Source organism: Lactuca sativa, chromosome 4, assembly GCF_002870075.4.
Source record: "Lactuca sativa cultivar Salinas chromosome 4, Lsat_Salinas_v11, whole genome shotgun sequence".
In the NCBI taxonomy this organism is placed as follows: Eukaryota; Viridiplantae; Streptophyta; class Magnoliopsida; order Asterales; family Asteraceae; genus Lactuca; species Lactuca sativa.
The window spans coordinates 122,848,013-122,992,191 of record NC_056626.2 but is presented as its reverse complement, the minus strand read 5'-3'; the positions used below and the strand labels follow the sequence as shown (position 1 = coordinate 122,992,191).

The 144,179-nt window shown below is 38.2% G+C and overlaps 1 long non-coding RNA gene across 1 annotated transcript; it reads left to right on the top strand.

Annotated features, from left to right (window-relative positions):
* The first annotated feature begins 110,506 nt into the window (after positions 1 to 110,506).
* LOC128133860 (uncharacterized) lies at positions 110,507 to 113,036 on the top strand. The gene is made up of 3 exons (XR_008232172.1): positions 110,507 to 110,662; positions 111,012 to 112,130; positions 112,237 to 113,036. It is a non-coding gene; the product is annotated as an uncharacterized LOC128133860 (long non-coding RNA).
* Positions 113,037 to 144,179: the final 31,143 nt, after the last annotated feature.

Here is a 144,179-nt window from a genome sequence, read left to right as displayed (position 1 = left end):
GGCTTAATGGGTCAAGACCCTCTTTAAAGAACCTAGGGTTTGGTTTTGACGCCTTTTGGATGGTTCTTGAGGGTAAAGCTGGAAACTTCACCCTTTTTGACATCATTCTGGAAGAGATTTGAGGTTTGGCCCTTTGGATCCGTTGGAAACAACTTAATGGATTAAGAGGTTGGATTTCTGGCCAACTAGGCGAGTTAATTGGTGAACTCGACGAGGTGATGGGATTTTTCGCGATCTGATCAAACAATAGGGCAACTCGTCGAGTCGAAGAGACAAATCGGCGAGTTGGGTCAACTCAGGAAGTTGACTTTGACCTTTGATCTTGGTCTTTGACTAAGTTTGACCTTTATAGATTTTGGGGCATTTTGAGTTGCAATTAAGGAAATTGATTTTGATGTAGGGTTGTGTAGAGCGGATATTGGAATCCCGACCTAGTAAGCTTCCATCTAGTATTGAGTTGAGTGTTCTCACTACACTCATGGGTCGAAGGCACCAAGGCCGACCCATTACTTGATATAAGATGTTTTGATTTGGAATGTGTGATGGTTTGCTATGTGATTTATGAATAAATTTATGTAAAGACCATGTGGGGAGCCCATGGCACTTGGAAAGACCATGGGGAGCCCATGGCATGAGGATATATGACCATGGGGGGAGCCCGTGGCATTCCATTAAAGATCTTGGATGAAGTCCATGGGAAACTCGTTTGTATATGTATGAGCATGACATTATGTGATTATATGTTTTATGTGATTGGGAAACTTACTAAGCTTGTGCTTACAGTTCTATTGAATGTTTCATGTACTTCTATTAATAAGGGCAAGGGCACAGCTTGATGATGTGGCATGCATTCTCCAGTGTTTTCACATTTAGCCCGTTGTACTCTGAATTCAAAAATAAAATGGATACGTATTGGGATCTTTTTGTACTTTCTATGGAAGATGTTTATGAAATTAAAAGTTTAAATTTTTTTTGAAAATTGGGTTGTTACAAGTTGATATCAGAGCCTTGGTTTGAGAGATCAGGGCACACTTCCGGGTGTGTTAGAACCTAAACTGAGGAAATGATAACAATTTCTTTTCAAAAAGAAACCAAAATTAAATTTCTTGAAAACAAGTTTTGTAAGAAAAAGAGGAGAATACAATGCACGTAATCGTCCGAGCTCAAGTAAGTATTCCCAATGTTTGGTCATGTTGTATCATATATGGAAATATGATTGTATGGATTAGTTGCTAAGTGTATGCTTTCAAAGTTGTACATGTGTAGAATTGCATAACCCTAGAATGAAGGAAACTGCCTTATTCTTATTCCTTGTTTGGTTGTAGTTTAGGGTAGAATCTACTTAGAATTACCCCACTCATGACTTGCAATTATGGGCGGCGGTGTTTTCCCTCAAGATCTGGAGACATTATTTGTATGGGGTCCGATGCACCATTTTCACTGATCATAAGAGTTTGAAGTATTTAATGGATTAATATAATCTGAATATGCGGCAGAGGAGATGGCTCGATGTATTAAAGGATTATGACTGTGAGATCCTGTACCATCCCAGGAAAGCCAACGTAGTAGCCGATGCTTTGAGCCGTAAGACGGCAAGTTCCCCGATTTGAGATATTTGTTTGAGGATGACAGTGATTTCACCTTTGTTGGATATGATTAGGGAGGCACAAGTGGATGGTTTAAAAAGGGAGAACTGGAAGATCGAGTGGATTCGGGGGAAAATTTTATTGTTTGTTCGAGATGGTCGAGGGTTATTGACTTTGTGTGGCAGAGTTTGGGTTCCAGCGTCCGGGAATGTGAGGCAAAGAATCTTGGAGGAGGGACACAATTCCAAATTTTCTATCCATCTGGGGGCCATAAAGATGTATCGAGACCTGAGATTGAGTTATTGGTGGCCCTGTATGAAGAGGGAGGTTGCGTGGTTTGTCGAGCGGTGTTTGACCTGCAGGGAGGTCAATGTCGAACATCAAAGGCCTCACGGCAAGATGTAGCCACTGTCTATTCCCATGTGGAAATAATAAGAGATTTCTATGGATTTTATCACGAAGTTACCTAAGACGGTGTGTGTAACAACGTAAATTTTCAAAACAATTTTTTTTCATTTCTTAAAAACATGTTTTCATTCAAAACAAGTCAGAAAGATCCAATGTATCATATCATAATTCAAATCATATAAATCCTAAGATCATAAATCATCCATCAGTGTGTACAGATCACGTCGGCGCCTTCCCACGGTCCTCGCTAGTACCTGAAACACATAACACAACAACTGTAAGCATAAATGCTTAGTGAGTTCCCCAAAATACTACTTACGCACATACGCCTTTCCAGGCCATGACCTTGCGGTCCATGTGTCTCAGGGGACTTTCGTCCCGACCCGGTAAACCTTCCGGTCCTACCCGCTTCGACCTTCCGGTCCACATCACAATGCCTTCCGGCCCATAACATAAAATGCCTTCCGGCCTATAACATAATGCCTTCCGGCCCATATCCAGCATAGCATACAAACGGTTAACTTATCATATTCAACGCATACAACTCATAACATATCCGACCTCTCGGTCACACATAAATACCCTTCCGGGTACAGTATAGTGAGAAGACTTACCTCGCAGGAAGTCTAGAATCTCACGTGCTCGCTATCTCCGAATCTCGAAACGAAGACCCAACCCCGCCTAATCATAACGAAATATCATTCTAATTAATATAGACTTTCAAGGCTAGGCTAAACCCTTATCATTATCCTACAGAGGGGTAAAAGACCATTTTACCCTTCCTTGACTCATGTTGACCAAACCCTAAAAGTCAACGAAAGTCAACTGACCACAGTAAGCGGGGCATACATCGATGAGTCACAATCGGGGGTCGCAACCCCTTACGCTGCGCGTACTGGGAGTTACGCCCAGCGTAAATCCTAGATTTAGCCAGACCATATTTCTTGTCTTAAATGGTTAAGACACTCCTTCAACTTCCAGATCTGGCTCTCATTAAGCCTCCTAATCGATAAAGTCGGAACCTTTAAGCCTTGGCATGGCTGTAAAGGCTCCACACCCTCTAATACCTTCCTTTTCACCTCCAAAGATCTAGATCTCTTGCATGGCTAAATATATACGTCTAAGATCACATTTTTATGAACATACAACTCAAATGGACCTGGAATATGGTAGATCTAAGCCAATGGAGACTACTTGCTCATAAAGTCTCCATCTTTGGGACCAAAACCCTAGAAATTGGTCCATGAAGCATACCATAAGAACTACAAGGCAAGATCTAAACTTTTTACCTTAGGAAGAAGCTCCAACCTTTGCTTTTCACGGATCTACACTTGCACACCAACTTCTAGCCTCCACAATGGACTCCTCTTTCCTTTTTCTACCTTGATATGACACCTCAAAGCTTAGAACACTCACAAACAAGCCATGAACGAAGGAACAACTCTCTTAGGGTTTCTTTCTGAGGGATGGTGGCTGAGGAACCAAGCCATCTCATTCCTTTTATAGCCAACAACTCAAATTAGGGTTTTGGGTCTGGACCGATTACGCCCGGCGTAACCTTGGGTACGCCCAGCGTACCCAACGATGACGTGTTTAAATGAGGCGCGCGAGTACGTGCAGCGTACTCCTTGTACGCCCAGCGTACTCGCCCAACACAAAGGCCCAAAATGAAAAATAAATAAAGACGAAGGGCTAATCGGTTGTACCTGAATTTCAGCTGTTACAATTCTCCCCACTAGAACCAGACTTCATCCCCGAAGTCTTATACCGAAAACAATTATGGATGCTGCTCCCGCATCTCCGACTCGGACTCCCACGTCAGCTCGAACCCCTTCTAATGCTGCCACTGCACTTGCACCAAGGGCACTTCCTTGTTCCTCAGAACCTTAACCTTTCGATCTCTAATTGCCACTGGTCTCTCAATATAGTTCAGGCTTGCATCCACCTGAATATCCTCTAATGGAACCACAGTCGACTCGTCGGCAATACACTTCCTCAATTGCGACACATGAAAGGTGTCGTGAATCTGACCCAACTCTGCTGGCAACTCCAAACGATAGGCTACCCTGCCTACCCTCGCGATCACCCTGAAAGGTCCAATATATCGGGGCCCCAACTTGCCCCTCTTCCTGAATCGGATCACTCCTTTCCAAGGAGAGACCATCAGGAGCACAAAGTCGCCGACCTGAAACTCGAGCTCGGACCGACGCCTATCCGCATAACTCTTCTGACGACTTTGAGCGGTCAATAACCTCTGCCTGACCTGCTAGATCTGCTCCGTCGTCTGAAGCACAATCTCAGTGCTGCCTATCACACGCTGCCCTACCTCTCCCCAGCAAATGGGGGTTCGACACCTTCTCCCATACAACAGCTCAAAGGGCGGCATGCCAATGCTCGAATGATGGCTATTGTTATAAGAAAACTCCGCCAAGGGAAAATACGTGTCCCAACTTCCTCCAAAATCCAAAACACACGCTCGGAGCATATCCTCGAGCGTCCGAATCGTCCGCTCACTCTGCCCGTCCGTCTATGGGTGGTATGTGGTGCTGAAATGTAGCCTTGTACCCAAATCCTCGTGAAACTTCTTCCAAAATCTAGAAGTAAATCGCACGTCTCGATCTGAAACAATCGAAATCGGAACCCCATGCCGCGATACCACCTCCTTCACATACAACTCTGCCAACCTATCAGCAGAAGAGCTCTCACTGATAGCAAGAAAATGAGTGCTCTTCGTCAACCTGTCCACAAGCACCCAAATTGCATCGACTCCTCTCGCAGGCCTTGGCAATTTGGTGATAAAATCCATGGTAATCTATTCCCACTTCCACTCGGTAATCTCCAGCGGTTGCAGATTACCATGTGGACACCGGTGTTCGGCCTTAACCCTGCGACAGGTCAAGCATCTCTCTACAAACCATGCGACATCTCTCTTCATACAGGGCCACCAATAGTCCTTTTTCAGGTCCAAATACATCTTAGTGGCCCCAGGATGGATCGAGAATTTCGATCGATGAGCCTCTTCCATCAAGATTGTATGCGTTCCGCCCATGGACGGTACCCATTTCTAACCCTGAAAAGTCATAAGCCCATGACTATCGGTAACGAATTTCGATACCAGCCCAACAACTCGCTCTCTCTTCTGACTCTCAAGCTGCACAGCCTCAGCCTGGGCCGCACGAATAGCATCCAAAACCGGGGTCATCACCGTCAATCTCAAACATACATCTCGTAATGGGGTGCTCTCCGCCTTACGGCTCAGTGCATCGGCTACAACATTAGCCTTGCCCGGGTGGTACAGGATCTCACAATCATAATCCTTGACCACGTCCAACCATCTCCTCTGTCGCATATTTAGGTTGGGCTGATCCATCAAATACTTCAAGATCTTGTGGTCTGTGTATATCGTACACCGAACCCCATACAGGTAGTGTCGCCAGATCTTGAGAGCGAACACTACCGCTCCCAGCTCCAAATCATGAATGGGATATCTCGACTCATGAGGCTTAAGCTGCCTCGACGCATATGCTATCACATGTCCCCTCTGCATAAGCACCGCTCCCAATCCGGATATCGATGCGTCACAATAAACCACAAAATCCTCCATCCCTTCCGGAAGGGCTAACACTGGGGCTTCGCATAACTTCCTGCGAAGTGTCTCGAACGAGGTCTGCTTCTCAGGACCCCAAGAAAACGCAACACCCTTCCGATTCAACTTGGTGAGTGGCACGACGATCTTGGAGAAATCCTTAATAAATCTCCGATAATAGCCGGCCAATCCCAGAAAGCTCCTGATCTCGGTGGGTGATCTCGGCACCTCCCACCTCATAACTGCCTCAATCTTGGCCGGATCAACTAATATCCCATTCTAGTTGACGAGATGTCCTAAGAACTGAACCTCTCGTAACCAGAACTCACACTTGGAGAATTTGGCATACAGCCTCTCCGATCTCAGAACTCCAAGGATCTCCCTCAAATGCTCCTCATGTTGTTCTCTGGACCTCGAATATACCAAAATATCATCAATGAATACGATCACCGACTGATCCAACATCGGCCTGCACACCCTGTTCATGAGATCCATGAACGCAGCTGGTGCGTTGGTGAGCCCAAAAGGCATCACCACAAACTCGTAATGCCCATAACGAGTTTTGAATGTTGTCTTCTAGATATCTTCATCCCGAACCCTCATCTGATGATAACCCGACCTCAAGTCTATCTTGGAGAACCAAGATGCCCTTGCAACTGATCGAACAGATCATCGATCCTAGGTAACGGATACCGGTTCTTGACCGTCAACTTGTTCAACTCCCGGTAATCAATACACATCCAGTGTGAACCATATTTCTTCTTGACAAAAAGGATCGGTGCTCCCCAAGGCGAGCTACTCGGTCGAATAAACCCTTTCCCCAACAGCTCCTGAAGCTGCGAGGATAACTCATGCATCTCCGGCGGCGCGAGGCGATAAGGCGTCTTGGCGATAGGTGCTGCTCCCGGAATCAAGTCAATACGGAACTCCACTTGTCTTTACGGAGGCACGCCCGACAGTCCGTCGGGAAAAACATCCGGGAACTCGCACACTACCGGAACCTTGTCAACCGAACTTGGCCTCCCATTGGCCACTCGTGCGTCCATCACATAGGCTATGAATCCACTGCAGCCCTGCTGCAAACTCTGCCTCACCCTGGCAGCCGAACAAAATGCTGACCCGCACCGGGTCCCCTCGCCATACACCGTAAGCACTCCCCCACTAGGGTCTCGGATCGTCACCAACTGACGCTCGCAATCTATAACAGCTCCAAATCGGCTCAACCAATCCATGCCCACTATCACACACACATCCCCCATCGCAATCGGGACCAGATCTATCGGGAACTCCACCGCGAAGATCTCAAGGATACATCCTCGAATCACTTCCGTAGCATACACTGCTCACTCATTAGCTATGGAAACTCGCAGAGGTCGACTCAACGCCTCTCGACGGATACTAATGTGCTGACTAAATGCCAAGGATACAAAGGACCGACTCGCACTCAAATCAAATAATACCAAAGCAGGTACAGAACTCACAAGAAAAGTACCAGCCACGACATCGGGCGCCGCGCGGACCTCCTCCGCAGTCAACTGAAAAGCTCTCCCACGAGCCTTCGGAGCCTCGGCCTTCGCCGGTCGAGCCTCAATAATCCTAGCAGCCAGCGCAGATCCCTGGTGTATGTAACGCCCGGGTTTCAGGGCTAAACATATTTGTCAATGTAATAGTCTAGGTCAACTATTGTAACCCTACTGGGCGATTCCATCAGATTTTTGCACTGTAAATAGAGGTGCCGGGTCTAGCCTTCTCTTCACACCTCCCAAACTCACTTTCTCTCTCTAGTTTCTCTCTCTAGCCTCCCTAACCCCCCCCCTAAAAGCCTAGGTAAACCCCCTAGCACCCGAAGGAAGCCCCGAGGCTCCCGGAGTCCCGAGAAAAGAGCCTTTCGGCTTGGGAACGCTGCTCCAGCGAAGCCTGGTTTTCGAGAAAACCCGCTGTAAGTGAGCTACGCCTAACCTATCTTTAGTTTAGCTTACGTTTTAATATAGTAATGTTATTAGGACCTTATAATAAGTACTTGGGCTATTATTATGGGTTATATAAGTATCGTTTAACGCTTATATAATAATAATAATAGCTAGACTATTAATTAGTCACGGTTATCGTTAGACTAAACCCTAGTGGTATTGATACTAGGTTATATCGAAGGAAAATCGTTTTGAGAGTACCGAAGTGCTGTCCGAGTGCTGAGTCACCACCTTTCTGGTGAGTGCATAGTTACTTTCAGCTTACACATAAATATGAAGTATTTTATATAAATTACGTGCTATGTGTGCATATTATCTGAATACTTGCTATCTATGCTGTATGAACATTGTTATACATGTTTTCAATGATTTAAACTGTATATGTATTTTATATCTACGAAAATGTTGGGGTAAAACATGGGTAGATGTAATAGGTGATGTGTGATAAAATGATGAGAGGCCTCGATGTTGATGTTGTTGATTCTGTCATCTAGCGGAGTATGGATGACGACCATGGACTCTTCTAGACAGTCCAGTGGAACACTAGCAGGCTCGCAACCTGTTGGTGTTTGTGAACGATGTGTTCACCGGTGTACTCCATCCCCCACATGGTTGCCTTTAGGACATTTATTGCCGAGGAATCCCCTTAGCAGTAGTGTCCGTCCCGATGATGATCCTTAGGCTAGGTCCCTTACGATAGGTGTTTAGGGACGTAAAGTGAGGATAACGGGAACGGGTAATCGGGTTATTGTTGATTGATGAAATTAATAAACTTATTTATTGTGGGTTGAAAACCCTATGTGCTCACCAGGCTCCCAAGCCTGACCCACTCAGTTTTATGTATTACAGGTAGTGGCGCTTGAGCATAGATATGATGTTTGGACGAGGGATTACGGATATAGGCCTGTAGATATGAAATAATGTAGTAAGGCTTATATTGTACTGTTTATGCTTTTGATCTGTACGAACATGACATCCCGAGTTTTTTAATGAAATACATTTCTATGGAAATGCTTTTGATAAATCTTTATCATATTTTGTATTGGGACAAATTCCGCAACACTTTCATTTAAAAATGTTACTCTGATTTTTAAACAAAGCATAAACAAACCGGTCTTTTCTGGCCGTGATTTTGGGGATGTCACAGTGTAGCTGAGGGCACTCGGCCTTCCGATGGCCGGTCTGGTTGCAATGGAAGCAAACCATAAATCCCTTGGGGCAATCCCTGGCGATATGCCCCTCCTTGCCATATTTGTAGCAAGCACTCGATCAACAGGCCCCCTCATGACCCTTGTCGCACTTCCCGCAAGTGCGGCCCTTCTGGCCTCTAGTCCTCGAATCAGCGGACTTGGTCCGCTTGGCTGCCGACTGAGACTGCGTCGGCCGCCGATCTATCCTCTGAGACTCGGCCTCCTCCCTGGCATGAGTCTCCAACTCAATCTCCCTCTTCCTGGCATTTGCCTGGAGCTCAACAAATGTCTGGTACGTCGAGTTCGACACGAACTCCCGAATGTCCCTCCTCAGAATACCCAAATACCGGCTCATCCGAGCCTGCTCAATAGACACCTGCTCAGGGTAGAATATCGCCCTCTCATGAAACTTCTGGGTGACCATAGTAACCGAATCATTACCCTGCTTGAGGGTCAAGAAATTCTGAACCAGCCGTTCCCTCTCCACCGGGGGAACATACTCGTCTCTGAACATGGTGGTGAATCTCTCCCAGGTCACCGCTGAAATCTATGCAAGAGTGAAGTTCGCTGTCACGAACTTCCACCAATCCTTCGCTCCCAAGCGAAGCTGGTTCAAAGCGAACCGTACCCTCAGATGCTCCGGACATGAACACGTAAAGAAGCATCCCTCAATGTCAGCAATCCATCTCATCGCAGCAATCGGATCCTGCATCCCATCAAACTCAGGTGGCTTCGTGTTGTTGAACTCCTGGAACAGCAACGAGTCACCTCCCCGAGGCCTGGCAGCAGCCACAGCTGCCGTAGCTGCTGCGGCTGCGGCCTCAGTCACCGCGGCGTACCACTCATCCAAAGTCTCCAACAGCGTGGTCTTAATAGACCCAAACATCTCTGGAATCTCGGCCCTGATCGCCGCAGCCACCTCATTGTGGATCATCTGACGAAGCTCCTCGTCACTCACATTGCCCGCCTCAGGCCTGTAGCGTGTCCCAACCATGATGCCTCTGAAATACAACAAAATTATTAGAGACTCGATCGAGCATACTCATACTCGATGACGCAACCTACTCGTTCTCCATTGTCCAAAAGATTCTAACTTGGGGCGTCCACTGATCCGGTGTCTTCAGTAGTACGGGCCCAATACTACTGACCACACCGCATCAGCATTCACTCCAAGTCCTCCTCCTTGGATCCTGGATTACGAGTACTCTACTCTCATGAGCTCCTGACTGCTATCTACTCACTCTCAAAGCATCTCAGCAGTAGAAATCTCCTAGGCTAAGGCATCACAAATCAGGCCACTCTAGTCCTAATATGTATACCAAGCCTACTCTAGCATGCATAATGTAACATAACACATCTCATAACATATAACGTAAGGGTACTTTTGGGGATTCACCGTTCGGGCGCTGGCTGATCTTACACACGACTCTGCTCTGTTTGTCTCAAAACTCTTTTTGCTCTTTTCAAAAATTGTACTTCCTTATCAAAAATTTTCCTCAAATCCTCAGTTTGAGTTCAGATACGCCCGAAGACGCATCCGAATCCCTCAAACCAAGGCTCTGATACCAACTTGTAACAACGTAAATTTTCAAAACAAATTTTTTTCATTTCTTAAAAACATGTTTTCATTCAAAACAAGTCATAAAGATCCAATGTATCATATCATAATTCAAATCATATAAATCCCAAGATCATAAATCCTCCATCAGTGTGTACAGATCACGCCAGCGCCTTCCCACGGTCCTCGCTAGTACCTGAAACACATAACACAACAACTGTAAGCATAAATGCTTAGTGAGTTCCCCAAAATACTACTTACGCACATACGCCTTTCCAGGCCATGACCTTGCGGTCCATGTGTCTCAGGGGACTTTCGTCCCGACCCGGTAAACCTTCCGGTCCTACCCGCGTCGACCTTCCGGTCCACATCACAATGCCTTCCGGCCCATAACATAAAATGCCTTCCGGCCTATAACATAATGCCTTCCGGCCCATATCTAGCATAGCATACAAACGGTTAACTTATCATATTCAACGCATACAACTCATAACATATCCGACCTCTCGGTCACACATAAATACCCTTCCGGGTACAGTATAGTGAGAAGACTTACCTCGCAGGAAGTCTAGAATCTCACGTGCTCGCTATCTCCGAATCTCGAAACGAAGACCCAACCCCGCCTAATCATAACGAAATATCATTCTAATTAATATAGACTTTCAAGGCTAGGCTAAACCCTTATCATTATCCTACAGAGGGGTAAAAGACCATTTTACCCTTCCTTGACTCATGTTGACCAAACCCTAAAAGTCAATGAAAGTCAACTGACCACAGTAAGCGGGGCGTACATCGATGAGTCACAATCGGGGGTCGCAACCCCTTACGCTGCGCGTACTGGGAGTTACGCCCAGCGTAAATCCCAGATTCAGCCAGACCATATTTCTTGTCTTAAATGGTTAAGACACTCCTTCAACTTCCAGATCTGGCTCTCATTAAGCCTCCTAATCCATAAAGACGGAACCTTTAAGCCTTGGCATGGCTGTAAAGGCTCCTACACCCTCTAATACCTTCTTTTTCACCTCCAAAGATCTAGATCTCTTGCATGGCTAAATATGTACGTCCAAGATCACATTTTTATGAACATACAACTCAAATGGACCTGGAATATGGTAGATCTAAGCCAATGGAGACTACTTGCTCATAAAGTCTCCATCTTTGGGACCAAAACCCTAGAAATTGGTCCATGAAGCATACCATAAGAACTACAAGACAAGATCTGAACTTTTTACCTTAAGAAGAAGCTCCAACCTTTGCTTTTCACGGATCTACACTTGCACACCAACTTCTAGCCTCCACAATGGACTCCTCTTTCCTTTTGCTACCTTGATATGACACCTCAAAACTTAGAACACTCACAAACAAGCCATGAACGAAGGAACAAATCTCTTAGGGTTTCTTTATGAAGGATGGTGGCTGAGGAACCAAGCCATCTCATTCCTTTTAAGGCCAAAAACTCAAATTAGGGTTTTGGATCTGGACCGATTTCGCCCGGCATAACCTTGGGTACGCCTAGCGTACCCGACGATGACATGTTTAAATAAGGCGCGCGAGTACGCGCATCGTACTCCTTGTACGCCCAGCGTACTCGCCCAACACAAAGGCCCAAAATGAAAAATAAATAAAGATGAAGGGCTAATCGGTTGTACCTGAATTTCGGCTGTTACAGTGTGGGGTGTGGATTCCATCTCGGTTATTGTGGACAGGTTGACCTAGAGCGCTCATTTTATTCCGATCTCCGAGAGTATTTCCGTCGAGAAGTTAACATATATTTATGTGCGGTAAATGGTGGTTAGACGCGGTGTGCCAGTGTCTGTAGTCTTGGAGCATGATTTTCGTTTCACCTCCAGGTTGTGGAGGAAGTTCCATGAGGAGTTGGGAACTTAGTTGCATTTTAGCACTGCTTACCACCCCCAGACCGACGGTCAAAGTGAGCGGACGATTCAGACGCTCGAGCATATATGCTTCGGACATGTGTATTGGATTTCGGAGGGAGTTGGGATACTTACCTTCCACTGCCAGAGTTCTCATACAACAATAGTTATCATGCTTGCAGTGACCGACCCCCGTTTGAGGCACTTTATGGTCAGCGATGTAGGACTCCTATTTGTTGGGGGAAGTTGGGCATCGAATAATGGGAAGTACCGAAGTGGTGCTTAAGACGATCGAGTTGATTTAGCAGGTTCTCGATTAGCTTAAGACGGCGCAGAGCAGGCAGAAGAGCTATGCAGATAGGCGCAGATTAGACCTGGAGTTCCAGGTCGGGGACATGGTACTCCTGAAGGTGTCACCCTCGAAGGGTGTTATCCGGTTTAGGAGGCAGGGCAAGTTGGGCCCCATGTATATTAGCTCATTTTGGATTATCGCCAGGGTGGGAAGGGTTGTATATCAGTTGTACTTGCCCGAAGAGCTCGGGTAGATCCACAGTACATTTCATGTTTTGCAGTTGTGGAAGTGTGTGGCTGATGATTCGATGGTTGTATCGCTAGATGATATTCAGATTGATTAGAGCCTGAATTATGTGGAAAAACCCATTGCGATTATAGACAGAGAAATGAAAGCCCTTCGGAACAAGGAAGTGAAGTTAGTAAAGGTGCAATGGAAGTACCGAAGAGGCCCCGAATGGACCTGGGAGTCGGAGGATGAGATGAGGAAGCATTATCCAGACCTTTTTGCATCAGCAGACTTCGAGGACGAAGTCTAGTTCAAGTGGGGGAGATTTGTAACGCTTGGTCTAGGTATTATTTCATTTCTCAATTTTGGGGATTGTATGGGAACTTGACGAATTGGGGAGCTCCAACTCGTCGTGTAGAGACTTTTGTGTCCGCGACTTTTAAGGATCCAACTCGTCGATTCGGGGAGTCCCAACTCGACGAGTTGATGCCGAATGATGAAACCCTAATTTTCGGGTGTTGCACCCTATTTAACTGATTTAAACCCTTTTGGCTGGCCTCTTTACTAGCCTCCCTGTCCAGAAAACCCTATATTCGTGTTTCATCTAGCAAGCTTTTGTAAGTTGAGCTTAAAGAGTTTTTTTTGGTGATTCTTGAAAGGAGCTTGGAAGAGGGAAGCATCTAGCTTGCAGGAAAGAACTTAGATCCAGAAACTCTTTTTCAAAGACAACATTTTTGAGGTATAAAGTTGTTACCTTGTCATGTATTCATCTAGATCCCCTTACTTGAAGTTTAAGCTTGATTTTGAGGGTTTTGTTTGAGTTGTCCAAGAAGATGAGGATTCCAGGGGTTGATAAGTTAGATCTGACCCTTTCATGATATCTCTTCGCTTAAAGTTGCAAACTTTATTGGTCCCTATGTCCCATTTATACAATAAGACCATTATTAAGTCATTTAATGAGCCTTAGAGTGTGTTCTATCATGCATGGACGTAAAATTTGGAAACTTTATGTGTTTTGCCAACCTTTAGACATCATATATGTGTTTTAGGACGTTGTTGTGGGAGTTTTAGGGCTTAAAGGGTCAAGACTCTCTTTGAAGAACCTGGGGTTTGGGTTTGACGCCTTTTACATGGTTCTTGAGGGTAAAGTTGGAAACTTCACCCTTTTTGACATCATTTTGGAAGAGATTTGAGGTTTGGGCCCTTTGATCTGTTGGAAACAGCTTAATATTAAGAGGTTGGATTCCTTGCCAACTCGGTGAGTTAATTGGTGAACTCGACGAAGTGATGGGATTTTTCGCGATTTGAGCGGACAATAGGGAAACTCGTCGAGTTGAAGAGACAACTCCGTGAGTTGGGTTAACTTAGGAAGTTGACTTTGACCTTTAACCTTGGTGTTTGACCAAGTTTGACCTTTATAGATTTTGGGGCATTTTGAGATGCAATTAAGGAAATTGTTTTTGATTTAGGGTTGTGTAGAGCGGATATTGGAATCTCACCACACTCATGGGTCGAAGGCACCAAGGCCGACCCATTATTTGATATGAGATGTTTTGATTTGGAATGTGTAATGGTTTGGTATTTGATTAATGAATGAATTTATCTAAAGACCATGGGAGAGCCCATGACACTTGGCAAGACCATAGGGGAGCCCATGGCATGAGAATATAAGACCATAGGGGGAGCCCATGGCATTCCATTGAAGACCGTGGAAGGAGTCCATGGCAAACTCCTTTGTATATATATGAGCATGACATTATGTGATTATATGTTTTACGTGATTGGGAAACTTACTAAGCTTGTGCTTACAGTTCTATTGAATGTTTCAGGTACTTCTATTGATAAGGGCAAGGGCTCGACTTGATGACGTGACATGCATTCTTAAGGGCATCTCCAACTCACCCCCCAAACTCCATTTCTTCCCAAATTCTTCTCCAAACCTACCCCATTTTCACCTCCATTTTTGGAAATATGAATAGTATTCCCCCATATATGGAGTAATATTATTCATATCTCCAAAAATGGAGGTGAAGTTTGGTTGCCAATTTTAGTCCCTCTCATTTTTATTTTATACATTTTTAGTTTATTTTATCTACTAATTATTATTTAAATGCAATATTTAATATTTATAATATCATGTTATATACTAATTTATATTAATTAATCATAAATATAGAGTTTAATTAGTAGAGGGGTGTATTTGAAAATATATATATAAGTTATAAAATTGAAATATTTTAAAAATATATTTTTTTGAGGTAAAAAATAAGGTAAAAAATAGAATAGGGTTGGAGATGAAACATTATTTACTCCATATATGGAAAAAAAATGGAGATGGTCTAACTGTTTTCACATTTAACTCGTTGTACTCTGAATTCAAAAATAAAATGGATATGTATTGAAATCTTTTTGTACTTTCTATGGATGATGTTTATGAAATTAAAAGTTTAAAAATTTTCTGAAAATTGGGTGTTACACCTAAAAGTATAAAAAATTGGAAAAAAAATGACATTGCCTTTAATAACTCATACAACGATTGTCTTTAAAAAAATATAAAAAACTATTATTATGGTCAAATGAAAAAGATATATATTAATTTTGAGACATCCAAGTGAAAGAAAATTTCACCTCTCACGATCTGGTAAACCGGCCTTTAAAATGTTACAGTGGATTTTTTTTCTCAATATACGATGACTTCGTAGAAAAAATATAATATAATATTTAAATCGAAAATAAATAATAACTATAGGGGTAAGCAAAAGCCGCATTGCAACTAAAATTAACTGTAAAAATCGCATAAACCGCAACCGCAGTAAAAACCGACAATAAGGTTTTCTGTTTTCAAAAACCGCATATTTGTGGTGCGATGCGGTTATTAATTTTCAAAACTCCGCAAAAAAAAAATCGCACATCACCGCATATATTATATACAATTATTTTTATTAATTATTAATATATTAAATATTAAAAATAAGACAAGTTTCATGTATGAATGAAAAAAAAATTTAAAACACAAAGATGTTGATTTTTTTATATTTTTTATGTTTAACTTAGAAAATTGGTGAAATTTGACAATTTTAAAATATTTATTATTAATTAGTAACGATTTGAGGTTTTTAAGATATTAGTTGCTTGTGATTTAAGTTAATTGTCTTATACCTTATGATTTTTTTTATTATTATAAGTAATATGTTTGAATTCTTAAAACTTTTTAAACTCTAAACTGCGGTTAAAAAACAAAAAATAATCACATCAACTCTGGTTAATAACCGAAACACAGAAAAAAACAAAACCACACTGTAAATATAACTGTCTAACCGCACCAAACGGTTTTGAAAATAGATTAACCGTATTTACTGTTAGTGATGAGGTTTATGACCAATAACCACACCGAACCGCTCTCCCCCATAAATAGCTTTATGTAATCGGGGCATTAAAACTACAAATTTTATTTCATAAATAGTTTTACATGAAGAAATAAAAAAGGAAAGACAGGTGAGACCCATTCTTTGTTGACGCAAGCACCATGTGACTAGAGGCCTCGTCTTAAAAAACCATCCGTGATCTGCTTGCTTTCCGTGATGCTCAATTCGTACCCTAATTTATTTATAATTTTCATAATTTAGAGGGCATTTGGATGTATTTTCGTATTTTATAGCCTGATTATTATGTTTACCCGAAAATAGGAAAGATGATAAAATAATGTGTATATAGTTATAAAAAAATACTAAAATATTTTATTATAGTTAGTATTTTATTATTAAATATCAAACATTAAAATAAAATACTATTTAATATTTATAAGAAAATTAAGTAGTTATTAAATAACAAAGATTTAAAGTTAAAATTAAATATTATTGATTAAACAATGGTTAGCTATGTTAAAGACAAACTAAAAAAACATTTAGTTAATATCCAGTGGTTGAATTATTCGACCAAAAAAATGGATTATCTTTGATGATAATAACTATTTTTGAAGTCAATTTTAAATATTTGACATTTCCATAAAAATCTCATCGGAGATATTTTTAATGGATAATCCGATCTAAACATGTATTTTAATATTTTAAATTTAAATATCTTCGGTAATAAATAAAGAATTTTTTGCTATATTTCATACTTTTTTTATTTGGCAACATGCCATTTGTGGTTATTTTTAATTAATTTTTTTTCCACATAACATTTTGTGGTTTCTTTCATTTTATTAATTTTTCACATAATATTTAAATATAATAATTGCAATAAATATAATAATCAATGCATATCAATTTCATTAATTGATTTTCTTCTAATTTTAAATTTTCTAAATTAAAGTTTCCTTAGTTTCCTTTATTTATTTATCTAAATTATTTGTTTAATTTAAAAGAAAAACAAAACAATTGAGTTTTTTTTTCTCGTAAATTCAAACTTATCAAATGTTTAGAATTTCATATTTTTTTTCTTTAAAACGAACACATATAATACATGAGTCTTACACCTAGTTTAACAATATATAATAATGTTATTTATGGTGATATATAAAATAGGATTTTGAATAATCATATTGTTTTAAATAATCAAGTGAGTTATCATGAGATTAACGCGTTATCATTGATATAATGATATTTGCAACTTTTAGTTTTTTTTAGCACTTATTGTGATTTATAATCGTTTGAATGTTATCATTTGTTTAATATTTTATCCGTTTAATATTTCTTATTCATTTTTGACATTTAAAGTTTTTATTCTTCAACTTTGATATAAATATTTTTATTTATGTTATATATTACTTGATGAAACTTATAATAACGAAAAGACATTTAAAAACACAATCCATTCATATATTTTGAATCAAGTATTATATATCAAAAACAAAAATATTTAAGGTCAAAGTTGAAGAATAAAGACTTCAAAAGTCAAAACTGGACAATAAATATGAGACGGAAGAGTAATAAAAGTAAATTAGAAAATTCAACCATGTAGTATATGAAAACTGTTAAATGTGACTCGAGCCTTTGGATAATTCTTATGGAGCATTTGGAGCATTTAGATTACTATGGAGCACTTGAGGTTCAATAAGAATGTGAGAAAGGAACGGATCATCTGATTTGACTTTGGATCATCTGACAAAGGAACAAATCGTCTAAAAGTGTGATGGTCAACTGGCTTTGGTGATGGTCAACTGACTTTGGTGATGGTCAACTGGTGATGGTTAACTGATGATGGTCAATTGACTTTGGTGATGGTCAACTTGCTTTGATGATAGTTAACTGGCTTTGGCGATGGTTAACTGATGATGGTCAACTAGCTTTGGTGATGGTCAACTGACTTTGGTGATGGTCAACTGGTGATGATCAACTAATGATGGGCAACTGGTGATGATCAACTGGCACCATGTTATTCCACAAGGAAGCCATGAAGATCATGTTGCGCAATCTAGAAGGGATGTTACGCCATAAGGGAGATGTTGTGCCATTTGGAGGAGATATTGTACCATGGAGGAGATGTTGTGCCATCATGGACCATCTTGGTACATAATGTGCTATCTTGATTCCTTTGATGTTCCATGTTGATTCATGTATGCTTAAAAGATGATCTTGCTCAAGAAATGCACCATTTTATGCCACCATGATGGATGTTGGACCATTAGTGTTCATGATGCGCCACATGTGCATCATGATGCTCCACTATGGTGAAGGTGGTCCATCATGTGTGTTGTTGATGCTCACGGGTTGTATAACATGGAAGAATGTTCTAGAAAATGTCGTATGGTGGAATATGATTGGTTGTCACCATTCATGGCCCTATGGGCCAATCGGCTTGGCCTATTAGGGTTTTAAGTCTGATCCCTCAAGTATAAATAGGGATGCATGCTAGGTCATTTTGTATCTTGAATTCTATAAGTGTTAGGCGGATATCTGTGAAAATTATACTTGTAACATCTGTTTGAGAACTCTAAAATAAAGAATACCCCCTCCTTCCCCATGGATGTAGGCCACCTTGACCGAACCATATAAATATTGTGTCTTGTGTGCTTTTGGTTTGACTAGTTATCCGCTTTACTTCCTAACAAGTGGTATTAGAGATGCGGTATGTATTCCTATGATTAAAGATGTCTACTCATAAGTTTGATTTGGAGAACTTCAATGGTTTAAATGACTTCACTTTGTGGAAGGCGAAGATGGGTGATCTTCTAGTTCAATAAGGATGTGCAACAACATTAGAAGGAGAAGCAAAACTGCCAAAGGACATGGCGGCTAAAAGGAAGGTGGATATTTTCACAAGAGCGCATAACACTACTCTGTTCAATTTGACAGATGAAGTACTGAGAGAGGTTGTGGATCAAACGACTACATCTGGGCTTTGGGAGAAGTTGTGTGACAAGTATCAAAAAATTTCTCTGACAAACAAGCTATACCAGAAGCAACATTTGTACACTCTTAGGACGTCGAAGAGCACCCAGTTGAAGGATCATCTGGATAACTTCAAGAGGATCATCATGGATTTACAAGGTGTGAATGTAAATATTGAAGTTGAAGATCAAGCACTTATCCGCTTATGTTCACTGCCTAATTCTTATGAGAATTTCGTTGATACCATGTTGTATGGTAGGACAACGATCAATGTGAATGATATGAAGGATTCTTTGATGTCCAAGGAACTGAAAAGAAAAGTTTCAGTTTGAGAAGAAGTTTCCAGTTTCAGTTTGTTCGCAGGAGGAGGAAGAACATTAAAGAGAGGTGGAGGTAACAAAGGGTAGTCAAGTTCCGAATCTAAAGCCTACATAAAATGTTATAACTGTAAGGAAAAGGGGAACTTCAAAAGAGATTGTCCATTGCTGAAGAAAGAGAATAATGGTGTTGGACTAAACAACAACAATGTTGTTGTGGTTTAAGGAAATTTTGATGAAGGGGATGATGGTGAAGTTTTGACAGTATGCATATCTAGTTCTGATGATGCTTAGATCCTGGACTCTAGAGCATCTTATCATATGCCATGCAATCGTGACTGGTTCGACTCTTTCAAAGAGTTGAATGACACAATCAAGATGGGTGATGATTGTGTGAGCAGTATCAAGGGTAGTGGCACGATGCAGATCAAGATGCTGTTGGATAAGGTGTCTAAGTCCATAACTATTTCGGGTTTGTACTTGACCCGACCCGGCATGGTCCATTTGGGTTGCATGGCACCATGCAATTGGATAGACTAAATGAGAGAAATAACACTTGGAGATTATTAATATATTATAAGTTCTAATATATTAATAATATTATTTGATTAGTTGATCAAAGAATTAATTTGGAATTAATTAAGTGATCAAAGGATAACTAATTAAATATATGGGTTGATTATGTAAATCATCCATATCTTGTATAGTGGGCTAAGAGGCTCCATGGATTATCAAGTTGGGTTCTACCCATAGGATGCTCCATGGATGCTCCATGGGAGTTACAAACCCATGGGTCATGGAAATGAAGAGTCATGACACATTAGGGTTTACATGGTGTAACCCTAGATGTGTCAACACTATATAAGAAGCATATTCTCCACCAAAAATCGGAACTACTAAGGAACTAGAGGGCTTGGCCGATTTTGAGAAGTGTGTGTTATCTCAAGAGTCTTTCCAAGAGCATTTGGTGTTGTGTGAAGCATTTGAGGCATCACACTTGGGGTGCTAGGCTCACAAGGTTTCAAGGAACACAAGCAACAACAAGGTAAGTTATTCTATCTATGATTCAAGTTAAAATTGTTCCCCTTGTATGCTAGATAGGAATATAACCTTGGAATTCAACTTTGCATGATAATTAGACAAACATAGATCCAAGGTTATTAGGGTTGCATGTACACTTAGGAAGTGTTAGAATGCTCAAACCCCATCAGTGGTATCAGAGCCTAGGCTTGTTTGTATGTTATTTGTGCTTAAAAGTTGAAGAAAGTCGAAAATCTTGCTGTCTGACTGATGGACTCGGCGAGTCCATGGGGAGGACTCGACGAGTTCATGTGTATCTTCAACCTACTCGGCGAGTAGGTTTATGCACTCGGCGAGTAGGGTCGACAGAGTGCAGAATTTCGACTTGAGTTGCTGGAAATGGATTAGAATCATTACCCTAAAATGTTTTGGTACTTGAAAACTTATTTTAGAAGGTGTAATGTCTTTTCTAACTCATTTACAACAACTAGTTATCAAAATTACAAAGATTAAATGTGATTTTGATTTTTGAAAGTGCTCATATTCATATTCTTGTTCTTATGATGTTTAGATGATCATAGGAATTATTTGTAACCTATGTGGTAGATTAATTCATGATCATAATGTGTTTTAATGGAATCCATAACTTGTCCTCAAGTTATGGAAAAACCAAAAGTCTCTTGGATTAAAAACCATTAAAAGAACACAAGAGTTAGGAAAAATGAAAAGTCCTCATTTTATTACTCTATTAAACTCATAAGTTACAAGAAAAGAAAAGTTTTGAAAGTTTACAAAACTTGCCCTCAAGTTTTGGAACAAGTAAAGTTAAGTTAAAACTTTAGTTCCAACCCCTGGAATTTTAAAAGTTAAAATTCAACCCTTATACTTATATTATTATGATTCAATAATTATATATATATGTATAAGAACAAAGTCGTCTTACCGCTAGTACGCCTCATTCACGAAGCCGGTCTATAAGGTGGGTATAAGGTTGTTGCCTATAAAATGGTGACTTAATGGGTGTCCACTCTCACCCACCGCTTGCTTGATCGGTGGAGGGTCGTTAGCCGAACGGGTAAGACAAGGACTTATTAATTCTCATTCAAAGTATGATGAATATTATAAAGTAACTAAATGTTTTATTAAATTCCCAATCTTAGTTACTTTAGGAAAAATGTGAATAAGGTGCTATTCCATGAAATTACACTTTACACTTTGATTAAGTCGTTGGTGGAGCGTGTGTGGTTAACCGGCACACTAACTTGGACTTAACAAGGTAGGTAAAGGGTGACTTAAGGTTTATTATAGTATCGATGGAGCGTGTGTGGTTAACCGGCACATCGATTGAGTGATAAACTTTAAGGGTACCAAGTGATTTGCATGGTTACTTCACACCTCGTTTTGTGATCCTCGGTATCCCAGTCACAAAACTTGGAGGGCACACTCGAGATTGAAACATGCCTTTGAAAAGTTCATTGAATCTCAAAGAATCTAGGAATTTCTAAGAACCATTCAAAAACCTAATACTAAAATATTGCGGTTTTCGTGGTGGAAATTGGTGAATCGTCATTCACCTACCTTTCAGATATGATATAGCTTAGATTACGGCATACCTCTTCTAAGTTATATTATATTGTGATTGGATCCTAGCCTTAATATTACATTTGGGTGTTTTATTAAGGACTCTTTTATATCTAAACTAATCTTGTCCTCTTTCCTTCAGATGTCTTTCAACAATGCTTCTGGCTCTAATCCTAATGGCTCCTTTACCCTTATGAACTTGTGTGGGAAAGTCACCTTTGATGGATCCAACTTCAATGAGTGGATCAGAAACATCAGGATGATTACCCGCTACGAGGACAAAGAATATGTCCTTGACAAGGAGCTTAAGGAGATTAATGAGTCCACTGCAACTCCTCAGGAGATCGCTGAGTTTCGGGCACATGAAAGGGATGCTACGAAAGTGGCTTGCATCATGACAGCCACGATGACAGCGGAACTCCAAAAGTCTTATGAAGATTTCTACCCTTATGACATGCACCAAGATTTGATGGAAAGATACCATCAAAGTGCAAGACAAGAGAGGTATGAAATCATCTGCTCCATGATAACAACCATGATGAAGGACGGGGAATCCGTCACGAGCCACATGCAGAAAATGCAAAGGTATGTGGATCGTTTGCTGAAGCTTAATGTGAACTTCCCGGAGGATCTTGCAATAGATATTATTTTGCATTCCTTACCATCGTGCTATGATCAATTCCGCATGACATATCACATGAACAAGGAAGAAGTCACCCTCAGCAAACTTCAGGGACTTCTCAAGACCGCAGAAACAGGTCTTAAGGGGAAGTCGGTTGCTATCACTCCTACTCAAAACTCTACTCCGGTTTTGGCAATCGGGAAGAATCGAGGGAAGAAGAGAAAGAGCTCTTCTAAGGGTACCAAGGCTCGGACCCTTGATGGCTCTTCTTCAAGTGGAACCAAGAAAGGTTTCGTTACTCCTTCTTCTGACCCAAAAGAGGCTGAATGCTTCTATTGTCATGAAAAAGCTCATTGGAAGCGGAACTGCCCGAAATACCAGCAAGATGTGAAGGATGGGAAAGTTAAACCCAACCATGCAGGTATTTACACTATCATTTCTAATAACTCACCCCATTCTAAATCTTGGGTCCTTGATACCGGGTGTGGTATTCACATTTGTTGTGACTTGCAGGGACTAAGAAGAAGTGAGAATGTGGAGCAAGGAAGGATAAACTTGATCATGGGGAATAGGAAAGCTATACCTGTTACCAAGATTGGAGTTTATACTTTATCGCTAAGTAGTGGGTTTAGTTTAGATTTGAATAAGTGTTGTTATTCGCCAGGAATGGCAAGAAATATTATTTCCTTTCATGCTTTGTACAAACAAGGGTTTACCTTTTCATTTAATAATGAAGTTGGTTCTATAGATGTTTTCTATAATAATGTCTTTTATTTTAAAGCATTACCTTGTGATGGTGTGTATGAAGCTGTATCTGTTGTAGATAACTTGGGAAATAATGTTTTGTGTATTGATTCTACTAATAATAACTTGGATAAAGCATCTTTATGGCATTGTCGTCTTGGACATATAAGCAAGAAACGCATAGGCCAACTCCAAAAGGATGGAGTCTTGGAGTCGTTTGACCTGAAGTCAGATGATAGATGCGAATCATGCTTACTTGGAAAAATGACAAAGTCACCCTTCACAGGTTCGTGTGAGAGGGGTGAAGGTTTGTTGGACCTTATACACACGGATGTGTGTGGACCATTCAAACATGCCACAAGGGATGCTAATCGTTATTATTTGACTTTTACTGATGATTATAGTAGATATGGATATGTCTACTTGATCAAGCATAAGTCAGAGACTTTCGAGAGGTTTAAGGAATTTAAACAGGAAGTCGAGAATCAATTGGGCAGGAACATTAAGATGCTTCGATCCGATCGTGGTGGTGAGTATCTTAGTTCAGAGTTCCTCGACTATCTAAGGGAATGTGGGATAGTCTCACAATTGACACCTCCCAGGACACCACAGTTGAATGGTGTGGCTGAGAGGCGTAATCGAACCTTGTTGGATATGGTTCGTTCCATGATGAGTCGAGCTACGCTACCAATCTCATTCTGGGGGTATGCCTTAGAGACTGCCGCCCATATTCTTAATCTAGTCCCTACAAAGAAAGTTGCCAAAACTCCTCACGAGATGTGGACTGGTAAAGTACCTAAACTAGACCACATCAAGATTTGGGGTTGCGAGGCTTTCGTGAGACGCGAGACTCATGATAAGCTCGAACCTCGAAGCGAGAGGTGTATTTTCATCGGTTACCCACAGCGATCCTTTGGTTACCTCTTCTACAGACCTAGTGACAATGTGGTCTTTGTAGCAAGAAGAGGAGTCTTTCGAGAAAGAGAGTTTATAAGCCAAGGAGACAGTGGGAGGCAAATTGATCTTGAAGAAATTCAAGAATCAAGCGGTGAAGGAACTTCAAACTCTAGCCCTCAACTTGAGGAGGAAACTCCTGTTGAGCCAATTGACAAATCTGTACCTCTGAGACGTTCCACGAGAGTTAGGAGTGCACCTGAGCATTACTATGGATTCCATATTACTGCAGAAGGTGAGACACTTATTAGTGATAAAACACTAGTAAGTCAAGATGACCCTAACAGCTACGAGGAAGCCATGGCAGGCCCCGAGTCTGCTAAATGGAAAGAGGCTATGGATAGCGAGATACAATCCATGTATGACAATCAAGTTTGGAACTTGGTTGAGAATGTACCAGGTCGTAAGACAGTAGGGTGCAAATGGGTCTTCAAGAAGAAGACCGACATGGATGGTAAAGTACACACTTATAAGGCTAGACTGGTTGCAAAGGGCTTCTCTCAAATTCCTGGAGTGGACTATGATGAGACCTTTTCTCCAGTAGCCAAGATTAAGTCTATTCGGGTTCTGTTAGCCATAGCTGCATTTCATGATTATGAAATATGGCAGATGGATGTCAAAACCGCTTTCCTTAATGGGAAGTTGGCTGAAGATGTTTACATGAGTCAGCCAGAGGGTTTTGTCAGCAACGAGTACCCTAATAGAGTGTGTAAGCTTGAGAAATCCATTTATGGATTGAAGCAAGCACCTCGCAGATGGAATCTTTGCTTTGATGAAAAGGTCAAGGAATTTGGCTTTTCTAGGAGTGAAGATGAATCTTGTGTGTATGTCAAGGCTAGTGGGAGTATAGTTAGCTTTTTGGTATTGTATGTGGATGACATACTACTCATAGGAAACGACATTCTAACCCTGCAGGAAGTAAAGTCCTGGCTTGGGAAGTGTTTCGCTATGAAGGACCTTGGTGAAGCTGCCTATATTCTAGGGATAAGAATCATGAGAGATCGGAGTAAAAGACTAATTGGACTTAGTCAGAGTACCTACTTGGATAAGGTGCTGAAGAGATTCAGCATGCAGGATTCCAAGAAAGGAGAGTTACCCATCCAGAGTAACACCAGATTGAGTAAGACACAAAGCCCTAGCACTGAGGCTGAGATAGCAGAAATGAGTCGAACACCTTATGCTTCGGCTGTAGGATCGATCATGTATGCTATGACGTGTACTCGACCCGATGTAGCTTTTGCCTTGAGCATGGTTAGCAGGTATCAGGCAAACCCTGGCAAGGCACACTGGACTGCGGTAAAGAATATCCTCAAGTACCTACGGAGGACTAAGGACTGGGTCCTTACCCTCGGTGGGAGTGATGACTTGAGAGTTGTAGGGTATAGTGATGCTAGCTTCCAGACTGATAGGGATAATTTCCGCTCTCAGTCGGGCTGGGTCTTTACCCTAAACGGAGGAGCAATTTCTTGGAAGAGTTCCAAGCAAGAGACAGTGGCAGATTCTACTTGTGAATCAGAGTATATTGCAGCTAGCGAAGCAGCAAAGGAAGCGATATGGCTGAAGAACTTCATTGGAGACCTTGGAGTTGTACCAGCTATTAAAGAGCCAATGGAAATTTTCTGTGATAGTGAAAGTGCTGTTGCCTTAGCCAAGGAACCAAGGGATCATGGGAGATCCAGACACATCGACAGAAAATACCATTTCATTAGACATCGGATCGAAGAAGGACTCCTCGTGGCAAAGAGGGTATCATCAGATGAGAACCCAGCAGATCCCCTCACGAAGGGACTGAGTAGGGTTAAGCATCTCCAGCATGCTCGGAGCATAGGGCTGAAGGATGATATAAGTTTTAGTAGTTAGATAACCCAGAAATTTGTAAAGTGTAATTGACATTAGATGATGAATAAAAGGAATTTTATTTATGAGTAAAGTGTTGCTATCTCTTGTCGATCGTTTACTATATTTCTTTTGCATGTTTTGACTTGCAGAATAATTTTGTTTGGTATAACATATTATTCAAACCTCCACAGTCGGTCATATGTCGGAAGTAGGTATGAATCAAGACTGTCATGATGGGTTGTAGAGGTCTAAGGTGTTGGACAAGGCTACAACAATCATGAGTGCTCATAAGTTCTGAGTATTGGACTCAACCCACGCTCACTGGAATCACTTCATGGAATTCTATCTCGAGTGATCGTGAGACGGTAATATCATATAAGTCTTCAAACCTAGAGATATGATTTGTTACTTACAAGTTGGTTATGCATTGACTGTACGAAACCGCATTGGTAACTCGATGCTATAAAACGTACTTTTGTGTGTAATTCAATGAGTGGTAGAACAAACATATGAGTCGAAGTTTATCTGTTCCTTCTTGGATTAGAAGCTGATATCTGGGCCCCTCGGTGATTTTGTTTTGACCCATGTACCGGGCCCGGTCAGAACTAAGTTGATGTGTTCAATTAAGTTCTATGTCAAACAAATCGGAAATCGAGAAACAAATGCTGGACAAGAAGTAAGACAATGTTCCATGTATTTGTCCGGCTGATATCTAGAACGGAGGATTATATGATCACTTATCTTAAATGGCGTACTATCATCTTCTCAGTTCCGAGAAACCTTGAAAGAGCTACGATTGCCGGTCGGTTCCTGAAGTACTAGAGATATAGTTATTAGACTTATCCAAGTGGGAGACTGTTGGATAAGGTGTCTAAGTCCATAACTATTTTGGGTTTGTACTTGACCCGACCCGGCATGGTCCATTTGGGTTGCATGGCACCATGCAATTGGATAGACTAAATGAGAGAAATAACACTTGGAGATTATTAATATATTATAAGTTCTAATATATTAATAATATTATTTGATTAGTTGATCAAAGAATTAATTTGGAATTAATTAAGTGATCAAAGGATAACTAATTAAATATATGAGTTGATTATGTAAATCATCCATATCTTGTATAGTGGGCTAAGAGGCTCCATGGATTATCAAGTTGGGTTCTACCCATAGGATGCTCCATGGATGCTCCATGGGAGTTACAAACCCATGGGTCATGGAAATGAAGAGTCATGACACATTAGGGTTTACATGGTGTAACCCTAGATGTGTCAACACTATATAAGAAGCATATTCTCCACCAAAAATCGGAACTACTAAGGAACTAGAGGGCTTGGCCGATTTTGAGAAGTGTGTGTTATCTCAAGAGTCTTTCCAAGAGCATTTGGTGTTGTGTGAAGCATTTGAGGCATCACACTTGGGGTGCTAGGCTCACAAGGTTTCAAGGAACACAAGCAACAACAAGGTAAGTTATTCTATCTATGATTCAAGTTAAAATTGTTCCCCTTGTATGCTAGATAGGAATATAACCTTGGAATTCAACTTTGCATGATAATTAGACAAACATAGATCCAAGGTTATTAGGGTTGCATGTACACTTAGGAAGTGTTAGAATGCTCAAACCCCATCAGATGCATAGTGGTATGGTCAGGAAAATAGATTGCCGGTTCATCCCGGAGCTTCAAAAAACATCTGATTTTTCTTGGAACTTTGGCATAGGATGGAATGAAGTATTCTGGAAACGGTGACTGGTTAAGAGTCTCCAGGGGTGCTTTTATAGTTATGAAGGGAAGGATGAATCCTCATGGGATTTATATTATGGATGGCTATATGGTTGGGGGAAGGGTGATTGTATCCCAATCCCTGGATCAGTATGATGATGAAAATAAGTTGTGGCATGTGAGTGAGAAGGGGTTGTTTGGTGGAGATGCAACTAGAAAAGTTAAACCCGGTGAAGCTTGTTTTCAAGAGATACAACTAAAGGTGAAGTTCATTTCGGCTCAACACTTAAGAAAGGAGATCCGAGAGTGTGTTTACTCAGATCTATGGGGCCCCTCTCATGTGAAGTCTCACGGTGGATGTCAATACTTTGTGACGTTTATCGTTGATTACTCAAGGAAGACATGGGTGTACTTTCTAAAGACAAATGGCCAGGATGAAGTGTTTAGGCGATCCAAGGAGTGGAAGAAGATGGCTGAGAAACAGATTGGGAACCATTTCAGGTCACTCATAACATAAAATGGGTTGGAGCTCTATAAGGCTTCGTTTTACAACTTCTGCAAATCAGAAGGTACAGTGAGGCATCACACTGTACAACGAACACCACAAAAAGAGGAGTGGAAGAATAGATGAACCAAACATGGTAGAGCATACTCAGTGCATACGATTATCAATTGATTTATCAGAGCAATTTAGGGCGGAAGTAGTCAACATTGCTTGCTATCTGGCGAATAGATCTCCATCAACTTTAATTCCTTGTAAGACTCCTCAAGAGGCATGGTCAGGAAATTAAACCCACTTGAGAATTTTGGTTTATAAATGTTTGGATGCCCTGCTTACACTCATGTGAATGATGGTAAACTGAAGCCGAGGGCAATGAAGTGCATATTTCTAGGATATGGATCTGGAGGGAAAGGTAATCATTTATGGTGTACAGAAGAAGGAAAGAATCCAAAATTCATTATTAGAAAAGATGTGACTTTTGAATCTGCTAGGTGTAACCAGAAAGGAGGTGGTACAAGTGTTGCGGGGAACGATCAGGATGCTAGGCAGAAGGTGCAGCTTGAAACAGAAACCCACACAGTTTTATGATAAATTAGGGACAACATGATGGAATAGATAAGCATAGACGCGAGGAATCCCTTGATCAACCCAGGGAAGAAGTGTTTGGTGATGCTAATGCTAGGAACGACAACTTAAAGAAGCTTCTGTAGAATGAGCTTGTGATCAATGAATTTGGAGCGAAAAGAAGATAACAAGGATGGAGATTCGGAGTGATAGAAGAGCAGGGTGGTTATACATTTCTCACTACATTGAGAAAGCCTTGTGGCCGTTCTATCGTGATCAGTCCAAACATATTGGTACTTCTTTGGTGGTTTGAGGCAATTGGGGAAAAGCTCATTGGGAAGCGGTCAAGTGGATCTTGCGATACCTGAAGGGAACGCTTGATGTTTGTTTGGTGCATAGTGCCAATGCACAACATATAGACTTGGTTGGATTGATAGACTCTGACCATGTAAGTGATCTGGTGATAAGTAGATCATTGGTGGTTGGTCTCGTTCCGAGTCTTCTTGTGAAGGTGGAGAAACCTATCATGTTCTACGACAGGTTAGGCATTCATAAGTCTGGTGCCAAGGAGAATCCAAAATAATTGGTGACAAGGTCATTGCTAGAGAGAAGTTCAATATTTTCTTGGACTTAGTTGATGTTAGTAGGTGGTAAGCCATTTCGGGGCTTGATGGTAGGAAGGGAGATGAAGTTAGTGTTTAAGGTAGAGTTTAGAGGATGCTCAAGTCAAGGTGCATATTGTTAAATGTGACTCGAGCATTTGGATCATTCTCATGGATAATTTGTGTAACACTCGATTCTAGGTATGAGATTATTTACAATTATGCATGATTTCGTTTTGGCCACGACATGGTGAAGCCTCAACACGATGTGACAATAAGCTTTTGGGTCGCGGGAGTTTAATGAACCACCACGACGTGGTGGCGGCTATTGGAGAAAACCCTAAAGTTTAGGGGTTAAGCCCTTATTTTTACTCCTTAGTCTCTCATAGCCTCCCCTATCAGCCTCCATCTCTCTAAATCGTCCCTTGCAAACCCTAGATCCCTTGTGTGAGTTTTTAGCCTTAAAGTGTGTGGGTTTGATGCTTGTGAAGGAAGAAGGTGGTGGAAGATCATATTCGGAGACCAAAGAAACGTAGATCCAGGAGTTTATCTTCCTCAAGCTTCTCAAGGAGGAATAAAGTCTTCATCTTGATTTGTTAGTTGATAGATCTTTGGATTTTGTCCACTTTTCACTATGCCTTGTTGGTTTGGAAGGTTGAACTTCATAAAGTTTGAAACTTTATGAATCTCTAGGCCATTTGGAGCATTTGACTCTTTGGATCTGAATTAGAATTGAGTTTTGAGGCCATGCATGGAATCTTGGCCTTTTTGCCCTATTTTGGCCTAATAAGAGTTCAAGACATGCATTGGAAATGCATGTATGAAAAGCACCGATTTTTATGATGTGTTTAGTGTTGGAAACTCTTTTGGAGCTTTTAGACAGGTAACCTTATGGATTGAGTGATTATTTCTTATGCTATGTAGCGTTTTGGACCTTAAAGTTGAGATTTATACACTTTGGAGGGTTCTATTGGATAAAGTTGGAAGCTTTATCCATCTAGACCCTATTATGGACAGGATTTGAGTTAGAGACCCTTTAGAATGGAAGAAAATGGTTGAATGCATTTGCAACAACCCAAAATTTTACTAAAAATTTAAACTTTTCAAAACCAATCCGAGTAAATAGAATTATTCAAACATCAACATAGTTCACAGATTGTTTTCAAAATTATTTCATATCAGAGTTCCCAGAAATCCCAAATCATAAAATGTGAGGATGTGTACATCACGCCTTCACCTTGACATGGTCACCTGAAGTACCTGAAACAAGAATCAATAAATGTAAGCTCGAAGGCTTAGTGAGTTACCCCCAAAATACCAACATATACCACCAAACAAAATATAACAAACAACATGTATAATGAGTCTTCAGCATGACTGGACTACCTCCTCAGGTCCTACAGCCTATTTGGACCATTCTCGAGCCTTCGGCATGACTGGACCACCTCATAGGGCGTACAGCCTATCCGGACCGCTCGTCGGGCTTTCGGCCTGATTGAACCGCCTCCTCAGGGCCTACAGCGTATCCAAACCGCCCCAGGTATATTGGCCTACAACACGAAGCAGCACCGCCTCAACCCAACCCCGAAAGAAACAAACATGTTCACATGGATAACATACAAACAATAGCATGCATATAACAGTCAAACCGATCTAAGAGATCACAAGCATAGTAATGATCCTATAACCAGGACACCGACCTAACAGGTCACTAACATAATATCCTAACTACCAGGATGTAAATCAGTAGGCATATCATATAATAATCTGAATACAATCCATAAAGGGCCGACCTTGGTGCCTTAGACCTTGTTGATATAGTGAGGATAACTCACCTACCAAGTAGTGTGGCACTGAACTGGGAGTCTCCCACTGCTATTTCACCTACCACCTTGACTGCCTAAAATAATGAATACTAAATTAATAAGTGGGATCTCCAAAACTGCCAAAGGGTCCATATTGTCCATTTCCCAATTTGGGTCTAAGGTCCAATAGCAATACACTAACCCAAGTTTATATGCACAAGCCCAACAATTGCCCAATTTTCCTAATCGGGCCTAACCTCCTAATTAGGCCTCACCATAGGACCCTTTATCAGAACTGGCCCTACTTCAAATATTCAAGGCCTAACAAGGCCCAAGTCTAAATAGTCTAACAGCGGCCCAACCAGAAGCACGCAAGTCAAAAGTCCCATCCGAGGACGTACGCGGGGCATACTCCTCCGGTACGCTAGGCGTACGCCTGTCCTATGTTGATCGCCATCGGGGTGGTTGACCCCGTATGTTGGGCGTACCGGAATTAAGCTGGGCGTATGCGGGGTTTCACCAAAACCCTAATAAGTGCTTAATGGCTTAAGCCATTAAGCACTTATGTCCAAATTCCAAATCCATCGACCAAATGTGCTATTGAACCATAGAGTTTTGAACTTTATCACTTTGGACTTCCAGAAAGTTCTTAACATATGGTCTTAATCCATTAAGACCTTCCTACTTCATGCATGAGACACATCTAGCTATTTAGACCTCATTTTTATCACTTAGGACCCCTTCTAAGGCCTGAAAGGACAACCTATTTCATTCAAGTCATCACATGCACCATTTTGGAACTTTTGGGACAAGAAAGCTTCCATGAAGCTAAAATGGCTAGATCTATAACACACAAGCATAAAGTTTCAAGCTTTTTACCTTCTGGAGCTTTTAAGGCACAACACTACTTCAGATCTATAAACTTGATCTCCTTCGCCAACTCCTTGGAGCAATGACTTCTCCTTCAAAGGTTAAAAATGCACACGAACTCATACTCACACACAAAACTAGGGTTTGGAATGTTTTCTGGGATATGGAGGCTGAGGATATTTAATAATAGGAAATGAGCTATAAGGGTGTTTATATAGTCCCCAACCCTAAATATTAGGGTTTACACCTGACATGAGTACACCCAGCGCACATGAGTGTACGCCCAGCGTACTAGGGCGTTCCTAGTACGCTCAGTGTACCCTTATGTACGCTCAACGTACTCCTTCCTGACTCAAAGTGGCAAATTTAGTCCTTATACTTCTCATGGCCCAACTCAACCAACTCCAAGGACTTCAATTGGCAACTTATAAAAGAGGAGGGATTCGAAATATACGTGCGGCGTTCGGGATGTTACAACTCTCCCCCACTTGACCTAGACTTCGTCCTCGAAGTCTGCTGCAGAAAATAAATCTGCGTAGTGTTCCCGCATTTCGGAATTTGACTCCCAAGTCCACTCGAATCCCTTTCGATGCCACCACTGCACCTTTACCAGAGGTATTTCCTTGTTACGTAGAATTTTTATCTTCCTTTCCAAAATAGGCACTGGCTGCTCCACGTAGTTCAGGTGCTCGTGAACCTGAACATCATCCAACGATACTACCGCATCCTCATCCAATATGCACTTCCGCAACTGAGAAACGTGAAAAATGTTGTGAATCTGACTGAGCTCCTCCAGAAGGTCCAGTCTATAAGCAACCTTGCCAACCCTGGCAAAAACTTGAAATGGTCCAATAAATTGGGGGCCCATTTTTTCCCTCTTCCTGAAGCGGATCACACCCTTCTAGGGTGAGACCTTCAGGAGCACCATATCACCGACCTGAAACTCCAACTCATATCGGTGCCGGTCAGCGTAGCTCATCAGCCGACTCTAAGTGGTCTGCAGTCGTTGTCTGATCTGTTGAATCCTCTCGGTAGTTTGTAGAGCTACCTTGGTCTGACCCTTTACCCTATGACCCACCTCTCCCCAACATACTAGGGTGCGATATCTCCTCCCATACAACAGATCATAAGGTGGGGCACAAATGCTGGAATGAAAGTTGTCATTGTATGAGAACTCAACGAGGGGTAGGTAGGAGTCGCAGTGAAAAAACCTAACTTTCTAAACTTTTGTATTTTTGAAAGACCCAATATTTCATACTTCACAATATTCTTACTCCAAAAACATGCTACATGCATATTTCATACTTCAGAAAAGTGTAACCAAAATACGGCTGCCTTCGCATCTATTTATAGGGTCAAAAATTGAGATTCACCTCGCGAGCCAAGTATGTTTACCTCATGAATTCGATCCTAATCATCTCATAGGCTTTCCGTGTATCTTCTAGGCTCTAAAGGTTTCATGCAACAAATTCACCTCATGAATTTCAATGTTCACCTCGTGAAGGTCTCGAAGTTTGTGCCCCGAACTTTAAAAATCCATATATTTCGCATACGAGCTCCGTTTTGATGTTCTTTATATCTAGGCGTAGGTGAAATTATGCTCTACAACTTTCATTTAGACTCCGTCGACTAATTTTGAATTCATTTTTATTATTATATTTTTAACAGTCCGGGACAGGAAAAGTCCGTTAAAAATTCATAACTTCTTCATCTGACGTCCGTTTTCTTCTGTCTTTTTACCATTGAACTACAATCGATGAGATCTTTGATTCTCGTTTAGATTGTGTTGGCTAAAAATCACTCGACCTTTATTTCGAGTTTTTAGCTGTCTATTGTTATACCGAAACTTAGAAAAATCATAACTTCCTCATACAAAGTCAGATTGAGACGTTTTCTTATGAAAGTTCTTGGTTTAACGAATACTACGACTTTCATTTAGATTACTAAGACTAAAAAATAGTTTATCAAAAACTCACTTTTTACATCATTTGACGTCGTGTCGGTTTTGTCGCGGATCTTCAATTGGTCATAACTTCTTCGTTATAACTCGGATTTTTGATGAGGTTTTCCCTAAATGTTTCTAACGAGATTCTTTTAATAATAAAATTTTACTTATTTCAAAATTTATATTCTCGTTAAATTTTGATATTTGTCTTTTGATTGGAATCTCATAAAACTTCCAATATTTTCCAATTGATTCTAAACATAGTTTTACTTCATTTCTAGTAAAAACCATCTATTGGAACTCAATACTTAAATTTCATATAATATTATTCACTTTTAAAAATACATAACACGATAACTGAACGTGTATGTTACAAATATCTCCTCCTTTTGAGGATTTCGTCCCCAGAATCACAACAATTTAAACAATTGGGGATATTTCGTTCTTATCTCATTCTTATTTTCCCAATTATAATTTAGGCCTCGATGGTGTTTCCACTTAACGTGTACCGACTCCAAGACATATGCACAAAGCATATCTTCTACTGTTTGGATTGTTCTCTCCGTCTGACCATCTATTTGGGGAGGATAAGTTGTGCTAAGAGCAACACAAGATTCTAATTCATGTGGCATGCTCGCCTAAAAATGAGGAGTGAAGCGAATATCATGATCGTAAATAATCTTCAGTGGTACACATCATTGACAGTTTTCTTCTCCTCTTTTGAGATATCAACTGTATAGGTCAGATAGATAGAACACCCTTCGATATATTTTTATGAGTTTTTAAGAAATAGATTATTTTTTAATAATTTAAGTTTTCATTTACCGTAGACATAAATAAGATCCTTCCCTTCGATAGGGATGCATACCATCTTTAAGTAAAACCAGAATTCTACATGGTTCTTTAACAACCAATCCATGCCGAGAATAATATCAAAGTTGGGCAATTAAGATGGGAATAAGGTTAGCAAGAAAAATATAACCTTCAGTTTCCATGACAAAATCTCTATGGACTTTACCACCAAGTAATGATACACTTCCTATGGTATCTACGTGAAATGGTTGCACGAGTGCATAGCAAACAATTTGAAAAGAATGCGCAAATTCATGAGACACAAAATACTTTGAGGCACCAGAATCAAATAAGATGTGGGCAGGTCTAAAATTTGACAAGAAATGTACCCGTCACAACATTCGGGTCCTCGTGTGCCTCTTTTGTGGTAATCTGGAATGCACGACCTTTAGCTATTGGCACCTCCTCCTTTGGAGTATTCCTTGGTTGTTGAACGGAAGCTTGACTTCCCGCCATTTGACTAGTAAGAGTAGGACATAAACGCTTCCTGTGGCCGGTAACACCACAAGCAAAGCATGTAACACTCTTCCTCTGGAAAACGGGAATTACATGACCCGTTTCTTCACATCCATAGCAAATCACCGATCAATTTATGTTATTCATTGACCTTGGTGATTCATCCCACATTTCCGATATGGTGATGACTGAAGAGGAAAAGATTGTGACCGACCGTGGTCATGAAAAATATTATGAAATAGTACTTGTCTGCTAGTATCAAAACAAGCCAATGAAATAGAAGAAATAGAAACAGTTCTATTGACACGTGGATGTTTCGGAACAGCAAGAGTAGCACCATGTATTTCTAAGTCATGATCACGCTTTCGGGCATACTCAACAACTTTTCCAAATGATAGAATATTTCGATTACTAGCTTCTTGGTAACCTTGTGACTTTCCCTGATCCAAGTGTGAGTCTTGTGCTTTCGATAGTATATGTCTCTACTACCATTCACACCTACTCATACTCGTCCTAAGTATTGTCTCATAGTCCCAAAGTTCTTATCTCCTAAAATCACAAAATGATTTAACACATGCGAATGTGTCCAAATAATCTTAAAATTTTCCCTAGACTCTACTAGGACTTATTCCATGCATATCTTCAACATCATTGTGCTTCAACTAGGTTGGTGATGGAAACGCCAGACAATAAGACAACTTCAGAAATTACACTAACCGTTCTATCATCCCGCCAATCAAATGTGTACATTCGGATGTACCGTACTCTTCTATATGTACTGTTATTTTATTAGATGCATTCTAAAGTCAAGATACCATTCTTACGATATCTTCTAATTGGTATCATTCACTATCGTAAGCTTTCTCATTTCCTCCATTTACTCAGTTCACTATGAGTCTTCACCATGACGTTATGCTCACAAAATCAGGCGTTCAGCATATCGGAACGAGAAAAATAGATAGAGGAAGGTTTTGACGTGTATTCCTCCTTATTACTTTGAAAAGTTACATGCAAGTTCTAATATCGTAATTAAACGTTTAGAATCCTGAGCACATAAAATTTCTAGCTCCGGTCGGCAATAGACCATAGATCCAATCAAATAATAGCATATAAGTAAGCAACCTAAGGCATGCTATATCCATTTATCATTTAGCACATTTTAGAATATAAGGCATATCTCCTCTAATATTCTAGTGCTTGTCCATTTAGGTATTCAACATAAAGTATACTAGATACACATCGTATCATCATCGCTTAACAATCCATGTTTAAGTCTAGAAATTCTCAAAATTCCTAGTTCACTTAAACTAATTCTCTGAAAATTTTTAAAGTAACTTCATATTTTAGAATACTAGGGTTTATCATTACCCAATACCCCACTTAAATCTTTCCTATGGTTTGTATCCATATACTTACAAATGACTGCGTTCATATATTGAACGTTAGACAGTTTAAGTCTAAATACCAATCCGTGATATTTACTTCACTTAAACTAGTGCTCTGATACCATGATTGAAAGAACCTAACTTTCTAAACTTTCGTATTTCTGAAAGACCAAAACTTTCATACTTCACAATATTCTTACTCCAAAAACATGCTACATGCATATTTCATAAATAATATTTTACATTGATAATTTGATTACAAAAGACTGGATACAAACCAACTAAGTTTTAGTATATTACATAACTACCCAGGATATTTAAGCTTTTATACCTACATGATCCCTAAATACAAAAGTAATATTATACCTATTCTAAGCCTTCCAACAATATACGACTATACTGTTTACTCATCTCCTACAATTGTTAAACATTAAGAGGGGTAAGCGGTGACGCTTAGTGAGTTCAGTAGTACATACAATATAACGCTATGCCATGTACATATCAATATGACAGAAGCAAAGAGGTACAAAGAACAACAAGGGTAGATGGGTATCATATGACATGCTTTCCATATCAATGAATAATCTGATTCAAAGATATACAATCAATAAGACTTTTGCCCATATGGCATGGAAAAATAACCAATTTCTGAATAAAAATTTTAGCTAGCAAATTATAGGCTTTCAGCCCTGCCTAGCCTTCTGCCAATGCCATAATGGTAGATGTGGCAACCCAAAAATTTCCGTTAGTTTTAACGTCGAAATTAAGCACGTCAAAAATTAGCCAAATTTATCCCAAAATATTTTTGACCGGATTTAAACCCGTTGAAATATTTTAAATACTATTCGTCAAGCAAACCAAAATTAAAGAGGTATAATTTTAAAATGTTGTCGTATTTAACGGTAGTCGTGAAAAACCCTGTTCACGGTTGGTGTCAGGTGAACCCCAACCAGGCCATAAACTCCACCCTATATAAGGGTTTAGTGGGTTTCATCCCAACCTTTTTCCCACCTTAGGCACTCTCTCTCTCTCTCTCTCTACTTTCTCTCTCTACAAAACGGGTTTTGGTCAAAAATCGCCCCTTCGAGCTTCAAATCAGTAAGTTAACCTTCCTAGCTTGTTGTTTATCTCATCTAGCTTGAAAATTCGTGGCTTAAACATCTAAAAACCCCAAGAACAAGAGTTTACGGTCTTGGGAGCATCCCAAAACCGTAAACACCTTGAAAGAGGGTTTTGGTGCCCAAAAACCCTTCCAAACCACTTCTAATGCTTAACAATGACTTAGAGGCTTACATGAAAGGACTTAGAACACCAAAATCATAACAAATGAGGAGTAAACATGATTTTACGGTTTAAGAACATTCTTAGATCGTAAACCCATCTTTAAGGACCATAAACACCTCTTTGGGTGTTAAACTACCCCTCAAACCCCTCCAAAAGCTTCCATGAGTGCCTAGAGCCTTGTAATCCTTCATTTGATGCACCAAAACACATGATTCATGGAGTAACATGATTTTACTACCGTAAACTCATGTGTTTAAGGTAGTAAACTCCCCAAGAACATCTTCATAGACCGTAAACACCTTTCCAAGGTGTTTAAGTTCCTTTAGCACCTTCCTATGCTCATATAAGTGACTAGAACCTTGCGTGCATGAGTTAGAACCACCAAACAACAAAAGAAATGGACAAACATGAGTTTACAAATGTAAACTCATGTGTTTACGGCCGTAAACTCAGCAAGGAGTGGTCAATGAACCGTAAACTCTCTATTGTGTCCATTTTGAGCCCCAATCACTTCCTTAGCCCTTGATTTGACTCTAGCATGATTCCACGAGTGAGATAAGACCTTAAATCATCCAAGGACACACCACCCATGAGTTTACGGCCGTAGACTCATGGGGATAGGGTCTTAGGGCCGTAAACTCTATAAAGAGTTTACTCTTGAAGAGTAAACTCCCTAATTGGGCCATACACTCCCTTAGATGTTACCCGGGACACCCCTAACACTTAACCAAAGTGTTTTCCGCACTTTAGGATGCGTATACATGTTTAATTAGTATTATATTTACTAATTGTATGTAAACATATGTCATCATATGTTAATAGGTCACTAAGTGTGTTCAAGTCTTTACTTGACACCGAGCATCCAACCGGCACCGTCACCCGATCTACTTACAACAGGTGAGTTCATACCCCTGAATTAACCTTTTAAATGTTTTTACATACTTTTATGGGGGGGGGAATACAAGTTAAAACATGCTATTTATAATATCAATCATATGTGATTAATAACCCGCATGCACAAGGAGTTATTACACTTTCAGCTGTTTTACCAAGTATGATACTATAAATGGTTTTCCAAAACGTCTTTACTTGTTTAAATATTTTCTCAAATTGTCTCTCATGCTGTATGTTTTACTTCAAAACCAGTTACAGCAGTATTTTAATCAAAGGTTTTTCTTTACTTATATTGTTTTATCAAAGTTATATTCAAAACTTGTTTATGAAAGATTTTTCAAGGATTTCCAAAGCTCTTCAAACTTATTTTACAAAAGGATATCAAGTCACGATTTTCTTAAGTGTAAAGGTTTTCCAAAGTTTTCGTCAAAGTTTTCTCCCATGCTTCTATGCTTCTACTTCGTTAAATGCTTCTACTTCGTTAAATGCATGCCTGTACTTGTATAGTTATATAAATAATGTTTAAAGGACTTAGGAAGGCTAGTTCGCCCTATTTCCTTTTCCTCATTGGGATGTGGTCTGGTGGGTATCGGATATCCGTCCGAAGGTAATTTAAACATTAATTATATATCATGTATACATGTATAGACATAAAGGTTTACATCGATCCCTTCATTTCCATTGGGTAGCAAGGGTATCCTTCCATTCATCATTCATAGATCAGAGACACTAGTAACTATTATAGGAATAGTTAGAAGGTTCTATTCACTCTTTCTAGTACGAGAATTCCACAGGATCCAGTTCATACGCGAGTCTATATCATTTCTCCAAGCGCCTCTAATAGAATTCAGATTACGAGATGCATCTTCGAGACACGGATCTCCCCGTCGTCAGAGTCTCCTGTAGGGAGAGCGGGCATTGTGTGTATAGATCTATACGGGAATGACACTCCCGCACCCTGACTGCTAGCTACAGTCCACGGCCTACCAAGCCAAGGGGTGACAAGTGTCATATGTATTCTGACGCTTGCAGGGCGTCAAGTACTCTAGTGTCAATCAGTATGGTTATGAGTATCTCCATGTTTACCTTATAATTCATAGCCTTAAGGTAAAGAGAATTAACACTGTATTCTGGAAACAACACTCTTAGGATTACCCTTTGTCTTAGACCTTGCTAGCTGTATCTTTCATTTGATACTGTCTGGGGTCTGTGTTTCTTTGTATTAGACCTTGCTAGCTGTATCTTTCATTTGATACTGTATGGGGTCTGTGTTTCTTCGTTTTAGACCTTGCTAGCCGTATCGTACATTTGATACCATCTGGGGTCTATGTTTCCTTCTGTTAGACTGAGCCAGGCGTATCATTCATCCGATACTCTCCTGGAGTCTATGATTTCTTTGCCTTAGTCAGCAGTATTTTTAGCTTAGGCATATGTTATTTTCCCCTAGTACTTTTACTAGTGAGATTTTCCTACTTTCTTTAAAGTCAAATACCGTATTTTGGTAATGATAGCATTTCAGGGAAAAATTCTCTTTAAAACATAACACTGTCTAGTCTTGGTAGAAGACTGCTTTTAATTAGAAATTATAGGATTTTCTGGAAAGGACGCTAATACACCGTAGATTCTAAACTACTACTTTTTATAAAGTTATTTTGAATAAAATGCTTACTTACACAAATGACACTAAATACTTAGGAACTCACCAGCATTTATAAAAATGTTGATACTCGCTTTCAAAATAACCTTTATTCTCAGGTCAGCAATAGACAGGTACATCTCAGGAGCTTTTGTTGAAGACAGTTTAGTACCGAGCTGCAACTATATTAGTTTCTGTATTACTTTGATGTCTCTATAAAATGTAACTTATGTAAAACTATGACTATTAATGCAATGGTTGTTGTACTTTGATTACTATACTGCATATGTTGTGATACTTGACATGACGTCATCCACCCCAGAACGTTTCCGCCGTTCCGGTTTTGGGGTGTGACAGTAGAAGTCATTCTCTTACGAGGCATGCTCTACACAGCCAGAGGCTACATACCTGTACCCAAGTGATGCTTATGTCATACACTTCGAGTCAAAGGTATAGCTCCATTAGTATACAAATCATGCTTTACATAGCCAAAGGTATAAAACCAGAATAACATAGGAAAGAACATTGAACATATAACACATAACATACAATTGTTCTTATATATTGAACTCACTATGAAATAACCGAGGATTAAATGATAATTTGGGCAACACTACGACTCTAAATATGACTTTCTGTGACGAAACCAGGAATTTTAGTTGAAAACCGGGCCTTACTCGGGGCAGGGTTCCGACTAGAAAATATGATTTTCTTGGGAACGTCGGGGCGTCGGGACTTGCTTTGGGTGTCGGGGATGATAACGGGACTTCGGGGGTTAAAAGTGGGCTAAAGGAGTGTTTTAGAGTGAGAGAAATGAGAAAAGTGTAACCAAAATACGGCTGCCATCGCATCTATTTATAGGGTGAAAATTTGAGATTCACCTCATGAGCCAAGTATGTTCACCTCGTGAACCAAGTATGTTCACCTCGTGAATTCGATCCTGATCATCTCCTAGGCTTTCCGTGTATCTTCTAGGCTCGAAAGGTGTCATGCAACGAATTCACCTTGTGAATTTCAATGTTCACCTCGTGAAGGTTTCGAAGTTTGTGCACCGAACTTTAAAAATCCATATCTTTCGGATATGAGCTCCGTTTTTTATGTTCTTTATATCCATGCGTAGGTGAAATTATGCTCTACAACTTTCATTTAGACTCCGTTATTTTGACTTCATTTTTATTGTTATATTTTTAACAGGCCGGGACAGGAAAAGTCCGTTAAAAATTCATAACTTCTTCATCTGACGTCCGTTTTCTTCTGTGTTTTTACCGTTGAACTACAATCGACGAGATCTTCGATTCTCGTTTAGGTTGTGTCAGCTAAAAATAACTCGATCTTTATTTCGAGTTTTTATGTCTACTGCTATACTGAAAGTTAGAAAAATCATAACTTCCTCATACGAAGTCAGATTTAGATGTTCTTTTTATGAAAGTTCTCGGTTTAAGGAATACTTAGACTTTCGTTTAGATTACTAAGGCTAAAAAAGTAGTTTATCGAAAGCTCACTTTTTACGTTATTCAGCACCGTGCTGGTTTTGTCGCGGATCTTCGATTGGTCATAACCTTTTTGTTATCAGTCGAATTTTGATGAGGTTTCACCTAAATGTTTCTTATGAGATTCTTTTAATAATAAAATTTTACTTATTTCAAAATTTATATTCTCGTTAAATTTCGATATTTGTCTTTTGATTGGAATCTCATAAGACTTCCAATATTTTCAGATTGATTCTAAACATAGTTTTACTTCATTTCTAGTAAAAACCATCTGTTAGAACTCAATAGTTAAATTTCATATAATATTTCCTAATATTATTCACTTTTAAAAATACATAACATGATAATTGAATGTTTATGTTACACCAACTCCCACCGAAGTCAATAACAAGGCTCTCAACATGTCCTCAAGAGTTTGTATGGTCCGCTCACTCTGGCCGTCCGTCTGCGGATGATAAGCTGTACTAAAGTGCAGTCGTGTGCCATGTTCCTCGTGGAACTTCTACCAGAATCGGGAGGTGAACCGAAAATCACGGTATGATACAATAGAGTCTGGAACCCCATGTTGTACAACAATCTCGAGGACGTATAGATCGGCCAACTTATCGGCCGATGAGCTCTCCCGAATGGACACAAAGTGGGCACTCTTGGTCAGTCGATCCACGATGACCCATATGGTGTCGAAACCCCTTGCCGTTTTTGGCAGCTTGGTGATAAAATCCATCGTGATCTTCTCCCATTTCCACATGGGTACCTCTAGAGGCTGCAACTTGTTGTGCGGCCTCTGGTGCTCAGCCTTGACCATCCTACAGGTCAGGCACCTCTCCTCATACCAAGCGACCTATCGCTTCATGCATGGCCACTAGTAACTCAAACAAAAATCTCGGTACATCTTGGTGCCTCGGGTGAATAGAAAAGCGAGACTTATGAGTCTCCTCCAAAACAATCTGTCTGACCCTACCAGACACCGTAACCCAGACCCAACTGCAACGGGTCAACAATCCCCTGCTATCATGCACAAACCAAGTGTTCTCACCCTTAATCCTCTCCAGTTTCCAATTATCCCGACGCATACCCTCTGCCCGAGCTTCCATGAGCAAGCCCACAAGTGGGGAATCCACTGATATCCTCATGCATGTCACTGAAATAGAAGATTTGACTAACTTGCGGCTCAGAGCGTCCACAACTACGTTCAATTTACCAGGGTGGTAAAGGATCTCACAGTTGTAGTCCTTGACTACATCCAGCCACCTGCGCTGCCTCATATTCAGGTTCGGTTGGTCCATAATATACCTCAGGCTCTTGTGATCAGTGTAGATGGTACAACGGACCCCATAGAGGTAATTTCTCTAAATCTTGAGAGTGAACACTACTACTCTGAACTCCAAATCATATGTGGGGTATCTCGACTCGTGCGGCTTCAACTTCTGCGAAACGTCGGCTATCACCCTTCCTCTCTGCATGAGGACCGCTCCCAGACCCGTGATGGATGCATCACAGTATACCACAAAGTCCTCCACTCCCTCGGGGAGGGTCAAGACTGGGGCCTCGCGTAAATGCTGCCTGAGGGTCTCAAACGCCCTTTGTTGCTCAGGACCCCACCGAAAATCCACCCCTTTCCTCGTCAGACGAGTGAGGGGTACTGCAATCTTGTAGAAATCTTGTATGAACCTCTGGTATTACCCTGCCACACCCAAAAAGCTCCAGATGTCTGAGGGAGATCTCAGAACCTCCCACCACATAACTGCCTTGATTTTGGCCGGATCGACCAAAATCCCATCCTAGTTAACGAGATGCCCCAGGAACTGGACCTCTCGTAACCAAAACTCGCACTTCGAGAACTTGGCATAAAGCCGTTCTCGCCTCAGAACCCCCAATAACTCATGCAGATGCTTCTCGTGCTGCTCCCGAGTCTTGGAATACACCAAGATATCGTCAATGAACACTATGACCAAGCAATCAAGCATCGGTTTGTAGACTCGATTCATTAGGTCCATAAATATCGCCAACGCATTGGTGAGCCCAAATGGCATTACCACGAACTCGTAATGTCCATACCGAGTCTTGAACGTGGTCTTCTCCACATCCTCCTCCCTCACCCTGACCTGATGGTACCCGGACCACATATGAATCTTAGAGAACCACGATGCCTCTGCAACTGATCAAATAGGTCGTCTATCCTTGGGAGTGGGTAACGGTTCTTCACTGTCAACTTGTTCAACTCCCAATAGTCTATGAACATTCGGTGCAATCCATCCTTTTTCTTCACGAATAGTATCAATGCTCCCCACGGAGAACTACTCGGATGAATGAACTGCTTGCCCGACAGTTCCTGCAGCTATGACGAAAACTCCTGCATCTCCAGTGGTGCCAACCGGTACAACGCCTTGGCGACAGTCGCCGCACTAGGCACTAGGTCGATCCTAAACTCGACCTGTTTCTCCGGAGGCACTCCGGGTAACTCCTCCAGAAACACGTCAGCAAACTCCCTGACTATAGGGACCTTTGCAACTGAAAGCTGATCACTGGCCCGCATATCCACCACATACGCTAGATAATCCGCGCACCCATGCTGAATGTACTGCCGACTCCTGGTAGCTGAACGAAACCCAGAACCCGATCTGATGCCCTCACCATAAATCACCAGTTCTCCCTTACTTGGGGTTCGAACTACCACTAGCTGGCCCTTGCCGTCAATCATGGCACTGAACCGACTCAACCTATCCATACCTACTATCACGCCAACATCCCCAAGGGGATAGGAATTAGTGTTGGATAAGGTGTCTAAGTCCATAACTTATTTGGTACATACTTGACACGGCCCGACATGGTCCATTTGGGTTGCACTTCACCCAAACGATTTATGGATAATTTTATGAGAATTGTATACTTATGATTTATTAATATATTATAAGTTATAATATATTAATATGAAGTCATGTTATTTAATTAGTTTTAGTCTTAAATTAATTATGAATTAATTTAGAGATTAAAAAGAAGACTGATTAAATTATGGGCTATTATATTTTATATAGTGTGGGCTAATACTCATTTGTTAATGGGCTAAGCTAATATGGAAGTCCATGGATGGTCCATGGAGCTTTTAACCCATGGATCCTTGGAAAGGAAAAGACATGGGTTATTAGGGTTTCACCCTAACCATGCACACTATATAAAGAAGCATATGATGCAAGAAATGTGACACTAGGAGTGTGAGACTTAGTGGTGGCCGATTCCACAAGAAAGTATACTACTCTCTCAAAGTTTTCCAAGTGTTTGTGGTGATTTGTGATTCCATTTGAGGCATTCACACTATTGGTGCTTGGCTCTCAAACTCCAAACAATTAACCATCATCAAAAGGTATGTATTTCTACTAGTACTTTTATGATTCATAATCCTTATGCTATGCTAGTTAGGAAGAAACCTTGGAAGTTATTATTTGCATGTATTTTAGAAGAAAACATAGATCCAAGGTTTATTAGGGTTGCATGCACACTTAGGAAGTGTTAGATTGCTCAAAACCCAACAATTAGGTCAACAGGGAAGGGTACCCTAAATATCTCTAATGTGCAACCTCGATAGACCAAAGAAGCAGAAACCCCGTGTTCGTTGGCGATAGAAACTAGCAAAAGACATTCAAGCTCCCCGACCGGCAAACCGAACTCTCTACCGAAGTCTGAGAGACGAACCACCGACTCGCACCCGAGTCGAATAATACCAAAGCAGGTAAGGAGCTCATTAAAAATGTACCTAATATAGGTGTACACACACACACACACATATATATATATATATATATATATGCATAAATTATATATAATCAACGAGATAAAAGGATAGAAACATACCAGCGACCACATCCGGTGCTGCTCTAGCCTCCTCGGCTGTGAGCTAGAAGGCATATCCACGAGCCTTCGGGGGCTCTGCTCCACCCTGCCTCCCATCAGTGATCCTCAATGTAGCCGGTACTGGAGCCTACGCTGGCCTGGCAGCTAACTGCAGACAGTTTGGTCTTCACATGACCAACCTGATGACAGTGAAAACAAATCCTCATATCCAGGGTAGGGACATGCTAGCGACACTCTCTGCAGCTAACTGCAGATAGTTTGTGGCATCTAGTACTCAATCGACATGCTCCGGTATGAACCTTCCCACTCATCCCACAAGTGTGGGCACGTTGCCCTTGCATCCTGGAATCAGCGGCTTTGAACCGCTTCGGCGCCGGCTGCGCCTGCCCTGGGGCTATTCTCAACTCTTGTAACTATAATTCAATCTCTAGCTTACGTCGCCTCGTGGCCTCCTGAAGCTCCAATAAGTTATCACATCTCTGCGTCGCAACAAACTGTCTGATATCAATCTTGAGCATGCTTAAATATCGAGTCATCTAAACCTGCTCAGAAGCAAACTCCAGGTAGAACATCGCTCTCTCAGTAAATTACCTAGTGATCTCCGTCACCGATTATGTGCCCTAACCTAGATCTAAGAACTCATGTGCTGGTCTCTCCTTCTCCACCCGTGGAACATAATGGGTACTAAACATGTCTCTAAACTGATCCCAAGAAATCACAACTCGCTACTCTTCAGTGTATGATCCGGTAACCAATCTCCACCAATCCTTCGCTCCGGACCGTAACAGGTTCAGAGCACACCTCGCCCTTTAATCAGTAGGGAATGAACATGTGAAGAAACATCCCTACACATCAGACAACCATTTCATAGCGAATATCGGATCCTAAACCTCGTCGAAAGTAGGGTGCATCGTATTGTCGAAGCCCCGGTACTGAAATGCCCGGACAGCTTCTCCCCCTGCCACCGTTATCGCCGATGTCGCTGCAGCGGCAGCTGTCTCAGCTAGAGATGCATAACGATTTTCAAAGTACTCAAACATGGAGGTCTTAATAGACCCAAACATTTCCGGTAACTCCGCCCGGAACAGAGTAGCAACCTCATCATGCAGGATCTCACGAATCCTGGCATCCAACTCATCCGTCCCCATCTGACCGACGACCTCGGGCGGCACCGACCCATCCTGACCACCAGCTCCTGACCCCGATCCCGATCTGGATGCAGCCCCAAAGCGTCTCGTAACCACCATACTGCAAATATCCCAAGAAAGATATCAGGTAATCCACATAATAACTGGGAACCAACTCCCAACTAACCCTAGGGATTATGACTTCCTTAACATGCGTATGGGTCTTGTGCTTTTAGTAGTAGGAGCCCATACTACCTTCCACACCTACCCATATTTTTCTCAGTTATCATCATAACGCCCTATTATACACATGTATGGTTTCCACTCAACCCTTGCTCCTAGTGAAAGGCTACTTGTTTCATAATTGGTATACCGACCTCATACAACTCACCCATGAAACTTCCACCAACCCTGCAGCAGTAGTGTATGCTAGCCCTACATAACGCTGGAACCTATAGACTTTCGAATATACGATCCTACCCTAATCCCCCAACCAAACAAGAACATAACATAAGGCCAAATCAAACATCCTTAGACTATAAGATCTTAATTATGTATAATTGTGATGCATACACTAATCAACTACAATAATGATGTTAATCTCATATAAAGGAAACCCTAGGCTAGCAGGTATCACATAATCATCCAATTTCCTGAAGACCCCTAGCCTAGTATTAGCATGTTGTTCTAACATATCACGTAATCAAATAACTGTATGGTATTTTGGGGTCTACTTACTAGCTCCGACTGACAGTACACATCACATCCCATTTATTTATTTTGAAATTCATTTGAAAATCTTTTCCTTGATTTGAGACTGGATTCACACAAGTGTTCCTCCAATTCACTCAAACCAACGCTTTGATACCAACTTGTAACAACCCAAAATTTTACAAAAAATTTAAACTTTTCAAAACCAATCCAAGTAAATAAAATTATTCAAACATCAACATAGTTCACAAATTGTTTTCAAAATGATCTCATATCAGAGTTCCCAGAAATCCCAAATCATAAAATGTGAGGATGTGTACGTCACGCCTTCGCCTTGCCATGGTCACTTGAAGTACCTGAAACAAGAATCAATAAATGTAAGCTTGAAGGCTTAGTGAGTTACCCCCAAAATACCAACATATACCACCCAAAAAATACAACAAACAACATGTATATTGAGCCTTCAGTATGACTGGACCGCCTCCTCAGGGCCTACAGTCTATCTGGCCCGCTCCCGAGCCTTCGGCATGACTGGACCGCCTCGTAGGGCCTACAACCTATCTGGACCACTCGTCGGGCCTTCGGTCTGACTGGACTGCCTCGTTAAGGCCTACAGCCTATCCGGACCACCCCAGGTATATTGGCCTACAACACGTAGCAGGACCACCTCAACCCAACCCCCAAATAAGCAAACATGTGCACATGGATAACATATAAACAATAGCATGCATATAACAGTCAAACCGATCTAACAAAGCACAAGCATAACAATGATCCTATAACCAGGACACTGACCTAACAGGTCACTAACATAACATCCTAACTACCAGGGTGTATATCAGTAGGCATATCATATAATAATCCAAATACAATCCATAAAGGGCCGACCTTGGTGCCTTAGACCCAATTGATATAGTGAGGATAACTCACCTAACATGTAGTGCATAACTGAACTGGGAGTCTCCCGCCGTTATTTCACCAACCACCTTGACTGCCTAAAATGATGAATACTAAATTAATAAGTGGGATCTCCAATATTGCCAAAGGGTCCGTATTCTCCATTTCCAAATTTGGGCCTAAGGCCCAATTGCAATACACTAACCCAAGTCCATATGCACAAGCCCAACAATGGCCCAATTTCCTAATTGGGCCTTACTATAGGACCCTTTATCAGAACTAGCCCTACTTCAAATATTCAGGGCCCAACAAGGCCCAAGTCCAAATAGTCTAACAGTGTCCCAACCCGAAGCCCACAAGTCAAAAGTCCCATCTGAGGACGTATGTGGGGCGTACTCCTCCGGTACGCTGGGCGTACGCCTTTTCCTATGTTGACCGCCATCGAGGTGGTTGACCTCGTAGGCTGGGCGTACCGGAATTATGTCGGGCGTACACGGGGTTTCACTAAAACCCTAATAAGTGCTTATTGGCTAAAGCACTTAAGCCCAAATTCTAGATCAATCGATCAAATGTGATATTGAACCATAAAGTTTTGGACTTTATCACTTTCGACGTCCAGAAAGTTCTTAACGCATGGTCTTAATCCATTAAGAACTTCCTACTTCATGCATGAGACAAATCTAGCTATTAGGACCTCATTTTTATCACTTAGGACCCTTCTAAGGTCTGAAAGGACAACCCATTTCGTCCAAGTCATCACATGCACCATTTTGGGAATTTTGGGACAAGAAAGCTTCGATAAAGCTAAAATGGCTAGATCTATAACACACAAGCATAAAGTTCCAAGCTTTTTACCTTCTGGAGCTTTTAAGGCACAACACAACTTCAGATCTATAACCTTGATCTCCTTCGCCAACTCCTTGGTGCAATGACTTCTCCTTCAATGGTTCAAAATGCACACCAACTCATACTCATACAAAAAACTAGGGTTTGGAATGTTTTTTTGGGATATGGAGGCTGAGGATATATAATAAGAGGAAATGAGCTATAAGGGTGTTTATATAGTCCCCAACCCTAAATATTAGGGTTTACACCTGACATGAGTACGCCCGGCGTACATGAGTGTACGCCCAACATACTACGACGTTCCTAGTACGCTCAGTGTACCCTTATGTACGCTCAACATACTCCTTCTTGATTCAAAGTGGAAACTTTAGTCCTTATACTTCTCATGGCCCAACTCAACCAAATCTAGGGACTTCAATTGGCAACTTATAAAAGAAGAGGGATTCGAAATATACCTGCGGTGTTCAGGATGTTACAACATTAAGTTGCTTAAAACCCTGTTACCAAAATGTGGCAAGGCCACCACGACGTGGTGGCGGGGTTGGTCGCGATTATTTTGTCGTTTTCGACACCTCGACGTGGTAAAGGGCTACCACGGTATGGCGGTTAGCTGAGTTGGCTCTTCTTGATTTTTTGACCGTTTGACCCACTTTAACCCAAGGAGGGTATTTTGGGAATTTCATTAAGATTGTTGATTTGGTTAGAATAGGTGTCGATTAGAGCTAAGATTCGGAGTAAAGACCTCATCATCTTTTGTCTAGTTTGTGAGGTTAGTCTTCCTCACTGTACTTACGGGTTGAAGGCACCAAGGCCAACCTAACATAATTAGATATATTGTTATGTGATATTATGTTATCGTGTTGTAGTGATCTGTTAGATCGGTATCCTGGTATATAGGATGATGTTATGCTTAGTGATCTGTAAGATGTACCTAATTGTTGTTAACTGGTTATTTGTATGTTATCTGCTATGTATATTTCGACATGCTGTGTGTGGTTGGGTTAAGGCAGACCAGTGTAGACTGAAGGACAAGAGACCCATGGCGTCCCAGATATACTGCAGGCCTGAGAGGCGTACCAGTCAGGCCGAAGGCCAAGTGAACGGTACAGGTAGGTTGCATGCCGATGAGGCGTTCCGATCATGCAGAAGGTTTTGTGAGCATTCTAGATAGTCTGTAGGCCGATGCGACATTCCATTCAGGCTAAAGGATCTGTGTGCATGCTATTTGTTATTATGTTTATGTGGTAGTACTTTGGGGGAAACTCACTAAGCGTTGGCTTACAGTTTTGGGTTGTGTTTTAGGTACTTCGGATGACCGTGAAAAGGCGAAGGCGTGACCATACACATCCTCTTATTATGACTTATGATTTTGGGAGACTCTGATGTTGGAAAATGTTTTGGTAAAATAATGAATAAGCAAGAATCAACCAAAGTTTATGAGAGGCTGTAATGTTCAAAATAATGCACGTATAAAATATTAATCAAAGTGACACAAGTTGTTTACAAGGAAAACCCTTGATCCTTTCTAGGATCTCCGACATAAAACCTTGGGAGGTGATAATGATCACATTCCTTGATGATTTTAATGATTGTAAATGTCGACTATAGAGAAAGTGTAAAGATTATAAGTACAAATATTGTTGTTCTTCTAAGTCTCGTGTGTAGTTTGATGAATACAAATGATTTTTATAGTCTGAAGTCAATAACAAGAACTCCGAGAATTTCGGGATCCTCCGAGATCAACTTATAGACGTTACTTGACTTGGTGTTTTGGGTCTTTTGCATGGTTGTGATGACTATTCGTTGAGAATAAGTCTTTGACTGGTTATTTCTGCACATGTGAGAGAGCGATAACAAAGTATATAATCGTTATAAATACTTGGAAAATAATAGTCAAGATCCTGAAGTATGTTTGGTATCCTGGGTTTGAGATTCTTGAGATTTGAGGATCCTTATCGTAGTCCTAAGATCCTAGCCCTAACAATTGCCCCCAAGTTATCCCTAAAAATAAGTTGATTAGTTCAAATGTATTGAAGGGATAAATTAAAACAAATAAGTAAAAATAGAAATATGGGTAAAAAGATAAGATTTTTGAATTTAAAATCCCCAACGGCTAGCTTTCTACCCGTTTAAGAGATGTTTACGAGGTAGTCTGTCACACCCCAAAACCATGAACGGCGGAAACGTTCTGGGGCGGAGGACGTCATGTTCAGTATCACAACAATGAAAAGTAGTAAACAAGCAACAACATCATCCATTGCATTAATAATATAATTTTAATACAAGTGTGTTCTGTCAAATTATAATAGACACTAAAGCATAAATCAAAATGAAAGACAAGTCTTAAACGAGCTCCATCTTCTCTAAACCTTGCGTCGGTACCTGTCTATTGATGAACTGAGGATACAAGTAATTTTGAAAGCGAGTATCAGCTTTAAAGCTGGTGAGATCATAAGTATTTTAGTGTCTTAATTTGTATGTAAGAATTTGTTTGTATATGAACTGTAAGTATAAAAATGTTTGTAAAAAAACTGTAAACGTTTGAAAAACCCTAGAAATCCCTATGATTCCTACTATTATATAAGGGTGTCTTCTACCAAGACCTAACTATTCTAAATGTAGTCTTCTACCAAGACTTAACTGTTCTTAATGTTCGTTTCTTGTAAAAGTGTGTAATTTTCCTAAGTGTAACTATCATTAACAAAATATAGTTTGTACATTTAATGTTTAAGTGAAATGATCACTAAATATATGTAAACTGGAAATTAATGTAGTACTGTAGTGTTGTATTATAGGAACTACTGCTATACTAACTACCTTAAACCGGATTTATATTAAGGCATCATGTGATTAATTGTACCATACTATCGAATTGGTAACAACGACAAAGGTAGGTCGTAAAAAGATATGACGTTTGGCACCCGCAGACCTGCAGGTTCGCCTGTAGCTAGCAGCAAGGTGTAGGATAGTCAATCTAGTATAGATCTATACGCAAACTCACGCTCTCCCTTCAAGGGACTCTGGCTACAACTCGGGCCATGACATTGAAGTCATGCTCCGATACAGTGGATCACAATTATGTCAACGTATTAATGTATATGTAATGTACTGAAATGTTCTATGTGTGCTAGATGTAATGTGTGTTCTCTCTCTATCTAGCAAGAATAGTAGTGTACTGTAATGTTCTCGCTGTAATGTATGTTCTCTCTATCTAACAAGTATTGACTCATGAATGAACTGACTCATTGTATGATATCGCGTTCTAGTAATAGTTCTAGTATCTTCCTAAACTACCCATATGGTAGTTTACTAGTAATCTAACTGGTATGTATGGACATGGATGTATACCCTTGCTACCCAAGGGCATTGGATGAACTGGAAGGGCCTTTATGACTATATATGTACACATGATATATAACTAACATTTAAACAACCTTCGGACGGGTACCCGATATCCCACCAGACCACATCCAAATCGAGGAAAAGGAAATAGGGTGGATAGCCTTCATAAGTCCTTTTAACATTTCTTATATAACTATACATATAGGCATGCAATTTATAATATAAAAGCATAAAATAAGTTTTGTAAAACCTTTGAACATAATTATTATTTAAGAAAAGATCGACTTGATGTCAATCTATAAAACGGTTTGAAGGCATGGGTTTGATAAAACAGTTTAAGTATAAAGAAACATTTGTTTGAAACACAATTATAAATGAGTTTGAAATGAGATATTCAGAGTAAAATGTACAACTTAATAAGGAGCTTTAATCATATAAAATGTTTATGAAAAACATTTGAAGGAAACTGTTTAGTAAAACGGCTAATGAGTAGCCAATCATTTAAATGCTGCTTATTAATCACATGTGATTGATATAATAATTAGCATAATTCTACTTGTATCCCCCCCATAAAACATTTGAAAATAGTTAAAACGTTGATTAAGGGGTATGAACTCACTTGTTGTGGGTGACTTTAGACACACACAATGTCTAAGGTCCCCAAATATGTTTGTGTATCAATCAAATCCGTTTGATGGTGTGGAATCCCAATCAAACGGATGATGTCATATCAAATAGAAGAGAAGGAGAAGAAGATGATGATGATGAATCTATGTATGATATGATTAGAATGAAGATCTGGATACAAGATTCACACACTAACACACACACTCTCTTTTTTTTTTCTTTCTCTCTCTCTCACACCTTAGAATGCACACACTTAAGCTCCTTGGTGTTCATCAATCTCTTGTCACACCCCTCACCCCTATATATACATGAGAATATGGGTCGGGTATACATAGGCCGTAAACAGGGTTTACGGCCGTAAACCTGTTTACGGCCATAAACACCTCCCTGGCCGTAAACTTGACCGTAAACACATAAGATATTACATAAAAATACAATTTCCTAGAAAAGCAAAGTATAAACCATAATATTGACCCAACAATCTCCCCCTTGGTTTATATCTTTCTTTTCTTTTCTTAAATGACCCAACAAGCTCCCCCTAAAAAGTAGCTGGCTTTTCTTGTCAGTCTTCATCGAGAGCTTGGCTTCAACATTAATCTTCAAATTCTTCATGAATTCAAGATGAACTTGATGAATCTTTAATGAATGAATTCATCTTAAGCAGTTGGGCTTTTCTTCATAATTTGACATTGAACGCACATTGGATGAGGAGGCTTCTTGTATTGATTGTTGAAAGATGGCGCTTTCAGCTTGAGAATCTTCAGAGAGAACATCAGAGAGAACAAATCTTATGGATGACTTCAGCAGGTACAAAGATAGCAACAGACTGATTGAGGAGGCTTCAATGCAATCCGTCACATAATCTTCAATTGCAGCTTCACCTTGCTTCTGGGGTTGAAGGATTGAATGTTGAAAGAATAGTCTTCATTTCTTGCTCCTTCGAATGCAAATTCTTCGATGCTCACGGACGAGGCTTTGGCTCAGAAATCTTCAACACAAACTCCTTGAGTCTTATCTATACCTGAAATCACTTTTCATGAAAAAACAAAACTAAAAGAAAACTTAGCACACAAATTAAAACAGAAACAAAAATATTTTTGGATTTTTTTTTAATTTTTATAAACGAGAAATAAAACAGAAATAACACTATTTTTAGATTTTTAATTTTTCTGATTTTTCTTTGATTTTGATTTTTTTTATTTTTTTTCATTATTTTTAAATTATTGTTTAATTCTCCCATAATATTTAAATTAGAAGAAACTATGACAAATTTAACAAAAATAAAAATGATATCTAACTTTAAGAGTGATTTGGGATCAAAGTTTTTAGACAGCCTTTATCCACTTGTCGGTACCTTTCATATTCACATCTTTGTCTGGTCGATCGTCGGTATTGTTGTCCACTTAAACACGAAAAATTGTGACAGATTTAGGACACACTACTTGTTACAAGACAAAGTGAACTTAAGTTCCTAAAAATTATATCTGATCCTAATTTCTTAGATACTATATCTTAAGGACCATTCATCTGATGACGACCAAGGATATTGTTATCCACCTAAATTGAGAAGCGAGATCTATAGACAATCTATATGTGTTCAATTTTAAGTATACTACAACGTGTTTCCTGCTTCCTGATATGCCCCAGCCATCAAGAACTTCCAGAGTACTCCTTACATCGGGTGAGCAGACAACCATTCAGAGAGAGGATAGATTCAGAATTCTATTACTTATTACTTCAGAAGGGTTGAGAAGTAGAAGGTTGCATATGCTGTGTACCAGGTCGGATTAGAAGTCATGCAGAGGAGACATCATATGGCTAACAGATAAGAAGTATTTCACATATATAACCTGCAGAGAAATAGAGTTGCATATATTGTGTACCAGGTCGGATTGGAAGTCAAGCAAAGGAGACAACATATGACTAACAGACGGAAAGAAAGAAAATGATATTCTACAGACCTAATTTATCGGAATTTACCAGTCGCCCCATCCAACCGGAATTAAGGACAGAATCTGCACATCGAGGAAAAGTTAAACCACGGTTCCAAGTACGGGTTCAATTAATGTGACGAGTAAATTCCCATATATATCTCCCTGCTCAACCTATCCGAGCGTCGTATTGTCAGGCTGAACGGATCTAACTAGATCAAGATTTTTCAAGACTAAGAATTTCTTAAGTTCAACTCTGCCTAGTCAAGTCCATTTAGAATTTTTCGTGCCTACCGACGCATCAAACCCGAGCATAGACCCTTCAACTTTGGGTACGTTACGCAGACTCAGGTTGCCTGTTATCACTTGATAATATCACTTCCCAGAACATCTCCCTCATGTACACTTCATAACCAACATATTTTTTTTGATTTTTTGATTTTCTAATGTTTTTGGATTTTTTTTAAATTTTCTAATTTTTGTTTTGTTTTTATTTCTCCCCCTAAATTTGTGCATAGGAAAGAAATGAAAGTAAATGCGCAAATTTAAACTATCCTAAAACAAAAATTAGTCTTTAAAGCGAATCAGCTGAAGAAAAACTCAGGAGTATAGAGAAGAAAACACAAACCGTAAGTCACCGATTGAATTTGCATCCAGAATGTCTGAGAACAACACGCATAATCTCAGAGCAGATCCGAAAATTCTTCATGTCATTAAGCACTAACCCCGTGAGTGATCACTTCTTTTCTTCCCTTCCCGCAAAGTACACATACTCTTAAATAATGTTCCGAGTGTTGTACAGTTGAGAGATGTCCCCTATCAAGTGCCAGGAACAACCACTACCAACAAACCGAAGTCTGATGATATGCCTCCATAGCTGCTCCAACACAGAGCGAGATTAGTTGGTCTTTGGAACCCAGTCCATTTTGAAACTGGGTTGACCTTTGTTATCCTTGCATGGTACTCTCTCCCACGACATATCCTGCTTATCACAAACAAAAGATGTAAAAACGTTAGAAGCATTAGGAGATTTGGGAGAGTGAACCTTTGGAACCCATCTGTAGTCGGGTTTAACCCATTTCTTCTTCGATCTGATGGGTGCCTCGGCACTTGCTTTGGAACTTGAAGCCGGCCGTTGAGATGACTTTGATTTTGACTTTACGGGATCATCTCTTGGATTGGACTTCTTGGCCGACACTCTTTCTTGACTTTGGGATTTTGATTCTTGTCCTTGGGAGTTTGATTCTTGGCCTTGGGAGTTGAATTCTTGGCCTTCTTGGCATTCCAGCCGTCAATGTCTGATCGTGATCTAGAGGGGTTTCTTTTGAAGTATCTCCCTCTTGGAGCGTTCTGCCAGCCTTGTGCATAGTAGGGAACGTATGCGCGATTTGGACAATTTCTGGCAATGTGTCCAGGTGTTCCACAGTGAAAACATGTCTTTTTCTTCACTGTGAAGTTGTTTCTTCCTACCCCTGGTGGCGTATCCTTGCCTTGTCTCTTGTTGTTCCCACATGCAAACTTGCCACAAGAACTCTGTTGCGTTGGAATTGGTGGCCTGTATTTCTCAACGGCAGCTTGATCAGAAATAGTTGAGTTCGAAGCAACAGATTCAGAGTTCAAGGAGATGTTGGTTTGTTCAATGGTTTTCTCCTTGTTCTCATCTTCTGCTACTTTACCTGCACATGAAGCAGAAACATTAGTATTTTCAACATTAATAACTCCTCCTGACACAAATCCAGCTCGTTTGCCATATTGAAGATGTGCCTCCCTATCAATTTCATCCTGTGTCATAGGAATGGATGTGTAGTTATGATTGAAAGGTGCAGGAACACTATCATACCCTAGACCCTTGTTTTGATTTTCTTTGAATTTTAATTGGGTTTCATATAAGGACTCGACTGTCTGACTTGACGTAGTATAATTTTTGAAACTGACATTAGTTTTTCCACACTTAATTTTTAAAGCGTCAAGTTCTTCAGCTACAGCAGCAAGTTGTCTCTTAATATAGTTATAATGTTCACATTTTTCACTATATTCTGTCTGAATTCTCTTAAAATCCTTTATTTTTGTTTCTAACTGGGCCTTCAGGGGTTTCTGTCCTTTCCTGAGTTGATATCCTTCATATCTCAGGTCCTCAACTTCTCTTTTTAATAAATCATTATGTTCGCGAAGAAGTTTAATCGTAGCTTCACATGTCAAATAAATTGGAGATCGAGAAACCAAATGCTAGACAAATTGGTTCCATATAATTGTCAACATGATATCTAAACAGAGGGCTGTACTATCCCTTATCTAAAGGACAAGATTAATTAGATTAGAGTTTGACAGCATCTTTGAGATTTACGATTGCTAATTGGTTTATACTTGTATATATAGTTTCTAGACTTATCCAAGTGGGAGATTGTTGGAATAGTGTCTAAGGCTGCAACTATATTAGGCAAGTATTTGACTCGGTTGTGCATGGTCCTTTTGGGTTGCCTTCACCATAGCAACTTGACAGGATGATTTATTATGAGAGAAGGCATATTATTAATATATTATGAGAATAATATAATGAATAATAATATTATTATTTGATTAATATAAGTCATAAATTAATTAGAGATTAATTTGATGACTTAAGGAGATTAATTAAATATAAGGGCATAAATTGTCAAGTGTGTGATAGTTGTACTTTGGGCTGTAATTCCTTAAAGATGAGGGGTTGCATGGTTTAAGGGCTTTGGATAAACCTTGAAATCACCCAAGGCTTGTAATGAAGGGATTAGGATTGCTTAGGGCCTAAGTTATCCAATTAGGGTTTAAAGGTGAAACCCTAGGAGCCTTACAAGTATAAATAGACCCATAGGGGTGTAGAAATCGGTACAGTTACTCTTGGAAGAACCCTAGCCGATTTATAAATCCCTCCTCACTCTCTCAAATCATCCTCTTGCTAGTTGGTGTTTGTAAACCAGTAGAGGAGTGACAATTGTGACTCTAAAGCTCCAAGGACAAGAAGATCAAGCAAGTGATTCAAGGTAAACTGCTAATTCTAATTTCTTATTGTTATTATACTCTATTAGCCATTAGAAGTCTTGGATTCAATGCATGTTTAATTAGAGAAACCTAGATCCAAGCATTAGGGTTTGCATGTGCACATAGGAATGTTCATATGGCTAAAACCCAACAGTGGTATCAGAGCCTAGATTGGTTTCTATTGAATTGATGCATTGGTTGTTTGTTTGATGCCTTCAAAATTCGAATTTTGTGGTTCTGTCTGATGGACTCGGCGAGTCGCATAGTGGACTCGGCGAGTAGGCTTGACTCGGTGAGTCCATTGGGGTACTCGGAGAGTCCAAGCGTCAGAAAGAGCAAATGTCGGGATTTCTTGCTGTTTATCTTTGAGATACTTGCCTTTATCATATTAGATCAATATAAATCCGATTTTATGATACATATGAGTATATTTTTGATCTAATTGAAGATATTTATCAATTAATAAAATATTTATTTTCTTATGTGATAATTGATTAATTATTTTAATTAAATTGGTAAATTGTTTTGCAAGAAATTATTAAATAAATCAAATATGGATAATTATGTGATTAAATGATTAATTTAGATTATTTGTTATTTGATCCCCTATGTTTTGAAAAGGTTAAAACTTTCCCTCAAGTTTTGAAATTTATGTTTTGTGATTAAAAGTTTAATTTAGACAATTTAAATTTCAAACCCTAGAATTTTACAAGTTTAAAATTCAACCCTATACTAATATAATATTACAAGATTAATATATATATATATATATATATATATATATATATATATATATATATATATATATATATATATGTATGTATGTATAATTAAAATGCTAGTCTTACCGTTAGTAGGCCTCATTCACGAAGCCGGTCTATAAGGTGGGTATAAGGTTGCTGCCTATAAAATGGCGCTTAATGGGTGTACACTCACACCCACCGCTTGCTTGATCGGTGGAGGGTCGTTAGCCGAACGGGTAGGATAGGGCAACCTCATCTTCTCATTAAAAGTATAATATGAAATACAAAGTAACTACATGTTTTTTCAAAAATTTCCCAATCCTAGTTGCTTTAGGAAAAGTGAATTGATGCAATCCCATGAAATTACACTTTGCACCCTTGCTAAGAAGTTAGTGGAGCGTGTGTGGTTTACCGGCACACTAATTGGTTCTAAGAAAAGGTGGCAAAGGGTGATTCATTGTTTATCATAGTTCGATGGAGCGTGTGTGGTTTACCGGCACATTGAATAGGTGATCGTTACAATGAAGGCACCATGTGAATTTGCATGGTAACTCACACCCACTTTGTGATCCTCGGTATCCCAGTCACAAACGAGAGGGGAATATTGAGATTTAAACATGCCATTGAAAAGTTTCAATGAATCTCATCCAAACCTAGGAATTCTCAATACATTTAAGAACTTAAAGTTATGTTTTCATGGTGGAGAATTAGTGAATCGTCATTCACTTACCTTCAAATTGTTTGCATGTTAGATTACGGCATCCCTTTTCTAATATGTAAATATTGTTGTTGGATCCTAGCCGTAATTTTTCTTATTGGGTGATAATTAGGGATTCAAAATTCTAATCTATCTTTGTCCTTTCTATTTGTAGATGTCGAACGCGAACAACGCTGCTGCTAGTTCATTCACATTGATGAGCCTTTGTCAAAATGTGACTTTCGATGGGACGAACTTTAGCGAATGGATACGATACATTCGCACGATTGCTCGCTACCAGGACAAGGAGTATGTCCTCGATGAGAAGCTCGAGAAGATCAACCCAGAAATCGCTACTCCGGCTTAAATGACTGCTTTTGAGACTCATGAACGTGACGCAACGAAGGTACATTGCATCATGATAGACACAATGAACGCCGAATTCCAAAAGTCCTATGAGGACATGTATCCGTACAAAATGCACCAAGACTTGTTGGAGAGATACCACCAAAATGCGAGGCAAGAGTGTTACGAGATTTTCACTAACATGATTTCTGCCAAAATGGGTCATGGAGAATCTCTAACCGTGCACCTGCAAAAGATGCAAAGGTATGTCGATCGTCTTCGCAAGTTGAACGTTAACTTTGGGGAAGACTTGGCGATCCACATGGTGCTTCACTCTTTGCCTCCGTGTTACAATCAATTTAGGATGACCTACCACATGAACAAAGAAGAGGTCACCCTATGTAAGCTCCAAGGTCTCCTTAGGGTTGCTGAAAGCAACCTCAAGGACAAGTCTATTGCACCCACTCCCAATCCACTCGCTGCTCCTGTTATGGTCATTAGGAAAGGAAGAGGCAAGAAGAGGAAGGATCCGTCTAAGAGCCATCGCAAGGGAAAGTCCCGAGATGGTTCCTCTTCTAGTGGGACCAAAGTTGATCCCGCTAAACCTAACCCTAACCCAAAGGAGGCAGAGTTCCATCATTGCCATAAAATAGGGCATTGGAAGAGAAGCTGCCCAGACTACCTGCAAGCCATAAGGGAAGGAAAGATCAAGCCATCTTTCACAGGTATATACACAATTAAATCTAACGATTCATCTCATGCTATTTCTTGGGTCCTTGATACCGGTTGTGGTTACCATATTTGTTCTGAATTGCAGGGACTAAGAAGAAATAGGGATGTGGAGCATGGAAGAATAAATCTAATCATGGGGAACAAAAGATCGTCGCTTGTAACCAAGATTGGAGTGTATTCTTTAGTGCTTAGGAATGGTTTATGTTTAGATTTGAACAATTGTTGCTATTCACCAGAAATGGCAAGAAACATCATTTCATTTCATGGTTTGTTTAGACAAGGTTTTAGATTTTCTTATAATAATGAGAATGGTTCTATTCTTGCTTATCTAAATGGTGTCTTATATTTTGAAGCAATAATTTATGAAACTGTTATGATTGTAGATAACTTACGAAATGATGTTTTATGCATGGATTCTTCCATTGGTATGGATAGAGCATCCTTGTGGCATTGTCGTCTTGGACATGTCAACAAGAAGCGCATAGCCCAACTCCAAAAGGATGGAGTGTTGGAGTCATTCGACCTTGGGGAAGATGACACATGCAAGTCTTGTTTGCTTGGAAAGATGACTAAGTCACCCTTCACTAGTACATGTGAAAGGGTGAGGGTCTATTGGACCTCATACATACCGATGTATGTGGACCGTTTAGATCAACCACAAAGGATGGGAACCGCTTCTATGTGACTTTTACCGATGACTATAGTAGATATGGGTATATGTACTTAATCAAGCAAAAGTCAGAAACGTTTGAAAAGTTCAAAGAGTTCAAGAATGAAGTGAAGAATCAATTGGGCAGGAAAATCAAGATGCTTCGATCCGATCGAGGAGGAGAGTACCTATGTCTTGAATTCCACGACTATCTCAAGGAGTGTGGAATAGTTTCACAATTGACGCCACCTAGGACACCGCAGTTGAATGGTGTGGCAGAAAGGCGTAATCGAACCTTGTTAGACATGGTCCGCTCTATGATGAGTCGTGCTTCACTACCTATCTCATTCTGGGGGTATGCCTTAGAGACTACCGCCCATATGCTTAACCGACTCCCTACTAAGAAGGTTGCCAAAACACCTCACGAGATGTGGGCAGGGAAAGCTCCCTCGTTAGCACATATCAAGGTTTGGGGTTGCGAGGCTTTCGTAAGACGAGATACTCACAACAAGCTCGAACCTCGTAGTGAGCGATGTATTTTCATCGGCTGCCCGCAGAAATCCTTTGGATATCTCTTCTATAGACTGAAGGACAATTTTGTTTTTGTTGCGAGAAGAGGAGTTTTCCGAGAGCGAGAACTCATAAGCCAAGGAGACAGTGGGAGGCAAATCGAGCTTGAAGAGATTCAAGAGTCAATAGATGAAGGAACCTCTACCGCTGGCACTCAACCCGAGGAGGAAACTCCGGTTGAACCGATTGACGAAACATTACCTTTTAGACGTTCCGAAAGAGTTAGAGTTCAACCCCAGTTTTATGGTTTTCATATTACTACCGAAGGGGATACGTATATTAGTGATGGTACACTAATAAATCTAGATGAACCTAATAGCTATAAGGAAGCCATGGCAGGCTCGGAGTCTGCAAAATGGAAAAAGGCAATGGACAGCGAGATCCAGTCCATGTATGACAACCAAGTTTGGAATTTGGTTGATAATGTGCCCGGACGTAAGACCGTTGGGTGCAATTGGATCTTCAAGAAGAAGACCGACGTGGATGGAAGCGTACACACATATAAGGCGCGATTGGTTGCGAAGGGCTTTACTCAAACTCCCGGAGTTGACTATGATGAGACCTTCTCACCAGTTGCGAAGATTAAGTCTATTAGAGTGATGCTAGCTATTGCCGCATTTCATGATTATGAGATTTGGCAAATGGATGTCAAAACTGCTTTCCTTAATGGGAAGTTGGCTGAGGATGTTTACATGGCTCAGCCAGAGGGTTTTGTTGATCCGAAGCATCCAAATAGAGTGTGTAAGCTTGAGAAGTCCATTTATGGACTTAAGCAAGAGTCTCATAGATGGAATCTTTTCTTCGATGAGAAAGTCAAAGAGTTTGGATTTGTACGAAGCGAAGATGAATCATGTGTATATGTCAAAGCCAGTGGGAGTATAGTAAGCTTCCTCGTTCTGTATGTCGATCACATACTACTCATAGGAAACGACGTCCCGACTCTGCAGGAGGTTAAGTCCTGGAACGGGAAGTGCTTCGCTATGAAGGACCTCGGAGAGGCTTCCTATATTTTGGGAATAAGGATAGTGAGAGAACGAAGTAAGAGACTAATTGGACTTAGTCAGAACACTTACTTGGATAAAGTACTGAAACGTTTTAGTATGGAAAACTCGAAGAAGGGAGAATTACCGATACAAAGTAATGCCAAGTTGAGTAAGACTCAAAGTCCGAGTACCAAAGCTGAAATAGCCGAAATGAGCCGAGTACCATATGCTTCCGCAGTTGGCTCAATCATGTATGCTATGACTTGTACTCGCCCTGGTGTAGCCTTTGCTTTGAGCATGGTTAGTAGATATCAAGGGAACCCTGGCAGAGCCCATTGGATTGCGGTCAAGAATATCCTTAAGTACCTTCGGAGGACAAAAGAATGGTTCTTAGTCCTCGGAGGGAGTGATGACTTGAAGGTGCGAGGGTATAGTGACGCCAGTTTTCAAACCGACAGGGACAACTACCGTTCGCAGTCGGGCTGGGTCTTTACCCTGAATGGAGGAGCAGTGACTTGGAAGAGTTCCAAGCAGGAAACCGTAGTTGATTCAACATGCGAATCAGAGTACATTACAGCGAGCGAAGCGTCGAAGGAGGCAATATGGTTGAAGAACTTCATCAGTGATCTTGGAGTTGTATCTGCCATAAAGGAGCCCATGGAGATTTTCTATGATAATGAAGGAGTGGTTGCCTTGACCAAGGAACCGAGGGATCATGGTAGATCTCGACATATCGACAGAAAATATCACTTTATTAGACATCGTGTAGAAGAAGGACAGCTCGTGGTTAAGAGGATATCATCAGAAGATAACCCAGCAGATCCGCTTACGAAGGGACTGAGTAGGGTTAAGCACTTGCAGCATACTAGGAGTATTGGGCTGAAGGACGATATTAGTATAGATTAGATAGTATTAGAAACGTGTAATAGATAAATGTAATTAACATTTGATGATTAAATAAAAGAGTATTATTTATGAGTAATGTTACTGTCTTATGTTAATCATGTAACTATTGTTTCACTTTGCATGTTTTGACTTCCAGAATAATTGAGTTTATTAAGAATAATCGAATTATTCAAATAGTCCACAATTGTTCATATTTTGGAAGTAGGTATGAATGAAGATTGTCATGAATTGGTATGTAGATTGTCTAAATGGTATTAGACATAGCAAAAGTTTGCTGCAGCATTCATGAGTGCTTATGAACTAGTTTTGAGTATTGGAACAAAGCCGCGCTTGCTGGAATCACCTTATGGAATATGATAAAAAAGGGTGATCGCAAGACGATAATATCATATGGTCTTAAAACCTAGATATATGGTTTGTTGTTTGTTAATTGATTGTACATTGATAATGCAAAACCGCATCAGTAACTTGATGTTATAAAACGCATTGTTATGTATGATTGATTAATGAATAAGTAAATGCATATAAGTCGAAGTTTATCTGTTACTTTTATCCTAAGAGGCTAAAAGCAATATCTTGGCCACTTGATGATTTGATTTGACTTATGTGTCGGGCCCGGTCAGAACTGAATTGATGTGTTCGATTAAGTTCTATGTCAAATAAATCGGAGATCGAGAAACCAAATGTTAGACAAATTGGTTCCATATAATTGTCAGCATGATATCTAAACAGAGGGCTGTACTATCCCTTATCTAAAGAACAAGATTGATTAGATCAGAGTTTGACAGCGTCTTTGAGATTTACGATTGCTAATTGGTTTATACTTGTATATATAGTTGCTAGACTTATCCAAGTGGGAGATTGTTGGAATAGTGTCTAAGGCTGCAACTATATTAGGCAAGTATTTGACACGGTTGTGCATGGTCCTTTTGGGTTGCCTTCACCATAGCAACTTGACAGGATGATTTATTATGAGAGAAGGAATATTATTAATATATTATGAGAATAATATAATGAATAATAATATTATTATTTGATTAATATAAGTCATAAATTAATTAGAATTATTTGATGACTTAAGGAGATTAATTAAATATAAGGGCATAAACTGTCAAGTGTGTGATAGTTGTACATTGGGCTGTAATTCCTTAAAGATGAGGGGTTGGACGGTTTAAGGGCTAGTGATAGACCTTGAAATCGTCCAAGGCTTATCATGAAGGGATTAGGATTGCTTAGGGCCTATGTTATCCAATTAGGGTTTAAAGGTGAAACCCTAGGAGCCTTACAAGTATAAATAGACCCATAGGGTTGTAGAAATCGGTACACTTACTCTTGGAAGAACCCTGGCCGATTTCTAAATCCCTCCTCACTCTCTCAAATCATCCTCTTGCTAGTTGGTGTTTGTAAGCCATTAGAGGAGTGACAATTGTGACTCTAAAGCTCCAAGGATAAGAAGATCAAGCAAGTGATTCAAGGTAAACTTCTAATTCTGATTTCTTATTGTTATTATACTCTATTAGCCATTAGAAGTGTTGGACTCAATGCTTGTTTAATTAGAGAAACCTAGATCCAAGCATTAGGGTTTGCATGTGCACATAGGAATGTTCATATGGCTAAAACCCAACAGAAACTTCACATGAATGAGAACATGACACTTCATTGACCGGAAGGTTTGCGGAACTCATTGTTTTTCGACAATTCAAAGCGTCAAGTTCTTCAATTATATCAGTAAGACTAAGACGATTGAGATCTTTTGTCTTCTTGATGTCAGCCACGTCCATATCCCACAATTTCGGAAGTGCATTCAGCAACTTTTTGTTTATCTCAGATTTGGTCAAGAAGATCCCAACTATATTCATCTCAGTAGTGAGTGTAGTAAATCGCTGCAACTGAGCTTCCAGGGTTTCTTTAGGGATATAATCGAACATGTTGAAATTTTGTCTTAACATCTCCTGACGACTCTCTTTCATGTTTTCAATTCCCTCATAAATTTCAAAAACTATTAAAAGCACAACTAGAACTTAAAATTCAAACTTAAATTTTTTAAAAAAATGCCCTTTGACTATAAACCTCAAAAGTCAACCTTAAAAGTCAAATTTTAAAAAGTCAAACTTGAAAAGTTAAACTTGAAAGTCAAACCGATAAGCTAAATTTGAAAATTTAAAAGTCAAACGAGAAAGTCAAAGTTTAAAGTCAAAGGTCAAACTTTAAAAGTTAAATTCAAAATTTTAAGTAAAAAAGTCAAAAATAAAATATAAAAATTAAAAACTATAATATTTGGTTTGAAAAAGGAATTTAAAATTAAAGAAAAATCAATTTTGGGCTGAAAATGACAAGAATGTGAAAGTTGGAAGCGCTAGGGAGTGGTTAAGTTTAAAGTATCAGAATGAAATCAACAAGTGATTTGTTGGTGGAGTTGGCAAGGCGCGCTGACTTATTGATCTGGAGGTTGCGGGTTCGATTATCCGCAACCCCAAACCCGCTTCTATTTTTAATGTGAGGCGCTGATCAAGAGACCCTGAGCCGAGTCGTTCTTCAAGCCGCGCTCCACCAGTTCGATCCGCAAGCCGCCGAGCCGCAAGCCGCTGCCGTAAACCGCCGGCCGCAAACCTCCTCCGGCCGTGAACACGTTTCCGGCCGTAAACTCCGGCCAGTAAACCCTTCAAACACCGTAAACTCTCCAAAAATCATTGTTCTTGATGAAAAACACCGTTTTTTTCACCTTTTTTGCTCCAAAACTCGATCAAAAACTCGTTTTTAGGAAAAACGCGAAGAACAAACCCTCCTTATTTTTGCGAGATCTATCCAAAAACGCAAAAATATTTTCAAAATAAGATCAAATAAGCTCCAAATCTGAAAAAATTGATTGATACAACCAAACTCTGATACCAATTGTAAGGTCCCTAAATATGCTTGTGTATCAATCAAATCCGTTTGATGGTGCGGAATCACAATCAAATGGATGATGTCAGATCAAATAGAAGAGAAGGAGAAGAAGAAGAAGAAGAAGATGATGAATCTATGTATGATATGATTAGAATGAAGATCCAGATACAAGATTCACACACACTAACACACACTCTCTTTGCTCTCTCTCTCTCTCACCTTAGAATGCACACACTTAAGCTCCTTGGTTTCATCAATCTCTGCTCACACCCCTCACTCCTATATATATACATGAGAATATGGGCTGGGTAAACATGGGCCATAAACAGGGTTTACGGCCGTAAACACCTCCCTGGCCGTAAACTTGACCGTAAACACATAAGATATTACATAAAAATACAATTTCCTAGAAAAGCAAAGTATAAACCATAATATTGACCCAACATAATGGTCCTAATTACATATGAAGACATATGTATACAAACAATTAGTGACTATAACACTAATTAAACATGTATAAACATCCTAATGCGAGGAAAACACTTTTGGTCAAGTGCTAGGAGGCTAATGGGTTGCAACAAAGGAGTGCAAGACCTCATACGGAAGTTTATGGTCTAAAGACCATGTGTGTTGGAGTTTACGGCCCAGGGGAGTAAACTCCTGGCCGTAAACTCTCCATTGGGGCTCTAAATGAAGCTCAAAGCTATTACAACTTAAGTGGTGAAGTGCTTCTAGGCTTAAACAAGTGTTTGGGTGGGTTTAAGGCCTTAAAATGGCCTTGCTTAATGTTCACGGCCCTGGGACCGCTTCCCCCATGAGTTTACGGCCGTAAACTCATGGTAAGGAGTACCATTTGATGTTCTGAGGTTCCTATCTCATTGGTGTTTTGTTCTATGATAAGTTCTAGCCATGTGGAAGCATTAGGGGCACAATATCACCCCTTTATAGACTTTACGGCCTAAGGACCAATCATTATGAGATTACGGCCATAAACTTTATGGGAACATGGTTTGTTGGATGCTTAAGGTCCTTTACACTTCAAGGATATGATCTAAGCTGGGTTCTAGGCATAAGGAAGGAGTTAGGGTGTCATTTGCCCCATTTATAGGGGTTTACGGCCCAAGAACTTGTCTTGGCCGTAAACTCCTTTGTCCTTGTGTTTCCTTATGATTTCTAGACCATAAACACATTAGGGTACATGTCTAAATTAGTCTCTTGGCTTAAGGAAGGCTTTTAGGGTGTTTTGGCACATAAAAATGGAGTTCATGGCCCAAGAACTTCCTTGGCCGTGAACTCACTTTCACCCTTTGTTTCTTAATGATTTTGTGGTCTAAACATGTCATGGGTAGTCCTAGGTTGAGTTCCAAGGCTTTGAGGGACATTAGGCACACTTTGGCCCTTAAAAAGGAGTTTACGCCCCAAGGTCTTCTTGGGCGGTAAACTCACAGATCTTAGTGTTTTAACATGATTTTGATGTTATTAAACACAATCTAAGCTATATAATACAACTAGATAGAAGTACTCACAATTTGGGATAAAAACCCGAAGATCCGTGAGAGAGAATTCAGATTTTCTCTAGTTGGAAATGTAACTAATGAATGAATATGGCTCAGATTTCTATATATAGTCCTGGGATTTTTGGCAGAAAATATTTTATTCCCGGAATGAACTCTAATATCATAGAGTATTGGAATAATAGTGTTGCACAAAACCCTAGTGCATCCACTCTCCTGATATCTCCTTAAGTGCTAATCCTGAAATACTCAAACTTATACCCAAAGTCTGGAATTTCACTGTAACTGTTCTAACTTCTATTGACTTGATATGATTTGTTCAAAATGAAAATTTCGGGTTGTCACATAGTCAAATCATATACCTCTCTCTTCAGATGGCATTATAAATAGGAGCGAATGGTAAGTTTTCCCCCACTATTTCTCAGTCCCTTTTGAACATTACCGGATAACTTCGAAGGTAAATTTATCCTTCTATTTCTTTCCATAAACTTCTACATCATGGGAAAAGAAGATGACCCTCTCTCGCAAAAACATGCTTCGTCTTCTTGAGGATGATTTCATTGATCAAAAGATCTTGTCTTACGACGAGACGTGATCTTTTGACGATGAAGACATCCAATCTCTAAAAGTTGGTGGAGCTTTTCCCCCGACACTCTGTTTAAGCCATATGACCCTTTGATCCAACCAAATTTCATTTCCTCTTCATGGGTGTGCTTTCCAGAGTACCCTTTTTCTTTAGGCCTAAAATTCCCCTTCTCTGGTGTCATTTCTGAATTTTTTAAGGTTACGAAGCTCCCATACATCCAAGTGACGCCTATCATTTGGAGGATCATGTACTCGGTTGAGCATCTGAATCAAACTCATGATCGTGACATGGATTTGGCTAAACTGTCCCATGTCTATGATCTTTCAACTTTCGACAATTCTCGTTTCCTGTTCAAATTCAAATTTAACAAGTCTCCCCTTGTGTTGAAGACAAAACATAGCGATGGGGCTTGGAAGGAGAGATACTTCTTCGTAAGGCGCGACTCCATTCCCAACGAGGATCTTTTGCCCAAATAATGGATTAATAAGGGTAGGATTTCAAGATTTTCTTGAAAGATCTTGAAATTTAATTTATTATTTTGCTTATTCTATTACAGGTTTCCAGCTTGCAGAAGTTATTTTTGCTGTTGAGGATACTGAGGCTAAGATCATCAACTTTCTTACTCTCTTTGTCGTGGATAGATCCTTTAAGCCTAACCACTCCAGCCTCTAAGAGGGTTCCTCCAACACCATTTCCATGGCTACATGTATAATCCTTTGTCTCTTCTTCAGGTTTGTTTCATGATCTCTGATCTTATAAGGATCTTTACATTTTTGTAGGCTCCAACACCACTCGATCCAACACTCATTTTGCTTTGGCAGACCTTGAAGATGATATTACCAGTGTTTTGATCATGGACAAGAAGGAAAAGTTATCTACTCTCCCTCCTTCAAAAAAGACTCAGTTGGATCTGACTGTGAAGACTACGGGATCTTGAAAGAGAAAGACCTCTGAGGCTACAGATCTAGGTCTTGAGAATCTCAGCATTGAGGATTCTCTTGGAAAATTGAATTCGTTTTCTCAGGCTGTAAGTTTATATAATTTTCTTTTTACCTATTTTCCCCTTACCTTTATTGATGTTGTGCTTCTTTCAGGTCTTCGCTCATGTCTCTCAGTTCACCACTGATCTTAGGATCCATGCTGAAAGAGCTGAACATGCTCTAAGGGAGCAAGAGAAGATATGGAAGACAACCAACGAGGATCTTCTTTGGAGGGTGGAGAGGCTGAGCAAACAGAAGGCTGAGAAGGAGGAGGAGCACACCATGGAGATCGAGAAGGTCATTTTTTATGCGGAGGCGAGTGCTGCAGTGGCTATCTGGGAGGCCAAGATCAAGCTGGCGGAGGATCTTGAGAACTCAGGATCTTGGAATGTAGCTGGATGGCACGAGGAACTAGCCAAATTAACTAGAAATCCTGTCACCGCTACTGAGGATGCTGAATTGAAGCGTGCAGAGGGGGGAAGAAGAAGGATGCAGCCGATGATGACCAGGCTAAGGTCTAGGCCTGCATGAAATCTAAGTAGTTTTTAGTTTCATCTGCAATGTAAAATAGTTAACTTTTTGATGGGTTGGTGCGCAACCCTTTTTAATGCAATGGTTGTATTTCTCTTTCATATTTCTTTCTTGATTATCCTGTATGACTGTTATGGTACTAGGATCCTTAAACATTTAGGATACTGAAAAACTTTGTTCCTATAAATAATCCTAAGGTAAAACTCTTTTAGTAAGTAACTAACCATCTTTAATAAGTAACCTTTTAAAGTCAACTTAAAGATTGGAGGTCTAATAACCAAATAATATTTGTCTTGGATCGTGAAAAGTTTGGGATCCTCAGACTTTACTTAGAAATTTTTTTTAAAGTTTCTCAAAAATAAGGATAGACAGAACCTGGTGATATTTTGATTTAGGAAAAATTTGAAGTTATGACTTCCTTATGTTCGTATGATACTGATGCTATTATGCGGAAGGATCTTTGTTTTAGAAGTTCGTGGGGAAGGATCCTTTTTTGACTTCATCTTAACAAACTTCAGGAAGGATCCCTTATTGAAACTAACTTCAACTTGAGGAAAGTTTTTGTATGATGATTCTATAAATCTTGTCTACTTTCTGGGGAGTATCCCATCTTCAGATAACATGATACTATTATGACTTTATAGCAAGTCTCTTGGGAAAATCCCAATTCAAGGTAACACGTTAATGTTACAAACCTTAGTGAATTAGTGGGGAAAGTCCCAAACCGTATGATAACATGAAAATGTTATAAACCTTATGTATTTCTGGGGAAGATCCCATCTTGAGATAACATGTAAATGTTATAAACCTTAGGAATTTTCTAGGGAAGATCCCAAATTAAGATAACATGTAAATGTTATTAACCTTAGATTCAAACTTTAGGATCTTAGCTTATGTTCAAAAATAAGAGGGTTGCCAAGCCACTAAAGCATGAAATGATCCCCTCATTCACAACCCATAGTTGGATATCGTGCGTCCAAGAGAGGCGTACAAACCTTAACTCACATGAAAGAGGAAATTAACTCTTTAAAACTTAGATGGGATTAAGTATCCTTATTCGTAGGAGATATTATCAGTCTCTATTCTTAGTAAATTCATATTGCGAATCGTCAGATGTTTGTAGTCATGAAGCTCTTTTATGCCAGTGGTCTTTTAAACGTCAGGATCCTTGAATATTCTTCTGTCAAGATCCTTGGAGGTCAGGATCCTTAAGTGTCAGGATCCTTGAGTATTCAACCATCAAGATCCTTATAGGTCAGGATCCTTAAGTCCTTGTGTGCAACAAACATTAGTTGGGGGTGGCTAACACCCCTCCGATGCTTAAGTTAGTGATGGTATTTGAAGAGAAAAATAGTAGTAAAAATAAAGGGTAAAAGGTAAATAGTATGCGTACCTTAAGTGTGTTGGGAAATGACTAAACTACTTAAAATAGGCTTTGAGATGTATAGCATTCCCAAGATCTTGGCAAGATGTTTCTGATGTGTTTTAGCCATAAGAACTTTCCTATGTGCGCATGCAAAACCCTAATGCTTGGATCTAGGCTTTCTAATAAACATGCTTTGAATCCAAGACTTTAAAGTACTAATTAGGTTAAACAAGGACATTGAAACAGATCTAGAATCATACCTTTGAGTTCCTTGTTGATCTTGAGGTCTTGGAGCTTCTAGAGTCACAAGTGTCACTCCTCTAATGGCTTACAAACACCAAAGCAAGGAGGATGATTTGGGAGAGAGGAGAGGGGAGGAATTTCGACCAGAGGTTCCTTACTTTAGGTCAAGTGTCGAATTCCATCAGCCATGGGGTCTATTTATACTTGTAGACTCCTTAAGGATTACAGATAAGTCCCTATCAGATAATCTTCTCTTAAGGCTATCCAAATCCATTCCTAGATAACTCTAATGGACGATTTTAGCTATCCTAATCCTCTTAGAATTCGTCCATAGTATATCCAAATGGATTTACAGTTTAAAGCTTAACTATCAAACAATTGAAAGTTTATACCCCTTTATTTAATTAATCTCTTTAAGTCACCAAATTAATTCTAATTAATTCTATGACTTATATTAATCAAATAACAAATATATTATTCATTATATTATTCCCATAATATATTAATAATATTTATTCTCTCTTAATAAATCATCCTATCAAGTTGCTATGGTGAAGGCAACCCAAAAGGACCATGCACAACCGGATATAGTTACAGCCTTAGACACTATTCCAACAGTCTCCCACTTGGATAAGTCTAGTAACTATACAAGTACAATTTGGTTTGCAATTGTAGCTCTCAAAAACGCTGTCAACTCTGATCTAATCAATCTTGTCCTTTAGATAAGGGAACGTACAGTCCTCTGTTAGATATCATGCTGACAATCCTATGGAATGGTTAGTCAAGCATTTAGGTTTCTCGATCTCTGATTTATTTGACATAGAACTTAATCGAACACATCAATTCAGTTCTGACCGGGCCCGACACATAAGTCAAATCAAATCATCGAGCGGCCGAGATATCGCTTTTACCTTCTTAGATAAAAGTTACAGATAAACTTCGACTTATATGCATTTACTTATTCATTTACCAACTATACACAACAATACGTTTTATAACATCAAGTTACTGATGCGTTTTCGTATTATCAATATACAATCAATTAACAAATAATAAACCATATATCTAGGTTTTAAGACTATATGATATTATCGTCTTGCGATCACCTTTTATATCTTATTCCATAATGTGATTCCAGCAAGCGCGGGTTTATTCCAATGCTCAAAACTAGTTCATAAGCACTCATGAACGTTGCAGCAATCCTTTGCTATGTCTAACATCATTTAGACATTCTACACACCAATTCACGACAATCTTCTTTCATATCTACTTCCAACATATGAACGATTGTGGACCATTTGAATAATTCGATTATTCCTAATAACCTCAATTATTCTGGAAGTCAAAACATGCAAAGTGAAACAATAGCTAAACAATTAACATAAGATAGTAACATTACTCATAAATAAAACTCCTTTATTTAAATCATCAAATGTCAATTACATTTATCTATTACACGTTTCTAATACTATCTAATCTATGCTAATATCATCCTTCAGCCCAATACTCCTAGCATGCTGCAAGTGCTTAACCCTACTCAGTCCCTTCGTAAGCGGATCTGCTGGGTTATCTTCTGATGATATCCTCTTAACTACGAGTTGTCCTTCTTCTACACGATGTCTAATGAAGTGATACTTTCTGTCGATATGTCTTGATCTACCATGATCCCTCGGTTCCTTGGTTAAGGCAACCGCACCTTCGTTATCACAGAAAATCTCCATTGGCTCCTTTATGGCAGGTACGACTCCAAGATCACCGATGAAGTTCTTTAGCCATATTGCCTCCTTCGACGCTTCGCTCGCTGCAATGTACTCTGATTCGCACGTTGAATCAGCTACGGTTTCCTGCTTGGAACTTTTCCATGTCACTGCTCCTCCATTTAGGGTAAAGACCCAGCCCGACTGCAAACGGTAGTTGTCCCTGTCGGTTTGAAAACTGGCGTCACTATACCCTCGCACCTTCAAGTCATCACTTCCTCCGAGGACTAAGAACCATTCCTTCGTCCTCCGAAGGTACTTAAGGATATTCTTCACCGCTATCCAATGGGCTTTGCCATGATTCCCTTGATATCTGCTAACCATGCTCAAAGCGAAGGCTACATCAGGGCGAGTACAAGTCATAGCGTACATGATTGAGCCAACTGCGGAAGCGTATGGTACTTGGCTCATTTCTGCTATCTCAGCTTCGGTACTCGGACTTTGAGTCTTACTCAATTTGGCATTACTTTGTATCGGTAGTTCTCCCTTCTTTGAGTTTTCCATACTAAAACGTTTTAGTACCTTCTCTAAGTAAGTATTCTGACTAAGTCCAATTAGTCTCTTACTTCTTTCTCTTATTATCCTTATTCCCAAAATGTAAGAGGCCTCTCCGAGGTCCTTCATAGCGAAACACTTCCCGAGCCAGGACTTTACCTCCTGTAGAGTCGGGATGTCGTTTCCTATGAGTAATATGTCATCGACATATAGAACGAGGAAGCTTACTATACTCCCACTGGCTTTGACATATACACAAGATTCGTCTTCGCTTCGTACAAATCCAAACTCTTTGACTTTCTTATCGAAACAAAGATTCCATCTGCGAGATGCTTGCTTAAGTCCATAAATGGACTTCTCAAGCTTACACACTCTATCCGGATGCTTCGGATCCACAAACCCCTCTGGCTGAGCCATGTAAACATCCTCAGCCAACTTTCCGTTAAGGAAAGCGATCTTGACATCCATTTGCCAAATCTCATAATCATGAAATGCGGCAATTGCTAACATCACTCTAATAGATTTAATCTTCGCAACTGGTGAGAAGGTCTCATCATAGTCAACTCCGGGAGTTTGAGTAAAGCCCTTCGCGACCAATCGCGCTTTATATGTGTGTACGTTCCCATCCACGTCGGTCTTCTTCTTGAAGATCCATTTGCACCCAACGGTCTTACGTCCGGGCACGTAATCAACCAAATTCCAAACTTGGTTATCATACATGGATTGGATCTCGCTATCCATTGCCTCTTTCCACTTTACAGACTCCGGGCCTGCCATGGCTTCCTTGTAGCTATTAGGTTCATCAAGATTTACTAGTGTACCATCACTAATATACGTATCCCCCTCGGTAGTAATATGAAAGCCATAGAACTGGGGATGAACTCTAACTCTATCGGAACGTCTAAGAGGTAAGGATTCGTCAATTGGTTCAACCGGAGTTTCCTCCTCGGGTTGAGTGCCAGCGGTAGAGGTTCCTTCATCCATCGACTCTTGAATCTCTTCAAGTTCGATTTGCCTCCCACTGTCTCCTTGGCTTATGAGTTCTCGCTCTCGGAAAACTCCTCTCCTCGCAACGAAGACAACATTGTCCTTCGGTCTATAGAAGAGATATCCAAAGGATGTCTGCGGGTAGCCGATGAAAATACATCGCTCACTTCGAGGTTCAAGCTTGTCGAGAGTATCTCGTCTTACGAAAGCCTCGCAACCCCAAACCTTGATATGTGCCAACGAGGGAGCTTTCCCTGTCCACATCTCTAGTAGGGACTCGGTTAAGGATATGGGCGGCAGTCTCTAAGGCATACCCCCAAAAAGAGATTGGTAGTGAAGCACGACTCATCATAGAGCGAACCATATCCAATAAGGTTCGATTACGCCTTTCTGCCACACCATTTAACTGCGGTGTCCTAGGAGGCGTCAATTGCGAAACTATTCCACACTCCTTGAGATAATCGTGGAATTCAAGACTTAGGTACTCTCCTCCTCGATCGGATCGAAGCATCTTGATTTTCCTGCCCAATTGATTCTCCACTTCATTCTTGAACTCTTTGAACTTTTCAAAGGTGTCTGACTTTTGCTTCATTAAGTAGATATACCCATATCTACTATAGTCATCGGTAAAAGTCACATAGAAGCGGTTCCCATCCTTCGTGGTTGATCTAAACGGTCCACATACATCGGTATGTATTAGGTCCAATAGACCCTCGCCCCTTTCACAAGTACTTGTGAAGGGCGACTTAGTCATCTTTCCAAGCAAACAAGACTCGCATGTGTCATCTTCCCTAAGGTCGAATGACTCCAACACTCCATCCTTTTGGAGTTGGGCTATGCGTTTCTTGTTGACATGTCCAAGACGACAATGCCACAAGGAAGCTTTATCCATACTAGTGGAAGAATCAATATTCAAAACATCATTTCCAAAGTCATCAACAATCATAACAGTTTCATATATCCCATTACATGGTATAGCTTCAAAGTAAAAGACACCATTTAGATAAGCCAAAATAGAACCATTCTCATTATTAAAAGAAAATCTAAATCCTTGTCTAAATAAACCATGAAATGAAATGATGTTTCTTGCCATTTCTGGCGAATAGCAACAATTGTTCAAATCTAAAACTAAACTATTCCTAAGCACTAAGGAATACACTCCAATCTTGGTTACAGGCGACGATCTTCTGTTCCCCATGATTAGATTGATCCTTCCTTGCTCCACATCCCTACTTCTTCTTAGTCCCTGCACATTAGAACAAATGTGATAACCACAACCGGTATCAAGAACCCAAGAAATAGCATGATTAGAATCGTTAGATTTGATTGTATATATACCTGCGAAAGATGGCTTGATCTTTCCTTCTTTGATTGCTTGCAGGTAATCCGGGCAGCTTCTCTTCCAATGTCCTATCTTGTGGCAGTGGTGACACTCTGCCTCCTTCGGGTTAGAGCAGGGCTTGGCGGGATCAACTTTGGTCCCACTAGAAGAGGCACCATCTCGGGCTTTCACCTTGCGATAGTTCTTCGATGAAGCTTTCCTCTTCTTTCCCTTCCCTTGTCCAATAGCCAAGACAGGAGCAGCGGGCGGATTGGGAGTAGGTGCAACAGACTTGTCTTTAAAGTTGCTCTCAGCAACCCTCAAGAGTCCTTGGAGCTTGCTTAGGGTGACCTCTTCTTTGTTCATGTGGTAGGTCATCCTAAATTGATTGTACATCGGAGGCAAAGAGTGAAGCACCATGTCGATCGCCAAATCCTCACCGAAGTCAACATTTAACTTGCGAAGGCGGTCGACATACCTTTGCATCTTTTGCAAGTGCACGGTAAGAGATTCTCCATGACCCATCTTCGCGGAAATCATGTTAGTGAAAATCTCGTACCTCTCTTGTCTCGCGTTTTGGTGGTACCTTTCCAATAAGTCTTGGTGCATCTCGTACGGGTACATGTCCTCGTAGGACTTTTGGAATTCGGAGTTCATGGTGGCGATCATGATGCAATGTACCTTCGTTGCATCTCGCTCATGAGTTTCAAAGGCGGTGATTTCGGCTGGAGTAGCGATTTCGGTGTTGATTTTCTCGAGCTTCTCATCAAGAACATACTCTTTGTCCTCATAGCGAGCAATGGTGCGAATGTATCTTATCCATTCGCTAAAGTTCGTTCCATCGAAGGTGACCTTTTGGCAAAGGCTCATCAATGTGAAAGAACTAGCAGCAGCGTTGTTTGCGTTCGACATCTACAATTAGAAAAGGACAAAGATAGATTAGAATAAGAATCCCTAATTATCACCCAATAAGAAAATTAGGGCTAGGATCCAACAATAACATTTACATACTAGAAAAGGGATGCCGTAATCTAACATGCAAATAAATTGAAGGTAAGTGAATGACGATTCACTAATTCTCCATCACGAAACTTAAACTATTAGTCCTAAGTGTTTTTGAGAATTCCTAGGTTCGGATGAGATTCATTGAAACTATTCAATGGCATGTTTAAATCTCGATATGCCCCTCTTGTTTGTGACTGGGATGCCGAGGATCACAAAGCGGGTGTGAATTACCATGCAAATTCACATGGCGCCTTCATTGTAACAATCACCTATTCGATGTGCCGGTAAACCACACACGCTCCATTGAACTATGATAAACAACGAATCACCCTTTGCCACCTTCGCTTAGAACCAATTAGTGTGCCGGTAAACCACACACGCTCCACCAACATCTTAGCAAGGTGCAAAGTGTAATTTCATGGGATTGCATCAATTCACTTTTCCTAAAGTAACTAGGATTGGGAAATTTTAAAATATGTGTAGTTACTTTATATTTCTTATTATACTTTTAATGAGAGGATGAGGCTGCCCTATCCTACCCGTTCGGCTAACGACCCTCCACCAATCAAGCAAGCGGTAGGTGTGAGTGTACACCCATTAAGCGCCATTTTATAGGCCGCAACCTTATACCCACCTTATAGATCGGCTTCGTGAATGAGGCCTACTAACGGTAAGACTAGCATTTAGTTATACATATATATATTATTCTAGTAATATCATATTAGTATAGGGTTGTATTTTAAAACTTTTAAAATCTAGGGTTTGAAATTTAAGTTGTCTAAATTAAAACTTTTAATCACAAAAGTAAATTTCAAAACATGAGGGTAGGTTTTAAACATTTAAAACATGGAGGATCAAATAACAAATAATTCCAATTAACAATTAATATCCTAATTATCTATATTTGATTTATTCAAGATTTCTTTTTAAGATAATTACCAAAATAATCAAAATAATTAATTTAATTATCATATAAGGAAATTAAATATTTAATTAGTTGATAATTACCTTTAACTAGATCAAGATAATAGTTATATTTATCAGAAAAACGAATTAATATTGATCTAATTAGTTTATGGTAAGTTAAGATAAGATAAACACAAAGAAATCCCGAATCTGGCCATTCCTGACGCCTGGACTCACCGAGTGCACAAAGGGACTCGCCGAGTCAGGCCTACTCGCCGAGTCCACTTTGAGACTCGCCGAGTCCATGACTCAGAAACCAAAAATTCGAATTTTGCAGGTTTGTTTCAGTTAATCAAGCAACAATTTACAGAAAACCAAGCTAGGCTCTGATACCACTGATGGGTTTTAGCCATAAGAACTTTCCTATGTGCGCATGCAAAACCCTAATGCTTGGATCTAGGCTTTCTAATAAACATGCTTTGAATCCAAGACTTTAAAGTACTAATTAGGTTAAACAAGGACATTGAAACAGATCTAGAATCATACCTTTGAGTTCCTTGTTGATCTTGAGGTCTTGGAGCTTCTAGAGTCACAAGTGTCACTCCTCTAATGGCTTACAAACACCAAAGCAAGGAGGATGATTTGGGAGAGAGGAGAGGGGAGGAATTTCGACCAGAGGTTCCTTACTTTAGGTCAAGTGTCGAATTCCATCAGCCATGGGGTCTATTTATACTTGTAGACTCCTTAAGGATTACAGATAAGTCCCTATCAGATAATCTTCTCTTAAGGCTATCCAAATCCATTCCTAGATAACTCTAATGGACGATTTTAGCTATCCTAATCCTCTTAGAATTCGTCCATAGTATATCCAAATGGATTTACAGTTTAAAGCTTAACTATCAAACAATTGAAAGTTTATACCCCTTTATTTAATTAATCTCTTTAAGTCACCAAATTAATTCTAATTAATTCTATGACTTATATTAATCGAATAACAAATATATTATTCATTATATTATTCCCATAATATATTAATAATATTTATTCTCTCTTAATAAATCATCCTATCAAGTTGCTATGGTGAAGGCAACCCAAAAGGACCATGCACAACCGGATATAGTTACAGCCTTAGACACTATTCCAACAGTTTCCATCTAGGGTGGCCAACCAATATGCCCCCTTTCCTTCTTCGGCATCTATGAGATACGGACTTTCCCATTTCGGTGCCAATTTACCTGTACTAGGATCCTTGGTATTTTGGAATGCTTTCATTAGTACCAAGTCTTCTATTTGGAATCATCTCACTTTTATATTTTTATTGTATGCCTTGATGATCCTCTGTTGATGCAATACAGATCTTGGCAAGATCGCTAAGTTCATCTATAATGTCAAGATCCTGGGCCAGGATCCTATTGTTGTCCTCTTGGTTTTGAAGTAGGTATCTTGCTATTGGGATCACCACATCAGTGGGAATCATTGCTTCCATTCCAAATGCTAATGAGTATGGGGTTTGGCCTTTAGCTATATTGGAAGTGGTCCTATTTGCCCATAATATGAAAGGAAGTTCTTCTGTCCATCTTCCTTTCGTCTCATCCAACCTTTTCTTCAAGTTGTTGACTATAATTTTGTTGCTGAATTCTGTTTGGACATTGGCTTGAGGGTGGACAAGAGTAGACATTACCATCTTGATCCCTTAACTTGTTCAAAAGTCTCTTGTCCTTTTTCTTATGAATTGGGATCCAATGACGCATATAATTTCGGCAAGGATCCCAAATCTGGTCAAGATGTTATGTTTGATGAAGGAAACTACCTATTTGTCTCTTACTTAGACGAAGGCTTCAAATTCTCTCCATTTTGAGAGGTAGTCAGTCATCACTGGCATGATGACCTTTCCTTTAGGGGTACTGGAAATTTACCCACTATATCCATACCCCATTTCATGAATGACTAAGGGGAGATGATAGGATGTAGTAGTTCTGCTGTTGATGCAGGATGTTGCTATGTCTTTGATAAGAATCAGATTTTTGGGCATGAAGGAAGGAGTCTTTCTTCATAGTTGGCCAGTAGTATCCTATCCTCAATACTTTGGAGCATAAGGATCTTCCCCAGCGTGGTTGTCGTAGTCTCCTTCATGTATATCCTTTAGGACCTCTGCAGCTTCATGATCTTCTAGGCACCTAAGGTATGGACCTGCTATATATTTTTTGTATAACTTACCTTGGATTATAACAAACCTTGAGATCCTTTTTATGAATGCCCTTTCGCTTTTCTTTTCCATAGGAATTGTGCCATTCTGGAGGTATTCCATAACGGGTTGGATCCAGGATCTTGAGGTTGGAGAGGGATCCTTGATGTTGGGATCCTGATGTTGAATCATCGAATTAGGATCTTAGATTGTGGCGACGTCAGTAGTTTCCACGTGATTTTAGGGATCTTTCAATCTCTTGGCAGGATCCTCAATTGTTGGGATCAATACGTGGGTTATACGGATCCTAGTTTTTGGTGGGATCATTAGGGAAGATCCTAGCTTGGCCAAAGCATTTACTTCAGCATTGTCTTCTCTAGGAACCTGGTTTAGGCTAAATGTGACGAATTCTGAGGCCAGGTTTTTGAGGATTTGGATATATAGTGCTAGTCTCTCTCCTTTTACTGCATATGATCCATTAAAATGGTTAGTTAACAATAAAGAATCAATGAATACCTAAATATCCTTGATTTGAAGATCTTTGGCTAGCTATAGTCCCATGATTAGTGCCTTGTATTTTGCTTCGTTGTTGGTTACATTGAACTCACAACTGATTGCTTGGGGTAGGATGTCCCCCTATGGCGATTTTAGTATGATCCCAAATCCAGTTCCTCTTTGGTTTGATGATCCATCTGTGAATAGCGTCCATCTTCCCATGTTCTCTTCTTCTAGAAGTTGTGCTATTTCGACTTCGGTTCTTAGATCATCGCTAAAGTCAACCACAAAATCTGCCAATGCTTGGGACTTTATAGCGGATCTTGGTTCGTATTTTATGTCATATGTGCTTAACTTCACAGACCACTTTTCCATTATTCCTGACATTTTTGGTTTTCTCATAACATTCTTACTTGCCTAGTTAGTTCTTATATTTTCAGGAAGTGTTTCAAAATAATGTCTTAATTTAGTAGAAGTTATTGCTAATGCAAGTATAAGTTTTTCAAGGTGGGAATACCTAGTCCTCTGGATCCAAGAGACTTTTACTTTCATAGTAGATGGGATGTTGGTCCCCATTGAGATCCTTTGCTAATACGACACTTACCGTGTTCGAGGATACCGAGATGTAAAGAAGGAGTGGTTCCCCGTCTAATGGTTTTACCAATAAGGGTGGTGAACTCAAATATCTTTTAAGTTCCTGGAAAGTATCTTCATGTTCCTGGGTCCATTCAGATCTTTTGTTCTTCTTCAAGATGTTGTAAAAAGGCTTGCATCTTTCTTAGGATCTTGAGATGAACCTGTTTAGGGCTGCCACTCTTCCAGTTAGCCTGTGAATATCTTTTGTCGAGGATGGTGATCTTAGATCATGGATGGCCTTGATTTGCTCCGGGCTTGCTTCGTTTCCTATTTTGGTTACTGTTAGGGCCATAATCCTTACGATATTTAGGATCCTCAAATATCCGGGATTCTCAGCTACGTCAGGATCCCGACTAATTACCGTTATTATTTTTATTAATATTTATAACGGTCATATTTTGTCTATAACTAAAACGTGTGCAGAAGTAGTTAAGGGAAGACCAATTCGCAGCGGAGAATCATCTCAACTATGCTAAAGACCCAGAATAATTGGCCAAATAACGTTCATTAAGTTGGTCAAAAAGGATCCCGGAAATATCGGACATCTTGTTGGCTAGATTAGACTATAAATTGACACTTGTAATCTGCACACAACACACTGTTCTTTAGCCTAAGCTTACTTTACGAAAATTTATACTTATTCTTACTAAGAACTCACTGTAACCTTCATTTTATATCAATAAAATCATCAAGGCAGGTGATCATTATCACCTCCCAAGGTTTTATGCCAGAGATCCTAGCAAGGATCAAGGGCTTTCCTTGTAAACCATCGTGTCACTTTCTTTTACCACTTGTTACAACACAAGTTGAACATCACAACCTCTCATTCAATTTGGTTGATTAGTACTTGTGTAATTTTTGACCAAAACAATTTGGCGCCCATCGTGGGGCCGTGGTGTTCAATATTCTCAAACAAATCATGTCTACACAACCGATCCTCTCTTCATCCTCTGCTCCTTCCATTCTAACCAAAAACCGTCACACCCCAAAACCGAGAACGGCAGAAACGTTCTGGGGCGGAGGACGTCATGTAATGTATCACAACAATGCAAAGTAGTAAACAAGCAACAACATCATCCATTACATTAATAGTATAAATTTTAGTTACAAGTGTGTTCTTTCATAATATACAACAATAAAATGAATAATCAGAATAAGACGAGTCTGGACTGCTCCGTCTTCACAAACCTGGTCGTCGTACCTGTCTATTTGAAAGCGAGTATCAGCCAAAAAGCTGGTGAATTCATAAGTATTAATGTGTCTTTGATTTGTAAAACTTATAATGAAAGTCTTGCCATTGTTTAGAAAGAAAGTCGTATAAGTATGGAAATATTTGTAAGTAATGGAAAGCGTTTGAATAACCCTAGAAATCCCTATGATCCCTATAAAAGAAGTCTTCTACCAAGACCCTACTGTTTTGAAAGTAGTCTTCTACCAAGACCTAAGTGAAGAAAGTAATCAAGTAAGTAGTCTTCTCACGAGACCGCAGTAAGTAAGTAGTCTTCTCACGAGACCCACTGTAAGTAAGTAATAATATGATTGGTAGTCCATATCTACATTTGGAACTAAAGGTGACTTCCACAACAAATCGCTAGGTCGAAATCCATATTTATTACCAAATCATATATCTAAGCCCAAACTATACCTATAATAGCTCACTAGGGATATATGAACGTATACCTTTGCTACCCAAAGGTACTGAACCAACTGATTAGAACTATTATGTATATATATATATATATATATATATATATATATATATATATATGTGTGTGTGTGTGTGTGTGTACACATGATATATAACTGATATTTAAACGACCTTCGGACGGATACCCGATAACCTACTAGACCACATCCCAACGGAGAAAAGGAAATAAAGCGGGTTAGCCTTCCTAAGTCCTTTAAACATTATTTATATAACTATACATATACAGACATGCTTTTACAAAAGGTATCTATGTAAAGGTATCATGTAAGTGTATCCAAGTAAGTGTATCCATGTAAGTGTATCCAAGTAAGTGTATCTCTACAAGCAACATGTATTCGTATGGACTCATAAATGAACTGACTCTGGTCTAATTCCTTGTAATAGGAATAGCAAGTAGTATCTCCTAATTATACCTATAATAATTACTAGAAATGTACAAGTATCAACGAAAGTATACCTTTGCTAGCCAAAGGTACTGAACTGACTGACGGCACTTTTATGTCTACATATGTATACATGATATATAACTAATATTTAGACGACATTCGGACGGATACCCGATACCCTACCAGACCACATCCCAACTAGGAAAAGGAAATAAAGCGGGTTAGCCTTCCTAAGTCCTTTAAACATTTCTTATATAACTATACATATGTGGGCATGCATTTTATAATATAAAAGCATAAAAGAAGTTTTGTAAAACCTTTTGAAAAAGATTAATATCTAAGAAAAGATCGACTTGATGTTAATTTATAAATTGGTTTGAAAGTATTTTGTTTGAATAAACAGTTGAAGTATAAAGAAAACCCTTGTTTGAAATACATTTGTAACAGAGTTTGAAAAGAAATATACAGTGTATAAAGCAGTTTGATAAAGAGTTTTAAACATACAAAAATGTTTAAGAAAATCCTTTGAAGAAATCTATTTGGTAAAACAGCTAACGTATAGTAAATATATTTGCATGTTAGTCATTAATCACATGTGATTGATATAATAACTAGCATGATTCAACTTGTATCCCCCCTGTAAAGCATTTAGAAACATTTAAAAGGTTAATTCGAGGGGTATGAACTCACCTGCAGTGAGCGGATCGGAAGGAAGTGTCGGACAAGTGCTTGGTGTCAAGTGAAGACTTAGACACACACAAAGATCCTAATTACATATGAAGACATGTGTATATAACCAATTAGTGATTTTAACACTAATTAAACATGTATTAACGTCCTATTGCGAGGAAAACACTTTGGTCAAGTGCTAGGAGGCTATCGGGTTGCAACAAAGGAGTGCAAAGCCTCATACGGGAGTTTATGGTCCAATGACCATCTTTATTGGAGTTTACGGCCCAGGGGAGTTTACTCCTGGCCATAAACTCTCCATTGGTCACCAAAAGGGCTTAAAACTCTAAAGGCTTAATTGGTTAAGTGCTCCAAAGCTTTAAAAAAGAGTTTGGGTGGGTTTCAGGTCCTAAAATGACCTTGTTTGGTGTTCAAGGCCCTGGGACCACTCCCCCATGAGTTTACGCTCGTAAACTCATGGTAAGGAGTACCATTTTGTGTATCTTGGTCCTTACGTCTATGGGGTAAGGTTCTATGTCACTAACCAAAGCATACTAAGGTGTTAGGATGTCGTTTTCGCCCTTAAAAGGGGTTTACGGCCCAAGAACATGTCTTGGCCGTAAACTCCTTGAATCCCTTGATTTCTTATGATTTCTAAGCTCCAAATATGATATACCTAGTGTACAATGAGTTGGATCAAGGGTGCTTACAATCTAAGAGCTTGAATGGTCGTTTCTGGCCAAGAACACTAGTGTGTGTTCTTGGTGGATCTTGAAAATCTACAAAATGGAATGATTTCACGGATGAAATCATGTAAGATTACTAGATCATCTAAGATATCAATTAGTTAGGGCAAGAAACTTATGAGTTTTTAAGATCGGGGACGAAGATCGGGATGGTACTTGAGAGGATTTGGGCCAAGGAAATGAAAGAAATGGACAAATGGCCTTCAACTTCACCATATAAGGTGAGTTTACGGCCCACATGGAGTTTTCAGCCGTAAACTCCCATGTGGTGGCCGTGAACTCATGGTTAAAGTGATTAAGGCTCAGTCTTTGTGCTATAAATTCAGCAGATAAACCCCGACACTTCTTCCTTAAGTGTACAAGGCTCAAAACTCTCAAACGGACTCTAAATTTTGTTGAATGATAGCAGGAATGAGTTTGACTTTCTATTGACTTGGTATGCTGTACAGAATGGAAATTTCGGGTTGTCACAAAAACCTACCACCTCCTCCGAGTGGACCCCCCACTTAGAGGAAAATGCCTGACACTTCCAAGAAAAGCACCCCATCAATCGCTAACCCAAGAAGTTTGGGATCCTCAGGGCTCCATGATCCAACTGCCTCAGTTACTACTGCAAAACTTTTCGAAATGATGAGGAAAATGACGCAACAGATGACCTAACAGCAAGAGGAGAAAGAACACTACTCAAAGAAGTGGAGAGGATAAAGGCGGAATTTCAAAACTCCCAGGAAACTACACCCAAAGTTGTGCAACCAAGGATCCTAGACTTCAATAATTCAGGATCCTCATAAAATCGCCAGAAGGATACGATTCCTACCACAGTGGTGTCACCTTGGGGGGTAACTATGGACAACCGAGCTTCCATGATCAATGATCTCAATGAGCCTTTCAACACTCCTAGAAACCTTGATTCTAGTAACTTCTTAAACACCAATACTATTAATACTAACTATACTAACGTTGATCTAGGAATAAACCCAAACATGGCTAGGGAACTTCAGCAATTAAGAAAAATGATCTCCAGTGTATCCGGAGTGGCTCAACCAATACCACAAGCATCTCCTACAAGCCACAAGATCTCGATATTTCCTCCTGCGATAGCCGATACCGAAGTTCCTAAGCTTCCAATCTCCCAGCGTGAAAATATATGATGTATGTACAGATCCTGAAGAGCATATAGCCCAATACATAGAAAGGATGGAGATCATTCATATCCCAGGGCACTTAAAGGAAGCTTGCCTATGTAAAGGCTTTGGTTTGACCCTTACGGGATCAACCCTTAAATGGCTTCTAAAATTTCCCTATATTTTATTACTTCATTTGCACACTTAGTCAATATCTTTAATAACATGTTTTCTTGTAGTAGAACCTTCGAGAAGATCACTACTGATCTCTACCGGGTGGTTCAGGATCCTAAGGAAAAACTTAGGGACTTTGTTAATAGATTTGGCAGGGAAGCTCTGAGCTTCCCTAACATCGACATGGTAACCACTGTGGGAAGCCTTTAAAATGGGATTAAGAAAGGATTCAACCTTATATGAATACCTCGTGATAACCCCATGCAAAAGACTGGATGAAGTTAGGTGTCGGGCGTTGAGATTAATAAGGCTCAAAGAGGATAGGGAGATCCAGAAGAGAAGCAACCTTTTAGATCAATATAAGAACCCCAACAGGAAGGTCGAATCCTCAACTCAAAAATCCTACAAATCGAAGCCCTATTCCAAACCAGATCATCATAGGGTTAATGCCCTTGAAGATACAGGAGAAGAAGAAGAGCTTCCTAAAATCACGGACTATTGTTTTTCTATGGATGTTTCAGGTGTAATTCTTGCTATGCAGGATCTTGAAGATAAAGAAAGATGGACAAAGAGAGACAACAAAATCCACCGCTTGGAAAGACAAGTCCAAATGGTGTGCTTACCACAAATACTTTGGCTACATGACGGAGGACTGCATAGCCCTACGAAAAGAAAACAACTACCTCCTTAGCAAAGGACACCTCAAAGAGATCCTAGGGAGAAAAAGAGAAAAATCCAAGGAGAATACTCAAGATGATCACAGGATCCCGGAGAAACTAGATAATTAACGTTATCTCAGGCGGATCTAGCATATATGGTACCTCTTATTTTCAGGCTAAAAGACACGCCAATGCCTCCAAAACAGAAAAGGAAGATATACCATGAAAGAATACCATGGTTAGTAGCAAAAAAGAAATCACATTTGACGAGACTGACTGTGACATCCCCAAATTTCACGGCCAGAAAAGACAGATTTTTTTATGCTCTGATACCAACTGTGACATCCCCAAATTTCATGGCCAGAAAAGACCGATTTTGTTTATTCTTTATAAAAATTAGAGTACTTCTTTTAATAAAATGTTGCAGAATTTGTTCCCAGAAAAACATGATAAATACGTTATCAAAGCATTTCCGAAGAAATGTATTTTATTCATATTAAGACTTTGGGATGTCATCGTCAATACTGAAACATAAGCATAAACAGACCTTACATTTATTTACACTAGTGATCTACATCTCCTTTAATCTCTCGGTTGTAAAGTAGCTTCGTATCGATACCTGTGATACAAATAATCTGAGTGGGTCAGGTCGGGAAACCTGGTGAGTACATAGGGTTTTCAACCCACAATAATATAATTATTATGTTTAAACATCAAACAATCAACCTAATTACCTATCCCCATTATCTTCTTTAATCTTAAGGATCTACCCTAAGAATCATTCATCCTTCATTCCTAAGGATTGACCTAAGGAACAGGCACGAAGTCCATTGCTTCCAGAGTTTATACATTAGGCACGAAGTCCATCGGCATCAAGGTTTATACAACGGGCACTAAGTCTACATAGTCACCAGGGTTTAGGCACCAAGTATGCATGGTCGCCAGGGTTTAGGCACTAAGTCTGCATAGTCGCCAGGGTTTACGCAGCATGTCTATAGCTACCAATGTTTATCTAATAGGCACCAATTCCATAGTTTCCAGGGTTCTTAAATTACAACTGGTGAACATATAGTTCAAAAAAAATACCTAATCCATACTCCCAGATTAATAACAAATAAATATGTCTATACTCTACTAGATGACTAGATCATCTTAAACATCAAGACCTCTCATCAAATTTATTTCATCACACATCATCTAATTCATCTACCCATGTTTTACCCAACATATTTGTAGATATAAAATAAATATACATTTTAAATCAATTAAAACATGTATAATATGGTTCATCCATCATAGATAGCAAGTATATAGACAATATGCACACATAACATGTAATTTATATAAAATACTTCATATCTATGTGTAAGATGAAAATAATATGCACTCACATTAGTAGCATGAGTTTATAGAATCTAACTAGAAACAGTCGGTGGTTCGTGATTGTCGGGCTCGGGATGCGGAAACGGCCTTCGAAAACGAGAGAGAGAGAGAGAGAGAGAGAGAGAGAGAAGAAATGGCGTAAGGACTGAAAGGGCTGAACTTGCTATTTATAGGTTGTTCTGGTGCCATTCATGTCGTGAACCAGGTATATTCACATCGTGAGTTTGATCCTGGTCATCTCTTAGGCTTGATGTGTGTCTTCTAGGCTCGAAACGTGTCATTCACCGAGTTCACGTCGTGAACACTGTGTTCACGTCGTGAATGCAATCAAATTCTCGAAGTTTGTGCTCCGAACTTCAAAAATCCATATCTTTTGCATACGAGCTCCGTTTTTGACGTTCTTTATATCCACGCGTAGGTGAGATTATGCTCTACAACTTTCATTCAGACTCTGTCGACTAATTTTGATGTTATTTTTAATATTATATTATATTATATTTTTAACGGGCCGAGACAGGAAAAGTCTGTTAAAATTTCATAACTTCTTCATTTGACGTCCGTATTCATCTGTCTTGGCTAAAAATCACTCAATCTAAAATTCAAGTTTCAGGTTGTATACTGCTAAGCCGAAACTTCGAAAAATCATAACTTCCTCATACGAAGTCATATTTGGGTGTTGTTTTTATGCATGCTCTCGGTTTAACATATTCTACAAGTTTTTTTTAGATCGGTAAGGCCAAATATTGCTCTATCGTAAATTCATTATTTACGCCGCGCTATGTCGTGCCGGTTCTGTTGCGAAACTTTGACGGGTCATAACTTCTTCGTTATAAATCAGATTTCAGCATTCTTTATATGTACGGAATCCTTGTAACATATATTAAAACTTAGTTAAGATTACTCCTTCTACATAATCTTTCATCAAAAAGTCATTTTTGACGCTCATTGTCCTTAAATTGACTAGCCCGAATCTGCAAGCGTTACAATTATCTCCCCCTTAGGATGATTATGTCCTGGAATCATAAAAAAACAGGGCTTGTATAATGACTCCATACATTATCTCTTCATCCTAGGTAATAACCGTAACTTCTATGTTCCTTTGAATGAGTCTCTAACTCTTGGACTTCTTGATTACAGGCGGTGCGCAATCTTGCATTTGCTCCTCGTACTATGTTGGACTTTCAATCGTAACCTTCAAGTTACAAAATAAATTCTTATTAAGGACTCCTTCTTCTTCTTAGAATAAGTACTTTCCTTCATTTCTTGTAACAGACTGATGGGTCATGTTCTAATGACCTCTCATCGTATAAGGCAATGCTTAGACTCAAGTCTCTTAGAGTCAAATTCCAGAATAGACTATACCTTCCTTCTTGTTCTAATGTGATACAATTACATTTCAACATGTATCATTTCTAACTACCAACTTCTCTAACAACGAGCGTGATGCCTCTATTGATCGCTTTGATCATCTTTCACTTCAATCTTCTGGCTTAAGTCAGATGCTACATCGAACTTGGTTCTGTAAACCACGTAACATACTCATCTTAGTCGGACTCGATTCGATATGACCTCTAAGGTCGGAATAACAACCATCATCTTAGTCATTACCGAAACGATGGTAACAACATACTTGAACAAAAACAAAATCAATTACTAGCTTCATGGTAACCTTGTCACTTTCCCTGATCCAAGTGTGAGCCCTTTTCTTCCAGTAGTATAGGCCTCTACTACTATTCACACTTACTCATACTCGTACCAAGTATTGTCTCGCAATCCCCAATTCATAAAATTCACAAAACAATTTAACACATACAAATGTGTCCAAATAATCATAAATTTTCCTTAGACTCTACTAGGGTTTCTTCCATGCGTATCTTCAATCATCAATTCTGCTTCAACTCGATTGGTGATGGAAATACCAGACGATAGGACAACATAAAGAATTACACCAATCATTCCATCATCCTACCAATCGAAGGTGTACTTCAGACGTACCGTACTCCTTTAAACGTACTTTTATTTTATTAGACATATTCTAAAGTCAAGATACCACTCTTACGATATCTTCCGATAGGTGTCATTCACTATCATAAGCCTTTTCATTTCCTCCATTTACTCAATTCTCGTCTTCACCATGACGTTTGGTACACTAAAGGAGACGTTCGGTGTACCGGGTGAGAATTTAAGATAGGAAAACTTTATTTACGATAGATGTATAAATCTCCTTATCACTCTGATATGTTTACATGCTAGTTCTAATATCGTAGTCGTATGCTTAGAATCCTAAACACATAAGGTTTCCAGATCCGGTCGGCAACAGACCATAGATCCGAACATATAATATCATATATGGCAAACATATAGCTTTTAGCACATAAAAAAATATTTTAGGCATCTTTCCTAAAATATACTAGTGCTCGTGTCTAAATTATAGAAGAAACTCATCTCACAATCATCACTTAGCATTCTAATTTTAAGTCGACAAATCCTAAAAATTCCTAGTTCGTGTAAACTAATGCTCTGATACCAACTGTGACATCCCCAAATTTCATGGCCAGAAAAGACCGATTTTGTTTATGCTTTATAAAAATTAGAGTACTTCTTTTAATAAAAATGTTATAGAATTTGTTCCCAGAAAAACATGATAAATACATTATCAAAGCATTTCCGAAGAAATATATTTTATTCATATTAAGACTTTGGGATGTCATCGTCAATACTGAAACATAAGCATAAACAGACCTTACATTTATTTACACTAGTGATCTACATCTCCTTTAATCTCTCGGTTGTAAAGTAGTTTCGTATCGATACCTGTGATACAAATAATCTGAGTGCGTCAGGTCTGGAAACCTGGTGAGTACATAGGGTTTTCAACCCACAATAATATAATTATTATGTTTGAACATCAAACAATCAACCCAATTACCTATCCCCATTATCTTCTTTAATCTTAAGGATCTACCCTAAGAATCATCTATCCTTCGTTCCTAAGGATTGACCTAACGAACATGCACGAAGTCCATTGCTGCCAGAGTTTATACATTAGGCATGAAGTCCATCGTCACCAAGGTTTACACTTTACACAACGTGCACTAAGTCTAGATAGTCGCCAGAGTTTAGGCACCAAGTTTGCATGGTCGCCAGGGTTTAGGCACTAAGTCTGCATAGTCGCCAGGGTTTAGGCACCAAGTCTATAGCTACCAACTTTTATCTAATAGACACTAAGTCTATAGTTGTCAGGGTTCTTAAATTACAACTGGTGAACACATAGTTCAAAAAAATACCTAATCCACACTCCCGGATTAATAACAAATAACTATGTCCATACTCTGCTAAATGACTAGATCATCTTAAACATCAAGACCTTTCATCAATTTTTATTTTATCACACATCATCTAATTCATCTACCCATTTTTACCCAACATATTTGTAGATATAAAATACATATATAGTTTAAATCAATTAAAACATGTATAATATGGTTCATCCATCATAGATAGCAAGTATACAGATAATATGCACACATAGCACGTAATTTATATAAAATAATTCATATTTATGTGTAAGATGAAAATAATATGCACTCACATTAGTAGCGTGAGTTTATAGAATCTAACTAAAAATGGTCGGCGGTTCGTGATCGTCGGGCTCAGGATGCGGAAACGGCCTTCGGAAACGAGAGAGAGAGAGAGAGAGAGAGAGAGAGAGAGAGAGAGAGATAAAAGAAATGGTGTAAGGACTACAAGGGTTGAACTTGCTATTTATAGGTTGTTCTGGTGCCATTCACGTCATGAACCAAGTATATTCACGTCGTGAGTTTGATCTTGGTCATCTCCTAGGCTTGTCGTGTGTCTTATTGGCTTGAAACGTGTCATTCACTGAGTTCATGTTGTGAACACTGTGTTCACGTCGTGAATGCAGTCACTTTCTCAAAGTTTGTTCTCCGAACTTCAGAAATCCATATCTTTCGCATACGAGCTCCGTTTTTGACGTTCTTTATATCCACACGTAGGTGAGATTATGCTCTACAACTTTCGTTTAGACTTTTGTTTACGTGAATGCAGTCAATTCCTCATACGAAGTCAGATTTGGGCGTTCTTTTTATGCATGCTCTCGGTTTAACATATTCTATGACTTTCGTTTAGATTGCTAAGGCCAAATATCGCTCTACGTAAATTCACTATTTACATCGCGATGTGTCGTGCCAGTTCTGTTGCGAAACTTCGACGGGTCATAACTTCTTCGTTATAACTCGGATTTTAGCATTCTTTATATGTGCGGAATGCTTGTAACATGTATTACAACTTAGTTAAGATTGCTCCTTCTAAATAACCTTTCATCAAAAATTCATTTTTGACGCTCATTGTCCTTAAATTGACTAGCTTGAATCTGCGGGCGTTACACTGACAGAGAAGGAATTCCAGATCCTCACCATGACGAACTCGTGATGACACTGTACATAGCCAATGATTACGTTAGAAGGATCCTCATTGACGGAGGATCCTCAGTCAATATCGTACTCCTAGACGCGCTGAAAAGAATGAACATCCTAGAATCAGAGATAGTTAGAAGATCCTTAGTCCAAATAGGAATTAGCGGGGAACAAAACACACAGTTTGAGAAATAAAGCTACCAATATACATAGAAGGGTTAAAATCCATACAAAATTTATGTGTTATTGACAATCTGTCTTCTTATAATATGATACTAGGTAGACCATGGATCCACGAGATGAAAGCGGTTCCATCAATATACCACCAGTGTGTGAAGTTGCCCACTCCTTGAGGGACAGTGAAGATCATGGGAGATCAACAAGAATCAAAAGAATGCTACAAAACCTCAATGAAATCTACGACCAAACCCCAACAAGAATAGTAATTAAGGCAGGGGGCATGACATATTCTAGAGACAAAGGAACAAGACGTAAAGGAAGTGCCCCTAGGCACTGAGGATCCTAAAGCTAAAGTCCTCCTAGGATCCTCAATGACTGAGCAGATCGAGTAGGATCTATTGAATTTCTTAAGAACCAGAAGCAAGACATTTGCATAGAAACAGGAAGATATGTGTCACACCCCAAAACCGGAATGGCAGAAACGTTCTGGGGTGGATGACGTCATGTCAAGTATCACAACATATGCAGTATAGTAATCAAAGTACAACAGTAATTACATTAATAGTAATAGTTTTACATAGTTTACATTGCATAGAAACATTAATATAATACAAGTAATAACATAAGTGCAGCTTGGTACTAAACTGTCTTCACCAAAAGCTCCTGGGATGTACCTGTCTATTGCTGACCTGAGAATACAAGTTATTTTGGAAAGCGAGTATCAACATTTTTTATAAATGTTGGTGAGTTCATAAGTATTTAGTGTCATTTTATTCAAAATAACTTTATAAAAGTAGTAGTTTAGAGTCTACAGTGTATTAGAGTCCTTTCCAGAAAATCTTATATTTTCTAATAAAAGTGGTCTTCTACCAAGACTCGACAGAGTTATGTTTTAAAGAGTAATTTTCCCTGAAATACTATCATTACCAAAATATGGTACTTGATTTTTAAGTAAGTAGGAGAATAAACAATAGGGAAAATAATATATGCCTCAGCAGAAAAATACTGCTGACTAAGGCAAAAGAAATCATAGACTCCAGGAGAGTATCGAATGAACGACACGCTTGGCTCAGTCTAACAAAAGGAGACACATACCCTAGACGGTATCAAATGTACGATACGGCTAGCAAGGTCTAAAACAAAGAAACACAGAACCCAGACAATATCAAATGAAAGATACAGCTAGCAAGGTCTAAAACAGAGAAACACAGACCCCAGACAGTATCAAATGAAAGATACAACTAGCAAGGTCTAAATCAAGAGTAATTCTAAGAGTGTGTTTCCAGCATACAGTGTTAATTATCGTTACCTTAAGGCCATGAATTATAAGGTAAACATGGAGATACTCGTAACCATACTAATCGAAACTAGAGTACTTGACGCCCTGCAAGCGTCGGTGTAAATATGACATTTGTCACCCCTTGGCTTGGTAGGTCGTGGACTGTAGCTAGCAGTCAGGGTGTGGGGGTGTCAATCCCGTATAGATCTATACACACAATGTCCGACCTCCCTACAAGAGACTCTTGTTACCAACTCGACGACGGGGAGATCCGTGTCTTGAAGATGCATCTCGAACAGTGAATTCTAATGTAAGTGCTGGAGTAACGGTAGAGACTTATAACTGAACTGATCGATGTAAACTTATATGTCTATACATGTATACATGATATATAATTAATGTTTAAACGACCTTCGGACGGATATCCGATACCCACCAGACCACATCCCAACGAGGAAAAGGAAATAAGGCGAACTAGCCTTCCTAAGTCCTTTAAACATCATTTATATAACTATACAGGTACAGGCATGCATTTAACGACGTAGAAGCATTTAACTATGTAGAAGCGTTTAACTAAGTAGAAGCGTTTAACGAAGTAGAAGCGTTAACAAAGTAGAAGCGTTTCACGAAGTAGAAGCGTTATCAAAGTAGAAGCGTTTCACGAAGTAGAAGCGTTATCAAAGTAGAAGCGTTTCACGAAGTAGAAGCGGTAACAAAGTAGTAGCATTTAACTAAGTAGGAGCATTTAACGAAGTATAGGCATAACGAAGTAGTAGTATCTAACGAAGTAGAAGTATAAAAACATGGAAGAAAACTTTGATGAAAAATTTGGAAAACCTTTACACTTAAGAAAATCATGACTTGGTATTCTTTTGTAAAATAAGTTTGAAAACCTTTAGAACCCTTGAAAATCTTTCATAAACAAGTTTTGATTATAACTTTGATAAAGCAATATAAGTAAAGAAAACCTTTGTTTAAAATACAGTTGTAACTGAATTTGAAGTAAAACATACAGCGCGGGAGACAATTTGAGAAAAGATTTGAACAAGTAAAGACGTTTTGGAAAAACCATTTACGTTATCATACTTGGTAAAATAGTTGACAGTGTAATAAATCCTTGTGCATGCGGGTTATCAATCACATGTGATTGATATGATAACTGGCATGTTTTAACTTGTATTCCCCCCATAAAAGCATGTAAAAACATTTAAAAGGTTAATTCAGGGGTATGAACTCACCTGTTGTTAGTGGATCGAACGAAAGTGTCGGTTGGGTGCTCGGTGTCAAGTAAAGACTTGAACACACTTAGTGACCTATTAACATATGATGACATATGTTTACATACAATTAGTAAATATAATACTAATTAAACACATATACGCATCCTAAAATGCGGAAAAGACTTTGGTTAAGTGCTAGGAGTGTCCTAGGTAACATCTAAGGGTGTGTATGGCCTAGATAGGGAGTTTACTCTTCAAGAGTAAACTCTTTATAGATTTTAGGGCCCTAAGACCTTATCCCCATGAGTTTACGGCCGTAAACTCATGGATGGTGTGTTCTTTGATGCATTAAGGTCTTATAACACTTGTGGAACTAGGCTAGGTTCAATTCTAGGGCTTTTGAAGGGTTTAAGGCTTCAAAATGGATCATTTAAGGAGTTTACGGCCCATGACTACTCCTTCAGGAGTTTACAACCGTAAACACATGAGTTTACGGTAGTAAACTCATGAGTCCATTTCTTTTGTTGTTTGGTGGTTCTAACTCATGCATGTAAGGTTCTAGTCACTTTTAGGAGCTTAGGAAGGTGTTTAGGGCACTTAAACACCTTGGAAAGGTGTTTACGGTCTAAGAAGATGTTCTTGGGGAGTTTACTACCTTAAACACATGAGTTTATGGTAGTAAACTCATTTTGTCCATGAATCCTATGTTTTGGTGCATCAAACGAAGGATTACAAGGCTCTAGGCACTCGTGGAAGCTTTTGGAGGTGTTTGAGGGGTAGCTTAACACTTTAAAAGGTGTTATGGTCCATGCATATGGTTTTACAGTCTAACTATGTTCTTAGACCGTAAAATCATGTTTACTCCCCATTTGGTCCGATTTTGGTGTTCTAAGTCCTTTCGTGTAAGCCTCTAAGTCATTGGTAAGCATTAGAAGTGTTTGGGAGGGTTTTTGGGCATCAAAACCCACTTCCAAGGGGTTTACGGTTTTGGGATGCTCCCAAGACCGTAAACTCATGTTCTTGGGATTTTTGGATGATTAAGCCACGAATTTGCAAGCTAGATAAGATAAACAACGAGCTAGGAAGGTTAACTTACCGATTTGAAGCTCGAAGGGGCGATTTTTGACCAAAACCCGTTTTGTAGAGAGAGAAAGTAGAAAGAGAGTCTAAGGTGGGAAAAAGGTGGGAATGAAACCCACTCCACCCTTATATAGGGTGGAGTTTATGGCCTCGCTGGGGTTCACCTGACACCAACCGCGAACGGGGTTTTTCACAACTATTATTAATCATGGCAAATTTAAAAATTATACCGCCTTAATTTTGGTTCGCTTGACGAATATTATTTAAAATATTCTAACGGGTTTAAATCCGGTCAAAAATATTTTCGGGATAAATTTGGCTAATTTTTGACGTAACTAATTTCGGCGTTAAAACTAACATAAATTTTTGGGTTGTCACAATATGATAGGTATAGACAAGAGTATTATTATTCATAAGCTTAATATTGATCTTTCTTTCAGACCAATACACCAAAAGAGAAGGAAGTTCGCACCCGAAAGGAATCAAATCATCCAAGAAGAAGTAGAGAAGCTCCTCAAAACAGGGATGATCAAGGAAGTAAAGTTCCCAAGATGGCTAGCTAATGTGGTTGTCGTACAAAAGAAAAATGGCAAATGGAGAGTGTGTGTAGATTATACGCATCTTAACAAGGCTTGTCCTAAGGATCCTTTCCCCTACCACATATTGACTCTATAATAGATGTGACTGATGGCCATGAACTCCTGACCTTCATGGATGCTTCAGTAGGATTCCAACAAATCCAAATGGAACCATCAGACAAGAAGATACTTCATTCATAACACCAACATGTATATACTGTTATATCGCAATGCCTTTTGGTATTAAAAATGCAGGTGCGACATATCAAAGATTGGTGAATCGGATGTTCACAGACAAGCTGGGGGACACCATGGAAGTTTATATTGATGACATGGTAGTGAAGTCAATGAAAGCCAAAGATTAGAGATCTGAAGGAAGCATTTGACATCCTGGACGAGTACTATATGAAGCTGCACCCACTCAAATGTCACTTTGGAATGAAGTCATGCATGTTCCTCGGATACATGGTTACCAATAGAGGGATAGAAGCAAGCCCAGAACACATAAAAGGAATCATGAAACTAAGATCCCCATCTTCAACAAAGGACATCCAAAGGCTAACCAGAAGAGTAGCACCACTCAACAGGTTCATTTCAAGATCCTCAGAAAGGTGCAAGCCCTTTTATGATATCTTGAAAAAGAACAAGAAATTTGAGTGGAAGGAGGAACACGAGAAAGCCTTCCAGGAACCAAAAAAATATTTAAGCTTTGCCCCACTACTAGGAAAACCTATAGATGGAGAACCACTTATTCTCTACCCTCGCGGTATCCTCAAACGCGGTAAGTGTCGTTCTGGTCAAGGATCTTAATGAGGATCAACATCCTATCTACTATGTAAGCAAAAGTTTCCTGGATCCTTAAACCAAGTACTCTCACCTCGAAAATTTAATTCTTTCCTTAGTAACAATCACATGCAACAAAGCTCAGATAATCCTTCGAGAAAGAGACTCATCCTTACCACGATTGGACTCAAACGAGAGTTGTGCAGTAGGGTCAAATCTATGACTCTGAGATTATCCAACCTTTTTCACATGTGACTTGAAATATTCACTTAATGGCTAACTCACATCACTCATTATTACACAAAGCACAAAGCAAGAAGCATTCGTGCAAAGGATCCAACTGGCACTAAAACACAATAAAATCAGACAGATCCTCCTACGAAATCCTCGATCTCAAACTCCCAACTCTACAGGTGCACCTTCACCCTGCTCTTAGTCTCTCAAGAGTGGCTGATCATTCCTTGCGCTGACCCGCTAAGAACTGAACCCATTTTAAGGAAACCACCGCCTCCTCATCCAATAACACAACTGGTCGGATGACCCGATACGACTCACCATATCACTAATTGCCACACGACTCTCCATATCACTAATTGCCACACGACTCTCCATTGGTGCCAGATGACTATCGCATGAATACAATAACATGCCCCAAAGTTTAAACAATCTTACGCTAAAAGATTCAATCCCACAATGGTTGGACTTAGACAAGAGTTGCGAAGCAGGACCAAACCCCTTAGCCTAAGATCCTTTAAACCATGTAGCATGTGACTTAGCGTAGCCACTCAATAGCTAGTTTACACATGAAAGAGTCACACAATATCTAAACAAGGGAACTCTATAGGAACTAAGGCATCACATAATAATGCAATTCCTAAAGATACCTATCCTATTACTAGCATGTTGTTCTAACATATCATAACATAATCTTGAATAATTGTGTGGTAATTTGGGGTGAACTTACTGGCTCCGACTGATTGTACATATTGCATCCTCCTTGATTATTTTGACAAACCCGTTAAAAATTGTTTTAAAATCCTTTTCCTTAGTTTGAGACTGGATTCACATGAGTGTTCCTCCAATTCCCTCAAACCAAGGCTTTGACACCAACTTGTAACATCCATAAAAATTCATAAAATTTAAACTTTTCAAAACAACCATTTTCCTAAAGAAGTGTTTACAAAAACCATTGTTTCCAAAACATTATTTAAAATCAGAATCGTTTTCAACATAGTTTTCAAAACATTCACATCACCAGAGTTCCTAGAAATCATAAGTCCAAAAGCATGAGGATGTGTACAATCACACCTTCAGCTGACACGACCCACTAAAGTACCTGAAACCATAAGCCAAAACTATAAGCACGAAGCTTAGTGAGTTCCCCCAGAATACCAACACACAACAAATAACATATACCGCAAACAACATGCATACAGAGCCTTCATCATGTCTTGACCGCCTCACCGGGCCTTCTGCATGTCTGGACCGCTCTTAGAACCTTCAACATGTCTGGACCGCCTCACCAGGCCTTCACCCTGTCTAGATCGTTCTCCGGGCCTTAGGCCTGACTGGTCCGCCTCACAGGCCTTCAATCTATCCAGGCCACCCTGGGTCTGTTGTCCTTCATCACAAAGTTGGACCGCCTCAACCCAACCACACACACAAACCATTCCGACTTATACATAACAAATAAGCATACATATAATATATTGATATAAAGATTACCGAGTTTGTTGACTAGCTGCACAAAGCAATACAGTCTCAACCCAACCACACTACCTTAACACATGTGACCGGTAAACATATAGCTAGAACAGATAATAGGCAGATCTAACATATCACTAAGAATAGCATCATCCTATCTACCACGATACATATCCAATAGATCACTACAGCATCGCAAGCATACGATAAACCAAAATAAAAATCCAAAGGGCTGACATTGGTGCGTTCGACCCGAGAGTGTAGTGATGGCAACTCACCTCGCACTTCCGAATCACATAGATGATCACTATTTGCTATTACCAAGCCAATACCTCTTCGACAACTAATCCCACAAGAAATCTCTTACTGCGGATCCGCTAGAGTCGACAAGCTATCAAACACCACAAATTACAATCCATTAATAACTAGATCCTGGCTCACACCATGAGTCCAATTTAGGGTAAAAGACCTTTTTACCCTTCCTCAAACTTGGCCCAATGCTAAGGTCCAAAATAAATGACCAAAAGCTTAAAAATCCGAATAAGCTTCTATGTCCCAAATATGGCCCAATTTTCCAAATTGGGCCCAATCCCTTTCATGACCTTCACTCAAGAAAATATAGCAACACAAAAATCCCAAACCATAAAATCCAGATGGACCAACATGCCCAATACAATCCAAGTCCAAAACCGAAGCCCAAAATGAAAAATCCCAAAATGACCGAGCACGCCGGGTGTACTCCTAAGGTACGCTCAACGTACATGAGGCTGCACAGAATCCACCATCAGGGTGGCTCATCGGGTACGTGGGGCGTACACTATTCTATGCGGGGTGTACCCTCGCAACTCCATTTTCTTTCTTAAGTGCTTAATGGCTTTTCACTTGAGCTTATACTTCAAATCCAAGGTACAAATGCACCCTAGAGTCATAAAGTCTCCAACTTTATGACTTTACATGTCCAAAAGTTCTTAATACAAGGTCTTAACCCATTAAGACCCTTTTTCCAAATGCATGGGACACTTCTGGCCATTGGGACCTCAATTTTATGACTAACGACCCTTCCTAGGGTTTAGAAGGATAGCTCAAAACATCCAAAATCGAACATGCACAACAAAGGCGCTTTTGGGACAAAAATATCACCATAAAGCTACCAAGATGAGATCCAAACTAATCAAGCATAAAGGTGGCAACTTTTTACCTTCTGGAGCTTCCAAATGAAGTGATGATCCAAGATCTACTAGCTTGCTTCAATCTCTAATCACCTTGATGCAAATCCTTCTTCTTCAACCACAAAAGGAACAAACTCTTAGCTCAAAACACACACTTATGGAGTTATGGTATGCCAAAAACGATTCAAGAACTTGGAGGCTGGAAAGATAGGAGTAAATGGTCCATAAAGATGCTTAAATACTCCAAAAAGCCTAAAAACTAAGGTTTTCACCTGAACACACGTACGCCCAACATACATATGTGTACGCCCAACATACTAGGGCGAGCCTTAGTACGCTTAGCATACACACATGTACGCCCAGCGTACAACTCATGCTCCAAAAATTACCTTTTTGCCACTAGGGATTCCTATGGTCACTTCCTTCCAAACCAAGGACCAAATGACATAATTGAAACCCGAGGGATGAATTTGAAATTACCTAAAAAATAGGGTGTTACAAGTGGTCAATTGGAATGCTCTACTCTTCACCGCAGGAGCCTCCGTCTTGTCTTGGTGGCCATCAGTAATCCTCAAGGTGGCGGGTGCAGGCGCCACCACTGCCCCACCAGACAATCTCGGACAATCGGCCTTTTTATGGCCGGTCTGGTTGCAATGGAAACAAATAAATCCCTTCCTGGGGCATTCCCTACTCATGCGGCCAGGTTGGCCACAACCATAACATACCGAGCCTACTACCTGACAGGCTCCACTGTGCGGCTTGCCACACTTGGCAAAACGGCTCCAGCCCTGATGGCCTCTGCTGGGAGGACCCGAGGTCTTAGGCTTTTTAGCCTGGCCCACTGCTGTCTAAACGTGTTTCGTCTTCTGCTTTGTTTGGCGCTCCAACTCAATTTCCCTCTCATGGGCCTTTTCAATCATGTCATTCAGGGTCTTGAACCCTGAGAAGCTCATAAACTCCCGGATATCATCTCTCAGCATAGCATGATATCTCGTCTTCCTGATCTCCTCATCCATAGCGTACTGTGGGACCAGTAGTGCCATCTCTCTGAATTTGGCGGCAATCTCCATCATAGACTCCGTAGTCTGGTGAAGATCCTAGAACTCCCTCACCAATTGCTGCACCTCAATGGGCGGTGCAAACTCCCGATCAAACCTCCATACAAACTCCTCCCACGTCATCACTATTACACCCACCAACCCAAACTCACAGGTGACCTCCTCCCACCAGTATCGTGCCCAATCCCTCAGCGTACAGGACGCGAATCCCACCTTTGCCTCCTCGGGGCAAAAGTTGGTGTGCGGAGAATTCTCTATGTCAGCAATTCAGTGGCAACTAGCAATGGGGTCCTTAACCCCAAAGAACTCAGGAGCTCTGCACACCTTGAACTACCTTGATGAGGGAGTTTAAGTCCCAATCTGCCCTGCAGCGATCTCGGATTGAAAAGACATGAGCCGTTCCTCCATAATCTTCATGATCCCCTCCTTAACGGTACCAAAAATCACCAGGGTAGCGTCAAGGATGCCACATGTAACCTCAGTTGTGATAAGCTCGCATAGCCTCTCATCGATTGGCTGTACACTAGAGCTTGATCCCGATCATGAACCAGATGCCGAACCTAAACCTCCTCGTGTAGTCATCATCATCCTCAAATGAAAATACAACATAAAAAGCAATTAATAAGGAAGTTCGAAGGGATTCCTCCCTACCAGACTCCTTAGAGCTTCCAGGTTTGTCGTTAATTCAGGTATATGTCCTGTGCTTTCAGTAGTACGAGCCCAATACTACCTTCCGCACTTACTTATACCTTCCGTAAGGCCATACTTGCTACCTCTAATTTACCCAAACACAGATAAAACATGATCTACAAAACACAGCACATACGTATATCCTAGACTATTCTAGGATTTCTCAATCTTCACAGAACCAGAAACCTAAATCAACACCACAGGTTGCCTTATGCATGCAAGTTATATATAGATAGAATCACATAGACTGTTAAATAAAGCTTCTACCCTAAGACTACAACAAAAGAAGGAACATGAAATAAGGCAGAATCCACCATTCTAGGGATATGTAGTCCTAAACATATACAGCTTTGAAAGCATACACTTAGCAAATAACATAGTCAACATCGATTCCAAGAAATATATATATATATATATATATATATATATATATATATATATATATTAATAGCATGGTTAAATTTTTGTAAACACTTACTTGGGCTCAGCCGATTTCACACATTGCACTCTCCCTTCTTACTTAAAAAAACGTTTTCAGAAAAACATGACTTTTGTTTCTTTTGAAAAGTTTTACCATTTCCGCAGTTTGAGTTCTGACACACCCGAGAGTGTGCCCGAATCCCTCAAATCAAGGCTCCGATACCAACTTGTAACAACCCAAAAAACAGATAAAATTTTTCATTTTTGAAAATAGAAATACAATCATAATTTTCTCTAAAAAAATCCATTACACCTAATCGTATCAAATATCATAGTAACAAAATAGATAAATGCGGAAAGTACTGGAGAGTGAATGTTGCGCCAACAAGCTGGGCCCTGCCCCTTAGTACCGGAAGTACTGGAAAACACCCAAATAAACTGTAAGCAAGAGCTTAGTGAGTTCCCATGTAACATCCAAAAATTTCAACCAATTTAAACTTTTTCAAAAACAACACAATTTCATAAAGTTGTTACAAAAAGGTTTTCAATACATTTATTATCAAAGTATTTCCCAGAACCACATCATAAACACATGAAACATGAGGAGCGGTACAATCATGCCTTTGCCTTGCCACGGTCTCCTGAAGTACCTGAAACATTAAACCACAACTGTAAGCCCGAAAGGTTAGTGAGATACCCCCAAAATACTACATACAGCACAAACGCCCTTCCAGGCCATAACAGCACGTACGCCCTTCCAGGCCATAACTCCATAGGATCTTCTGATCCATATGTCTCAGGGGATTTCCATCCCATAACTCTATCGACCTTCCGGTCCGTACTCTGTTGACCTTACGGTCCATACTCTGTTGACCTTCCGGTCCATGTCATCTTGACCTTCCGGTCCTTCCATACATAGCACATACATATCATATAACCGAATATAACACGATGACCTTCCGGTTTATAACATACTGCTCATATCGTAACATAACATATACAACTCTCGTAACATCTAACAACATATATCTCATACTCTTCATAGCACATAAGACCTTCCAGTTGCACATATACCATCCTAACTATCATGATACCGACCTTATCCAGGTCCCTAACGTATACCATCCTAACTACCAGGATGCAAACATAGCAAACAATAGCATAACAATAATACCCGGATTTCCATCTGATAGAGGGCCGGCCTTGGTGTCGTAGACCCTGTCAGTATAGTGAGGATAACTCACCTTGAACTGCTGAGACACTGATGGTACCCTTCTGGCTGCTATCTAAAAATCCCCGCACTGCTGCTCCTCTAGCTCCCCGAACTGTCAATGCCACAATAACACTTAGCCCCAAAACAATATCTCTCTAAGGGTAAATTGACCATTTTACCCTTAACTCAATCTGGCCCATAACTAAGGCCCAACACTAGGTAAGTTTCTCAAGTCCACTAGTGACCCACTAATGGCCCAATTTTCCCAAACATGCCCCAAACCACGACTCAAAATTCATGATCCACACAGACAGAGTACGCGGGGCGTACCCCTCCCATGTACGCTAAGCGTACAGGCAGAATGGTGAGTACGCTGGGCGTACATCACTTTACACGAGGCGTAGACTCACTGAACTAAAAGTCCTCATAAGTTCTTAATGACTTAAGCTCTTAAGCCCAAACTTCAGATCCATCAACCAAACATGCCTAGGATCCTTAAAGTCTCAAACTTTATTACTTGGGACGTCCATAAAGCTCTTAACTCAAGGTCTTAATCCCTTAAGACCCACCTACATCATACATGAGACAACCAAATCCATTGGGACCTCATTTTTCTCACTCAAGACCTCTCCTAAGGTCTGAAAGGACAGCTAATCTCAACCAACTCACATCATGCATCACTTTGCGATTTGTGGGACAAGAAATGATGTAAAAACTTCATAACACCAAGATCTACACAAACTAAATGTCAATCATGAGACTTTATACCTCAAAAGGGCTCCAAAAGATGATGCCTTCCCAGATCTACAAGCTCCAGCCACCCAACTCCTCCCTTGACAACTTCCTCTTTTCCTCTTCCAAGCTTAAACCACCAAGATGAGCTTTCCAAAGCCAAGATCTCTAAAAATGGAGGTTGGAACGTTCTAGGGTTTCTTCTGAGGTTAGGGAGGCTGATATGGGGGCTAGGGTTGAAGCCATTATGTTCTATATTTAGTGGCTGGCCCTAATATTAGGGTTTAATGACTCTGGGCGTACCTCTAGTATGCTGGGCATACGCGTCCTTGCACCCGCGACCACTTACCCAGTTACGTTGGGCGTACCCACGCATGTCCCATTCTCATACATGGCCTTCCTCATCAACTTTTCCCATTAAGGGATATAAATGTCAATATCTTCAAAGTGTCATAACTCCTTTATTCTAAGCTTGTTCCCGACGAACTTTATATCCACGCGAAGGTGGAGAGAAGCCCTACGCTTCAATCAACATACCCTGGTCCGAAACCTTCTCGAATGAAACTCATTTGCCCACAAAAGACCGAAACGCTCTTACTCTTGATCTTGGAAATTCATAAATAAGTATTTTCAGAACGGGGTGTTACATCCCAAAATATCACATACCATACAACAAAAGGATACCATGCAACATACATAAAGATGCCATGGGCTACCCCCATGGTCTTTACCTGGAATGCCATGTACTACCCCCATAGTCTGATATCCAAGTGTCATGGGTTACCCCCGTTGTCTTTACCTGAAATACCATGGGCTACCCTCATGGTCTAATATCCAGGCACCATGGGCAACCCCCATGGTCTTTACATAAGTGCCACGAGCTACCCCTGGGGACTTCATATAGTCAATGCACAGAAAATAACAATCCACATATTAGATATTGGGCAAACATTGGTGCCTTTGACCCATTGACATAGTGAGAAGACTCACCTCAGACTGTTGATAAAATATTTCTCGGCTACTGGTCCGAAAATATCACATTGAATGAACACGAGTTATCCTAATTAGAATTAAATCATGAACCCAATACATAGGCCCAAACTACTAAGTCCAAACTCCTCCAATAAGGCCTAGAAGTCTTTCCCTCAATAACGGGCCTAAAATCCAAGGTCCAAAACAATAATGGGCCACAAGGCCCAAACCATAGCACCTAAAGTCCAATGACAAGATCAAAGGCCCACTACTCAACTAAATCCAGCCCCAATGAAAAATAGGGCCTGAATGGCACAAAAGTCCATCGGAAGCCCAAAGCCCACTGGAAACGTAAGCCCAACATACATCTTCAATACGCTTGGCGTACTAGATCCTCGGGTGGTACTCACAACGTACAAGACAGTACGCCCAACGTACAACCAGCTTCTACACAAAAATCCATTAAGTTCTTAATACATGAAGTCTGAACGTCCAATTCCAGGTCTGAGTCGATTAAGAGGGCCTAGGGTATAAAGTTGGCAACTTTGTGCCCTTGCATGCCACATGGGAACCCAACACATCATTTTCCCCATTAAGACCCTTTAAGACCTTCAACTCATGCATAGACCCATAATAACCATCAAAATAGCATCTTTATGCTTCTAACATGTCCAAGGAGCTTAGATCAAACATTTATAACCTTTGGAGTTGCACAAACTCACTAGAGAGGGTCCATGGACAAAAAAATGGACTCAATACCAAACCCTAACTCAAACTAGCAAAAGAAATAGCAAGGTCTGGACTTTTTTCCTCCAAAGGTTCCCCCAAGATGAACTAGATGCAGGATCTAGAAGCTCAATAACATCCAAGACTTGATCACCACCTTCTCATTCTTGAAAACCCACTAAAATGACCACAAAAAACACTTTTAAGCTCAAGAATCACACTCTCTTGCAAATAAGGGTTTAGGGAGGAAAAGAGGCAATGGAGGCTAATTAGGGTTTGGTCCAAATGACATAAGAGTGCTTAAATAGGGTTCATGGTCCAAAAATTAGGGTTTTGACTTAAGCCAAATACTCCCCGCGTACGCCCTGCGTACGTGGTGCAAGTCTACGTCTATGCCACCCTAGTATGCTAAGCGTATGCATATGTACGCCCAACGTACGTAGGGACCTCCTTTACAAAAATAAATTCATTCCAAGGGTTAAAGGGTAAATACCTGCATTCCGAATGTTACACTACGAAAGAGTTTGATATTAAATGTGGGGTTAGACAAGGAGATCCCATTTCCTCTTTCTTATTCTCTATTTAAATAGAAGGGTTGAGTATTTCTTTGAAAGAAGCAAGTGAACAACACTTTTTTCAAGACATTTCCATTCCTAATAACGGGCCTCATTTATCTCATCTTATTTATGCGGATGACGTGACTTTCATTGGCAAATGGTCAGAGACTAACTTCATCAATTTAAACCGTATTCTAAGATGCTTTCACATTTCCTCCGGTTGGAAATTGAACCTTCAAAAGAGAAAAGTTTTTGGTATAAAAGTCAAGAATCTTGAGCTTACTTATTTTACTAGCATCTTATGTTGCTAATCCGCAAACTTCCCCTTCACGTTTATTTGGGATTCTAGTTGGAGCCAACATGAAGCTCATTAAAAATTGGAGACCTATTGTTGATAAATTCAATTCAAAGTTATCTAACTGAAAAGAAAACACTTTTTTCCTTTGGAGGGCGACTTACACTTATAAAATTCGTTTTAGGTAGTCTACCACTTTACCATTTCTCTTTATTTGAGGCTTTAAAAAATATAATTAATTGTTTGGAAAGCATTGGGCATAGGGGTCTTTGGGGAGGCAAAGAAAATAACAAAAAAATCAATTGGTTTTTTTGGAATACTTTAGTGCGACCCAAAGATTAAGGTGGACTTAATATTAAATGTCTTAGATCGTGAACATAACTCTTCTTGCTAAATGGTTGTGGCGCCTTAAAAATGAGACTAAAAGTCTTTGGTGGTCTTGTATTATGGCTTTACATAGTATTTCAGGAATTGATGGCAAGTCGGGGGCTAAATATGGCCTTCCCGTGACATGGTTATTGATTTACAAATCCGTCATGGAGCTTGATGTCTGGAACATTTCATTCAATAATCTTTGTGAGAGAAAGCCAAGGGCAGGAGACAATACTCATTTATGGAAAGACATGTGGTATGAAGAAACAACTCTTAAAGATTTTTTTCAGGAGCTCTACAAGGTTGAAACACAAAAAGAAAAAAAAAACTACTACTAAGTCTCATATCGAATTGGAAGGGCTGGTCAATGGTGTTAGAAGAGACCCCAACGGAATGGAGCTGAGTCCAGACAGTTATCCGACCTCATCAAAATCGAATTGGATCTGGACACATGTTATTAACAATATCTTTACTGTTAATTCCTTGTGTGTTTAGATGAATAATGTTGTGATAGGGGACGTTTTGTTACAATTCCAACGAGTAAACTAGGCCTAGAAATCATGTCGTGTTCAGGTTGGCAGGTAAAAATATACCAACTCAAACACGACCCATTTAACTATAAATGTCACAGTTGGCGGGTTTGGAACATAAACTCATATATGACCCGTCAACCCACTTATTTATACGGGATCACAGGTTGGCAGGTTCGTAGGTCAGATTTAGTTATGTTGGTTTGTAGGTTAGATTTGGGTTCATGTGTTCCTGAGTCAGATTCCATTAATAAAATTGATAACTAAACATGAATAAATTCTTGATGCAAACATATCCGAATTTCAGAAACTTAAGTCTTAAACATCCAAATGAAAATTAAAAACATTCATGAAAACATCTTCAAACTAAAACATTAATACAAACATAAATCAATTCAATCACAGGCCTAGACGTCATTTGATAATGACTCAATCATTCATGTCGCCGTTCTTTGTATCTTCGTTCTGTCGTTCATCACATAGGGGAGACTGGGAGAGGGCTTATTCAATTTTTTTGTGAGATACCGAGATTGTTTAGGGCGAACACCAAACGTGTTACAATGCAAATCAACAAATGGTTACCCACGGGTCAATTGGTCAATCATATCGGGTATCCTATCCCAGTATAAAGTATAAACTATATAGTGTATAATACTTAATACATTTAAAAAATACATAATTTTTTTATTAAAATTCTAAACGGGTTGCCAACCTGTATATTTTTTTTAGAAACACATATATGACCTGTTTAATAAACGAGTTGGCGGGTTGGTGGGTTGGCAGGTAGACGGGTTGAAAAACTCAACCCAAACCCGTTTATTTCGTGTCGTATCATGGATCGTATCACGGTTCGTGTCGAGAATTGTCAAGCCTAGGGTAAACTGGGTTCCTATAAAGACCAACTGTTTCGCATGACGTATGTTGATGAACATAATTCATGTGGCAATGAACTTCATCGCAAGAGGGGTCAAAATTGAGCTCCCCTTCTTGCTCCTTTTTCTTGGCTATTGATGGAGATGTTAATCATCTTTTTTTCTTCTTCAATTGTCATTTTTCTATGGATATGTTAAGTTCATTTTATAAATAAATGGTTTGGTCTTCTTCCCTCGCCTCCATCAATCATCTTAGATTTGATTCTCAAGTTGAAGTGTGATGGTATATCTAAGAAATTTAGAAAATTAAAACTTGGCCTTATATACTCCGTTATCTCTAGATGATATGGAAATCTAGGAATGCTCTAATTTTCAAGAAGTTAAGGAGTCCCCCTTTTGAAGATGCTGGATGAGATCTAATTTTTTTTCTTTCAAATGGTTCAAGCATCATGTTAATCTTAGTCTTTTAAAATGGAAGGTTTGATGTTGCTCTCTTATCAATGGTACTTTGTAATTTTGTCTAGCACCTTGTTAGTTTCTTATAATAATATTTGTCTTTCTAAAAAAATTTAATCTATAAAAGTTTGGCAAAATATTCACTTTCATGAATCTAACCAACTGTGAAGTATTTTGTTTATTCGATGCAACCATGAATAATCGTAATAGACATTCTTATGGAGGATAATTTTAGAGTTTTTAACCATAATGGTGTGGTTGAGAAAAATAATTACCATTTTAGTGTCCTTTAGAAATTATTTACCATATTAGGATTATTTTAATTTGAAAACTAATATTATTGTTAAAAATGAAAAAAAAAAAAACATGTCTTCTCCTTTCCCCTGGAACGAACGATTGACAGGAAAAAAAAAAGTTAGGGCCGCACTCCCATTGATCCTCTGTCTGCTGTGTCCTCCACCAATCGCTGACCACTTGCGGTCCCTCCACTCGTCGCTGACTCATCTCCAACACGGTTAAAGGTATGCACCACTTTCTCGATTCTGATTCTTCTTATTGTTTATTAATATTTTTTAAGTTTTTTGCTTCTGATTCTTGTTTGTTTGTTTCTCGATTCTCAGTCTGATTCTTGTCTACTCGTTTCTTCTTTCATGTTTATATAGAATTGTTGATCAATTCTTCTTGATTGTTTCTTGCTTTTGTTTTGTTTTTGTTTTTTTTTTGTAGATTGATTTTTATCACAACTTGTGTTTTTATCTTTTTTTAGATGAAATTGATTGCAAATATGTCATTATATTTCTTTTTTCTTGTTATTACAAATTGGTGTGATCATTTTTTATCAGTTTTTACATGTTTTTGTTTGTTTTGTAGACGAAATCTATTATAGACATGATTGAAAATGATAATTTTTCTATAATCTTTCAAGCGGCTGTTGTGACTAATGTGATGAATATAGACAATGCAATTGAGTTAAATGAAATATTGGAAGATGGAATTGGAGATAAAGATGATGAGGAAGCATTTTTTGACAATAATGTTGAATTACCTTCAAGTTTTACTAATATGGAACGCACAAATTTGACTATTGATGACAATTGGATTGTGACCAATCAACGAGTAAGAATGATTTTACGCGAGAGTTAGGAAAGATTCTCTCAATGATAAAGAGGAACTTGTTAGAGCAATCAAGACCCATAACATTATGACACATAGACAATTTGAGGTCATTGAGTCACGCCCAACTATTTGGACTCTAAGAGGCAAGTTGTACTTACAATCTGGTTGCAAATGGAAACTTCATGCAAGTAAACGTAAACGTAGTGGTTATTTTGAAATCACAATGTATACCAGTCCACACACTTGTTTACACTATAAGCTTTCTCAAGACCATCTGAACCTAGATGCAAGCTTGATTGCTATGGAAACAAGACACCTTATAAAAGAGCAACCTTCTATCAGTATTCCGGTTTTGAGAGCTTAAATAGTTGAAACATTGGGCTATACTCATTCATATAAGAAGCTTTGGGTTGGAAAGCAAAAAGCGATTGAACATGTGTTTGGAAACTGGGAAGAGTCTTATGTCGCTTTACCAAAATATCTACGCGTACTTCAAAAGTTCAATCCAGGAACTATAGTGGAATGGTATGTTTCAAGATCGACCAATGTGGATGAAGTAGAATTTCGGTGTGTTTTTTGGGCTTTTGCACCCTCTATCAAAGGGTTTCGCTATTGTTGATCGGTGATTAACATTGATGGCACACACTTGTATGGTAAATACAAGGGTAAGATGTTGATTGCAATGGGAGTTGATGGTAATAATCAAATTTTGCCACTTGTATTTGCTATTGTAGAAAATGAATCTTATGATACTTGGGATTGGTTTCTTTCTCATGTCAAGAATCATGTGGTGAAAGACCGTGAAGGCATATGTCTAATATCTGATCGTCATGGTGGAATTCTTAAGGTTGTCAATGAGCATGGATTTCCATGGTTAGAGTCACGTGGTTTTCATTAGTATTGTTATATTTCTTAAGTAATCTTTTATGACATTTCAATAACTTGCTTCATTAACTTACATTATTTTTTTATTTTAAAGGTATTGTTTACGACATTTCATCAACAACTTTTATGACAAGTTTTGTAATTCATAATTGAAAGCTTTAGCTTATCGTGCCGGGAGTCATAATCAAATTCGAAAGTTCAACTCTATCATGGAAGAAATTGGGAAGTTAAATACATGTGCTCGACAATGGTTGGAGAGTCATCCACTTAATAGATTGACACTTGCACATGATGGTGGAAGGAGATATGGGTTGCTCACAACAAATTTGTTAGAGATTTTCAACAGTGTACTTAAAAGTTGCTCGTTTTTTACCAACACAACTTGTGTGCAACTTACATTCTATAGAATGGTGCATTATTTTGAGGTGAAACGTCCTTTAGGATCTAGTTCTCAAGCTAATAGAGATGCACATACTCTACATGTTGTTTTAAAACAAGTAGCTTTGATGGCAAAAGCAAGTATACATTCCTTAAAATCTTTTAACCGACAAAAATGTATATTTTAGTTGATAACTCAAAGAGATCAAAATGTGCAAGTAGTTAATTTGGAAAAAAAATACTTGACCATGTGGTAAATGGGAGACATTTAAATATTCTTGTTTTCATGTCTTGAGTGCATATGTCAAACTAGTTGTGATGTTTTTCTTTTTGTAATAAACAATGTCAGAGATGTTTTGTGGTGTTTTTTTTGTAACAAACAATGTTGAGTTTTTTTATCTTAAAAACATTATATTTGAATGTTGGAGTTTTTGCACATGATGGCTAAAATTTGATGGTTAAAGGGTTGTATAAGAAAAATAGATATTAAAAAACAGAAAAAAAGGTAAAAAAAAACTGTTATTTAAAAAAATATAGTAAAAAAAAGTGTAAAAAAACTAAAATAAAAGCTGTCATATATATATATATATATATATATATATATATATATATATATATATATATATATATATATATATATATATATATATATATATATATATATATATATATATATATATATATATAAACAATAAAAAAATGGAAAATGAGAGAAAAAGAGAAAAATAAGAATAAATAAAAACCGAAAAGTAAAGAAAAATAAAAAAAAATACCATTTTAATAAATATTTTTGAAAAAACATTAAAATGGTAAAAAAAATTCAACCACCCTGTTATAGTAAAAAATTCGATAATTTTGTTTCTTATTTGAAAAAACAGCAATACTTTTGCCCTGAAATTGCAGGTAAAATTTCTTTTACAATTTCAACTTAAATTACAGTTATGAACTTATTAATTATAAAATTTCGGATTTTGCAAAAGACCCTTTTACAAATATACAACTTTTTAGATCCTTTTTAAACTAAGATAGCTATCATTATCATGATCATATATAATGTTTTACAAAACTGACTTGTCAAGTTCAACACAAATGCTAAAAAAAACAAAGTATAAATTCCATACAATTATTTAAAAAAAATAAAATCTATGATTCAGGCTTAGGTTGCATGCGCGGCATGGTGATGGTATGGTCTCAGACATTCATTCGTCATCACCCTACCATTGCACGCCTGTACTCCCTTCACATGTCTCCAACCCAAATTCAAGCCAAGTTTAGGGGCTAGTTAATTAGAAATGTCTCATGAAATTAAAGATTTCAAATTTATATATTATCATTTTTTTGCTACTAATGATATGGTATCGATATTTTATAAAGAATTCTAGAAGTTGAAAGTGTGACATAGGAAAATCTGAAGGCTGCTTTGTTTATATAGAAAGAGCATATAAAAACCTGACAAACTATGGTCGATCTATATAAATGAGTGTTTGGCAAAACTAGCTGGTTGAATATAACGGATACTAGTTGATAGGGTTTTGTTAAAAGCTACGTGAGATAGCTTTTAGATTTTTTAATATTATTTTTTATATTTTTTAGAACAAAGCCCTTACTATAATCATAAATATACATCTTTTTTCCATATCAAGATTTAAACCTTAAATTTTAGCTGAGAGAAAGCGATCCAACAAACATATTAATACCGTTAGTATGTATGTCGAGTGTTAAAACCAAACTGGACCGCATCGGTTTATATAAACTAAATAATTATACACTTATATATAATATTTATTATTTAATTAATAATATATGAATTATTAAAAAAAATCTTGCAACTGGGAGCTATTCAATACATACTACAGAGAAGTGAGAGCTTTCAGTTTTGCTAAATGGTGAAAATTTACTTGTTTTTAAGATGTAAAATTTGCTAAATGGTGAAATCTTGGTATGCTTTAAAAGAAGTTTAAATTTGAAAAACGTTTTGATTTATTTAAGTATGTTACTTTAAATTTTAATATTGATAATTAAAAGCATTACATTTAAATTTAATTGTTATTGCTTATTTAATTTTTTGTTAAAACTAGTAGTCTTGAAGATGTAAAATTATCAATAAACTCTTAAAATGTAAAACAGTGGTCTTAGCCCATTAAATTACCCAAGTTTTTAAGGCCCAAACAAGTTCGGTGTAAATTGAAATCATGAAATACAATTTACGACAGTTTAAAACTTAGAAAAAAAAACCGCTTTATATATAATCGAATTAGGTGTGAGGCCCATGTATTACATGGGTTTATTTAAAAAAAAACTAAATATAAAATTCTAAATATTTGAGAATTTTGAATTTATAAGAAAAGTAAGAAAATATTGAATTATAAAAATTAAAATGTTTTGTTTTTCTCATTTAAATTTAAACAAATAATTTAGATAAATAAATAAAGAAAAATAATGAATATTTAATTTAGTAATTTTGAAATTAGAAGGAAAGTTCACTAATGAAATTGATATGTATTTAAATAATATTTGGAATTTAATAAAATGAAATAAACCATAAAATGACATGTAGAATAAATATTAATTTAAAAAACCATAAAAGTGGCAAAATAAATGAAAATGTGGCATGTTACAAAAAGATCTTTATTTATTAAGGAGAATCGATTTTTTTTTTCTGTAATTTGAAAACCATGTTTTCCGTTTTCTGTTTGATTTTGGAAAAAAAAAACAACACGGAAGATTTGTAGGAAAAAATAGTAGGAAGAATTGTAGGAAGAAATAGCAAGAGGATATTTAATTTCTCTTAATTAATGTGTGTGATTGATTGTTGATTCAGACAATTGCTAAATTTGATCGACTAAAACACCCAAAATTAGTAGCCCAATATAAGGCCCAGTTCTTGGTCCGGTTTTATATTTATCATTTTTTCTGTTTTATACTTCCTGTTTGGTCCTTACTCCTTACTAGTGTAATGGCCCAATGAACAAACTATAGCGATAACACGAGTAGAAATAACACGTTTCAACATGTTATCCTTATATTGATCTTAAAAGCTCAGTTTACACTTTACAATCAAACCAAATGTACAAAAACTAGAATACCAAAGTCCAAGAAAGTGTTTAAAAATCGATAGGAAAAAAGTACACTCAAAACACAATTTCATTTCAATCATTTTATCGATTTATCCACGGCATTTATTAACTATAAAACCACACATGTTCAACTCGTTAGATTTGTACATAATTTTATTGAAACTTTTAACCGGTTGTATTATATATATATCATACATAATTGCATTGGGAGATTCTGTCATGTAGTCGCTGTTTGTGTATACTTTGTGAAGGAATGCCTTTTGACAAAGACCATAGACAGCTATCCCGGCAATGTCTACCAACTCCCATTTGCGGGTCAAGCCAGGTGAGCCTGAGCCACAATTGTGATTTACAAGTAGCATCCATTTGAAAGAAGTTAAAAACACAAACAACAACATTATCTTGTGGTGGCAATTAGTGTCATGTTTTTTTAGAATGACGGAATTTATTAAAAAGAAAAAACAAACATCAAGTAACAACTAGCTGAGGGTTTTGAGGCCAGTTAATAGTTTTCGTAGACACCATAAAAAAGACTACATCACAAACTTATCAAAAATATATGCTGCCTTTGGCTTAGAACTTAGAAGAAGAAAAAAAAAAGCCGAACATTTGGTGTAAATGAATCCGATTGTGAAGTTCATGTGAAATGTGAAATATAATAGGGTTTTTTCATCATGTCAAATAACTTTAAAAATGCATGTACATAAAGTTTTATCATTTAAGTATGTATGTTTGGATGGGCCATTTATAATAAGATCATAAGAGTTATGGGGATAAGTTGAGGGGTTGATTAGAGTCTTTGTTTTTGGTAAGGACATGACCATCTCTCATTTCTTATATGTTACTTTTGGAAATGGATAGAATTTGTTTGATTTTAGTATTTGTTAGCCACCTTCATGCCGTTTGTTCCTTTTTCTTATTGATTATACTATCATAGAAAAGTCGACTAATTATATTATCATACAGTAGGCTGACTCTAACATTTGATATGAAAAAAAATATATAATGATTTTTTTTAAAATAAACCCTCACCCACACTCACGTGATGTGGGCCCTACAAAACATAAAAACACAAGGTACATTTAGCAAACATTTTTTTTATGGAAATCCCAAATTTTTGAGAAAAATTTCAATAAAGTCGTAAAAGTTTTTTTTAAACAGAAAAGTCCTAATTATTTAATATTTTGCTCAAATTAAAGAATTTTTTTTTTATTTGAACAACAAATGACAGATTATTTGATTTTCTCAAAATAATGAGCCTTTTCTGTTCAAAAAAGTTTTTTATGACTTTTTTAAAACTTTTCACGAAAGTTTGGAATTTTTTTTTGTAGATTTCCCCCTTTTTTTTTTTTAAATTAAATTAACATTAACTATTACATGATCATGCTAATGAGTGGGGCAATTTAGACGATAACCTAAGCCTCTAAATTTCTTGGGTCCCATTTTGTATACTTTATTACGGTGGTATAGAAATAAAACATATATATTGTGTATAGCGGCTTAGCGAAAAATGAAAGGAAATGATACCAAAACAAAATCAGCAAATAAGATTAAAAGACGTGTGATTCTTCTGGAATAATCATCGTGTTGGGCCTCTCACCGCCATCGATCGAAGAACTTTATGAATCAGTTTTGATTTTTTTTCAACGGTAACAAAAAATTGATTCATAACAAATCAGTTCCTGTTTTTTCACACAACTTTCTGATTTACAATTTCAATGTCTTTTTTCTTATTAATATTTGTTAATACATCGATTCTAATAATCTTATTTCACACATCCTTTACAAAAATCGATCTTCTATCTGTGTTAATCTTATTTCAGGCAGCCTCATCACTTATGATTTTTGATTTCTGATTTGTGTAAATTGTAAGATTTGTTATTGTTCTTCACTTCTTTCATGTTAGTTTTCTCATAAAATTTAATTGTGCTTTATTTTTTATTTCATATAGACAACTTGAAATTTAACATCACAAGTTTTGAAATTTTTGTTGTTAGAGCCTAGAAAACATTTCAGATATCGTTATCCTTGTTGCTAGAAAACGACTATGAAAACGTTTCAACATCACAACTTCACAGCTAGGTGCTTTTGTTAGATTTGCTTGTTTTTTCCTCACAATTTTATAAGTTTAGAATAATAACATCTTACCTAGAAAACATTTATCTGATAGTGAGAAAACGAGAAAAAAATCCTGAACAACTATTATTATTACAAAAATAATATAAGGATAAATTTAAAACAAAGGTTTATTTAAAAAAAAAAATTAAAAAAAAAAACCACCCTTCTATTCTAAATTTTTTTTTACTATAAGGGCTTCATTTATTTTTATTTTGCCTAAAACCTTACATTGACCGACCGTCATTAAACTATCATAACAAAGAATAAGGGACAACAACCACTTTTTCCCCTTAATTCGTCACTACTACTCGATAGATATTAGAAAGTGCACCTTAATTCGTTATTGATAGATATTAGAAGTAAACTAACATTAACATTAATTGTTAGATTGCTAACTTTTTAGAGTAAATTACACGAGTCGTCTCTCTTGCAGGTGCTAAAATGCAGGTTGAGTCCCTATTTTCAAAAATTAACTTGTACCGTCCTTTGTTTGATTAAAAGTTGCACATGTCATCCCTTCGGACATAAAAAGACTATTTTACCCTTGATAATTTCTTTTTTAATTTTCTTCTATTTGTTTATAAACTTCAAATTAAAAGAAAAAGAAAAAATAAAATAAATATTCACACTCAACATGCCTACCCCTCCCCTTCCTTTTCCGCGAATTCGTCTTCCCCATTTTCACTATGTCCTCTTCCTCACCATCGAATCCAACAACCTATTTCTCATCTATTTAGTCTCTACCGATCATCTACGTGTGGTATTTAGAGTGTGTGTGGAGCTTCTGGGGCTACCACCACCTTGTTCTTCCTCATTTGACAACGCCTAGGGTTTTCTCTGCAAGTCAGAACCACCACCAGCATACCTGCAACTTGCTGTTCTAATTTTGCGTGTTTATCCCCAAAGTAAGTCTTGACACAGACACCGTCTTCTTCTTCTCTCTCCAATCAATCACCAGATACGTCTTCTTCTTCATGATCTTGATTCAATCGACAATTGCCAACAAGAAAAATTAAAATCACAGTCTTTTCTTCTTTTCTTTCCTTAATTGAGAAATCACGCATGTACATATCAAGAATATAGCATCCCTCGCTAATGTGTGTGTTGTTTATCTCAATGAAGCAGACAACGATTGGAGGGTAGGGGTAAGAAATTGATGAACATGTGATTTCCCTTTTCCTTTTGTTTTTGTTTGTATGTTAACACGATTTGCATAAAGGTGCTGGCTTGGTAGGGCTGTGATGGTTAACTTTGTGGTTGGATGTGATTATAGAAAGAGAAGGAGGTGATGATGGCAGAATATGGGTAGGTGTTGACATTGGTTATTGGTGGGTCGATATAAGGATGCTTGTACTGGTAATGAATTTTGGGTGAGGATGAAGGTCTCTGTTATTTGTGGTTTATAGATGGAGAATGGTTGTTCTGGTATAGATTTTGAACGACGGTGGTGATGGTCCCTCGTGATGATTTTCAGTCAGTAAATTTAGGGGAGAAAGGGTTGAGAAGGAGGGGGAGGGGGTTAGGGTTTTTTATTTTATTTTGTATATTATAAAATTGTAAAAAAAACAAAATAAATCAAAAAATAAATAAATAAAAAGGGTAGAATAGTCATTTCATGTTTCACAAGGGATCAAACGTGCAAATTTAAATTACCAAGGGATGATATGTGCAACTTTTGACCAAACATGGGATGGTCTGAGTTAAATTTGAAAAATAGAGACTGAACGTGCATTTTAGCACTTGCACGAGGGACGTTTCGTGTAATTTTGCTCAACTTTTTATTTGTCTTGGGTCGACACTTACGTATTCTTGGGGGCAAGGGTGGAAAACCATTATTGTTAGAGTAAAAAGTTTAATTGGAAAGTTAAAACACTCTCTTTTTGGAAGGATGGTTTTTTTGAAAGCGGTTGTAAGAAGCATTAACATCTATTAGATGCAACATTTTGTTTTCGAGATTAGAAGTTTTGGATTTTTATGTAAAATTTCTTGAATTTAAAATAAAATAAAATTTTAAATGAACTAACTAAATAAATGGAAGTAAAAGATTTACACTAATAATGATAATGAAGCTTGTTTCTAATTTAATTAAAATATGTTACAAATTTTGGCATTAAAATACAACTTTTTTAGTGACGGACTAAGTGTATAAAAATTAATGAAACTTTTGTTTGACTGCAAAGTTGAACAAATATGAAAAATAGTCTGATTTTCGAGACTATTTATAAGGTGAAATGTGCGATTCGCCACGTCATGGCCATGAGCATGCCACATTGTGGTGTTTTGGATCAATCCGCATATTTCACATGTTGCATTTTCTTCTTGACATGTGTTAAGTCGGCTAAGAGCTCTTCTCATGACTTGTCATGTCGTGGTGAGCTGGTTTCAAGTTGGTTAAGAGCATTCACGACTCGCCACGTGGCCCGCTCTCAGACCACTACGTCATTATCTTACCAGATCTTTTTTAAATATTTGAAAAATCATATATTTCGTATACAAGCTCCGTTTTTTACGTTCTTTATATCCACACATAGATATTTCCAAGTACTGCAAAAATCATAACTCCTTCACATGAACTCCGTTCTCGACTGTCTTTAAATTGAGGATTCGTATTTATGAGATCTACAACTCTCATTTATATTGTTTTGGTTAACAAGTAACCAATATTTATTTCAATTTCTATGTCACACACTATTGTACTATGTTGACATGAAGCTTTGAAAAATCAGAACTTCTTCATACTAAGTCAGATTTAGGCGTTCCAGAATTGTATTGATGTGTTCTTTTGGATTATGTTATTCTTTATACAAAATAATTCAAAATTTTGTATTTTCATTAAAAATTCTCAAATATTATAAATTAAGCCTATTACATATGATGTCTGTCACGTTCACAGATGACGATCTTTGACTTAATTTAACTGTTTTCACAATGATAAGTATGTTGGATTATGTGTCTAAGCTCATAACTATAATTACTGTAAACTTGAATTGATAGTAGTAAAATCCTTTTGGGTTGCACTCAAATCTAACAACTGGATATGATGATTTTTGGAGAGACAGGTTGATTTATAATTTGATTAATAGACTGAAATAAAAATTTATTAATATATTATGAGAATAATATATTAATTAGAAATAGTAATATTTAATTAATAATTAAGCAGAAATTTGAGATTAATGGAATTAATTAAAAGTGGAGGGTTAAAGTGTAATTGTTCAATAGTTGAACAAGAGGCACTCTAGAACCTTCCTAGAGGCTTGGATGGTTTTAGAGGCCTTAAGGGTTCTAGAATTATCCTTAGGAGATAATTAGGAAGCTCGATAATTTCCAATTCAAGATAATATTATTATATTGGTTTTGGACTTATGTAGGGTTTCCAAGTTGCACTATATAAGGAACCTAACCCTTAGCAATTTCGACCACTCATACCTTTAGAAAGCTAGTCCAAATTATTCCATCCACCATCTTTCCTCCTCTCACCATAATCTCTTTCTAGCTTGTGTTGGGTGTGAACCAATAGAGGCACGACACTTTGTGGTGCTTGCTTCCAAAAGATCAACAAGAGGATTTTTAGTCGTTTACTATAATAACTAAGAGGTATGTAACCTTAAACCTTCTTCTTTAGTAATTTTGAAAATTACCTAGGGTTCCTAGGGTTCTTAATTTTATGTTCATAGTTTTAGGTTCAATACTGAAAACATAGATCTTGTTTTAGGTTGCATGCACAGATGTTGTTTTCAAAAGAATTAGTTTTTCCATCCAGAAAGGGCTAACAACGTAGCTTGTTGCCCGTTTTCCTTCAATCAATATGTATTGAACTATATTTTCTCATTCATACAAACAATATTCATCTAATTGTTGAATTTGATCAAATTAGGGTTTATGACAAATAAAACCTATAAGGCAACAAATTTCGAAATATGATTAGGGTTTCTTGCCCCCTAAGTTTCGAAATTAGTGTTAGGGTTTTGAAGCCCTACCCCTCCCCCGCAAGAAATTTGAAATTTAGGTAAGGGTTTGAAACTCTTACCTTCCTCCCCGAGCTATTTTCAAAATTTTATAGGTGATTAGGGATTTTTAAATTTTGGTAATTATCATTTTACATTTTTACTTGCCAAAAAAGGGATACTTAAAACTAGATAAATCCTATACCTCTTTCTAGAAAATTTACGGGTATAAGGATTATGATTAAATTATTTGATTAATTTAATTAAATAATCCCTACTTCATTTAATATAATTAATTAAATGCTAATTAACAGATAATAATTAAATCATCTGGTTTATTTTTTAAATTTAAATTAATTATTTAATTTCTGAAATTTAAATATAAACCTAGTATTTTGAAAAAGTTTTAAAATACACCGTATACTATATGTAAAATTAAAAGTTTAATAATTACTATATGTATACGACTAAGTCAGTCAAACCGATAGTACGCCTCATTCACAAAGCTAGTCTATAAGGTGGTATAAGGAAACTGTCTATAAAATGGTAGTTAAATGAGTGTCCACTCTCACAACCGCTTCCTTGATTAGTGGAGGGTCGTTAACCGAACGGGTTTGATAGGACAATTAATTCTCATTAGAAGTATAATGCTATTAAAACTAACTAAACCTTTTGTATAAAAAATACCAATCTTAGTTACTTTAGGAAAATGTTAATTTATATGCTAACCCATAAAATTGCACATTATACTTTATTGTGGTTAATGGAGCGCGTGTGGTTAACCAACACATTAATGACTATAAAGAGTAATAATGAGCATCTCACAAATTATTATTGATTAATGGAGCACGTTTGGTTAACCGACACATTAAAATCAGATGATAAAAGACATCGAGAGTGTCAAGCTAATTTTCATGGTTATTCACATTTTGTTTGTAATCCTTGTTATGAGGATTACTAGTCGTACGAGATGAAAAACAACCTTATGGAAAAGTACCATAAGCGACCTTGTCTAGAAAAGTACAAGGTGGTAAAGTCCCTCATAGCAAGAAAAATGAAAGAGGGAGAGTCTGTTAGCAGTCACATGAAAAGGATGCAATGATATGCGGATCGCCTTGTTAGGCTTAATGTGCATTTTGATGAGGAGTTGCCTCTTGACATAGTCTTGAACTACTTGCCAAGTTGTTATGATCGATTCATCTTGACCTATCATTTGAACAAGAATGAGACCACCTTGGCTCAATTGAATAACCACCTGCGAACAGATGAAGCAGGGACAAAGTATTACCTCCACTCCTACTAGTGCTCCCATTCTGGCCATGGGTCAAGGAAATAGGAAGAATAGGAAAGGTCCTCTAAAGCAAAACTGGAAGGGAAAGTGTCAAGCTACATTGTCAAGCGATAGACCCAAACGAAAATCTAGTTCTGATGCTCCTCATGTCTCCGATCCTAAAGAGGACGCTTGATTTTACTGCAATGACAAAGAGCATTGGAAATGAAGTTGCCTAAAGTATCTGCAAGATATTAAAGATGGCAAGGTGAAGCCGACTTCTGCAGTTATATACACTATCTCATCTAATAACACATCATCTTCTCGTTCTTGGGTCCTTGATACAGGATGTGGATTTCACATTTGTTCTGATTTGCAGGGGCTAAGAAGAAGTGAGGAGGTGGAGCACAGTAGAATAAATTTGATCATGCGGAATAGGTTATCTTCACCTGTCACCAAGATTGGAGCTTGTAGTCTAGTGCTTAGTAATGGTGTTGATTTAGATCTGAAAAATTGTTGTTATTTGTTAGAAATGATACGGAACATTATTTCTTTTCAAGCATTGTTCAAAAAAGGTTTTAGATATTCTTTTAACGATGAGAATGGTTCTATTTCAGCTTATAAAATTGGTGTTATTGTTATTTTTATTTTGAAGCTTTATCTTGTGATGGTGTGTATGAAACCGTGACGTGTGTAGACAATTTAGGAAATAGTGTATTCCAAATTAATTCGTCTAATGGTATAGACAAAGCATGTGTGTTACATTTTCTTCTTGGACACGTTAACAAGAAACACATCGCCCAACTTCAAAAGGATGGAATGTTGGAATAATTTGACCTAAGGTCAGATGATACATGCGAATCTTGTCTTTTGGGAAAGATGAAAAAATCACCTTTCACTAGATCTTGTGAAAGAGGTGAAGGCTTGTTAGACCTCATACATGACGGGAAATAAGCACTACATCATTCCTATGGTGTACATGCAAACCCTAAAGCTTTGGATCTAGTTTGTCTAATGAACATGCAATAATCATCCAAAGCCATAAACCCTAGATCTAGCATATGTATTTCGAAATTAATTATGTAAGAATAAATCTAGATGAATACCTCATATATAATGTCTTGAATCTCGTGTCATTGGAGCTTAGAGTCACAAATGTCACTCCTCTAATGGTTTACAAACACCATAAGCAAGAGGATGATATTGGAAAGATGAGAGGAGCACCAAAACCATCCAAGATGTCTACCAGAAGACTTAGCCCTGTTTTTGGTATCCCCAGGGGTCTATTTATACTTGTGTGGGCTGCTAGGGTTTCCTGTGAAACCCTAATTCTCTGCTTAGGCCTTAAGAAACCCATGGAACCTTTCTAGAAGGCTCTTGGACGAAAATCATAAGGGATTCCCATAGATTTCGTCCAACCTACTGCCCTTTAGGAATCCATAGCCCACAATGCAATTATCTTATAATTACAATATTAGCCCCCCAAGTCTAATTAATCTCCTTTAGGCACATAATTAATTTCTTAATTAATTATTGTCCAATATTAATTAAACTCTATGATTTCTCTATTAATATATTATTCATATAATATATTAATAAACCATAACTAGCCTCTTTCTTTATAAATGATCTTATCTACTTGCTTTGATGAAGGCAACCCAAAAGGACCATGCACAACCGGGTCAAATACTTACCAAATATATCTAAAGGCTTAGACACTAATCAAACAGTGTCCCACTTGGATAAGTCTAGTAACTATAAATGCAAGTATTATTCGATTAGCAATCGTATCTCTCAAAGACGCTATCGAACTCTAATCTTATCAGTAACCTGTCCTTTAGATAAGGGATCATGTATTCCTCCATTCTAGATATTGTATGAACTAAGACATGGATTTTAATCATACTCTCTATTCACGTGTTGTTTCCCGATTTCCGATTTATGACGAGTGACAACATACTACAGTTGAACACATCAACTTAGTCCCGGCTTGGCCAAGCTCTTAGGGTGTCATCACTAAATCATCAAGGGGCCCACAAATATCGCTTTTATCCCACTTTGGGTAAAAGGAACGAACAAACTTCGACTCAATGCTCACTTGTACTCACTCATCGAATCACACACAACAATACATTTTATAACACCAAGTTATTAGTGCGTTTACATATTATCAATGTGTAACCGACTCGCAAGATGCAACTCACACATCTTGGTTTCAAGAATATAAGATATTACCGTTTCACCAATCACTCGTGATAAAATCCATGAAACGATCCAAGTGAGCGTGAGTTTAATCCAATACTCTAATCTTATAGCAGCACTCATGAACTCTGCAGCAAACTTGTGTTATGTCTAAACGATTTAGTCAATCTATAGACGGATTCATGACAGTCTTCTTTCATACCTACTTCCAAAGTATGAGCGACTGTGGAGGGTTTGAATAATCTTATTATCCGGGAAGTCAAAACATGCAAAGTGAAACACAAGAATAATATGAATCCTATATGACCCCAAACTTTTAAGTATAAATAAAACACCTTTTATTTAATCACCATATTGATTACTCATTATTTGTTGTTTCGGTTAATCAACTTTTACTTGAATCATAATAACAGTTGTCCCATGCTCTTAGCATGCACACAATGTTTTCCTATGGTCCTAACTTTGTGAAATAGATCAAATGAACACATTTCCAATGATGCTCATTTCGCAGTTCCTAATCCTAATCAATTAATGTAAGAACACAAAATTCTCGCCACTACTAGAATATGTTAGATTCTAACAATTTATGCAACGGTCCTTTCGTAATATCACAGCGCCAAAGTCACCAAGACTTTGCCAATGAAATTACAAAGTGCTCTATTGGAGATTGTTACAAGACAATTCCATAGTCATGAAGTCTCACATTCAAAGTACATTCCTTTGAACATCCTTCTTGCATATAAGTTTCTAATATAGACATAGATTCTTAAAGTCCAACTCCAAATAAGGAAACATTTCCATATTTGACATATGACAACTCATTCTAAATAGAATCTTATCTATTCATAATAATGCCAATATGGTCCATCTATGACTATTCCAATTGTCCGCAAGCGACCAATCCTTTGGCGAACCTTAGATTGTCCTTGACAATTGTTTAATTATTTTAGTCAAATCCGATACTATTCCCTTTTTCCCTCTAAATGCCCTAGGCATTTGGAAAATTTTTAGAACAGTCGAATATTACAGCATATGCAATCGATCCTATACCTGAAGGGTATAGGATATGATTCATAATGAAAAACGTGATACTTTATCAGCTTCTAGCTATAATATTGTCATAATGTTCCTATTTGCCGTGTTCTCAAAATTTGAACTATGAAGAGGGATGCCGTAATCATAATCGAACTTTGAGAATGCAAATAATAAATATATTCTTGACTAAATTAAATTAAAATTTCTCGATCTAAACTTTTAGATTGGAAACGAAGTACAACATTCTCTCCCTTAATTATAGCAAAAACAAATTTTCAACCCCTGCAACTTTGCAAAGTAAAACTTTTACTTTTCTATAATTAATATTGTTAACTTGGAATACTTAAAATAATAATGATCAAGGTTTTAAATGGCGTGAGGCGTGGCGTGGCGGCAAGGCCAAGCCTCAAGCTTAACGAGCCATGGCGTTTTTCATGGTGTGATGTAAGGCGGAAATTTTGTATTAATCTAAAATTATATTACTACATAAATATAAATTTATATTAAATATAACTACTTTTTAGAAGTGTTAGATCAATAAGTAATAACAAAAAGTTAACAAAAACCACAATACTTGTATCTCCGGTTTGAAAAGGCATAACAAATAGCAAAAAACTGTGTCTCAAACGAAAAAACATGCGCCATAACGCACCATGGCGCGCCATATCACGCCTTGCCACGCGTGATGCCTAACAACAACGTTATGAAGCTTTTCGTAACGGCGAAGCCACGCCTCACGCCATGGAACGCCTTGGCGCACGCCATGGCACGCCTTTTAGAACACTGATAATTATCATGCTCTCACTAACATGATGATTATATGTGACATCTCCAAAATCACGACCATAAAAGACCGATTTAATTTATGCTTTTAAAATAATTTCAGAGTAATCCTTTGATTAAAAGAGTTGCGAAATTTATTCCCAAAACACAATATGATAAAATAAAGTTTATCAAAGCATTTCTTAAAGAAATGTATTTTCATATATAACAAAACTCAGGATGTCATGTTCCGATACAGACCAAAAGCATAAACGACACATTATAAGCCTTACAACGGTTATTTACAACTACATGCCTATAAACAAAATAACTTGATGATTCATCCAACTTATGCTCCCGCACCACTACCTGTAATACAAATAAAATTGAGTGGGTCAGGCTTGGGAGCCTGGTGACCATATAGGATTTTCAACCCACAATAAATAATTATATTTAATTTCACCAACAAACAATAACCCGATTACCCATTGCCGTTATCCTCACTTTACATCCCTAAAACAACAACTATCACAAGGGACCTAATCTAGGATTTTCATCGGGATGGACATTACTGCAAAGGAGTTTCCTCAACAATAAATGTCCTAAAGGCAAACATGAGGGGGATAGAGTACACAGATGAACACATAGTTCACAAAACCTACAGATTATGAACCTGCCAGCGTTCCAGTAGACAGTCTAGAAAGAGTTCGTGGTCGTCATCCATACTCCGCTAGATGATTAGATCAACAACAACATGGAGGCCTTTCATCATTTTATTTCATCACACATCAACTATCTACCCATGTTCTACCCAACATATTTGTAGACAAAAGCATATAAATATATATATATATATATATATATATATATATATATATATATATATATATATATATGTGTGTGTGTGTGTGTGTGTATATATATATATATATATATGTGTCTGTGTGTGTGTATATATATATATATATATATATATATATATATATATATATATATATATATATATAGTTTAAAACATGTATACAACATTCAATCAATACTCATTTCACTAACAAATAATATATAAACACATAACACATATTTTATGGAGAATACTTCGTATTTATATGTTAGAAGAAAGTAACTACACACTTACTCAAAATGTATACTTAATACATTCAAAAATACTTGTATTAAATTGTGTTTATGAAAGAGACTAGGCACTCACTTGATATGACGATGCTCGGACAGCACTACGACTCTTAAAGTAGTATTCTTCAGTGAAACTGTGATATCTTCACACACCGGGCTTCTCGCGGGCAGAGTTTCGGCTCGAAAACTCTTTTCTTCTCGGGATCTTTAGTGCTTCGGGACTTGCTTCAAGTGTCGGGATGATACTGGGGCTTCGGGGGTACTTCAAGACAACTAGAGAGAGTATCGGGAGTGAGAGAGTGGGGAATTAGCAACCATGGCCGGCTGCCCTTCGATTTCTATTTATAGTGCCATTTTTCTAGATTTACGTCGTGAATCTCAAAATTCACGTCGTGAGTTCAGTCAGGCATAGGTCATTGCGTTCGTCATCGGTCAACTTGCTCTGGAAGGCATCACTTCTGAGTTCACGTCGTGAACACTATATTCACGTCGTGAATTCTAGCACAGTGTCGGGGTTTGTGCCCCAAACTTCAAAAATTCATATCTTTTGCATACGAGTTTTGTTTTTGATGTTCTTTATATGCACGTGTAGGTAAAATTATGCTCTACAACTCTCGTTTGGACTCCGTCAGCTAATTTTGATTTTAACTTTTAATATATTATTTTTAGTAGGACGGGACATGAAAACTCCATTAGGAATTTACAAATCCTTCATCTGACGTCTGTTTTCGTCTGTCTTCTTACCGTTGGACTACTGTAAAGCCCCGTTTATTTATTAAATAAATAAATAAATTAATGACCGAATTGAAGCCCTAAAATAAATAATTATATAGCAAGGTGATGGTCTCGAGGAGTTAACTGTCATAATTTTAGAAGGTGGGGATTAAAGTGTAAAATTTGGACTTAAATTGTAAGTAATACTGAAGGCAGGGGCTGCTTGGTAACATTTAGGACTCAATATGAAAGAAATTATGGAAGCAAGGGATAAAAGGTAAATTCCGGATTTATATTGTGGAGATTTATGGAATCAGGGGTTAAAAAGGTAAATCTTGGGTCTGTTTTGTAAGAAAATGGGGATAGAGGGACTGTTTGTGTAAACATGGGGGGGGGGGGGAGTTTGGATGATGCGAGATATATAAAACTGCAATACGCTGAAAACCTAAACCTAAGGAGCAGCCGTCAGGTGATCTTCCAGCCACCAACCTCGTGTCCAGCCGCCATTGTCGTCGGAGTTGGGAACCACCGGTCAAAGCGCTGCTATCTCTGTTCCGCTACCGGCGAGGGAGAGAGGTCGATGATCGTTTCTGCCGCACCTCTACCCTTCTTCTTCTCCTTCTGTTCTGTCCCCGTTCGTATTCGTTCATGGTGGTCGCCGCCGCCTCAAATGCCCTTGCTCCTAGCGTGACTTCGCCGCCTTCGTTCGCCGCCGTTAGCCATTGCTGGTGCCGCCTTCTCAGATCGCTGTCGTCGCATTTAGCCACCAGGTGGGTGGTTGGATTCTTTTTCGAGCAAGAGATATGGGTGTGTGTGGTTCGGATGCTATCATGGCATGTGAATCACCGTTCCATTGTGTTTGTGTGTGAGTTTTGTTGGCTGGTCGGAGATTTAAGAGTGAGCCACCATGGCAGCCAACCATGGTGGGTGTTGCCATTTGTTTTATGCCACCTTTGGCCACCGTGTGTGGGTGGCAGTGGGCATACATCGGTGTGTGGGTGTGTATTTTACAATGAAATATAGCATGAAGTATGTGTGCGTGTGTGTTATGCATAACTGGAAAATCGAGGATAGCCACCGCCACCACCGTGAGGTGGTGGCTGCCGCCGTGTACCACCACCGACCACCACAAGGGTGGTTGTTTGTGTGTGTGTCTGTTTAGTATAGTGTGTGTGTATAATTCGTGAGTTCACTGTAAATTGTAAAAATTGGAATAATGAAAGGAAAATCAAACCACCACCGTGAGGTGGTGGCTGCCGCCAACGGCCGCCGTGTCGGGTGGCGGTGTGCTATGATGGTGTTTGGACTCGTTTGGATGATTGGACAAGGGACTAAAACCCTAATGGGCCTTGTTAGCCTAATGGGCCCAATGAAGCCAAATGGGCTTAGTGAAAACCCTAATGAGTCTAATGGACTCTAATTGACCCAATAAAACTCTAATGGGCTCAATGATATTTTAGTGGGCTTAATAGGCCCAATAAAGCCCTAATTGATCTAAAAGTCCAACAAATTAATTAATGGACTAGTATTGGGTTGGTAACCCTAATTAGGGTTTGGAAAACCCTAATTCCATGAAACCCTAATTTTGGGGAATTAATCGAGACACACGAGAATTATTTAATAACTTGAGATATTAAATAATAAACTTTGGCAAAGATTAATCTAAACGATAATGGACTTAATGGATTAAGTCCTTAATAGGCTAAGTAGGAAACTTAACCCTAATCATCATTTTATGTGAAACCCTAATTTCACTTGGGTTTATTGTTGGGCCTTTCTTTTGGGCCTTGAGGGTTGGGTAATTAATGGGCCATCCAAAGTCAAGCAAATGAACTAGAATAATTTAATGGGCCTGGGGTAAGGCCCATGTAAGGGGCTTGGGCCTAATTTGGAAAAATGGGCCATAGTTTGGGCCTTAATGATTATATGATGTTGGGCCTTAGAATGAGACCATGTATAGGCCTAGGCCCAATTTGGAAAATTGGGCCATGTGTTGGGCTTTGATTTCTAATTGACTTTGGGCCTATGGACTGGGCATTGGGCTTGAATAAGCCAAGTTAGGGGTAATGTAGTAATTACCCAAAGAATATACTTATGGTTATGTATTGGGACCCAATTATTAATTGGGTGTTATTTTGGTGTTGACAGTTCGGGAATTTGTCAGCTAACAGCTGGAGTCGAGTCTGCGGGACTTCAGCAGTGTGGGATTATGTCTACAAGACTTCAGCAATGTGAGGTGAGTTACCTTCCAGTAGCGGTGGGTCTACAGCCACAATGCCGACCCACCAGTAGGAGTTGTATGTTAGATGATTGTCTTTGTGATATCATCTAGGTTTGCTACTACCTGATATGTTATATGCTGGCATGATATGTTATGTGTGATAGTAGTAGATTTCGGTTGTTAGGACCAAATGGTAGGTCAGACACCCAAGATATGTCTGACAGTATGTGATGATATGTTTATATGCTGGCATGATATGTTATATGTGATAGTGGTAGTAGGAGGGGAATAGTCCCCAAGTTCGGTTGTTAGGACCGAAGGTTAGTTCAGACACCCCAAATATGTCTGATAATCTGTTACGTTATGATATGTGATAGTAGTAGTAGTAGTATGGGGTGAAATAGTCCCCGAGGTTCGGTCGTTAGGACCGAAGGGTAGTCAGCACCCCAGAATGGCTTGACATGGGTAGGTTGGCACCCCATAATGGCCGTACCGGGTAGGTTGGGCACCCCAGAATTGCCCGGCAGTATGTATGCTATGTGATTGTATGGTGTGTGGTATGATGGGGGAACTCACTAAGCTTTGTGCTTACGGTTTTCAGTTTTGGTTTCAGGTACTTCGTTTTCAAAGGAAAGGAGCCGGCTCGATCGCAGCGCATCACACTATGGTTTTCCGCACATGAGATCTTTGGGATTACACTCTGATATTGTTTTATGATAACATGTTTGATTATTTCTACTTTGGTTTTGACATGACATGATATTACATATGTTTTATTACATTGTTGGTTTTATAATGACGTATTTAAAAATGAAATTTTTGGCCTGTATTTTTGGGATGTTACAACTACTATCGTTGAGATCTTCGATTCTCGTTTAGATTGTGTCGGCAAGAAATCACTTGATCTCATATTCGAACTTTGGGTTGCATATCGCTAAGTCGAAACTTCAAAAAGTCATAACTTCTTCCTACAATGTCAGATTTAGACGTTCTTTTTATGCACGCTCTCGGTTTAACGTATTCTATGACTTTCGCTTAGATCACTAAGGCTAAATATCGCTTTATCGTAAATTCATTATTTACGTTACGCAGTGTCGTATCGGTTCTGACACGAAACTTCGACAGGTCAAAACTTCTTCGTTATAATTCGGAATTCGGCATTCTTTATATATTCGAAAACCTTGCCACGACCACTACAACTTCCTTCATAGATATCGGTCTTATCTAATATTTTATTATTACGCTTATTCTTGTTCTTAATTCATTTAAGTTACACAATTAAGCATAAAACACATAATACTCAAATAATACATTTCTATTATTTCAAAATGAGTTACAAAGGTTAACCTAGACTATTACATCATCATTAATGCCTGGCCTAGAAACACAGGCGTTACATTATATCTATTCCAACATAATATTTATACTCCCACTAGCTTTGACACATATTCAGAAAACAGTTGGACTTCAAGAAGACAATACTTATTGACTTCCAAAGTTCATATTTCCAATACGATGTGCTTCGATAAGCCTTTTATCTAAGCTTATCAAATTCACACACCTTTCCTTAGACAACTCACATATGTGTCTAAACTAATTCAGGACTTATATTACTAAGTCCCAAATGTTCAGACTACTTGCCAAATCTCACAATTCAAACTATGAAGAGGGATGTCGTAATCATAATCGAATTTGAGAATGCAATTTACAAAATCGCTATCTCCTTAAAATCTCTCTTAGTGAAAGCGTTTCCTCACAATCATTTTCATGAAGGAGAGAAACCTTATAACACTTAGATTTTATGGTGCATGTGTTTCTATCCATGAAAATTTGTCATAACCATAATCATAAGATAATTTTTGTGATGAATCCAAATTCTTATGGACAGAACTTGTTCATTCTTAATTTCTTGCCATCAAGGGTCCTACCATTGCTTCCAAGTTATTTAGCATCTCACCCCTACCTTTCAATGTACTATCCATTGATTAAGGTGCCTTTCCCCTATGCAACCTATTGAGAGCTCGTAGAACTCACATGCATAATAAACTCAACCGGATTGGCATAGAAACTTCAACACAATAGGTTACAATCCTCAAGTCGTATACTAGTGTTTAATCGTTTTACTCTTGATTAGTTCTAGAATTTTTTTTCAAGATCTTTAGACTCCCACTGACCTCTCGACATATTAGATTCTCTTATCAAGAACCATTTCCTGACAAAAAAAAAATCCAAGAGTTAGTGTGTGTCTATATCAAGACAAAACCTACACGTAATTTGGTACTAGTTGGTCTTTGTCTTATTCAAGACATCACAACTTACCAAAATATGAAAGTGTAATAGCATTCCTACTTAAGATTATGTCACTCAAGTCATAATCTTGGAGTATAACTCCAAGACTTGATTTTGGAACGAGGTACGATACATCTTATTGACTTAACCATTACAACAATTCTCCATTCCTCTTCTTAGATAAACTAGTGCACTAAGGTGTCCTTCGAGGATGAATTGTAATATGGTTCCTACGATTACCAAGACGATCATAAACACGATACAAAAGTACTCTCCCTTCTTATATTAGAGAAACTTTTAATCTTTCTGCCTTCATTGATTCTACTTATTCGTTCTGCTATTCATTGAAACTTTTCAAGGATTCAGAATTACACTTAATCTTGTAAGTATAGCCACATTTATTAGACTTTTAGTAAATCATGAAGAGTAATGTTATTATTATTTATGATGGACTCGACTAGTGCACAACATTGTGTACTAGTTCCTTTAATTCTTCACTTGACTCACATACTTATGTGAATAATGAATTAGTCTTAATTACTTAAGTACAAAGATTTCCATACATCACACAATACAAGTTGTATGATTCCAATTTTTTGTCCAATTGAAACTTGGGCGATGGGAATCTTCCGTTACTTAGAAGATTATGACACTATCATAAATAACATAACTAAGAATCACATCCATTTCAACATTGCTGATAAGAGAAATACTCAAACATCAATTTTTCATACATGTCATTGCAAGGATAAATAAATAAGACAAAACAAAATTTACTTTATTGCGGAAAAATTTGTCCTTACAATGCAACTCAATTGAAAAACTACGCTATTACATTTCTTAGCAATCTATCATAACTCTAAAGTAGCATCTTAAAAAATCTGGTCTTCGAATCCATGCGATCGAAATCCATTTCTTCACGATCTGATTTAGAACGCTTCTTCCTTTAAGCTTCCTCTCTTTTCTTCAATCCTTCAAAAATGTAATCTTATCACATAATTTATCAAGAATAAAAAATATGAACTTATAGAGTTAGTTAATGGATTTTACCTGAAGTAGAGCCATACGTCTTGACTCTCCCATCTCTTAGATCTCTCAGGTAGATAGGACAGCTTCGTCTCCAATGCCCCTTCTCTTGGCAATAAAAGTAAATTGAGTCTTTCGGAACAACACACATAGCTACTTCAGACTTTGCCTTTCTCTTATGATCAAACTTTTTGACCATGGAATCCCTTTCGTTGCCATTTCCTATATCCATGGAGGTTTGGAAGGCAGATCCACCAATCAACTTTGCTTCTCCAGTACGCCAAATCATTGCTGATTCAGCAGCAACAAGAAAATAGGTGAGATCGATGAGGGTCATGTCGTGGTCTATCATATAGTACTCTCTTACGAACTCTCTATATGAGTCAGGAAGCGATTGAATAACCCAGTCAACAGATAGCTTCTCACAGACAACGACTCCAACATTCTTAACCTATCAATGTATGACTTCATCTCTAAGACGTATGCACACACTGACTTTCCTTCTTCATGTTTACTTGCCAAAAGGGCTTGAGTGAGCTTGAACTTTTCAATCCTTTTAACTTGTGGGTTAGGGAGAACAATAGGAGGAGGTGGAGGAAGTGAAGCATGATCTCTTGTTCCTCGATCGAATCGTAGAATATCATCTTCATGTGGAAAGCTTGTTCCAAAGGATTTGGGAAGACCATAATTGTCATACTTTGACATCTACAAAACGGGAGAAAATTCAAGTTAGATGATTGATTGATTGAGTACTTAATAAAACACCCAAATGAGATATTAAGGCTAGGACCCAATACAATATTCTACAACTTGGAAGAGGGATGCCGTAATCCAAATTGCAGAACATTTGAAGGTATGTGAATGACGATTCACTAATTTTCCACCATGAAAAAAAAGAGATTAATTTTTAAATGTATTGAAAACTCCTAGATCCTTTGAGATTCATTGAACTTTTCAACGGCATGATTAAATCTCAATATGCCGCTCGTTTTGTGACTGGGATGCCGAGGATCACAAAACAGGGTATGAATAATCATGCAAATATACATGGTGCCCACAATGTTACAGTCACCACACACGATGTGCCGGTTAGCGTCAATTCTCCAAAAGCTGAAGTTTACCGGTATTACTGAATCCCTGAGAAATACAAGTAGATTTGAAAAAGTAGATCAATATTTAAGTTGGCGAGTTCATAAGTATTTAATGTCAATGTTTGTATAAATTTGAATGAAATTGTTTGTAGATGTTTGAGAACTCCTAGAAAATCCCATATTTCCTACTAGTATAAAAGTAGTCTTCTACCAAGACTCGACTGTTTTGAATGTTTGCTTCTAGAAATCCAATATTTTTCCATAAGTGTGTGGTAGTTTATAAGTTCCAAAACTGTAATGCAATAGTGTTTTTCATGCCTAGAGTAGTAGATTTATGTATGTATAAAATCACTATGGTATTTGATAACCTCATAAATCAATGTGTTTTTAATACTCCATGTGACTTTTATAACCATGCTATTGACCCAGACTACCTGTAACAACGTTCTTCAGGCGTTGGAATGTTATGACGTTTGTCACCCTAGACCTGCCGCTCTAACTGTAGCTAACAATTTAGGTGCGAGATTGTTAATCCTGTATAGATCTATACACAAGTATCATGCTCTCCCTACAAGAGATTATAGTATATAGTACAGGACTTTAACTGTATACTTGAAAGTACGTGAAATTGAATGTCTCACAAAACTTAGTATGTATGAAAAGTCCATTCGTTCTTGTATATGAAAGTATTTCTTTGATATAGTACTTATAGTATGTAAAATCTCTTGAATATCTAGTAAACTACACCTATTATAGCTTTTCCAAATGTGTGATTCGTTTGTATGATAAGCCCTAGTGTAGTGTCGACTTTGTATGTAAAGTATAACATTTTTAATAACATTATTGAACATTTATACTCAAAATATAAATAAAGTTTTTGATATTTATATAACAACATGTTTCATTCCGAAAAGACAAAGTGTTATCGTGATATGTTGTATGAGAACGTTTTCGTATGATAATTATAAATCACATATGATGTATTATATAACAAAAGTATAGCAAAAGATTGATGTTTTTCACACGAGGATAACCATGTGTGTACTTGTATCCCCCCCCCCTTAAAAGTGTATAAAAGCATTTACAAAACATTTGAAAACGCGGTTATAGGGGTATAAACTCACTTGATAGATTGAAGAAGGTGAGACGATAACCGAGCAGAACTTCAAATTGAGAAAGTTGATTTCTCGGGAATCTCAGGAAACTCGGGAGTGTAAAACCTTTCTTCGGAACTTGGATGTGAAGACCGGGGCTTCGGGATGGCTTCGAGGGTTTAAACACAGAGCTTCGGCACGAGAAAGAAGAGAATTGAGCAATGAAACTCGGAACCCTTTGAGCTCTATTTATAGCCCAATTTTTGGGTTCCACGTCATGGCAAAAGGGTTGCCCACATCACGAGTCGATCCTATCCCCTTACATGGACGAGACGTCTGCTGCCAAGCCTGGAAACCCATCAATCATGGTCCCACATTGTGACCATCTGTGCCACGTCGTGGCCAGCCTGTCAGCCTCATATTTTGTGTCTCGAACTTGTAAAATCCGTAACTTCAGCGTACGAGCTCCGTTTTTTACGTTCTATGTATGCACGCGTAGGTGAGAATATGCTCTACAACTCTCGTTTAGATTTCGTCAGCTAATTTTTATATATATTTAATTAATTATTTTTAATAGGCCGGGACACGAAAACTCCGTCATAAATCCTTAACTTCTTCATCCGACATCCATTTTCGTCAGACTTTTTACCGTTGCACTACTATTGTTGAGATCTTCGATTCTCATTTAGGTTGTTTCGGCCAAAAATCTCTCGATCTCTATTTCGAGTTTTTAGTTGTCTACTACTATATCCGGAACTTGGAGAAATCATAACTTCCTCATACAAAGTCAGACTTGGACGTTCTTTTCACGTACATTTATGGTTTATTGATATTTACAATTTTCATTTAGATACTTAAGACTAAAAATTATTGTATTGAAACTTCGCGTTTTACGTTTAACCGTATTGACAGTTTTGCTGTGAATCTTAGGTTGGTCATAACTTCTTCATTATAACTCGGATTTTAGTGTTCTTTATATTTCTGAAACCCTTGACACGATATCTATCATTTATGAAATCAAGTAGAGACTTTTGAACATTTTATTTTTGACGATAATTTCATTATATCAAAAGAGATTACAATTCTTGACTTTTTAGGTCATTACATTGATTCGAAATATCGGGTTGTCACATTAGTTGTAGGCTTCATTTATCGGTGACATTTTGTATCGAAAAAGAAAGTTTTTGTTAACTATGAAATGTTAGTTAGCATTTGACATGTAGTGTACAATATTATTGATACATTGTTTGATATGGCATTATTAGATGAAATTTATTGTTTTGTTATATATATTTTTCTATATTTTTGTATTTCTTTGTTGTACGTAACTACACATTGTAAATGTTTATCATAAAAGCGTGTCGTAAATGCACGTCGTAAATGTGTATTAATGTGTGTTGTAAGTTTATGACACACAAATACATGTCATCTTCATTTATAATAGAGGATTTAATGATACACATTGTGTGTTGTACCCCCTTATGAAACACATTGTGTGTCGTAAGGTGATAACACGCAAATACATGTTGTCTTCCTTTATGACATGGGCTTTAATGACACACATTTATGTGTCATCTGTACCCATTTATGACACACATTGTGTGTTACATAAGGGTTGTTTTATATTAGTGCAATCTACCTCTCTATTTGAAGCTCTAAATACGTGTTTAATAATGTATTTAAACTTTTCCATGCAGCTTTCCTAGCTTTTACATGAATAAATTTAGAACGTACAATATAACCAAGAAAAAATGAGACTATTAGTTAAACACATGCTCTTCTTTAGGATAGCATAAAATTCATTTTCTTGTAAAGTTATGAATATTGCCAATAAGATTTCCATATAATCCTTATCTGTGTTGCTAAATATTAGAATGTCATCAAAGTAAACAAAAAGTATATTTTCCCAAAAAATGGCACAAGACTTAGGTTATCAAATAGATAAAATTGCTTGTGGTATTAGATAAATCAGACGCCATCACTAGCCACTCATACAAGCCATCTTATGTTTGTAATGTTGTTTTTTACTCATCAACATATCTTATTTGAATCTGGTGATAACTGTAAAATTCAAAATTTAGATGTTAGAAAGATAATAAGGAGAAAGAAAAGTATATCAGAAACTATATAACTCAGAAAAAGTGTAAAAGTGTCAAAATGGAAAAATGGTCATTTTACATATCCAACATTGGAAATAACGATAAACATCGTTATTATATGAAATACTATGAAATTTATATATTTACAAATATGTTTAGGGAAAGAATGATGATTATAAAAAAGTATATTCTAAGAATGGATTATATTGCGACGAAAGATGTGAAATAACACCAAACATGTATTTCATGTTGTACTATGGTTAAAACTATGTTAGAACAAGTTACAATAGCTATTAGAAGTAAAATGATGCACAAAGTTTGGCATTTGGACTAGAAATCAAAGAAATAGCAATGTAGGTTGTTATAGTTGGCAATAAATAAGAAAGTAGAATAATATTGTAATAACTACAAATTTATGTAATAAATATGTTAAAGTTATTTAATGGTAACTTAAAATGCGGGGAAAATTTTATGTGCGTTATGCTTGTGAACCAAATGGTATTTTGGTCATTATGCTAAAAATATAGAAATGTAGTTTTTATAATTTCTTATAAGTTATTATGAGTTTATAAGTCTATTTGATTAATGAAATGCATGTGTAAGTCCCTTGTGTGCACTAAAATATAATAGTGCGCATGAGACCCCTAATGTGAACTTAGATGTAATTAGTTAACACAAAAGCCCTGGTGTACACTTAAACGGAATTAGTACACAAGTGACTTCCTTATTGTACACTTTAATGGAGTCAAGTTTTGAGATTATAACTCGAAATCTAGAATGAATGAGAGGCAACTCTATAAATTTTAAGTATAACCTATATGACATGAAATATTTAGAAACAAAAATATTAAGCCAAAAAATAAGAAACGAAGGAGTTTTGAGTGTTTGAAAATAGTAGAAAACAGGGAAAATTATGTGAATCCTCATACTCACAGCCTAATAGCTCTATATGTAGACATTTCTAGCCAAACATTAGTAAATTGAAGTTAAATTACTTTGTAAATCTTTCTATGGATAGAATTGAAGACTCATGAAAATTAGAGTTACGATGAGTGATTTATGAATGTTACAATTTATAAAAAAAATGAGAAGAAAATAGAAAATGGAAAAGTTGGTCGATGTCCTGAATAGTTTAGTTGAGCGAGTTAGTAGACCATAACTGTAACAACCCGAATTTTCCAACTAAATATTTTATGGATTTATCATAGTTTTCTATAAAAATTTGTGGAATTCTAAAATCAAAGCACTTACATCTAAGGCTAATATCGGTTTTACACTAAAATCATAATTATAATTTAAAGCAACAAGGGTATACTAAGAATAAAAACTACCTCTAGTCCAAGCCCTTATGCTCTTATCTCCTCTCATATAACGACTACCACCTGAACCTGCAACACATGAAAGAATCTACAACATCAGAGCACGGGTGAAGTGAGTTATACTTTATTCTATTCACATGTATTCATAATCCATCATCTTCTCTTTTTTCCCTTTTAGTTCGGTATATTCTTCTCACGCTTTATTCTTTCCTCATCACTTCTCAGTCCATGTCTTCCTATATCTTTTCATACACATCTTATACTCTATCTTTATCTCATATTATATTGTTCCTTCTCCCCTCAGACTTTTTTCTTGCTGTATCTCATACTTTCTCTTTCTTTAACAACACCTCTTCTTATTACTCTTACTTTTTCCTTGTTTCATCTCTTCTCAGCCTTTTCCTCTCTATTCTCATCTTCTCATGCATTTCCTTTCTATTCTCACTTAGATGTAACTGGTCTAATCACCTATGATAGCTTCAAGTATCATATGGGGAGAAAACATAATTCTAACTTACCGGAGTACAATTGTCTAAAATAAGTCCTTCCACTTTGATCCCTCATGGATCCTTTAGCAACTTCTTTCTTGAATCACTTATGGATTAAAATGACCCCTCAAGGATCCTCTACACTTAATCCCTCATAGGTTACTTACCATGGTTCTCTAAAGAAACCTCCTTTCCTTTCTTCCAATCATGGAAACCTTTCTCAATTTTCTTTAACCACACATAATCTTATTCCTGCATGAATCATCTATCTATATTCCTGAAGGAATCGTCATCGTATTCCTGAAGAAATCATCTATCTCTATTCTCAAAGGAATCATCATCTCATTCTCGAAGAAATAATATTTCTCCATTCCATTAAGAAAACATAACCTTATTCTCATAATCCTTCATGTGAATTCTATGGTCTCCACATAGTCTTACACATCACATATTGCATAATATTCTATATCATCATTCATGAAGATATCTTGTACTACCACCCAAGTACTTAATCTATTAAGTACTTAGTTCAAATCTTTATCCACTGACATATATGTATTCAACACAATACCATTAGCATCTAGCCATACAACTATACTCAATCTTCATCCAATATATGATGGGTATTTAACACAACACCACCAATATCTGACCGCACATACATACTCTATCTCCATCTATCAACTTTTATGTATTTAACATAATACCACATATATTTAATCATACAGTTCACATTCTATATTCATGTTATATATCATTGGTATTTAACAAATACCACTGACATCTAATCATACACACATAACCATCCATAAGGTTATAATTCATATAGCCATGCATTATCTTCATCTAATGAGTTATGCGTATTTAACAAAATACCACTAGCATTTAAACATACCTACATAATAACATAAAAACATATAGACATGCATACATAATCTAGTGAGAGAGAATTATAACTCACCTTGTTAGTTAGTGAAAACTAACAACCCTTGGATTGTATTCTTTAATTGATGCATCTTGATCCATCTTATTTGTTCAAGGCCTATTCATACAACATATCAAGCTCCTTAGAACTTATCTTAGCCTATTAAGAGCATAATCACTCTATATATAAAAATGATCACTTAATTGGTCATAATTCTAACATCTCATCTTCTACCTCTAAATCTAATTTATCAAAATGAATTAAGCATCCCATCTACCCAATTCATTACACTCTAACATTTATTTCGTTAATTCATCCCTCTCATTAGTTAAGGTTTCAAACCTTAACTTTCCATAAATGGATTTCACCTTGGAAGTCTCATACAAAGCTTCTAAATGCTCTCAATAACATACTAATTGAGCTAAAAACTTATTAAATCAAGTAATCTAACCAAACTAGCAATTTCACCATTGACGCTCAAAGCTTCATTAATTTAAGAAATTGTTATGTTATGAGAGAAAGGATGTTAGTCCTTTCAATCCTCCATCTCTAGCTCCTCTTGGCACCTTCTTGGGTTCAAAATCGCTAGTAATTTGCTCTATACCGAGTTGGGGGAGTAATTTCTTGAGAATGAACCCTTAATATGTTTTATCTGTTTCCAAACGACATAACCACGTCGCGGTAGCATGTTTACCATTTCGTGGTGGGCCATGTTAGGCTGCGGTCTCCCTCTGACCAAGTTATGGTGCCTTTCTAATATAACATCCTACTTTTACCACCCCGTCACGATATCCATATACCACGCCACAATGCTAAGTACATTGCCCTCGACTTACGACATTTTTTTCCATTTTACTGCTTTACCCACTACGTTGTAGCAATGCCCTTTCCATGCTGTGGTGCCTGCATTACAATAGACCCTTAGCTGATTTCATTCTAGCTTTGGGACAATTTTCTTCTAATATTCTAACACTCATAACTTCTTCGTTCTATAACTATTTTCCGTGATCTATATCCACGCAAATGTGGGGATGACTTCTACAACCCACTAAGTCACTTATGATAGAAAAATATTAATCTTAATCTATTAAGTAATAAACTTAGCTCCAAAAGCATAAAATTCGCTTTTTACCGTTTATGGCCTAAATGAATCATCTCATGCATTTCTTCTTTTGAACTTACTTATCTCATATTATAAACTAGGTGTAAGACCCATGTATTACATGGGTTCATTTAAAAAAATTAAATATAAAATTCTAAACATTTGAGAAGTTTGAATTTATAAGAAAAATTAGAAAATATTGAATTATTAAAATTAAAATTTTTTTTCTCTTTTAAATTTAAACAAATATAGATAAATAAACAAAAGAAACTAATGGGCTTTAATTTAGAAAATTTAAAATTAGAAGGAGAGTCATTTAATGAAATTGGAATGAATTTATTATTATATTTATTACAATTAATAAATTTTATTAAATATTATGTGAAATTTAATAAAAATGAAACAACCACAAAATGTCATGTTGAAAAATTTTAATTGAAAATAACCACAAAATGACATGTAGCAAAATCAATAAGAGTGTGACATGTGGCAAAAAGTTCTTTATTTATTAGGGAGGAAATGAATTAAGCTTCTCTTAAATCATTTAATGAACTTACATGTTCTAAATTCATGTAATTCCTCTAAATAACCAAATTACCCTTGTGGTCAATTATTCACGTAAAGTCAAATCTCTCCAAATTTTGGGTTCTTACAACCACCCCTTGCGACAATACGTGACGGCACATGGGTAGTTACCATGGGCTCAAATTTTGATAGTAAATAGCTTACTTACTCATATGATTGGTAGTGTAGAGTATATGGATATTGGAGATCATTTACTCACCAAAATAAGATGTCTTTAGACTAGCTAATCTCATTTCATCCAAAACTTCCTTCAGACCTTAGGTGTGTGTGTTCTTGGTGAGATACTATGTGTAAATGATATTCAACCATAAATCAAGTTCATATCATAGGCATTTTTCTATTCAAGTGAAGCAAGCAAGGTATTAAGCTAATCCATTTCTTTTCTATGGATTGAATGTAGGAAATTATAAGGAAATTCATGAACCCTAATTTTTTTAGGGTTTGATCATATGGATAAAATGATGATAGGCGATAATTCAATTTGTATAGACATTTTATTCATAAGATATGACATGTTTTACTATTGATATCATAGTCTACAACCCTAGAGATAATGTTTAGTTTTATAGTCAAGAATTACATAACGAATAAGCTTATTTGAGTTGTAAATTGTGAAAGGCTAATAGTACTCATCATCCAAATGGTACGAGCTTAAAATTTAGTTATGGGACAAAATTGTAAATATCTAAAGAGTTATTATGTGAGCTTATTAGCTCAAATAGTGCACAAGAATCATAAAAATAGGTTATATTCATAATCAATGTATTGTGACATATTGAAGTTGTGTGACAACAATAGGAAGTATAAAACTAGATATTAAGTAATAAAATTTGTACATAGTGTGTGAATAGAACATGTATTTAATATGAATAGAATACTAAATGAATGATCAATTTTAAATAATTAGAGTTGGAAGAGTGAAGGAACAAGAAGATCAAATGGAGAGTGTGGTTAGACAACCTAACTACCAAGGTGAGTACATGAAGAATTTTTTCTTGCATGGGCATATGGCGTGGTTCAATGTTAAAAAATTATTAAATATGTTAAATGTTATGTTTATGATTTATACCAAGAGTATGTTAATATCTTTTCAAATATGAAAAATAAATTCTTTTATAAACCGTTTAAGAGTATGAAAGTATGTTTTCAAATATAGAAAGTAAA